We start from the raw sequence: 114892 nt of genomic DNA on the forward strand, positions 1-114892 counted from the left end.
GAACACATTGGCACAGGGAACCACTTCCTTGTAACACCCAATTCTGTGTTACCCTCTTGGTACAGTTCGTGCGCCACTGCACCATACGTGAGTCAGGCAAGGGAAAAAAAACACACACAAGAGACCTGGGTCATTCAAAAAGAGATCAGCCTAATGCCATTTATTCAACCTTGGGAAAATCCTTATATACCTTGCTGCTGTACAAAGATTTCCCGCAGGCAGGTGGGAAATTACCACACCAAAGATGAAGTAAACAATTCCCTATAGCTAATCACCAGGCAGGGCAGAGGGAGTACAGGAACAGACAGACTGTTTTAGTTGGCTGACCAGAAACTGTCCTCAAGATGAACCCCAGGAGCAGGGGCAGACCCAGGCCCTACACTTCTTAAATAGAACCTCAGCAGTACAGACACTGAGAGAAACAATTACTAAATGGGACTCCTGAAACTGAAAAGCTTCTGTAAAGCAAAGGACATGGTCAACAAGACAAAATGACAACCTACAGAATGGGAAAAGATCTTCACTAACCCCACATCAGACAGAGGTCTGATTTCCAAAATATACAAAGAACTCAAGAAATTGGACACCAAAAGATCACAAAAGATTAATAAAAAAATTGGAGTACAGATCTAAACAGAGAACTCTCAACAGAGGAATCTAAAATGGCTGAAAGACACTTAAGGAAATGTTCAACATTCTTAGCCATCAGAGAAATGCAAATCTTACACCTGTAAGAATAGCCAAAATCAAAAACACTGATGACAACTTATGCTGGAGAGGTTTTGGGGAAAAGGGAACCCTTCTGCATTGCTGGTGGGAATGCAAGCTGGTACAACCCCTTTGGATGTCAGTGTGGCGATTTCTCAGAAAATTAGGAAACTGCCTTCCTCAAGACCCAGTAATACCACTTTTGGGTATATATTCAAAGGACGCTCAATTGTGCCACAAGGACATGGGCTCAATTATGTTCATAGCAGCTTTGTTTGTCATAGGCAGAACCTGGAAACAACCTAAATGCCCCCTGATCGAAGAATGGATAAGGAGGACTGGAGAGATGGCTCAGAGGTTAAGAGCACTGGCTGCTCTTCCAAAGGTCCTGAGTTCAATTCCCAGCAACCACATGGTGGCTCACAACCATCTGTAATGGGGTCTGGTGCCCTCTTCTGGACTGCAGGCATATATGCAGACAGAATATTGTATACTTAAATAAATATTAAAAAAATGATTAGGAGTGAAATATTCTGCTCTTGAATACGTAGTCAGTAGCCAAGGTAAAGAAAACACACAAAGACTCCGCAATCAGATGTTCACAATAATTTTTACTGATTTGTCAAACATCTTCGTCTTCTCATTTTTCATTCCAACAACAAAGAACTTGATTAACTTTCAATGTATAGAATACGCTAATTTCAAATTAAAGAGTAGTTTTTAGAAATTTAATATTGATAGTACTTAAAAACCCAGAAGGAAAATATGTTGGTCATTTGTATTAAGAATTTACTATGGGGGGTAAGGATGATCTTGAACTTCTAATTAATCCTTCTGCCTCCAATTCCAGAATGCTGGGATTATAGATAGGCACATGCCATTTTACTTGGTTGTGCTGTGGATTAAGCCTGGGGCTTTGTGAATGCTAGACAAGCACCCTGAAAACTGAGCTACCTCTCTCTCTCTAGTGTGTGTATGTGTATGCCATGGCCCATGTGTGGCTGTCAGAGGGCAATTTTGTATAGGGTCAGCTCTCTCCCACCCTGATATGGGTTCTGGGGACTGAACTCAGATCACCTGATTTGTATGGCAAGTATGGCAAGTGCCTTTTTACCTATGGGCTATTTAACCATTCCCATACACACGGAAAAACACACAAAAACTACTTAATACAATGGCTGGTTGAGGTGTATGCTTTTTCCAATGAATTTATGATCTAGTTACCATGGATCTTACATGGCTGACTTATTTTCAAGGATTCCAAAGAACATTACCATAGGTTACAAAATATACATGTACCACACATTATAAAAGTATTTTCCTTTTCTCTGGTGAGTTATAAAATGTTTAGGATATTTCCCAGGTCTTAAGGCACAGGTTTTCAAATGCTAGTTTCACTTTAAGGTTGTGTAAGGTTTGTGACAAAAACACTATTTTTCCCAAATCAGAATCCTCTCTATTTTTCTAGCATCAATATCTTTTCATCCCTCTTTCCCCCATATCCCTCCAAGAACATATTTCTAGTTCATTTCTAATTAAGGACGAGTTTTTAGAAATTAAATATTTTTAGTATTTAAAAACCCTAACAACCCAAAGAAGCAAACTCACTATACATTATTTTCCATGAGGTAAAACTTAACTAAGCAATTGCATAATAGATCCTGGAAACTGGAAGGAAGTTCTGCTTCTGGCTGAGACACGCACTCAAAGCACTGATGGCCTTACAGGGACTGGGAGGGACAGCAATCACACCGACTTGAGTGGAAAACTGAGAAGATGGGAGGACGTGTAGGGAGGGATGCAATGAGGTCAGGACACTGGACTTTGAGCCAGTGGGCAGAGTGGGTTGGAAGGCCATTCTGGTTTCCCACTATTATGCAAGACCTTCAGAGAGGAGTGAGGTGGTTTCAAAATGGTAACACCCAACACTATTCATACCTACCTACCAACAGAGTGAAGTCAATCCTGTGTGGAGTTAAATTTTCTCCATCAGTGGCCTGCAGAATCCACACAGGTTAACAAGCAAAGAGCTCATAGACTGAAGTCTATATGAAGAGGCAGACACTGAGTCAGGAAAAACATGATTTTACTCCCAAGGATTGGAGGTCCTGGAGTTCTTCATGGTGTGCTACAAACTGGGGGTAATAAATTATCAGGACTGCATGGGATACTAAGATGACAAATGAATGAAATATAATTATTGAAAATCAAAATTATAGAAATTTTAAAAACTTCAGTGTAAGAACTGTAAGACACACTGTGCAAGCAGGAAAGTACACATTTAAAAATTATCCATGTGAATGGGTACTTTTATATTGTCTAATATGAAGCAATGTGACCAGAAGAAATCAGGATACTAGGTCTCTGGTACAGACAGACAGGTAAAGAGCTACAGCTATTATCTGTTCATACAGGAAGAGAATAGGGAGGTACTTTGAAGGGAAAATCAGGAATTAATTTTAATCGCACCTAGTGTGAGACGCCTAATAGCCACTGAAGAGATAATGAAGGGGCAGATGGCTGATAACAATTTCAGTGAGGACACATGCTATTCTAAGCCATAAGATAAGACTATGAAAGACAGAGGCTCTCCAATGCTAAAGGCTGATATGAGGAGAAGCCAGCAATGAAAACTGAACGTAAAGTTAGCAACTACTGCAGGGAAACTACAAGTGCGGTCTTCTGAAAGCAAAGTGAAGAATGATTTCCAGGAGTGAATGAGTGACCACACCAGAAAAGGTCAAGTAGAACAAAGCTGAGAACAGTACACACACACACACACACTGCATTCTAAAATTTCATTTCCCTAAAGAACCCTGACCAATATAGCTGGGAAATAAAAGCACAGAGCTTGCAGAAAGTGGCAAAATTATTTGAAGTAACTACTGGCAAAACCATGAATAACTATTAGCAAGTTTTAACTCTGAAATATATTACTCTTTACAACCGGAAAGAGATAAAAATAAAATTTAAAACACAAGCAAATATAAAGACAAACTGGAAAACATACATCCAAGCTAACATGATTCAGCCTAAGCGAATTCTCTACTCCATGTTTCCACAGAGAAGTATTTCCTAGATCAACACCCTCCTGCTTCTTTCTCCCCCTCGATGACTGTACTTCTGAAGAGCAAGGCAGCTCTGGCAAGTTGGGAGGAGAAATTTCAGTTCTTTACCACTCTACGCCGTATCTGCCCACCTGTCTGATGTCCTGGTTAGTCTGTACGTCTGGTGGGTCACTGTCTGAGGTTGGAAGGGTAAGTTAAAGAAAACATTAGCAAACTCTACCATGCCTTTCAAATTAGATTTAAAAGTAAGTTCACGGGCAGCAAGCCCACCTGTATGCACAAAGGCTTCAGGCAACTGTCCAGCCTCTACACCTAAGCAGGAAGTCGGATCAGCAGAAAGCATCACTCATCATCAAAGTCACATAAAACAGACACAGAGGTGACCAACAGGGGGATGGGTTTATAGGAAAATCAAAGTTGAGCAAAATAATTCAAAATTATTTATAATCCTAGATAGACAAAGAAGGTATGTAGATTAGCAAAAGCTGTTATGAGAAAAAAAAAGTGTTCAGAGAGGAGAAAGTTTCCGGATTTGAAGGCCTATGAATTTCCAATCTGAATAGGTACAATGTATAAACACTAAAGTACATTGCAAAGCTCACAAATGATGAAGGCAAAGAGGACCCTGCATGCTTCCAGAGAGAAAGGAAACAAAAAAAGAAACCAGGATAGCTTCAGACAGATTTCTCAGTGAGCAAAATAGAAGCTAAAGGACAACAGAGAAGTTCCTTCATCTTTTTAAAGTAGTAAAGTCAACTTGGAATTCAGATCGAGAGCAGAATCAAAAACACTTTAGACATTCAAGTTCAAGGCTTCACTTTATACAGCACACAACAAGTTCCCAGCACTTCTAGAAAACATGTTTTCTGGGGTATGGAAAGGTCAAAGGAGCCTGGAGGTCAGGGGTGGAAAACCCAGGATAACTGCGTCAAAGAATAAGCAGGTCCAGCTGTGTTGATCAAACGAGACACTGAGTTGTCTTTCACACCCTGTCCTCTATGGTAGCCTCCTTTTTCCCTGGATTTGGTTTGCTGGAGCATGTGCTGAATGAAGTCCTTGCTCTTTTTCAAGCATTGCTCCATGGATCACTTGGGAACAGAGGTATTTCTCTTGATCTACTCCTAGTAGGTGCTACAGAGAGCTTGAAAGAAATGTTTATTTAAACAGCCTGTCATGTCACATAGGCAGGAACTCTCTCTGTCCCCATCTGGAACAGACCCTTCCCGATGGCAAGACCCTAAACAGAAAAAGGCTACAAGGCAGGACAAGTGATCTTTGTCATTAAGTAGGCCCATTGTTTTTGAACTTTTCAGACACAAATACATCAATACACCAAATTCAATATACTTCTCTGTGTCAGAAATAACAGGCTACAATTTTCAACGGTAATAATTATAAAACGCCAAGGAATGAGCCAAATAAATGTTCTAAATAAACAGACCAGAGTGACAGATTTTTTTACACTGTAAGTAAGTCAATTTTTTTAAATTCATCTACAAATTCAACTAAATTCCAGTGTGAATCTCGTTTGTTTTAGGGAATTGATAAACTGAAGCTAAAACCTAGACAGAAGAATTTTATTTCTAGCAGAGTAATACAAGGATGAGCTACTTCCCTACTAGACAAAGAGGCATGCTATGGAGTGGTGGGGAAGCTGGGGAAGCAGCTCAGTAAATGAAGTGCTTTGCCTTGCAAGTGTGAACTTAAGTTTGAACCCCAGAACCCATGTACAGATGGGTGTAGTAGTGTGTGTGCCTGTAATACCAGCATTCCTACAGGAACATGGAAGGTGGAGACAAGAGGGTGCCCTGGAAGCCTGCAGGCAAGCTAGTTTGGCACAAGCAGTGGAATGGAAAAAGACGAGAGACCCCATAGCGGAGGACAAGCCTTGAGGTTGTTCTCTGAGCTCCACATGCGTGCTTCGGCAGGCACAAACCTGAACATGCATGTCGTACACACAGATTAAAATGTATTGTCCTGTATATACTGATAGAATATCTTCACACCTCTAAGGATTTGGTACAGAGCGAAATGAGGAAAATGTGTGTTTTTGGGTATACTCTGTAACATTTACAAAGGACTTAAAATGTTTAAGTACATAAGGAAAAACCTGTAAAACATAAAATTCACACCATTTTAGTGTTTACTGTCCTTAAAAAAGGAAGCTCCAATAAGAGACAGATGAGGCATCTATCTTCAATGTTAGCAATGAAGACATTGAAAAATAATGAAACTTAAAACTTACAGTGAGTAGGTTTCAATCTGGAATGTAGGTCTTCAAACTCAATGTCGTTTTTATTTATTGTGTGTGTGTGTGTGTGTGTGTGTGTGTGTGTGTGTGTGTGACACAGTACAATTGTGGAGGTCAGAGGGCAGCTTGCACTGGCTGGCTCACCCCTACCATGTGGTTCTGGAACTGAACTCAACAAGTCAGGCTTCATGATAAGGATACTCTTATCCACTGAGACATTTTCTCACTGGCCCAAGTCTCCCAACATTTAAATTAGAGATTTTTTTTTTTTAACTCACCTGCTAAATTTTTCTACAAATGAAATCTACTATTTTTCTTTAAGTCAAAAAGAAATAGAACGTGACTCAATGGTTTGTAGTACCATAACTATATACAATGTACAAAAACTCCCCATAGACTATATTTTCAAGTTAACATTTATCTTGAAAAACAAAATCAAGTTTAAAATATTTTTATTTCTCCAGTAAAATATTTTCACAGTATATTAAAAATAAAACTTTAACTGTAATCTGTTCCTTTTACCATTAAAGAAAGCACAAGATAAACATTAGCTATACTTAGGAAGTGATAACTGCAATACACCAGACAGGGTCAAGTCCCTGAATAAGATATAAGATCATGAAAACAGATTTATTTGTCTCATTTTCTTTCTAAGCTGACAAAATACAGTTAAAAAATTTGAAGCTTATTTTCTTAGTGTACCTTATGATTTATTTCCCGTGAGGTAGCACTATAAACTAATAATGTCGAGGCTGTGGCCAGTACATCCCTCTCCTCTAAAGTCACCCTAAGTCTGTGGGACTAAAATACAAAAGCCACGAATGTTTCTGCCTTTCTAGTCCTACAATTGCTTTTCTAAAATTTTGGTAAAAAAAAATGGATGTAAGTAGCTATCAGGTTAATACTGTAACCCAGCATAGTCAGGCAAACAAAGACCCTAAAACAAACAGCTGTGCCATTTATTTGCCTAAGCTCTCTTCTTATACAGCTTCTACCAGTCACAAATTCTATCTTAAAGTTCATCTCCTAAAAAAAAAAAAAAAAAAAGGGGAAAATATCTAAATAGTACTGACTCAACATTTCCTTTCTATTTTACTACTATTATTTAATCTAGATGTCTAGAGTAACAGACATGCGAGCAGTTAACATCTCACTATAGTTCATATTTGTCAAAAACTTGTTTTTGAGGGCTAGAGACACAGCCCAGTGGTAGAGTATTTAATTCACTTTCTTAACTAGAAAGCTGCTACCTCAGTGTTAGAAAACAGGCCTAACAAAAACAAGTACCATAAGTATTTATCTCCATAGTTATGGAGGATAAGATAAAAGGATAGGTTACTAATCATAGTATAATTTCAAACAGGCCTTCCCAAGAAGTCTTTAGTTGTTCTGTGTCTAGTATCTATTAGGTTAGATCTGGCTTAAATTAACTGCACTGGAATAACTTATTTGATAAACATAACTGTACGAAAGATACAAAAACAAATCACTTATAAAAGTTTTTAGCAGGATCTGTAAATGTATTCTTGTGTATATTTGACAGCATGTTTCCCAATTCTGTGGGAAACCTGTACTGAAACACATTAAAATTCATTAAGCAGAAAAAGTCAAATAATATATTTGAAATAGGAATTGAATTACTTATAGTCTCAGTAATGAAAACTAAATCTAAAAGAAATATAACCAATGTAACACATTCTCCATGTGTAAAGTATATCTTGATTATAGAATTTATAAAAGTAATTTTCCTATGTTGAAGAAAATTCACGAAGATTAAAAATCATCAAGGCCAGAACTGATTAGGTGCAAATCTGAAAGGACTTACGTCCTTTAATTAACTGGAGGAAAAGAAATAAGATCTATATATTCTGATTTACTCAGGATGAAAACTAGTTATATTCTAAAGAGATTAAGAAACTCCCATTCTAGAACCATCTCCTTCATAGTGCTCCCAGGGACCTTCAACAATAAATTTTATAAATACAATCAAAGATAATAGTATCAATTGTTTGCAGGTAGAAACCTATCACCTAAGTAAATTAACACTGGACATAATACAGATCAGAAAATTTTTATTATTTAGTTTACTTAAAAGGTTATAAAAATTCAGCCTTTTTGCCTGTTCTTGTAAGTAGATGTTATCACTCAATTTTTGAAGACTTCAAATCAATTAACTCAGAACTTTAAAAAGCATTAATGATCCCTTCTGAGGCAACTTGTGTATCCTACTGTTCCAAAGAGTCTAGAGATTGAGATAAGATAAAACTGACAACAATCTCCACAATCTAAAAGCTAGGTGAAACAAAGTCCTCACGGTCCAATCAAGGGTCAAATGCAGCCAGATCACTAGACTGGCACACTAGTGTTGACTATGTAACTTCTAGCAGCAAACTGCCTGGGACAGCCATGAGCAAACGCTTTCATTCAACTGCAAATTAATTTCTCTGTAAGAAATAATTTTTAAAAGTGCTCTATTGTTCACCTGCAAGCAAACGTGAAAGATATCAAAGATCTTGTTTTTCTCCGTTTTTCCCTGAAGAATCTGGTGCACCTGGAACCTTATTAGTTTCAACGAAAACAGATTCAAAGGCAGCTTCCTGTTCGTCCAAAGAGCTGGCAGTAGTAACTCCGTTAGTTGATGTAGGGTTGGTAAAAGACTGTTGTTGCTTGAGAATTTTACTCGATTCCACTGTTTTTCTGCCTCTTCTTTTACCCAGAATTTTGACATAATTTGCAGGGATCAGTCCTGTTGTGTGGCCATCAAGACTAGCCAGAAGCCAACCACGCACTTTGGGTTGTTGTTCTGGAGAAAGAGAAAGAGCTCTGAAACTGTACTGGAGCCAACAGAATATTAATGATAAAGAATGCTAAGCGAAATCCAAGTCTCACAGTGAGATATGTAAACTAGTTTGGGCACACACTCTCAAAAGCAAACTCTAGCACACTTACCTGTTCTAGATCCATTTTTCTTTTAAACAAGAGATGGAATCTCACAGTTGCCCAGGTTGGCAATCCTCCTGCTTTAGCCTCCCAAGTAGTAGGGACAATAGGTGTGTGCCAGTGTGCCTAGCTTCAGTTTCACCCTTAAATTTATAGTTTAGTAAAGTAATAAAAGTATACAAAGTAGTAAAAACAAAGTGTTATAAAGTATACTTTATACTTACTAAATAGTACTACCTTGAAGACCATGAAGTTTTTATCTGTAAGGAGACTCACTTCTTTCAAAAGCTGAAAATTAGGTGGGTGATGGTGGTGCACGTCTTTAATCCCAGCACTCGGGAGGCAGAGTCAGGCGAATCTCTGTGAGTTTGAAGCCAGCCTGTTCTACAAGAGCTAGTTCCAGGACAGGCTCGAAAGCTACAGAGAAACCCTGCCTTGAAAAACCAAACCAAACCAAACCAAACCAAACCAAACCAAAAAGCTGAAAATTAACATCAATGTTGACATTGATGATATCTGTAAATGCTCAAGAGGGTGAGGCAGGGGGATGACAAGTTTGACAGTCTGAACTCAGACTTTGCTTGAAACAAACAAATCAACAAAAACCTATCAATGTCTTTCCAAGTTTGAATCAGAGTCTGAGAAACTAATACTTTGGTACCGTATACTGTGTAGGGATGAACAGAGTTTGGAACTTAGGGGTTTTGATTTAGAAGAGAATCTATAGGGAAGAATTGCTGGGAAACCACTATGGGGTATTTGATGTGGGATTCTCCTTTGTAAGCTATGAATATGTTTTATTACCATTGGTTAATAAAGAAGAAGCTGCGTTGACAGAATAGAGCTAGGTGGGAAAACTAAACTGAATGCAGGGAGGAAGAAGGTGGAGTCAGAGAGATGCCATATAGTTACCAAAGGAAAAAGATGCCAGAACCTTATTGGTTGGCCACAACCCCGTGGTGATACACAGATTAATAGAAATAGGTTAATTTAAGATTTAAGAACTAGCTAGAAATATGCCTGAGCCGTCAGCCAAATGGTGTGGTAATTAATATATATTTTGTGTGGTTATCTGGGTTTGGGTGGCCAGGAAACTAAAGTGCAGTCTCCGTTTACAGGTATCTTCTGACTTTACTGTTGCTGACACAGGGTCTCGTTTACACACCATTAGGAGGGACTAATTGGGAAGAGCAAGGTGGGTGAGCAGGGGTGGGAGGGATGAGAGGAGGTTAACATCTGTGGTCCTAGCCCTTGGAAGGCGGAGGGAGGAGGACATGAGTTTGGGGCCAGCCTGGGCTAAACAGTGAGTTCCAGACAGGCCTGGGCTACAGTATGGATCAATTCCTTCTCTGCAAAAATCAATCAACCAATCAAAAGACAGACAGACAGACAAACATACACATACACACTCTGACAAAAGTGAAGCTTTATCAACCACTCACAAGTTAACTAGTAAGGTCCTGTGTTTCAGTTTCCAATACTACCTTCACAAGTATTAAAAAGTAAAGATATTTACAACTTATTCATGATTTGTTACCTTTGAGAGCTAAATTTAGCATATCACCAGCACGGAAAGAAATTTCTTCATCAGACACGGCATTAAAATCGTATTCTGCTCTAGCAACTACATGGTCATCCTCACCACTTGCCCAGTTGATGGTGTCTATAAACAAAATTAAGATTCGGTTAATAAAGTTTGTAAAATACAGATATTCATTGGCTATGACTTGTAAACTATAAATTCATTTGGCAAGTGGACAGGTCTTTCTTCCTATGTAAACCCCAAAACACACCCTGAGCTAAGTAAATGTTTACAAACTCCCCCCTTTCCTTAAACTCTCTTACAGTCAGGTTGACAATTTTCTTCTTCTCCCGGAAGAGGGCCAGTAGAATACATTTTAGATCTTAAAGGCCAGAACGAAAGTTTATATAACAAGAAAAAAAAAGAAGTTTCATGTTTTTTTTTGGGACAAAATTCAAAGACTTTTTTTTTTTTTTTTAAATCGGTGCATGTTTACAAGAAAGAAATACTTGGGGAGGAGGATAATAATATTTAATTTATTTTTGAATCAACTGCAAATATTCATTCATAGATGCTAACTGGTAGTAAGGTTTGAGTCACAATTCCTGGGCATCCGAGTTTGACTGGGGGATGGGCAGGCCGCTCATCTCTAGACTGTGCACCACGTCAGTCCACACCAGTCAATCCACATGACAAATAAGTGTTAAGGGGGTTCTGAAATACGGACAGTTCCTTTGCATTCTGAAGTTCAGAACTAGTTCTGGCACTGCAGTTTGAACTTTGAAACCTAGATGGGAGGGGAAATCTCACTTTAACATTTTTATTAGCATATACTAATCACACATAATAATGGATTTCATTATGACATTTTCAGAAATTGCTATAATGAATTTTGATCATTTATGTTCCCTTTATCTTCTTGTCCCCTCCCATTCCTGCTGACCCCCTTGTTTTTACAACTAATCTGTCTTCTACTTTTATTATATACATGAAACACTGACAAATATTAAAACAAAAGACAAAAAACCAAAAAGATAAAGTCAGTATTTCCAACTTCAAGTTAATATTTTTTTTTAAAAAGATGATTTATATGGACGTGTGTATGTGTGTGCCACACGTCTGTGGTTCCAACAATGTCAAAAGAGAGGCCCTGTGAGCCACAATGTATGGCTGAGAAATGATTCAGTGATCTGTGAAATGTCTGTGAATCTCTGAATCACACAGTATGTGCTCTTAACTGCTGCACCATCTCTCCTGTCCCCACTTCAACTTTTGACACTACTTAATATAACTGACAAAAGTTATATGCCACTGAAACTACTGGTTTAATAATATCTAATACATATTCTCTTGCTGAGTAAAACAATGAATAATCATAGACTTAAAAACTTCCTCTTGAAAGATTTGTAAATTTTAACTAAACAGTTTCAAACTCCACTTAAACTTTTATCATCAGTTGCAATATATCTTAGTAGTGTCTACCCAGTGTGTTTTCCACTTTTAAAACAGTCATATTATATAGATATTCACAGCTGCCAACTACATCATCACCTCAAATTCACCACTGCTGCTTCAGTAACAGAGAACTATCAGGATCTACTAGGTTATCACAAGCCAGAGAAAGCTACTCAAATAATTTGCCCTTTTCTTATTTTGGGGTCTGACCCCAAGTCCTTGTGAAAGCTAAGCGCATGCTCTGATACTAAACCATACCCACCACCCTTCATTTGTCTTGTTTTCAGATGACGATGTCATTCTGAAAGTTCAGAAACTGCTCTCATTACTGTCTCTGAATAAATTTCTTTGGCTGTTGCAATAATTATTATCAATAAAGATTTCCTTCACTCCACTGACTAGCAAAGGAAACCCAGGTTGTAGCTTCTTTTTCCTTTTTTGGGGGGGAGGGGGTAAGAAAATTTTCTGGTAAGAATCCCAACTTCAGTCTTCCCAGTGTTGATTACGAATACTGTTCAGTCTGGTGATGGTATTCATTCAACACAGCCATTCTGCCATTGCATAACAAAAACAGTATTTCACCAACTCTCAACCATTGTGTCTTTAAAGTGTAACTCTCCAAGTTTACTCTGCCTTTTCAGTTCTGTGTGCTATATAAGAACCCACCATGAACGTAGTATGAGATATTGCTCAGACGGAGAGTACCAGCCTAGCACACTTAAGGGTCTAGGTTTAATTCCCAGGAGCAGCATCACCACCACCAAAAAATACTACAGCTGTTTTAGGTTTATTGCTGTGAAGAGACACCGTGATCATGGCAACTCTTATAAAGGAAAGCATTTAACTGGGCTGGCTTAAGTTTTAGAGGTTTAGTCCATTATTCTCATGGGGGGGGGGGTAATGGCAGCACGCAGGCAGACTTGGTAACTCAGAGTTCTACATATGGATCCGCAGGCAACCAAAAGAGAGAGAGCCACTGGGCCTGGCTTGGGCTTCGGAAGCCTCAAAGCCCAAACCTAGTGATACACATCTCCAAAAAGGCCACACTTCCTGATCCTTTCAAATAGTGCCACTCCCTGGTGACTAAGTATCCAAATCTATGAGACTCCGGGGGCCATTCTCATTCAAACCATCATAATAGTGTAACAATGCGGCACTCTGTGTTGCCGAAGTGTAACTGAGCTTTTGTAGTATGCAGACCAGAGGTGTGAAGCAATTACAGTGCCACATACAGTTTCTACAAGCTACTCCGCTGTTTCAACATAAAATCAGTCATAGCCATGTGCAAGGAGGGCTATGTTTCAAGAAAACTTTTTAATAGATATTGACATCTGAATTTCCTATAATCTTTACATGCCAAAATTCTTGTGTGTTTTTTAAAGTGTGTTGTATATGTGTTCGTGAGAGGGAGAGAGGAGATAGGTAAAGAGAGAGCAGGTAAAGATTGACGCTGGCTATCTTCCCAGATCACTGCTGACACAGTGTTTCTTAGTTGAACTTGGAGCTCACAGACTGTACAGTGGATAGGGTGGATAGGCTGGCTGGGATTGGGTCAGGAATCTAGCCTTGTCTGTCCACCCGTGCTGGAGCCACCCACACAAGGCTCCTACATGGGTGCTGGGGATCCAAACTTAAGCAAGTCCTTCTGTTTGTCTAGCAGACATGTTGCTGGCTCAGCCACCTCCCAGCCTCTCTCCTGATGTTAAGCATATTCTTTTTCCTGATTGTTGAAAACAGTAGTCTTATCTCACACGCCGACAGCAGTGGGAAGCCTGCAGGGTCAGCAGAGGCCTGTCTGTGGAAGTCTGCTCTAGGCAGGGTCAGCAGAGGCCTGTCTGTGGAAGTCTGCTCTATGCAGGGTCAGCAGAGGCCTGTCTGTGGAAGTCTGCTCTATGCAGGGTCAGCAGAGGCCTGTCTGTGGAAGTCTGCTCTATGCAGGGTCAGCAGAGGCCTGTCTGTGGAAGTCTGCTCTATGCAGGGTCAGCAGAGGCCTGTCTGTGGAAGTCTGCTCTATGCAGGGTCAGCAGAGGCCTGTCTGTGGAAGTCTGCTCTATGCAGGGTCAGCAGAGGCCTGTCTGTGGAAGTCTGCTCTATGCAGGGTCAGCAGAGGCCTGTCTGTGGAAGTCTGCTCTATGCAGGGTCAGCAGAGGCCTGTCTGTGGAAGTCTGCTCTATGCAGGGTCAGCAGAGGCCTGTCTGTGGAAGTCTGCTCTATGCAGGGTCAGCAGAGGCCTGTCTGTGGAAGTCTGCTCTATGCAGGGTCAGCAGAGGCCTGTCTGTGGAAGTCTGCTCTATGCAGGGTCAGCAGAGGCCTGTCTGTGGAAGTCTGCTCTAGGCAGGGTCAGCAGAGGCCTGTCTGTGGAAGTCTGCTCTAGGCAGGGTCAGCAGAGGCCTGTCTGTGGAAGTCTGCTCTAGGCAGGGTCAGCAGAGGCCTGTCTGTGGAAGTCTGCTCTAGGCAGGGTCAGCAGAGGCCTGTCTGTGGAAGTCTGCTCTAGGCAGGGTCAGCAGAGGCCTGTCTGTGGAAGTCTGCTCTAGGCAGGGTCAGCAGAGGCCGATCTGTGGAAGTCTGCTCTAGGCAGCAGGAAAGAGAATTTTAAGAACCAAATTTCTTCAGTTTTGCTTCTCAGAAGTAAATCTTACTTCCTATCTATCTCAGATAGTCACCTACCTTCTTTTATCTGGTTCTCTGTGCTGCATTTTTCTCCTCTTTTCTATAAAAAGGCTTCATGACTCAATTCCTCCACCTATCCCTAATCTATAATTACTCTTTTCCTATCTACTCCTTTCTTCCTTTTTCTTTTTTTTCCCCCTAATATTTCTTTTTGAGACTTGGTGTGTAGCTATGGGTATCATGGAACTTGCTATGTATGCCAAGTTGGTCTCAAACTTCTACCAACCTCCCTGCCTCCCTCCCAGCGCTGAGATTATGTGGCATGGGCATCCCCATGCCATTTTACCTCTCCTTTGCCCTAAAAACATCATGAACTCTAACTTCCTTTTCTCTTTTTTTTTTGTCTTCCTTCCTTTTCTGTTTTTTGAGTCAGAATTTTAATACAGCTCCTTGGCTATCCTGGAACCAGTTACACAGATTTGCCTGCCTTTATCTCCAGGGTCCTGGGATTAAAGGTATGTACCACCACAGCCCCCGGAGATCTAATTTCTTAACAGACAAAGCGGGGCTAAGAATGTAGTTCAAGGAATGACCACCGTAAGCGCAAGCAAGGCCTTGAGTTCAGCCTGCATGTGAATGAAAACCAAGAAACAACTACACTGATCCTATTCTGCTTTTCCCTCTCCTGTTCACTGCATACCTTCCCCACCTCAAAAGTTTGTCTTTTCCACTTTACCAGAAGCATTTTCTGGAGCTCGAGGTGCTCTAGTTGGCAAATCTGATCTCTACTAAGCCCTTCATCTTACTGTGGAGCAGCCTTCACTAACCTTCCTTAAGGTTCCTGTCCTCACCGTTGCTTCTACATGCAGCAGCAATAACACGGCACTTCCTGTTCAAGGTGATTTCTTGTGTTCTCGGTTTCTCTAGCACAGTGATCCCACGCACAACTTCAACTACCACTTCTGTATGAATGGCTCATAATCTTATTTATTCCCTAAGATCTTTGATTGCCTTCTTTCTCTCCTTCTACATGAGGGTAGGTACAAGAAGTCAAAGTCAAGTTGCCATGCTTGGAGGTAAGCACTTTCACCTAAAAAAATCTAAAAGCTTTCTGTCTGCCCCCCCCCCCATATGTGTGTGTGTGTGGTCCACCCACCCCTGCCTTTAAAAGTGCTTTTTGAAACTCAACAGAGTGACTCCTATCTGTAATCTAAGCACTTGGAAGGCTGAGCCAGGAGGATTGTTGCAAGTTTAAAGTCTGGGCTACAGAATGAGAATCTGACTCATACACCCGCAGAACATCCCAGTGGTACATCAACTCAACACAAGCCTAGCCAGTGTTTCCTTCCTCTTCATGTCTTGCTGCTCTTACATGCCACAACCACACTGACCTCCTTGCTGTTTATCTATCATGTTCAATATTGCCACTTAAATACCTTGAGGCTTTACTGTTTTAAGCTTTTCTCCAGTAGCTAGAGTGCTTCTTTGCTCACCTCTTTCAGGAAGACCCTTCTTGAATATGTGCAGAACTATAACCCTCTCCCCTTTTCTTTCATCCACGACTCCCCAACATCCCTGGTTATTTCTTTTTCCTATAGCACTTATTATTTTCCTACTTACTGCATGTCTTGTTGATTGCCTCCCACTAGACCACCACAAAACGTGTTTCATATCCCTGTCTTCCACAACTATAATTGACCTGTATTAGGCATTCAGCAAATACTTGTTTAATTAATAAAATATCCACAATAACTCAAGTTCAAATGTCTATGCCATTTGATTCCTTCTTTGCTCTTATAAACCACATCAACCAGCAACTGAACCCACTGTATTTGTCCCGCTTCACACACTCTGATTCAGGGTTTCAATCTCTTTCATCAAATCTAATTGAACATCTCAAATTAGTAAGCCCTTTTTAAAAATGTGCCAAACAGGTCACTAGATACTGAATATAATCCAGCCCTTTATGATCTTACCATTATTTAACTGCAATCCACTGCAATCTGGATCTATCTCAGACACTGGAAAAATTGTTAATTGCTCTACCTCTCACATGCCGGGCATCAGACCTAGGCCTTATACACACGCAGACAAGTAAAGACAGCAGGGACTTATACCTCCAATCCTTAGTGTGAACTCTTTAGAAAATGCTTACCACAAAAACTACCAATAAAACATCACCAATTCCTTACTAAATGAAAATTAAGTGTCATAACAGCAATTAAGATCTTTCACCATTGGCCTTCAATCTAATTCTAATTATCCTTTTATTCTGTGTGTAAAGATACCTGTTGGCCAGGTCTCTGCTCATGTATTTTTGTTCAAGCTGTTCTACCTGCTTGTATTTGCTTGACGGTCCCTTTCTTCCTTTTATGGTGGTACTATTGATTGGACCCTAGGCTTCATACATACTATGAGCTATATCCTTACAATAAAAAGCTATCGCCGGGCGGTGGTGGCGCACGCCTGTAATCCCAGCACTGGGAAGGCAGAGGCAGGAGGATCTCTGTGAGTTCGAGACCAGCCTGGTCTACAAAGGGAGTTCCAGGACAGGCTCCAAAGCTACAGAGAAACCCTGTCTTGAAAAACCAAAAAAAAGAAAAAAGAAAAAAAAAAGCTATCAAAAAGCTAATTCAGACGCCATTTTTTTCTAGTTACCATGGTCAAAAATATTGGCTTCACTTTTCTAGAATTCTTTGCCAGCTGACAGACTATGGGTTTAACAATCAGTTGTTAGACCTGAATTTATTTCTGCCCTTTTTTGGCCTTCTTAAAACTAGGATATTGTCTTAATGACTTTCCTTCAATATTTTAGAAAAATAGGGATTATGCTCTTTGGATCTTTATGTAATTCCCAACACCAAGTTCACTACTCTGTGGACAAGTTAGGTTAATATGTACTATTAAACTGAGTAAATTCATCAGCAAGCCTGTTCTGTTACTAAAGTATTCCTTGTCTAGTTTTGAAGCTAACTACAAGTATAATTGCATTAAAATAGTAAATGCAAATGAATACTAGGAATGCTAATTTAACAAACCCATTCTTGAAGTTTGAGACTGTTACATAGTCTTGAAGCTGTTTAATTATTCTGGTTTTTTTGTTTGTTTGTTTTTTGAGACAGGGTCCCTTTGTGTACCCTGGCTGTCCCAGAACTAGCTTTGTAGACCAGGCTGGCGTTGAGCCCACAGAGATCTGCCTGCCTCTGCTTCCTGAATGCTGGGATTGAAGATGTGCACCATTATACCAGGTTAGTTTAATGATTCTTACCTGTTACTTCATCACTGTGTGTGGACAGAAGCTTCCAGATAAGATAAGGACCACCAAGGATAACAGCGAAGAACAGGAAGATTGGCCAGGATTTTGCTGAGTTAGCTGCTTGGTCCTCGGCACCAAGACAGGCCACAGTTCTTTCACTTTCTGCCCACAGGTCCTCATCCTCGGAGCCTCTTCTAAAACCCATCATCCACTGCAACCGTCTATACAGGTATCGTATAGTCCTAACTAACGCGAAGGCAGAAAAAACCTTTGTAAAGTGTATTTTTAACCGGGAAAAGTGATTTGCTACATCCAGCACAGCCCTGAAACTGTTATAGACAGCTGAAAAGGTAGCATCCATCATCATGCTGACAGAGGCGAATGCATGCACAATGCTCTCAATGGACTGAAACGCGCCTCTACTGCTTTCTTCAGCTTGCTGAACAAATCTACTGGGTGGAAGGTCATCTACACGGAGGCGGTTAAAGCCCAATCCATTATATCCATAACTGTAAGGGCTATAGCTTCCATAAAATGAATTTCCATAGGCTCCGTATCCAGAAGAAAACGAACTGTAAGCAGGTCTGAAAGTGTTTATGTTGCTGCTCCCCGTTTGTTGGGATGGCCTGGGAAGAATAGGTGGGGGCACTCTGGTAAGCGTTGGTTGTCCAGGTCTTGTCAATAAAGCAGGGCCCAGATCAGCAGATCTAAAACACACAAAAAAATTATGAGTTACTTAAACACAAAATAAATCCTTTGTTCAATAATTAAGTTTTAATTATGGCTACTGTATTTTCTGTTTGTATTAGAATTTCCATTTCTTTTAACTATATATAACTTGCTTTGAAAATTCCTTTTAAAAATGCTTTTTTTTTTTTAATTTAAAAAACTGTCTTTACTGTATTAAGCTTAATGACCTAAAGTCTGTATGCTGGGTGCTTTTCCACAGGAGCAGATTTGATTTCCAATACCATATGGCAGTTCATAACTGTCTACAACTCTAATAACTGGAGTCACAGGAGCTCAACACCCTCTCTGGCCTCCATGGACACCAGGTTTAATGCTTTTCTATGTGACATGCTTACGTGCATCTAGTGTCCACAGCACACTGTTTTCTGATATGATGAGAATAGTAAAGGAGAATAAGCAAGCCTAGGACAGGACAAACAGTATGTTCTCAGTGCTGATTTACCGTCCTCTGCTCACCTTTTCTTTTGAAAGAATTTAAACAGGAAAAAAAAAAAAACATGGCAGAATACATACATATTTTAAAAGTAGATTCAATAACTACTCTCATCTTATATTTACTTTTCCTCTTGTCCACAAATTCTTGAAACATCTGAAATTAACTTCTAAACTTAATAAATTACCCCTAGATATCTCAGAATACATCTCTCAAGAAAAATATATTTTAGACCAAATCATGCCACTAACCCATCGCTGAAAACTATGTTTTATACAATCTATGATTCAATTAATATTAAAAACTAATCCATTTCCCAGAAATGGTTAATAAACAGCTTTGAAATAAAATTTAGTTACCATCAGCTCACCCATTTAATATAAATTTCGATATGTGTGTTTTTAAATATCCCCAGTTGTACTATGATTATATTTTATTTTGCAACACTTTCATTACCCCCCCCCCTCCAAAAAAAAAGATATCCTAAATTCACAGGGAGGGCAATGAGAATGAGAAGTCATAACAACATATATGGAAACAACATAATGAAACCTACTGCTGGTCATGCCAAGTTAGTTTTAAAATAGTCTGTATTCACTTCAGTTTCTTTCCCACTCCCAACCTTTGCTAACAAACTCACTTTGTCTCTACAACCTTTTCTACTCCAGATACTTCATAGATAGTTGATTCTAGTTACTGAGGCAGGTATTTCTTTAAAAGATTTATGAACTGTACCAATACCCAATCATTACTCCTGGGAGTAATACAAAGGTTTACCCTTTCCCACCACAAATTGTCTTTGGTCAGAGTATTTTTTTTAATCAACAAAACGAAATGAGGGTAATTCCTATCAGAAAACATTACTTTGATTATCTGTGGACTTTGCCCATAATCTTTCGTGACTGCACTACACTCTCATTCCCTCAGGAATTTTAGGGAGTACAAATTCCTATTCTATACAAGTTCTGGCCCTTCTCTTTGGTTCTGAGTAGACAATGAAGCTTATCCCCAGCATACTATGGGCAATGAACTAGCTCTCCAGCATGGACTGATGTACTGAGAAATACCCTTTTGTTATGGTTTTAATTATGTGTTTATAAGGAAAAATGCTAATTTGATATAGTATAATAATGATTAAATGAGTGTAGCTAGCCTTCGTGTCTCCTTTAAAAAATACAAAGGTTTAGGTTCCTGTAGCTTCAGGTCACTTTGCTTGAGATAGTCCATCCTGGCCTATAACTCATTGTGTAGCTGCTAGCCTCTCTAGTACAAGGACTAAATGCATATGCCACCATGCCTGTCGTTCAAGTCATATTTTCATCAACCAATTAGTGCATATACTTGCTATATGTGCATTTCTGTTATATTGTTAATGTATCAGTCACCAGCACAATAACACATCTAATTCACATACGTGAAGCCTATCAGAGCCATCTTGTACTTTGGAATATTAGATCTACACTTGGGAGCCATTTTAAACAGTGAAATCAATTTGTTACTTTGAAAACCCCAGAACTGGAGTGGGACAATTCTGTATTCTGTCAGTTATGTCTTAAATAAACACTGATTGGCCAGTAGCCAGGCAAAAAGTATAGGTGGGGCAACCAGACAGGAGGTACAGGTGAGTCAATGAGAACAGGAGAATTCTGGGAAGAAGGAAGCTCTTTCTGCAGTCCTGCCCAGACACTGAAGAAGCAAGATGTGACCTGTCCTGCTGAATAAGGTACTGAGCCACATGGCTTACACAGATAATAATAATGGGCCAATCAGTTTATAACTTTGTAGACCTCTGTGTGATTTCATTGGGACTTAACAACTGCAGGAACCAGGCAGCACAAGGACCAGGTGGGCCAGAAACCCTGACAACAAGCAGGCCCTCATGTTACACAGAACTAAACAGAATATGAGATGGGCATGTGTCACAGTATGCCTGTAGTTTTTGTCTGTTTCAGAGATAAATTCTTGCAATGCTGCATGGCCTAGACCTGGTTATAAAGCCCAGGCTGGTTATGAACTCATGACATTCCTCTCCTGTGAGTATAACTATTTAATTTTTAATACATTTATTTTTTTGAGACATGATTTCATTACTTACTAAAGGCTAGCTTAGGACTTGTCTAAGTTGACTTCAAACTAATGCTCCCTCTGTTTCAGCCTCCCAAGTGCTTGAATTACAGGTATATGTTACATTTAACCTCAGCTTATCACCTGACATCAGAGATAATTTTTTCCTTTTTACTTGTGGCATTATGTCATTCCTCACGAAGTTTCAGATTTTGGAATATTCATTACTCATTATAGACAAAGTATATTTATTCATATTTATCAGTTTGGGGATATCTGGACTGTTTCCATGCTTTGATTATTTTCAGTAATGCCACTAATGAAGACTTATATACAAGATTTGTAAGACACTTTTATATTTCATGGTCTATACCTATAGTGAATTGTGGCATGTATACTAAATACTGTATTTTACTTTTGCAGGAACTACAGACTAGTTTCCAAAGCATCCTGTAACTTTACATTCCCACCAACAGTGTTTGAGATGATGGATTCCCCATGTTCTTGTTTGATGTGGGAGTGTCATATATAAATCTGTTGATTTCATTGGTTAAGCAATAAAGAAACTCCTTGGCCCTGATAGATTAAAACATAGGTGGGAGGAGTAAACAGAATAGGATGCTGGGAAGAAGAGGAAGTGAGCTCAGACTCGACAGCTCTCCTGCTCAGACTCGACAGCTCTGCTCTCTGGAGCAGAGACGCCAGGCTCCGCTCTCCCAGGCAGCTCCGACTCAGGATGGACATAGGCTAGAATCTTCCCGGTAAGCACACCTTGGGGTGCTGCAAACAATTATTAGAAATGGGCTAGTCCAGGTGCGAGAATTAGCCTAGAAGAGGCTAGATAGAAATGGGCCAAGCAGTGCTTCAATGAATACAGTTTGTGTGTTGTTATTTCGGGGCATAAGCTAGCAGGCGGCCAGGGTGCTGGGGAAGCAGCCCCGCCGCTCCTATTTCAACACTTGTTAATGGCATTTTAAAGTATTTAACACAATGGCCGACAAGTGACATCTCACTGTGGTCCTTTTGTTTGTTTTGAAACAGGGTCTCATGTAGCCCAGGCTGGCCTCAAACTTGTTACAAAACCAGGGATGCCCCTGAACTTATCTTCTTGCTTCAACCTCCTAAGTGCTGGAATTATAGGCAAGTGCCACCGCATCCAGTTTCACTGTGGTCTGCATTCCTCTGAAGGATAATAATATAAAGTATCTTTTTATTTCCTTTAGGCCACTTTAAAATCTTACCATTCTACATAAAAGTATGTAGAATCAGCTATATACTTTCGTCACTTGAATTTTTTATACTTTTTTTGTGTGTGACTATGGGGACTAGGCACATGGCACAGTGTGCATATGGAGGTCAGAGGACAGTAGGGGGCATTATGTCCTCTTTCACATGTGGGTCCCAGGGTGTAGCTGCAGTCATCGGGCCTAATGACAGGCGTTTTACCTACAAAGCTACCTCATCAACACACTTTCTTCACAATGAAATGAGCTTAATCACTGTCTTTTTAGTAATTATCATTGTGTTTGAAGAGTCAAAATGTCTTTAAAAATATATTTGTACTTTATGTGAAGGATGCTTTGTTTGTCTGTCTGTATATATATTATAAGCATCCAGTGCCTGTAGTGGCCAGAAGAAGGTGTTGAAGCCCTTGAAGCTAGAGTTACAGAGGCTTATGACCTGCCATGCTGGAGCCGGGCACCAAGCCTTGATTCTCTGCAAAAGCAGCAAGTGCTCTTAAGTGCTGGGCGTTCTCTCCAGCTCCCCTGAAATGTCTTTTAAAACTGGATTTTGAATACAAAATTGAATTAGTTTACAGATTGCATTTGACTTTTTTTTTCCATTCTATTCTAAAGTAGGACTATCAGGGCTGGTAAGATAGCTCAGTGCAAAAATGCTGCTGCCTTGCAGGCCTGATGTCAGTTAGATCCCTAGAACTATGTGGGAGAAAAAAACTGACTTGCAAAAGTAATACTCTGGTTTCCAAACATGTGGCTTGGATGTGTGTTTCCTCACCACACATGATCCTTGTTTATTTCACGTTTAATTACAAAACAGTAATATCTGATGCCAGGATAAAGCTTTAACTCAACATTATAAACAAGTAACACCAAACCTTACTTAAAACAAACAGCTTGGCCCTGACTGCACCTGGAGATGTGTGTCTGGGTTCCCAGCTGGAAGGCCCTGCATTCTAGGCCCTAGTCCCTGGAGACATACTGTGCTCCCCCACCAAAACCCCAGAGATCTGGGAGCAGCATCCCCATACCCCCAACCATTCCCTACCATGACTGTGACCACCTGTACCCGCCTATACCTGGAGGAGTGAACACCAGAGCCTGGACCTGGAGGAGCCCTAGAGTTGCATCAGTGATCAGAAGAGGCACACCCCCGCCTGCACCTGGAGAGGAAGAGCAACTACCTAATCCACAGGCCTCACCTGCACCCACTGGAGGGAGAGATGGGCAGATAACAGTGTAGAACACATTCAAAGACATAAAGAGCAACATGGCATCAACAGAAACTAGTGGTTCTACACCAGCAAGGCCTGAACATCCCAACACAGATGAAGCAGAAGAAAACGACCTTAAAAATAACTTTATGAAGATGATAGAGGCCCTTAAAGAGGATATGAAAAAATTCTTTAAAGGAGAGGAAAAGACAAACAAAAAATTGGAAGAAATCAATAAATCCCTTAAAGAAAGCAATGAAAGCCAAGAAAAAAGATAATCAAACAGGTGAAGGAAATTGTTCATGACTTGAAAACTGAAATAGAGACAATAAAGAAAACACAGAGGGAATTCTGGAAATGAAAAATCTGAATAAACAATCAGGAACTACAGATGCAAGCATAAACAACAGAATGTAGGTGATGGAAGAGAGAATCTCAGGTGCTGAAGAAACGGTAGAGGAAATAGACTCTTCAATAAAAGAAAATGTTAAATCCAACAAATTCTTTTTTGTTTGTTTGTTTGTTTTTTGAGACAGGGTTTCTCTGTGTTACTTTGGAGTCTGTCCTGGAACTAGCTCTTGTACACCAGGCTGGCCTAGAACTCACAGAGATCCACCTGCCTCTGACTCCTGAGCGCTGGGATTAAAGGCGCGTGCGCCACCACCACTTAAATCCAGCTAAATCCAACAAATGCTTAACACAAAATATCCAGGAAATCTGGGCTACTATGAAAAGATCAAACCTAAGAATAATAGGGATAGAAGAAGTCCAGCTCAAAGGCACAGAAAATATATTTAACAAAATCATAGAAGAAAAATTTCTCAACCTAAAGGGCAGTCCTGTGAAAGTACAAGAAGCTTACAAGAACACCAAATAGACTGGACTAAAAAAAAAATAAGTCCCCTCATCACAGAATAATCAAAACACTAAACATATAGAATAAAGAAAGAATATTAGGAGCTGCAATGGAAAAAGGTCAAGTAACATAAAAGCAGACCTATCAGAATTGCACCTGACTTCTCAATGTAAACTCCGAAAGTCAGAAGGTCTTGGACAGATGTTCTTCAAACACTAAGAGACTAAGGATGCCAGCCCAGACTACTATACCAGCAAAGCTTTCAATTGCCATAGATGGAGAAAACAAGATATTCCATGACAGAACCAGATTTAAACAATACCTATCTACAAATCCAGCTCTGCAGAAAGTACTAGAAGGAAAACTTCAACCCAAGGAAGTTGGTTATACCCCACAAAGACACAGGTAATAGATAACCTCACACCAGCAAAAATCAAAGAAGGGAAACATACACACAATACCAACAACAACAACAAAATCAAACATCACAGGAAATAACAACCATTGATCATTAATATCTCTTAATATCAATGACCTCAATTCGCCTATAAAAAGACAGAGGCTAACAGAATGAATATAAAAATAGAATCCATCCTTCTGCTGCATACAAGAAACACACCTCAACCTCAAAGACAGACATTTTTTTGTGAGTAAAGGGTTGGAAAAAGACTTTCCAATCAAATGGACCTAAGAAACAACCTGGTGTAGCTATCCTAGTATCTAACAAAACAGAGTTCAAATAAAAATTAATGAAAAGAGGTAAGAAGGCATTTCATATTTGTCACAGGAAAAATCCAAGATGAAGTCTCAATTTTGAACATCTATGCCCCAAAATACAAGGGCACGCACATTTATAAAAGAAACATTACTAAAACTTAAATCACACATCAAACCCCACACACTAATAGTGGGAGACTTCAATACCCCACCCACTCTTTATGGCAAACACATCTGAAAAATCATCCACCATGATGAAGCAGGCTTCATCCCAGAGATGCCAGGATGGTGCAATATATGAAAATCTGTCAGTGTAATCCACCATATAAACAAACTGAAAGAAAAAAAACCCCACATGATCTCAGTAGATGCTGAAAAAGCTTTCAACAAAATCTAACACCCCTTCATGATAAAGGTCTTGGAGAGGTCAGGGATACAAGAAACATACCTAAACACAATAAAGGCAATATACAGCAAGCCAACATCAAACTAAATGGAGAGAAACTCAAAGTGATTCCACTAAAATCAAGAATAAGACAAGGCTGTCCATATTCTCCATATCTATTGAATATGTACTTGAAGTTCTAACTAGAGCAATAAGACAACAAAAGGAGACCAAGGGGATACAAATTGGAAAGAAAGAAGTCAAACTTTTGCTATTTGCAGATGATGATAGTATACATAAGTGACCCCCAAAATCCTACAGCTGATACATTACCTTTAGTAATGTGGCAGGATACAAGTTTAACTAAAAAAAAAAAAAAAATCAGTAGCCCTCCTATATATACAGATGATAAATGGGCCAAGAAAGAAATTAGAGAAGCATCACTCTTCACAATAGCCAAAAATAACATAAAATATCTTGGGGTAAAACTAACCAAAGAAGTGAAAGACCTGCTTGACAAGTACTTTAAGTTTTTGAGGAAAGAAATTGAAGGAGATACCAGAAAATGGAAAGATCTCCCATGCTCCTGGATAGGAAGGTCCAACATAATAAAAATGGCAATCCTACTTGTAGGCCCATATTTCTGTATGGTATGGCAGCCAGGTGATAGAGCCATAGGCCCCATCCTAGGGGGTCACATAGCTCTGCAGACAAGCTGTCTCTGCCTAACAATGGTCAGGATGTTTGGAAGATATCTTATAGAGATGCTAATTCAGGCCTAAGAGACAGATGGCATATAGGTAGAATGCGGGTGTGACAAAAGGCCATTCACCTGGTTACCTAGTATATGAGTCTAATGTATTTTCCCCGCTCAATTTATGTGATGATATATAAACTGTTTGGGTAATAAACGCAGGGAGATCTTTGGGAGATTGAGGAGAAAAGACCCTGAGATGCCCTTCAATGATGACCGTGTAAGTTGCGTCTGATTATTCCTTGTGACTCCGTTCCAGTCCAGTTAGGGAATCTGTGTTGGACCCACACGGGCCTCAACACCTACCAAAAGCAATCTATAGATTCAATGCAATCTGCACCAAAATCCCAACACAATTCTTTACAGACCTTGAAAGAACAATACTCAATTCACATATCCAAAATAATCCTGTACAATAAACGAACTCCCAGAGGCATCGCCATCCTTGATTTCCAGCTATAGTACTGAAACCAGCCTGGTAATGGCATAAAAGCAGACATGAACCAATGTAATTGAATCAAAGACCCGGATATTAATCCACATACCTATGAACACCTGATTTTTGACAAAGAAGCTAAAAGAAAGTTATCTTCAACAAATGATTCTAGAATAACTGGATATCAACATGTAGAATAATGCAAATAGATCCATATTTACCCCCATGCACAAAACTCAAGTCCAAATGGATCAAATAATTCAACATTAATCCATCCACACTGAACCTCACAAAAGAGACAGTGGGAAGTATGCTTGAATGTGTTGTCCCCCACATCTGATAGCGCATTGATCTTCAAATATATAAAGTGTTATTCTTTCGGTCCCTGCCCTAGCCACGCCCACTCCCATAACCTCTGACCTGCCCGTCGCCATCTTGGGACCCTTCCTCTTTCTGCTTCCTTGGCATGCACACGCGTTTTCTCTGTCTCTTCTTTTATCTCTCCTCTCTCCTTTTATCTCTTCTTCCTTTCTTCCTTTCTTCCTTTCTTCCTTTCTTCCTTCCTTCCTTCCTTCCTTCCTTCCTTTCTTTCTTTTTCTTTCTCCCTCTTCCTTAATAAATACTTATGGCTATTTCCTGTGTTTACGTGTCTGTTACCTACTGCCACCGTGGGCGAGGTGCGTGCCCTCCTGTAGCCGCTTTCTCATGGTGGGCTCCGCCAACCCGCCCGGGGATCGTTTTTTAAGAATAAGATAAAGAATTCAAGAAACTAGACATCAGAATACCAAATAATCCAATTAAAAAATGGGATACAGGTGCAAACAGAGAACTGCTAACAGAGGAATCTGAAATGGCCGAAAGGCACTTAAGGAATTGCTCAACATCTTTAGCCATCAAGAAATGCAAATCAAAACAACTCTTGAGATTCCATCTTACATCTGTCAGAATTGCTAAGATCAAAACCACCAATGATAGCTTATGCTGGAGAGGACATGGAGTAAAGGGAACACTCTAAAGGGAACACTCCTCTATTTCTGGTGGGAGTGCAAACTTGTACAATCACTTTGGAAATCAGTATGGCGATCTGTCAAAAATTGGGAATCAATCTACCTCAGGACCCAGCAATACCACTCTTGGGCATATTACCCAAAGGATGCACACTCATACCACAAGGACACTTGCTCAACTGTGTTCATACCAGCAATATTTGTAATAGCCAGAACATGGGAACAATGTATATGCCCCTCAACTGAAGAATGGATAAAGAAAATGTGGTACATTTACACAATGGAGTAATACTCAGCAGTAAAAACAACGACATCTTGAAATTTGCAGGCAAATGGGTGGAAACTAGAAAAATCTATCCTGAGTGAGGTAACCCAGACCCAGAAAGACAAACATGGTATGTAGTCACTCCTAAGTAGATATTAGACATAAAGCAAAGGATAATGAGCCTAAAGTCCACAACCCCAGAGAAGCCAGGAGAGGAGGAGGACCCTAAGAGAGACACACATGAATCCCCCTGGGAAGGGGAAATAGACAGATCTCCTAAGTTAATTGGGAGCTTTTGGGGGAAGGGGAAGGTGGAGGGTGGAAGGGGAGTGATATAAGGGAAGAAGGGGAGGAGAACATGAGGGATTGGGAAGGTGGAGTTGGGGGAAAGACAGAGAGGTAGAGCAAGGAAAGAGATATCTTGATAGAGGGAGCCATTATGGCACTAGGCAAATTCCCAGGAATCCACAAGGATGACTACAGCTAAGACCCTAATCAATATTAGAGAGGGTAACTTAACTGGCCTTCCCCTATAATCAGATTGATAACTGTCATCACAGAGCCTTCATCCAACAACTGATGGAGCAGATGCAGAGGTCCACAGCTAAGCACTGGACTGAGCTCCCAAAGTCCAGCTGAAGAAAGGGAGGAAAGATAATATGAAGAAGGGGTCAAGACCATGATGGGGAAACCCACAGAAGCAGCTGACCCAAGCCAGTGGGGGATCACTGACTCTGGACTGATAGCAGGGGAACCTGCAAAGGACTAAACTAGGCCGTGAATGTGGGTGACTTGGGCAGTTTGTGGGGCCACTGGCAGTGGAGCCAGTATTTATCCATAGTGCACGACCTGGCTTTCTAAAGCCCATTCCCCATGGATGGACATGCTGCTCAGCCTAGATAATGAGGGGAGGGCTGTGGTCCTGCCTCAAGTGATATGATAGACTTTGTTGACTCCCCATGGGAAGCCTCACCCTCTCTGAGGAGAGGATACCAAGTATGTTGGGGGGCAGGGAGAGAGAACTGGTATTGGTATGTAAAATAAAATGATTGTTAAAAAAAAGCCCCCTCCCAAACCAAACAAACATAACTGAATCCAACATTTTAAAAAGGAAACAAAACTTGAGAAGGGCCAAATAGCAAACTGCACATTTACGCTCTGACAAAGCAGTTCTGCCTCAAAGTAAAAGCATAGGAGAAAAGCGGATGCTTAGACTTAACACTTAGGACACAAAACACAAACAGAACACAATGTGCTGGAGGCTGATGCTACAGGCCTCACTTCAGGAATCACAGGGTGAGTCAGGAAACTAGAAATAACAAACGAAGTGTCCTACTCAAGTGGAACTAGTTCACTGAGGCTAAGAGTCAGGTTGTTGGTGCCAATAAAAGATACTACACAATTTGCTGTCAACCATTTTTAAAGGAAGTTGCATACCTTTCCAGAAACAAACAGGTTATTGCCGTTACTCTTGGTGGCCTTCAGGAGCTAGAGCAACACAGTAGCGCTGAAAAGCAGCATGCTTCGGCTGCTGACTGTAGAAATCAAGCTGGAACTGACTTAAAAACTTTCCCCTGCCACAAGATATTATGCAGGCCATGGGGGTGGATGTGGGGGAGGGGAAACCCATCAATGGTTTTACCCAGCAATGACCTTTGCATGCTACAATAATAACCTGCCAGGCAAGATGCACCCAATAATAATGGTAAAAAGTAAGCAATCACTTTTTGATTGGATTAGAGGCCTTAGAGGCCTGCTACACAGGAAGGAATTTGTGTCTGGTACCTGTCAAAAGCCCATGACTAGTCAGATCAAAGGCCTGGGGCGGGGGTGGACACACACCTGATACTGTTGCTTTGCTACACTACCTTCTAATCATTTGTGTTTATAAACATAGGGCTGCCCTTCCTTAGTCAGAGAAGCTCGTCTCTGCAGTGGTCAAAGTGAGAATAAGAGACTACTGATTGCTTAGCCCTAAATGGGACATCTCTATCAACCCTTGATCTACAAATTTAGGAAACAGTGGGGAAGAGGAGGCGGAGAAAAATGTGAGAGCCAATGGGAGGAGTACCATGAAATGCTGTCCTCCGGACATGACATGGCCATCCCAACCCAGGTCTGTGAGTTCGAGGCCAGCCTGGTCTACAAGAGCTAGTTTCAGGACAGATAGGACCGTTACACAGAGAAACCATCTCTTGAAAAACCAAAAGATCCATTGTTTATATGTAAGAAAATGTCAATAAATAAATAAAAAACCCCAGAAGACAAATTAACTTCTACAGTCAATATTTAATATTGTAATACTATAATATCTTTACAACTATGTGATATCTTTGGTCCAATCAACTGTTTTTACGCCTGATCCTTATGTGGAAAGGGCTGCTAGGGTTCACACTGTAGAAGCAAGAAAACTACCCTGCAGGGAGAGAGAAAAAATGTGGAGGAAAGTAAAATTCTACAATTCCTATTTTTAGAGATGCCATAAACATGAAGTAAAAAAAAAAAAAAAAAACAACTAAGAAACCAGTTAACAAAAAGTAGTAATGAACAAAAATTAAAGGAAAAACAATTTAATAGCCCAAAGCAAAGATTTTAGATATTTAAAATGATCAGTGATACAACAGTATTATCTATTAAAAAAAGTCAAATGAGCTGGACATGGTGGTACAAGACCTTTAATATCAGCACTCGGGATGCAGAGACTGGAGCATCTCTGAGTCTGAGGCTAGCCAGTCTACATAGCAAGTTCCAGGTCTGCCAAGGCTATATATACACACTAAAAACCAAAATAAACGAATGACATAATGAACATGTAAATGTGAAGAGATGCATTAGGAATCTTAGACACGATACTGCACTTTACAGAGCACCTTGTAAGCCTAACATACACAAGAAGAAAATCAGCTGCTGTACACTGAGGAGAGTAGAGACCTGAGACCTGGGCTAGGGTAGACCGCGTAATCAAACTTAACCAAAAAAGCCACTTGAGTGGGTTATTAAAGCATTAGAGAACAAGGCACTGAGAATTCTTTTTTGTTTGGTATTTTTTGAGACAGGGTTTCTCTGTAGCTTTGGAGCCTGTCATGGAACTAGCTCTTGTAGACCAGGCTGGCAGCGAACTCACAGAGATCCGCTTAGTATATTAAAAAACAAACAGATGAGGATTTCTCAGCAATTCATAGAAGACAAAAGTCAGACCCAAAGGAAATTATAAATAAACCCCAAACCTTTCAATCTATGCACTCAATGACTGGTTTAATAGGATACAGGGTCCATCAAGAAATAAAGGCCTAGGGCTGGAGAGATGGCTAAGTAGGTGAAGTCCTTGCTGTGTAAGCATGAGAACCTGAGTTTGGATCCTCAGCACTTATATCCCTGTAATCCCAGAGACGGGGGAACACGAGGTTCCCAGGGGCTTCGGGCCAGCAGTCTTGCCTAATGGGCTAACTCCAGTGAGAGACTCGTCTCAAAAAAATAAGGTGGAGAGTGATAGAGGAAGACTCCTGAGGTTGATCTCTGGTCTCTACACACACACACACACACACACACACACACACACACAGCGACTCAACGGGCCACACCACAGCTGCCGAGACAGTTATTCTCTCTCTGTCTACACACACACACACACACACACACACACACACACACACACACCCACACCCGGGGCTGTCTTGGGAGGCCGAGGCAAGATAGGATCTTAAGTTTGAAATCAGCCTAATCAATTTATTAAGACTGTCTCAAAAGGACAAAAAAGGAAAAAAATTAAAAAGAGGGAGAGTATAAATCTTTGTGAATTTAAGGCTAGCTTGGTTTACCATCCTCATGAAACCAGCAACCCGCCTACCTATACCCCTCTTCTCGCCCTGGGCCCATTTTCACTTGGGGGTGACTAATGTGAAACTTTATCAGACATCTGGTTCTTTTGTTTGTTTGTTTTTTTTGAGACAGGGTTTCTCTGTAGCTTTGGAGCCTGTCCTGGAACTCCCTTTGTAGACCAGGCTGGTCTCGAACTCACAGAGATCCACCTGCCTCTGCCTCCCGAGTGCTGGGATTAAAGGCGTGCGCCACCACCGCCCAGCTCAGACGTCTGGTTCTTACTTCAGGGCCATTCAATGTTTTATCGTCCAAAAGTTCCTCTTAAATAAGACATCTCAATGGTACAGGTCTAATCAGCCCATTCCCAACATAAATTATTTTTCCCTCACTCATATTACTTCCACTAACCTGACTTTCAAGTAATTAAAAAAGTATGAATTAATGTTACCTCATACAGTCTCTTAATTAACTTAATTTCCCTAGAACTACTGTGTCAAAACAATGAAAACAGCCTAAACTTCTGCATTATATTCTCAGCAGATCCTTTATAGTTCCAGGACAGTCAGGGTGGTTACACAGAGAAAGGCTATCTGCAAAAAAACCCGAGACACACACACACACACACACACACACACACACACACACACACACACACACACACACGAAGGAGGAGGAGGAGGTGGAGGAGGCACAGCAGCAGCAGCTGCAACATTCTAAGAAAAAAAATGGCTGAAATTTTTCTGAAATTCATTAAAGGCACCAAAGACAAACCTGAATATTTCTATGACTCCAATCCAGAATAATACAAAGAAAACCATATGGAAGCCTAATACAGTTTGCTGAAAACAAACAAACAATCAGAAAAACAGTGGAAGCAGACAGCAGGGAGTTGAGAGGGAGCCAAGCTTAGGCAAGAATAAGACAAGGATGATTAGAATTATCAAACAAACAAAACAACTACCAGAAAACAAAAGAGGCAGGAAAAAAGTAGGTCTCCTGATGTTAAGACAGATGACCTCCTGAGTTCTTGCTAACCAAAGAGTAGGTATTTTACAGTTCAAGACACATTCAGAGCCCGGTAATGGCAGTGTGGCACACACCTTTAATCCCAGCTTGAGAGACAGAGGCTCTTTATGAGTTCGAGGCCAGCCTGGTTTACAAAGCAAGTTCCAAGATAGCCAGGGCTACAGAGAAATTCTATCTCGGGGAAAACACAAACAAATGAACAAAAAAAGATAATGCTTCTTTTATCAGAAAGTATTTCTGGTACAACGGTTAATATATAGGTTCTCAATCTGTGGGCCATGACACCTTTCCCAAAAAGTATTTACATTATGATTCCAACAGTGGCAAAATTACATTTATGAAGTAGCAATGAAAATACTTTTACAGTTGGGGGGGGGCACCATAACATAAGGGACCATATTAAAAGGCCACAGAATTAGGAAGGATGAGAACCACTGGTATAGTAGATGGGATAGTGTTCAAGCAATGTAAAGGTTTTAACTGTTGCAAAGACTTTTCTCAGTTAAAGAAAAACACAGGGGATCGCCTGTAGATCCCAACACTTGGGAAGCTTAGGCAGCAAGACCATGGGATTGCAAGGCCAGCCTGGGCTCCATAAGCAAGACACTTGTTTGGAAGGAAAGATGGAAGGAAGGAAATGAAAGGATGAATTCTTCTTCTTTTTTGTTTTGTTTTGCTTTTCGAGACAGAGTTTCTCTGTGGTTTTGGAGCCTGTCCTGGAACTAGCTCTGTAGACCAGGCTGGTCTCGAACTCACAGAGATCCGTCTGCCTCTGCCTCCCAAGTGCTGGGATTAAAGGCGTGCGCCACCACCGCCCGGCTGAAAGGATGAATTCTTAAACACTCTGGGTACTGAATACTGTAGCTACTGACATAGATGGAAAAAAATACAGACATGTGTATAATTATGTTAAAGTGGACGTAGGTATTACATAAAACCTCAAAGAGAAAACCATGGATCTATAAAAGGAGATAATGAAAAATTTTCAATAAAAATTCTTTTCCAATGTAAAATTTTTCTCAAGTTATAAAACATATTCAAAGACAAAAAGTACAATCTTTAAAAAGAATTCAATCCACATAGGAATATATGTAAACACCTTAATATAATAAAGAATTTGGACAGTACATTAGAAAAAGAAAGCTAGGCTTACAAATGAGAAATAAGGCCAACATTAATGGGATAACCATTAATACTAAAGGTATACAAATATAAACAGGTACAACAATCCAATCATAAAATCTGTTTACACACACACACACACACACACGCACGCACGCACGCACGCACGCACCAAACAAACAAACAAACAAATCCAGAAACTTAAGAATTTGACGGGATAGCTATCAAGCAAAGAACACACTTAGAAGCATTCCAAGTGTTGCTCTGGCTTAATAAATACAGTTAAGCCACTTTGCTTATATTGATTAGTTAATTGTGTCCAAGTGTTTCAACACTTTAAAAGATCACTCGATTTCCCAACAGCAGAGAAGAGCTCCAGGATACTGAGAACTTGACATGCCAGGAAAAAAAAAAAAAAAAAGCATCAATGTGCCCCGGAATCACGTCGCCTGGATTAAGATGTCTATCTACCCAAAAGAAAATACACACGTTTGTGAAACCCTAATTGTGCTGTAAACCTTTAAAAGTTGCAGACCCCTGTGTTACTGATTTAAATCAAAGCAAATAAAAACTTTACAGGCCTTAGACAGACACACACAACGCAATCTGGCACACAAAGGCCACCCACAGATTTAGAATTCTTGTTTTAGAGTTGTTCTTTCAACTCTCAACCCGAAACATTAGCTAAGTTATGCTGAAAAAGAATGCCGGGGTATAGGCTTGGGTTCTAGGTTACGTAAAAGTGACCTTTGGGGCGTTACAGCCAGCACCTGGAGAGGCTGTAAACAGCCTTTCCTATGACTTTTGCTCCCTATTCTTGTCCAGGCCAGGCGGACGTCGCGCTCGGCCACCAAGCTCGAAGCTTTGAAGCCGGTCAGGCTGCCGCGTCCCCCAGGTGCCGCAAATAAAAAGCCTCCGCTGTTCTTTCCAGCACCGGCACCCGTGAAGCCGACAGGACACCCCGGGGGAGACCTCGCGGCTGCACCGCCAGCAGATGTCAGACTCGGAGACCCTGGGGTGCTTGCCCGGGGCCGGCTGCGAGAAGGCGATACCTCCCCCCAATAACGGCTTCAACCGCCTCCTGCCAGATCCCCGCCCTGGCCGCAAAACTCGCGTCCCAAAGGTTTCACACTCACTGGAAAGTGGGACCGGGGCCCGCGCCTGGGCCCGAGCCGGCCCCGGGAATTCGGCGAGCCTCCCAGGGTTTCGGGGGCGGCGGCGGCTGAGACGCCATCTCTCCGCCTGCTCCGCTACGGCTCTGGGCCGCGACTGCGACGGCTAGAAGAAGGAGCGCCTCGCTTGCCAGGCACGACGGGCAGAGCGCCGAGCCCTCCACCCCGCCCACGCCTGACGTCAGGCCGAGGCTTGAGGTCGGCTTTAACCTGAGTGATGATGGAGGGCGGGGACATCTAATTCACGGGGGCTGGCGTGGGACGAGGGGCGGGACTTTCCTTTTTGATTTTTTCCCTTGATTGGGCTTCAAATTTGAGTAGGGGCTCATCGACATTTCTGGCAGCAGCTAATATGCCCTAGATGCCGAGTCCCACGGAGGCTTCTTTGCGGGTCGACCCCCTAGGGCTAGCCCTTTGCGGGCTTGCGTTCGCGGGGCTACGTAGAGTCTAAGACTGCAAGCCCCGCAGCCTTACAGATCGCCCTGTAAGCAAGAGGGCGCCTTCACGTCCTCTTTTCGTGAAAGGCCTGGTACTTTTCTTCTAAAGCTCTCGTTTCCTTGGGGGAACAGAACTGATCGGCGCCGCAGGTGCGCTGTCTTTAGTCTTCCCCATCCCACCTCCGACCCAAGGGTCTTGGCTCCAGCAGCTTGGGAGAAGGTAAGGCCGAGGAGGTAATGAGGTGAGGGGTTAGAGACTGGATGCCAAAAAAGGTGCAGCTGGACTCCTTTTTGCTTGTTAGCCAGGTGGAGTGAGTGAGAAGTTACTAGAACCTTAGCAAAGAGAGTTAAGGGCTGTGAGCGCTTCCCATGCCTCTCCTCCCAACCACGCCTGTGCATGTGGCAATGCAGTTAAAGAGATTTTATGGTGGAAAACTCAGACTATTTCGGTTTTTTTCCCCACGTGCTTTATTCTTTCTTCCATTTTCGAGTATTATTATTTTTGTAATTGCGAAAACAAAAAAGTCTTTCCTCCCCATTTCGTGAGACTGGGCTAGTTACGTGGTCTTTGGAGAAGAGAGTGGATTCCAGTAGAGATCCAGACACCTGGGAGGGGCTTCTGTTGCAACTTTTCAGTTCTTCTGTAAAAGAAACAAACAGCAAAAGTCTTTACAGCGGACACCCACATTGAAAAAACTTTGGGTGAGAGGTATTTTTCCGGTCTTGTTTTCCAAGGTAAATCCAGTATCCGACCATGACTCATTTCTGTTGACAAAATCCTGCCTTTTCATCATATCGAGGTGAAATAACCATCTTCAAGGCATATGTTCTTATGTTCTTTTAATGTTAATGTGCTAGAGGGGTCGCTGGATTTCTGCTAGTTGAGAATGGTACTGCGTCCTTTTACAGCTCCGTACTTTGATTATTAACACACTCACGAGGGTTTCGTTTGAGTTGCTTGAGACTCCATCAAATCACTTAGGACAGGAGGTTTGGCAATTCTCAACAAGTTTGGGAACTTTTCAGAGCCCGGAAATTTTGGTTGCTTATTGGCTTTGCACAATACTTTTATTCTAGTGACCTATGGAGAAATAGCGTTCAGTCTTTAAGCCAAAAGGAAGAACCTAAATTTGAACATTGTTAATTAAGTCCAGAGGTAAGGCTTCACTGTGCCTTTTGAAAGCCTTCACTGCCTTTTGAAAGAGCTTATTGTTTCATTTTGTTTCTTTTTTTTTCTTTTTAAGGAAGGTGTATTTGTTTCTTTTTTGAGTTAAAGGTTAATTCTGTATTGAATCAAATGCTTCCTGTTAACTAATATTAAAGTTTCTCTATAGGTGTGCTTTTCTGTCTGGCCAACCCACTTCCAAATAACCACACAGAGACTTACTATTAATTATAAATGCTTAGCTGATAGCTTAGGCTTGTTTTTAGCTAGCTTAAATTAACCCATAAAATAACCACATATTAATCCATGTGCTGCCCCAAGGCTCAGTCCTTCCTAGCCTGCTTGTTCTGGGTCTCATGGTGTTTCCTCTGACTCTACCCTTTTTCTCCCCAGCATTCTCTCTGCCCCAAAAATCCTGCCTAGCCATGGGCCAATTTATTAACAATAAGCGCAACACATCTTTACAGTGTACAGAAGGATTATTCCACAGCATTTCTCTGTTAGGGGTTTCTCCCTCCCCCCCCCCCCCCCCCCCCCCCCCCCCCCCCCCCCCCCCCCCCCCCCCCCCCCCCCCCCCCCCCCCCCTCCCCCCCCCCCCCCCCCCTCCCCTCCCCTCCCCTCCCCTCCCCCTCCCTCTCTACTTCTCTTTTCCTCTCCAAAGTCTTACTCTGTAGCCCAGACTGGCTTTGACTCCCTATTAAGCCCAGGTTGGTCTTGAATTCATGGTGATCTGCTTGCTTCAGCCTCCTGTGTACTGAAATTACCAGTGTGGACCACCACACTTGGCCAGAGGATGCATTTTACATAATTATTTCCAGCTCCTCACAGACTCTTTACCAGACATTAAATGAGCAGGTTAAGTGAGCTGCTGGAAGGGATTCAGATAGTGGAAGAAATATGTGACCACACGGTTTCGAAACTTTTTTTTCTTTTTTAAAGAGAAGAGTATGTCATCATATTTTAAGCACTTTCTCGAAAGGTTTACATAGGTAACCGAGTGGTCCCCAGGCCTGGTGTAGGAAAGTTCTTACTGTCATGTGCAGAATGAGCCTGGCCCCTATAATTCACATACTCACATAGTCAAGTTCATAGTTTAGAATATAGATATGACAAGTATTGTTGAATACAAAATAGAATTTTTCAAAAGAAAGCTAGTTTTTCTTCTTAAGGGCATATTTGTATGTAGCAGTAAATCACTAAAACTGTTCACTTTCTTTTTCTCCTAGTTATAATCAGCATGTTTCCACTGACTGAGGAAAACAAGCATGTGGCCCAGATGTTGCTCAGTTCTGGTACCTGTCCCAGATGTATCTTCAGATTCTGTGGTGTGGATCTTCATGCACCTTACAAACGCCCATCCAAGGTATTTTCTTTTTACATTCAGGGATGCTTTTTTTAGTTTAGAATGAATGTCACTAGCTTTGAACACAGTGGTCCTTAACTCCACCAAACAAGGAGAATTAACGAAACTATTCCTACTAAGGTCATTTTGGAACTGCAATTAATTTCCTTAAACATTTGATTAGGAATATAGTTGCTTTCTGATTGATTGCATTACCATTTAACAGTTAATGTAGAGAGGGAACTTTATTAGGAGCTTTTGCTACATTCATTACTTGTGTATACATTTTATAAAGGGCATGTAAACAAAATATCATAAGATGATGCTTCTTCCCGGACGTTAATGCTATGCAGCAGGAGGGGCAGGGTCATAGTCCTGATTTCTTCTTTTAGTAGAAAATAAATTTGGTTACTTTTTTAAAATAAATTTTTGTCTATTATTTTTATGAATATGCATATATTTATGAATATGGCGTGTGTGTGTCACAGGTGTATATGTGGAAGGTAGTAGTGTGTGTGTGTGTGTGACACAGATGCATGTGTGGAAGCTAGTTCTCTCTTTCCACCATAAATCCTGGTAAATCAAGCAGGTTAGAAGGCTTGTGTGCCAAGTACTTTTACCCAGCAGGCCGTGCTGCTTGTCCTGGTTATTTCCCTTGTTGTGTATTACCATTTATATATACGTATATATTCTTCTGGTGCTGGCCAGTGAACCCAGTGAATCCTGGCATCGATCCATCTATGTCCACAGCCTACCGCTTGCTTCACTCAGTGAAGAGAATATGTTCTGAGAAGATGTCCTTCGATGACTTTGTACTCCTGTGAGCCTCATGAAGTGTACTTAAATTAAGGTGTAAGATGCAGTGTTAGTAGGCAGTGTAATCTAGGGCCCACCATCCACAGCTGTGCAGTCCGCATTGTCAGGAACACTGTGCGACCTGGCTGTGTCAGGAAGTCTTTAAAAGTAAGTGCTTAGCATAATCATTATTTCTGATACTAGTAACACAAGAAACTTAAAGAGTTTTTTACATTTACAATAATACACAGAACTGTGCCACTGAGTAGAACATTTTCACACAGAGTATAAAATATGCCTGTGACATATGGTTGATATTAACAAAGATGTTCTTTTCAAAGGCAAACCATGTGTACATTGTTTTTCTATATCATTGTGCTGTTTCTACTGTTAGAAATAATATTAGATCCTAGTGTTCATCTAGTGTTTCTGCATGTCAAGCTTTCATTTAATCTTTTGTGAGTACATGCTGTGATTATCTCTATTTTCAGATGAAGCAACTGAAACACAGAGAGGTTAAGCAGCCTGCCCAAAGTTAAACAGCTATTAAGTGAGCAAGCTAGGACTTGAACAGTATCTCTGAACCCAAAGCCTAGGATTTGGAGCTACAAGATGTGGATTTGAATCTCAGTTCGTCACTGCTCACCTTCCGTTTACTTCTCTGTACGTGGGAATGGTGATAACCTCTACCTCACGGAGGTTTAAGGACATGATCTATTAAGTATGTGAAAGCAATTGGAAAGCAGAAGTGGCCTACGCAGTGATAGTTGCTGTGTGTGTAAATGCTCAGCTTGTATCCAGTTTTGTGCAGTCTTCCTTATATACCCTTTACACACACTTCGCACTATATAAATGTACTGGATTCAAATACATTTTATAGAGGGAGACTGTCAGCAACTTTGACCTATAATATCCTTTTGAATAAATATAAACACAATATTTGAAGGCTTTTTAAAAAATGTTTTAAGCTTTGTTTTGTTCCAGTCATATAGAGCTGTACATGAGCACACACATACATATTATGTTATTCTCATGTTACAGACGTTAGGTAGCAATTAACATTGTGTGGTTCATAGCATACTGTATGTATGTATGTGTGAATTCTTGGTGAAAATTGGAGTGCTAATGTTTGAATGGAAAATGTCCTAAGTTTAGTATAATCTAACTGAATTCAAATGATTTATCCAATAACTAAACAGTCAAACCTGATGTGTAAGAAGCACAAGCATTTAGGTGGGGGAATAGCAGAAGTATTGGGGTGTTTACAAGGGGAGGCTTGTTTTTACATTCTAATGCAAGGAATGACAAATTAGACAAAAATGTATAAGAGGGCTTCTTTCGCTTAATGCATATAAATGGATTATAATTATGATGCCAAATTTTAGAACTCTCATCTAGATATTTTGACAAATTGTCTCAAAAATTATCTTCACTTGCTCAACCTCTAAATGATGAGATTTCACATTAACTAATGCTGTGCTGTGAGGTGTTAAATAATTTAGCAAGGATGAAAATCAGCTTGTACTTTCCAGTGTATGTGTGTGTGTGTCTTTCTGTCTCTTTGCTGTTGGAGTTGGAACCCAAGGCTTCATGCCTGCTAAGCAGGTATTCTGACACTAAGCTACATCTCCATCCCAGTTTATATTTTATGTTTTAGTAAGTAGAATTGATTTTTTTTTAAATTAGTAGTTGAATGACCTTCCCAATAAAACTAAAAACCAGATTTGTGACTTTGTTGATTGAGCCTTTCTATTTAAGATTGAGGCTTTAGCTTCATTGATTGTGAAATTCTTTCAGAAAAATATTCACATATATAGTAGGCATTTGATTGGTGTGTGGATTAAGTGGATTAACAATAAATTCAGTCACCAGTGTTGCATTAAAGACAGAAATCAAAGTACTTCTCCTTGGTGTCATTTAAACCAAGAGGGAGCCCAGATTTGAATTCTCTCCTTCATTCTCCTTGTGTCTCTGTATCTCTGGTGTGTGAGTCTAATCTGTGCCCACCCAAAGGCTGTCTTGTAAATTTATCCCTATATCTATCTGTCTTTCCTTTTGTGTCTGTTCCTAACAAAGGGCTTTGTTTTCTTTTTATTTTATTTTATTTTATTTATTTTTTGTTTTTCAAGACAGGGATTCTCTGTGTAGCTTTGGTGCCTGTCCTGGAACTAGCTCTTATAGACCAGGCTGGCCTCAAACTTACAGAGATCTGCCTGCCTCTGCCTCCTGAGTCCTGGAATTAAAGGCCTGTGCTGACACCACCTGGCTCTTTTATTTTTTTTTTTAACACATTTTTAAATTTTATTTGTAATCATGAGTGTGTCTGTGTGAGTGTATGCCACCTGTGTGGGTGCCTATAGGGGCCAGAAGCTTGGGTCTCCTGGGGCTGGAATTACATGGTTGTGAGCCACTTGACATGGTCTTCTGGAAGAACACTACATGTTCTTAACCACTCAACTAAAGATGGATGCTAAAAAGAAATCCCACACAAGCTCAGAATTGAGTATAATAAAGGGTTTTTTATTTAGGAGTAGATTCACAGATCACAGTCCTCTGTATGAACAGGGAACAGGAACCAAATCTAGCAGCTGGAAGACAGAGTAAGCACACTTTACACTGTGACGTTTATAGTGTAAGAGGCCACACCCATGTGGGTTGGTAACTTAAAGGCTACTGGCTGTAGGAATTCCTACAGCACCTCCCCCTTTTGTTTAAATAAGAGAGTTCTAAACCTAGTACAAAACTATATACAATAAGAACAAATATCAAGTATAAAAATTAGAATTACAACCAGCATAAATAATATCAAGCAACAAACAAATGTTTCAGTAACTATCCTATTCTGAGGAGTCTTAGTCTTGTATTAGAAATAACTTGGCCAAGTCATGAGAGGAAAATAACTATGTTCAGTGATTTTCAGCCTCAACTGACCTGTCCTCATAGGTCATTATTCTTTGCCTGGTGAGCCTATCTGGATAGTTACTTTTTCTCTTTAGGCATCTAGATGTCCAGGGCCTTTTGACTTTTTGAAGATGAGTATTTTCCTGCAAAGACAAGAACAGAACCCTGTCTCAACCCTTATGAGGTTTCCTTACCACCTGTATGGATGGTTGTCACCTCCATGGTTGAGCTGCCATTTCTCTTTCTCAAGAGGTTTCTCTTTTTCAAGCTGAATCTTTATTAATTTTCATGGTATCCTATTTTATTTTCCTGTGGAAAAAGAGCCAAGCCCCTTCCCCAACCCAGCACATCTCCTGGTTTCTATTGTGAGGTACACATCCTTGAAATATACCAGCTGATTTAATTCAGAAATTTTTCTGTTATCCAATGTCTCTTTGATGTTTTCTTTCTCATAAGTGTTAAGAAAATTCAAGGTTAATAAAGCATTATGCAATCTATTTCTGGGGGGAATTTTCCATCCCTTTCTGTTTTTTTTAAACATATCCTTTATAGTTCAATTTGATCTTTCTATAACTGTCTAACCTGTAGGATTGTTTGGTATACCTGTAATATGCTTTATATTATAATAAACAAAAACTTGCTTTTTTAAAAGAGACATATGCTGGACCATTATCTGTCTTTATTTGTGCAGGTATACCCATGATGGCCATAACTTCTAATAAATGCATGATTACTGAATCAGCCTTTTCTGAGCTCAAAACAGTTGTCTATTGAAAACCTGAATCAGCGTCAGTGGTGTGGTGTACATATTTTAATTTTCTAAAATCTGCAAAGTAGATCACATCCATCTGCCAGATTTCATTCCTTTGAGTACCCTTTGGGTTAGTGCCTGCAGGTAGCGGTGTTTGGTTATAGAAAGAGCAAGTAGGGCATCTCTTTGTAATCTCCTTAGCTTGTTGCTCTGTAATAGGAAACTCTTTCTTTAAACCTTTGCTATTGACATAATTTTTTTTAAATGAAATCCTCAGGCCTTCAGCACATTTCCAATCAATAATCAATCAATTTCAGCTACACCTTGTGCTAGAGGACCTGGCAGACCCGTATGGGATTGGATGTGTGTTATGTATATGGGACAAAGCCTATTCCTATTATATCTTGATATAATGAATCTTATATATGAATAATGAAGTCAATTCTGTATTATCTGGTATAAATTCAGCAGTTTCAATATGCAAGACAACTCCTTCTTTGTTGCAAATCAGTAATTATATTGAGAGGTTCTTTAAAATCCATTGGTACCATGAGAATAGCAAATAATTCTGCCTTTTGGGAAGAATTACAAGAGCTTTGTTCCACATCACTTAAATCTTCTGATTTGTAACCTGCCTTTCCTGATTTATTTGCATCAGTGTAGAATGTACAGGCTCCAGTTATTGGTATGTCATGTACAATGCAGGGAAGGATCCAGTTAGTTATCTTTAAAAGGTTAATTCTATCACTTTTGGGACTGTTGCTATTAAATTTTTTTACTTGGATTATGTGGTAAAAAGATCCACTCTAAGATAATATCTTCCCTCTGAATTAAAATTCCTATAGGGGAAATTCTGGAAGGCAATATGATTAGAATGCAGTTAAGATTTGGATCCACCCCACCTGATCCACATGTGCCTCCTGTAATTTCTCTTCAACCACAGTCAATTTTTTTTTCAGCTTCAGCTGTTAATTCCCTGGGACTATTTAAGTCTTTGTCACCATCTAAGGTTTTGTTTAAATGAATTATTAAATCAGGTGTTACCCATCAGTGGGTCATAGACTGGAAATGTTTCCTAACAATCTTTGAAAGTCATTAAGAGTCTGCAATTATCTTTCCTAATTTGTGCTTTTTATGTTCTAATTTTCTGTAAACCTGTTTTATAACCTAAGTAATTGATAGATTCTTCTCTTTGTATTTTTTCCAGAAGCAATTTGTAATCCCCATTTAGGCAAAACTTTCTTTACTTTTTCAAACATTCTTTCTAAAGTATATACATTTGAATCAGATAGCAGAATGTCATCCAAGTAATGGTAAATTATGTATTTAGGAAATTGTTTGCATATTTCCAATTGTTTCCCTTCTCATTAGCTCTGGTAATTTCCTCAATCATATCACATTTTTTTCTTGTCCTAGTTGTTCCAAAGTTTTATTGAATACATATGTTTTTTTTTAAAAAAATCAGAAAATCCTCTCAGGAGAGTGGCAGGCCACTAAACCAGTGTGGTGATTTTTCATCCATATGTCAGACATTATGTTTGTTCTCTAGTGAGATAAGACTTCTCCAGCTTCTAGTGACAGATCAGTTCATCATTCTGAAACAGTCAGAAGCAAGAGGACAAGTGCACGCTTTACCACTGCATTTATAGTATAAGAGACCATGCCCAAGTGGGCTAGTATCCCAAAGGCGCACCTCCCCCTTTTGTTTAAATAGGAGAATTCCAAACCCAATACAAAACTGTGAACACTAGAAACAGATATCAAGTATAAAGTTAGAATTACAACCAGCATAAACAATATTAAGCAAGGAACATATTCTAATGTTTTAATAAACATTCTTTCCTAAGGAGTCTAAGTCTTATATTAGACATGGCTTGACTAGATCATGAGAGGACAGTAACTACAACTATCTAATCTTCTACACCATCAATCATATCATATTTTTACTACTGTCTTTTGTAAAGCCTGAATCTCCTGGCCTGTATATATTTCTAATGATTTCATAGAAGCACCTAGCCTCTCATCCTCATTCTGAACATGTGATTCCAAGGTATGAAGTTTTACCTTTAAGGATAACATCTCATCCTAGGACATTAGTTGGATAACATGCAGATTGCCTTCCAGGAGAGATACTCTATCTGCTAACCTATCATATCTTTTAACAGAGTCTGATTGTCAAATTCAACAGTATGAATTCTTTCAGATAATTTCTCAGTACCCTTTGACATAGATTGGATTTTGTTTTTCAAATTAATGTTATCCTTTTCAATAGTATTATTTTTTTCAGCTAACTCTTGATTTTTGATGGTATTAATCCTGTCAGCTAGCTGTTCATTATTAGTCTGTGAAGACGGTATCATTCCTAAAAGTGCCTCATTCTTGACTCTGTTATTAAACCATTTTCTTACGGATATAATATAAAAAAGAAAACTAAGTCCCAATATTCAATAAATGGATGTATCAGGAAAACCATATAAGCCTTGCAGAATACCATCCATAGTATAAGCAAAAAGGTTATTAAATTCCTGCCATTAAATAACTTTCAAGCTTATTGATTTATTTATTAATTAAATAGTTACCTTTCTTAGGAGATTTCGGTAAATTGTTGCAAGTGTAAATCTTTATTGGCCAGCAGGTTTCATGGTTTTAGCCGTGTGGCAAAGAAACGCGAAGGGTGGTGGCTTGAACAGTCCTGCACTGCTTTGGTTTCCTGTGTTGGTGCCTGGTTAAATACTGACAAGTATGCTTTGCTTGACAAATTAAGAGCAGTTGAATCAATTCCGTACACGGAGCAAGGAGCTCAGAGCTCATGAGCAGGTAGCAAAAACCAGAAGTTGCACAAGTCACCGCATGCACGGCAGGGAAGCAGCAGTGGAGAGGGAAGGCATGCATGAGCCTGGGAAATTTCCAAGTCACTGCATTTAGCTCTGCTGTGGTTGGGTTTTGCAAAAAAAACCCAAAAAAACAAAAACAAACCAGCTTAGTAGGTGAAATCAAGCCAGGTGGGCAGGGATGGGAGACCTTCTGGGCTGTGGACCTTTGGGGCCTTTTAGACCAGTCCACCTGGTAGGCGTTGGGATCCATGTGGATGCCAGATGAAGATGGATGCTAAAAAGAAATCTCAAACTATCTCAGTATTGAGTATCTCAAATTATTTAAGCTAAAATCCTAATCTTAAATAAATTTATTTAGGGGTAGACTCACAGATCACAGTCCTCTGTATGAACGGGGAACAGGAACAACATCTAACAGCTGGAAGAAAGGCATTTATAGTATAAGAGACCACGCCCAAGTGGGCTGGTATCTTAAAGGCTGCTGGCTGAAGGAGCTCCTACAGCACTCAGCCATCTCACTATTTCTTTTATTAAACAGCATAGAAATCATCACATGGAGAAGGATTGAGAATACTTTGCAGAAATATTTAGCAGTTTTACAAGGAGTTAGTTCCGACTCCAACTGACCCAGGTAGCAAACCCTATCAGGCAATAGCTGAATGCTTCTTTCAGTATTTATGGTGAATATTCATTTTATAAGGCTGCTTTTGGCCTATTTGCTGTTTCTAGCAAATGATTATCATAGTACACATGCAAACACATGTGCATTGCTCTTGGGCCAAGGGTATGGGAGAATACATAATTTAAGATCATAGTTATATGTTATCTTGGGTTATAATGGATTATGTGGGAAGGCCCAGGCAAGTAAGGTTGGTTGTTGCTCCCTTAAAGTTAGGTTAAACAGACAGGCCGAGCACATACCAGTACAGCAGTCTGAAGTGACTTCAAGGCGCGCTATGAACTTTGACTGAGGTCTGGGCTCTATCGCAGTGCAGCGCCACAGATTAATCTCTCAGATCTAGAGAGTCACTCCTGAATTGATATAAACCAGTGTTGTATGCGTCTGTGCTGTTATAATCCTCTCTACACCTTGCTTTGAGACAGTGCTTCACTATTTAGCCCTGGGTGCTTGAACTCACGAGGATCTGCTCCCTCTGCCTCTGAGTGCTCTAGTGGGACCAGAGGGCTGGGATCCAGGAAAGCAATTGTAAGGGGGCAGTACACGCCTTTAATCATGGTGCTCATCGGTAGGCAGATCCTGTGTGCAGCATCCATCCATGCATTACTGATGATCGAATTTATTATTAATGCATTTATTCCATATACTAGCCAAATGTTATATATGTGTATACTTTTCCAAAAAAAATTCACAAATTATTTAAGCTAAAACCCTAATCTTAAATAAAAAGGCTCCATCAACAAATGTACAAGTCTGGTTTGTAGTTATTTTGGGAAGGTCCTTCACTACTAATTAAAAACAAAAAGACACATTACTACACTTTGCTGACTTTTACACTTCATCTTAGGAATCTTCAAGCCGCTTTAAAATGTTTCTGCTTTTTCTTAACTTTTTAGGAGTTGTTAAATGATCTACAGAAATTTCTTGAAACTGAAAAAGATGAATTAATTTTGGAAGTTCCAAACCCACCATTGAAGAAAATTCGTCTACAAGAAGATGGGACAGATAATTTGAGTAGAAACGGACAAGAGGGGATCTCTGCCACGGAAGACGAAAGCATTGCTTCTGAGCCTTCAAACTCGAGTGTGTGCAATGTTTGCTTAGGAATTCTTCAAGAATTCTGTGAGAAAGAGTTTATTGCGAAGGTAAACCATCTCATTATAGGTGTTGTCAGAAACAGCGTAGCTTTAAATTTATTTATTATATATACAATATTCTGTCTGTGTGTATGCTTAAAGGCCAGAAGAGGGCACCAGACCCCATTACAGATGGTTGTGAGTCACCATATGGTTGCTGGGATTGAACTCAGGACCTTTGGAAGAGCAGGCAATACTCTTAACCACTGAGCCATCTCTCCAGCCCAACAGCGTAGCTTTAAAGCTAGGACTCTTAGACCAAAGGTCCTAAACAATACCATTCATTTGAACTTGGTCTGTATGCGTTAATCACTGGAATCTCGTCTTCATTAGAAAAGACCAACTATTCTGAAAGTATATCAACATATGGCAAACTTATAAGAACTGTCTGACACTCAACATGTCCTGAAACTGCCAGTTCTGTAGGGTGAGAACTAGGACATGCTTACTCTCATGATGTCTGTGAAGAGTGCTCCACCGAATGCGTCAGTTTTGTTGCTTTGCCTTTGTTTCGGGCAGCACTAGAGTTGTCCTGGCACATGCTGGGCCAGCGCAGTACCACTGAACCTCAGCCCCTGGCTGCCAAGTGAATGTTGGGGAGCTGTGCAGTATCATGTCCTGGGAGGAACTCTATGATTAGAGCCACATTTCCGCAAAGTCTTCGGAGTTTACATATTTGTGATGCTCTTCTAGGTGTGCCAAAAGGTTGAAGCCTCTGGGTTTGAATTCACCAGTGTGGTTTTATCGGTTTCCTTCCCACCACAGCTGTCTGTGAGAGAGGTAAGGTCATTTTGTAATCTCAGACCGTGTAGTAAATGTATGCTGGGAATTTCTAATTTTTAAAACAAAAATAAGCACAAATGGGAATGTAAGTTGGAAAGAGAGGCTCACACTTGGCACTTGGTGTGAAAGCTGAATGGTGAGGAGTTCGAGGCTGCTCTGGGCATGCCGTGTGTGTCATGTGTGCAGAACTAAGGCTGGGCATGCCGTGTGTGCAGAACTAAGGCTGGGCATGCCGTGTGTGCCGTGTGTGCGGAACTAAGGCTGGGTATGCCGTGCGTGCAGAACTAAGGCTGGGCATGCTGTGTGTGCCCTGCGTGCAGAACTAAGGCTGGGCATGCTGTGTGTGCCGTGTGTCAGAACTAAGGCTGGGCATGCTGTGTGTGCTGTGCATGCAGAACTAAGGCTGGGCATGCTGTGTGTGCCGTGTGTCAGAACTAAGGCTGCAGTGGAGCTGCATGATGGGACATGAGCAAGCATGGCCAGAAGTGCCTCAGATTTATTACACAGTTGAGTTTGAGCTAATTTTTGGTGTCAATCTTTTTTCTTGCAACCCCACCACATCCAGGTATGTGACGCCAGATGTGGTTGCCACCCACAGTCTAAGAAGTTAGGTCGATAAGAATCACATTTAGATTAAAGTACATAATTTGAGAAATTTTGAATTTGAAGTTTCTTCTTTTAGATAGTTGTCTTGGTTAAGGTTTCTGTTGCCGTGAAGAGACACTTATAAGAAAACCATTTAAATGGGGCTGGCTTACAGTTTTAGAGATTCAGTCCATTCTCGTCATGGAGGGACATGGTGGCGTGCAGGCAGACATGGTGCTGGAGGAGCTGAGAGTCCCACATCTTGATTCTTAGAAGTAGCTTGAGCACAGGAGACCTCAAAGCCCACCCCCACAGCGACAGGCTTCCTCCAGCAAGGACACACCTACTAATAGTGCCCCTCCCTATGGGGGCCATCTTCTTTCAAACAACCACAGTAGTGGTTTCTCAACTTTATAACAAGTATAAGATTTATTCATAACTAGGCATGGTGGCTTCTCTCTGTAATCCCAGTATTCAGGAGGCTGGGACAGAAGGGCTGTCAGGAATTTGAGCCCAATCTGGTAAATTCCAGAGATTTGTATGTATTTAGTCAAGTAAGGCCTAGGAATTTTCATTCTAAGCAAACTCACTGGTGCTATTGTTACAAAGACTATAGTTTGAAAAATTAATACTCTTACATTTCTTTTTACATTTTATTGTGTGTGTATGTACACGTGTAGAAGTCAGAGCGACTTGGAGTACATGATTCTGTTCTCTGTCATGTGGGTCTCAGGTACCGAACTCAACAGGTGCCTTTACCTTCTGAACCATCTTGCCAGCTCAAAATTAAGAATTAAAAAAAAATATGTTTCTGAGATGGGGTAGAGGGGGAAGAACTTGGGATACACATTTTGGCGAATTAGGTGTTTTGAGACAGGCTTTCTCAGTAGCTATGGAGCCTGTCCTGGAACTCGCTCTGTGGACCAGACTGGCTTTGAGCTTAGAGAAATCCGCCTGCCTCTGCCTCCTAAGTGCTGGGATTAAAGGTGTGCGTCACCACCCGGTGAATTGGGTGAATTTCAATATAAGAAAAACTGGCATAAACACCTGGGCCTAAAGATAAGTTATAAGTCTTTGGACATTTAGAGAAAGCAAAAATTCAGATTTTAATCCAAACCAAATTATTCTAACCAATAAAAGTAAGTTTAGAGAAAATTCCCTATAAAGAATTGGGAAGCCAGGTTTGGGGATTCCTGCCTGTGACACAGCACTTTGGGCAGCTGAGGCAGGACGGCTGCTGTGACAGCCTGGGAAAGCCTGTCTCAAGAAATCATCCTTTTAAAAGGTAAGGCTGAGAAACGAGGCGTATGTATGGCAGGGGATCATGATTTCATCTCAGGCTGCAGAGTAAGATCCTGAAGGTAAGCAGGAGCGGGGGAGGGGGGGCCTTTTTTCTTCTGAAAAACTTACGAAAGAGTGTTGTGAGTAACCTGATGAACTCCCTGTGTAACTGTTGCCCAAGTTGAACAGGCAAGTTTAATTTTGCAAAACTGAGATCAGTTACAAATAATACAACAAGAAACCCAACAATGACAGAGTCACTTGAATGCAAATATAAGAAGGACACTTTGATCTGTTAGGATAACAACCAGAAAAGCAGATCCTTCAGTGAATAAGGCTCACAAGAACTGCTGAGGGAGATTTGTGTAGGTTGGCTAGGACATGAGCAGACCTGTTTGGAATGCTGGTGCACTGCTCATAGTGATAGAGTCGACTTCTGAAAATCCTGCTTTGCTTCTGACTTTCTGTCAGGGAAAATGTAATCTTTCTCAAAAACAGAAAGCCGAGTTACCGTTTTCGGGAGAATGGCGGCTCCACGAAGTGAGGCTTTCCTAAGTGGGGCTGAGTGATCTGGCTCAGTAAATTACATTTTAACATAGATTTCAACAGCCTGCGGCTGCTTGTGATCCTCAGGGACGCTAAAGGCAGCACACTTTCCAAGTAATCGGGAACAAAGTGCCACTCAGCTTTTCCAAAGGTGAATAGTTCTGAACACTAGCCATTGGTGAGCTTGGCTGCAAACGTCCGTAAGATTCCAGCCCAGGAGCACTGCGGGTGTGAGTCGTAGGCACTGGGCACGAGGAAGAACAACACAGAAGTTTGCTGGAGCAAAGCGTATCTGCAGCATCTGGAGAGCTGGTGGAACATGGCTGCCACTGACCACTCCTTCTCGTGATACCTTCCTGAGAATGGCCGGAACAGGGCAGGGCCAGAACACAGTCGGCTGGCTTATGCTGGACTGTCTGCATCCGCAGGAGCTGGATGAGTGGCTGGTCCTAAGCTGGACAGTGCTCCTAACATGCCCCATGGTCAGCCACGTGAACTCCACTGAGGGAAGAGGATGAAAATAGTTGCTGGGTCTTGTCTTTCTGTCCTCCCAAGTTCTAGTCTCCTAAGGGAGACACAGAAGCCCTTTGATGACGCCTGTGCATGGGAACACAAACATCACCGGAGTGCAGGAAGTCCCCGTGTCACCAGGGCTCTTTCCCCCTCCCTATGGGCTCCAGGACACAGGCTTGAGAGTGCAGTAGACATGCCAGATGCTATAGTTAATTCACAAGAGCTTCTGAACAAGAACAGTCTAGAAAGATGAAATGATAATAAATATGGGTTCTTATACTTGAGTTTAAACAGTAGCCGCCACGTTCAAGGACCGACATCTCGGGAACGTCGGTTAGAACTGGTTAGAGACAGAGCTAGTTAGATGATACCGAGTGGGAGTGGGACACAGTGTGGATGATGTTGGATCTCAGCCCATCTGTGGTGAAACGGTGACAGTGGTCTTTGCTTAGTGCTCCTGTTGTTAGAATGTCACACTTGGATGGAGGTTTCAGCTTGAGAACAAGACAATAGAGACAGCCATATTAAGAAGGTAGACTCAGGATGGAAGTACTTCTCATCCCAAAGGACTTAGCCAGAGAGGATAAATTCTCCAACACAGATTAAACCAAGGACTGGTGACCACTTGGCCAGTATGTAGAAGGAAGCTCCTAAAGCCGTTTCAGCGCAAGCATCCTGTTAGTATTAAGGAAACCTATTTTAACACGGCTGCGTTACTTTGCTGGCGCGTCCACATCTCTTCAGTTCAGATAAAGAGGACAGACATTAACGGTTCCAGCTGGTGAACTTGGGGAACCAGGAAGTTTGCTGCGATTGCTTACTGGAGCATAAGTGACTCAGGCAGCGGTGTCACTGAAAAGGCCACAATGGGGACTCGTGAAAGCTGCATCGTGGGATCCCTATACAGCCTGTACCCAGCTGCTCCACCTAGGCGTCTCGTCTTCCTGAACTTGTTTGCTGTTTATCTATTATCTGGTGGGGACCCTCATGAGTTTTCTAACTTTAGTGAGCTTCCTGAGTGCTGTGAGTTTACTGTTTCCTTCAAAATATTTAGTGTGTGTGTGTAGCATATGTCGCAGTGTGTGTGTAGCATGTCACAGGTGTGTGTAGCATATGTCACAGGTATGTGTGTAGAACATATCACAGGTGTGTGTGAGTGTAGCATATGTGTGGGTAGTATATGTCACAGGTGTGTGTGTCACAAGTGTGCGTGTATATGTGTGTGTAGAATATGTCACAGGTGTGTGTGGCATATGTGTGTGTAGTATATGTCACAGGTGTCGTGTGTGTGTGTGTGTGTGTGTAGCATATGTGTGGGTAGCAGATGTCACACTGTGCCTGTGGAGGTAAGAGGACAGCTTGCAGGGATCTGTTCTTTCCTTAAACTGTTTGGAGGACTAGAGCTCAGATATGTTGTCAGGCTTGGTCACAAATACCTTTAGCTGCTGAGGCGTTTTGCCAGCCCTCCTGTCAGTTCCACGAGCCTCGGGTGTCACTGTCCCTTTTGTGACAGAATGTTTCAGTCTAGAGGAAATGGCTACATGACATTTCCCTTCTGCTGGCTTTCACACTCTGCTGCCACTTCCTCTGTGATGTTCCCCCTTGTACATGTGTGTTTCTTGTCCTGTTTCTGGCGGCGCCTTGGGTCGTTATGCTACAGCAGTAGACAGTTGTTCTCAGACTCTGACTAGTAAGTCGCTGCAGTGAGCATCTCCCAATGCAGAAGAGAAATGTCCTCCATTACTGAGGCAGAGACAGCAGCCATCTATGGTACAAACACAAATGTTTAGAAATCAGTTTGACATACATCCTATCTGTTTAACGCAAGTGTTTGTCCTGGGCCTGCAGCACCGTACAGGGCTCCTTCCTGTGGTGTGAGCCTTAATCTAGTCAGACTTTTGCTGCGGTTGTTGCCCTGAGTTCATGATTGGCTTCTGTAAAGCCACACTATAGCATTGAAACTGCTAATGGAAGATCACCCCAGACTAAACTGGGAAAAGTATTCCACTTAGTCTTGCCAATTCCTTGGGGTGGGTCTTTACCATCTGAGTCCAGCAGAGGGCGATATTGAACCACCAGTTTGGTTCATTTCCCATTGCTCACCATAGTGACCCAATTAAATGAGTTACACTGTCTCATAAATGTTATTCTGAACATATGAAACACCCTGCTTCTCAATGTGTGGTATGGGATGGTTGGAGTTTTGTTTCTCAAATAAAAATAGTCTGTTTCGTTTCTCCATGCTCTGCATTAAATGCCAATTCTGTAGCAGCAGGTTTTTCTTAAATTATCTTTCTAAAATTTTATAAATGAATATCTTTTAAAGTTGATTTTATTTAAATTTGTGGGCTCCTTACCAGTTTGGACCTCTTGATCTCATTTAGGATCTGAAGAAAAAAATGAATTCCTTTGTCCTAAGAATGCACGGCCATAGCTGGTATAATATAATTCTTGTAATCTCAGGAGGCCAGCAGGGCTGAGAATTCAGTGCTGTCTAGGGCTGTGCAGTGATGCCCTATATTAAAACAGACAAAGGTTCAGAGACACAGAATGCACATGCTCAGGTTTGCATGTATGTACAGAGCCTGGGATTTTTCTGAATTGATTCTTCAGTAAAATCTCCCCCTGCAAAGGTCCACAGTTACTCTAAAGGACAGTAGTTTTTTGATTGTGTTTAATTCATAGCTCTAACTGCAGATACAGAGAGCTGCTCATTTAGGATTGCATGCGCATGTAGCTCTGAGCTGGCTGTCTTCTGACTCAGCAGCTAGAGTTTCTCCTTTCTCTCCATTTTCCATGCTTTTCCAGCTTAGAATTTGTATGGCAGACACCCGTTCTAAACGTACGGCAGAGGTCCGCTTTTCCTGAGCTTTGCAGCCCTCTCTGAGCTTAGAAAGGCAGGTTACAGTTGGCTTCAGCATCGATGGCTCTGAGCTTAGAAAGGCAGGTTACAGTTGGCTTCAGCATCGATGGCTTTATTTTTGGTTCAGTTAGTTGGTTAGAACTTCCTTCTGTCTCTGCAAGGTCTGTGGTTCAGGGGTTTTAAGTTCATAGGCTTCAGCGTGTGTGTGTGTGTGTGTGTGTGTGTGTGTGTGTGTGTGTGTGTAGAGGCTTTACTGATGCTCACTTCCGCACACAGCTGTGAGTGCTCTCAGAAGCCAGAGGATGTCGGGTGTCTACTCCATCACTTCCTGCCCTAGTGCCTTGAGACAGGCCTCTCCCTGTGTGTGAGGCTAGGATGACAGCCTCCTGTGCCAACACCCCACAAGTCTGGGATTAAACATCCATATGTAGTCACAGGTGGCCTCTTAAATAAGTACAGGAGATTCGAACTCTTTCTCCTGCTTGAACATCAAGAGCTCTTGTCCACTGGGCCATCTTCTCCATCCCCAAGCTACTACTTTAAAAACCTTTATAGCACACAACTGTTTTCATGTGCCCATCCAAAGCCATCTTTCTATACAGTGTACCCCAAGAGCTTGCCCCGTAGGCACACCAGCACCTACAGTTATGCACTGTTAAGAGTCATAGAGAAACTAGTAGGGTGACTCAGTCAGTTAACACCTGTCCCTAAGCCCAAAGTCCTGAGTTCAGTCCCCTGGGGCTGTATGGTGGGAGGGAGAGAACACATTGTCCTCTGATCTCAACATGTACACCATGGCATGCACAAATGTTCATGTGTGTGCGTGCACACAAACACAAACGCAATAATAGTAAAAGACTCACGGAATCATAGGTCTTAATGAACCTTGCTAGTTAGCTAGAACAGGGCTCTGTAGCTTTTCATGGCACTTATTTTAAAAGATGTTAGTGATGTAATTTGTGATTTCTCACGGCCCTGGCCAGACTCTCTCCAGGTGCAAACTTGTTCATACCAGGTGAGAATGTCTGGAAGAGAGTCCGAGTTCCCCACCTTTCTGTCTAGCGTGATTGCCACCATTTCAAAGTTGTCACGATTAGTGTGTGTGTGTGTGTGTGTGTGTGCGCGCGCACGCGCATCTGCATGTGCTGCCCATGCCATGGAGGTCTGAGGACAACTCATAAAGTCAGTTTTCTCCCACCTTTGTGTGGGTCCCAGGATCCTTCTCACTTTGCCAGGCTTGCACAGCAAGCACCTTTATTACCTGCCAAGCCTGCTAGCCAAGGTTTTTTTTTTTTTTTTTTTTTTAGTTCGTATTGCATTTCTTTGCTTATTGTGTATGAATGTCCATAAGTATGTGTACAGGAGTATGCACCAAACCTGAGGTTGAGTTCTGGTCATCATGCTTGGAGGCAAGTGTCTGTGCCGGCTGAGCCGTCTCAGTGGCCCCATTCAAGTTTTGCCTATCTTTAAGGATAGTGACCGCTTGTCTAGCCATCCCATCTTCATTGGAAGAAGGAAAACCGAAGCTAATAGAGGTCATGTGACATCCTGTGTCAGGCTGATTGGAATCTGAATGTTTTTCCACTCCTTTAAAAATACCCTGTAGAGCCACATCTCTTCATCTTGCACATTCATGTGTATTTTACCATACCTAATCATCCTGGCTTCATGAGGATGGCCTTTTCTTAACTTTCCACATTGTCTTTATTGTTTAAGTATACAGAGTGGTAGGCTTCATTGTGGTGTTCTCATAATGTGTCATTATGTATGCTTTGTTCTGACTCCAGCAGTGGTCAAGTAAGACCGGCTCACCATGAAAACATAGTAAATATTGGATCCAGGAATGCAGTTGAAAGCATGCCCAAGAATATGTTTCAGATGCTTAAAGATATATATTTACTTTCTAGCTTTGTTTTTGTTCATGACCTGTCTCCAGCTAGTCTAGGTGAGGGAGAGCAAGAAGGAAGAGGTTGCTATGGTTTTCCTCTGTGTGGATGTGCAGGCTGCAGTAAGAATGTGAACAGATCCGGGGCTGTGGTGGCGCATGCCTTCAATCCCAGCACCAGGGAGGCAGAGGCAGGTGGATCTCTGTGAGTTCAAGGCCAGCCTGGTCTACAAGAGCTAGTTCCAGGACAGGCTCCAAAACTATACAGAGAAACCCTGTCTTGAAAAACAAAAAAGAAAAAAAAATAGACCATGAACAGCTCTTAAAAGTGTGACGTTTCCTGTTTTAATTTGCATGGTCCTGTGAATTATCACATAGCCTTTTTAGATCTGTGGGGAGAACTGGTAGTAAAACAATCAAAAGGAAAGCAGGATGAGCAAATCCCTTGGAGCCGGTTCTCCACTGAATGTACCAAGCTGCACATGGCCGCTGTCAACCGTGGGAATCCTTAGGAGATGTTCTTGGCACATTAATTTTTAGGACTGTGGCCTAGTGCACTGTTTCAAAAAAGGGAACTTCTAATTTAGGCTCTTCCCATTTCTGATTTGAGTTTTCATGTCACACAGAGAAGTCATGTCAACCATATTTAATAAATACTTTTATTTTGACTGATAAAATTGTTTTGCTTTACAATTAGTAATTCTAATGATTATGATTGCTTCTGAAAAGTCATGTTATCTAATAATGATAGTAAATTATATATGATTTATGATTAAATGAATTTATAAAGTGGTAGGTCACATATAAAACAGCTACATAAGCACTATGTTTTTTAAGAGCAGTGAGATAAAACTCCTTTCTTAACAAAGTAAGCCACCATGGTTTATTGAGTATTTGTGTAGGGCATTCTTATGATTCATCACAGCCCCTGAAGAAGGCTGCTTTTTTTTTTATTAAATTTATTTTTTGAAACAGTCTTCTTTCATTTTATGTATCTATCCCAGTTCCTACCCCCTCCCCTCCTCTTACTCCTCTCACACCCCAGCCCCCATCCACTCCTCAGAGAGGGTTCCCTAGAGGAGTCAACAAAGTCTGACACATCACTTTGAGGCACAACCGAGGCTCTCCCCCCATATCTAGGCTGAGCAAGGTATCCCTCCAAAGAGAATGGGCTCCAAACACCAGTTCAAGCACTAGGGGTAAATGCTGGTTCCAGTGCCCCACAGACTGCCCAAACCACACAGCTGTCACCCACATTCAGGGCCTAGTTTAGTCCTATGCGGGTTCCTCCGCTGTACCAGTCCAGAGTCAGTGAGCTCTCATGGCTCAGGTCAGCTGTTTCTGTGGGTGTCCCCATCATGGTCATGACCCTTTGCTCATATTATCACTCCTCCCTCTCTTGTACTGGTCTCCAGAAACTCGGCCCAGGGCTTAGCTGTGGATCTCTGTATCTGCTTCCATCAGTTGCTGGATGAAGGTTCTATGATGACAATTAACGTAGTCATCAATCTGACTACAGGGGAAGGCCAGTTCAGGCATCCTCTCCACTATTGCTTAGGGTCTTAGCTGGTGTCATCATTGTGGATTCCTGGGAATTTCCCTAGTGCCAGGTTTCTCACTAGCCCCATAATGGCTCCCTCTATCAAGATATCTCTTTCCTTGCTCTCCCTCTCTGTCCTTCCCCCATCTCAAGCATCCTGTTCCCTCATGTTCTCCTTCCTCTCCTTCGCCCCTCCCCTCCCCTTCTGCCCTCCCTTCTCCTTCCCCACTCCCAATTTTCTCAGGAATTTTGTCTAATTCCCCTTTCCGGGGGATCCATGTATGTCTCTCTTAGGGTTTTTCTTGTTACCTAACTTCTCTGGGGTCATGGACTATAGACTAGTTTTCTTTTGCTTTGTGTCTAATATCCACTTATGAGTGTGTACATACCACGTTTGTCTTTCTGGGTCTGTGTTACCTCACTCAGGATGGCTTTTTTTTGTTCCATTTGCATACAAATTTCAAGGTGTCATTGGTTTTACTGCTGAGCAGTACTCTGTTGTGTAAATGTACCACATTTTCTTTATCCATTCTTTGGTTGAGGGGTACCTAGGTTGCTTCCAGGTTCTGGCTTTTACAAATAATGCTATTATGAATACATTTGAGCAAATATCTTTGTGGTATGAATGTCCATCTTTTGAGTATGCGTTCAAGAGTGATATTACTGGGTCTTGAGGTAAACTGATTCCAAATTTTCTGAGAAACCGCCATACTGATTCCAGAGTGGCTGTACAAGTTTGCACTCCCACCAGCAATGCAGAAGTGTTCTCTTTACCCCACATCCTCTCCAGCATAAGCTGACATCAGTATTTTTGATCTTAGCCATTCTGACAGGTGTAAGATGGTATCTCACACTTGTTTTGATTTGTATTTCTCTGATGGCTAAGGATGTTGAGCATTTCCTTAAGTGTCTTTTGGGCATTTGCAGGTCTTCTGTTGAGAATTCTCAGTTAAGATCTATGCCCCATTTTTTATTGGATTATTTGTTATTTTGATGTCCAGTTTCTTGAGTTCTACACACACACACACACACACACACACACACACACACACACACATTTATATATATAAAATGATTTTCAAGACAGGGTTTCTCTGTAGTTTTTGGTGCCTATCCTGGAACTAGCTCTTGTAGACCAGGCCAGCCTCGAACTCATGGAGATCCACCTGCTTCTGCCTCCCGAGTGCTAGGATTAAAGACGTGCACCACCACCGCCCTGCATATCTTTATATATTTTGAAGACCAGTCCTTTGTCAGATGTGGGGTTGGTGAAGATCTTTTCCCATTCTATAGGCTGCCGTTTTGTCTTATTGACTGTGTCCTTTGCCTTACAGAAACTTCTTAGTTTCAGGAGGTTCCATTTATTAATTGTTTCTCTCAGTGTCTGTACTACTGGTGTTATATTTAGGAAGTGATCTCCTGTGCCCGAGTGTTCAAGGCCACTTCCCACTCTTTCTTCAGTGAGGTCCATTATGGTTTTTTTTTTTAATATTTATTTATTTTGTATACAATATTCTGTCTGTGTGTATGACTGCAGGCCAGAAGAGGGCACCAGACCTCATTACAGATGGTTGTGAGCCACCATGTAGTTGCTGGGAATTGAACTCAGGACCTTTGGAAGAGCAGGCAATGCTCTTAACCTCTGAGCCATCTCTCCAGCCCCTGTGGTTGGTTTTATATTGAGGTCATTGATCCATTTGAACTTGAGTTTTGTGCATGGGGATAGATAAGGTTCTATTTGCATTCTCTGCATGGATTTCAGAGTTTGAATTCAGGGACTGAGCTTACATGGCGTGTGCCTTTACCCACAGAGCCATTACACCAGCCTTAAATTTTTAAAAATTGCTAAATTGTTTGTTTTTATGTGTAAGTGCCTGAGTATATGTGTATATGTAGCATGTGTATATAGGAGCCTGCTGAGATAAGAAGAGAGTGTCAGAACTCCAGGAGCTGGAGTTACAGGTGGTTGTGAGCTGCCACGTGGGTACTGGGAATCGAACTCAGGTCCTGTGTAAGAGCATTAAAAGCTATTAACTCTGAGCCAGTACTATTAACTCTTTCCTGTACTCCCTAAAGGTTTTTGTTTAATTATTTTGATTTCCATCTTTATATCCTATTATACAAAGTTAATGATGACACATGAGCATCTCATCACAGTCATTCATCGGAATTTATTAAAATTTCCTATACCACACTCCTGTCATTAGACAGAATGGGGCAGCATTATCACCCTGTTTAAACTACCTGTATTTACACACATGTTTATGTACATATATACATGTGTATTTTAAATAAACACATAATTTCTTTGTAACATCCTTAGTGTTATCACTCTTTCCTCATATTTCTTCCGTATTGTCCTCCCTCTGCCCTCCCCTGTTAATTCCCCTGCCTCCCCCTTCCCCTAATAGCTGGTGATTCCCATTGTTATCCTTTGTTGATCGGTGTGATTAGGTTTGCCTAGACCAAGTGCCTTTTTTGAGCTGCACACCTCTTGGCAAGCACTACTAGCTTGAAACCAGCCCACTGCAAATACTGCTCCCTTCTCAAATTTATGACTAAATTCAAACACTCATCACATACTTGCTTAAAGTTTTATCTAAAACCAGAACATTCAGAAAAGATAAGGCCTCCCAAATTCTCCATTGTTATTTAATAACTTCAAAGGCCACTTAAAAGGCTAAGTGTATTGGTACATGTAATCCTGGCATTTGGTAACCCGAGGTTGCAACTCTTCTGCAAGTTTTATGTCAGCCTGGTCTACACAGCAAGTTACAGACCAGCCGGGGCTGCTCAGCAACCTACAGACCAGCCTGGGATACATAGCCACCCCTGTTAGACTGGACTGTTATCTCAGCTACTTAGGAAGCTGAGGCAGACAAATTATTAGTTCAAAGACAGAACCTGAGTAACTTAGTGAAAACCTGACTCACAATACAAAAAGAAAGGGACTGTAGCTCTGTGCTGGAGTGGTTGGCCTAGGAGATGCCAGGCCTAAATTCAATCTCTAGTATCACATGTATGTTATAAAAACAATGAGCATTTTATTTAACTTTTCTATTATACAAGGGGCCACATTTTCCTGAAGGTACTTTATTTGCCTTAGGTCATTTGCTGTGAAATAGGAAAGAGAGTTTGGACGCAGTTCCACTGTCTTAGAATCTTAGATTTCCCAGAGTGTTTTTCTGTCTCTCTCCTTCTGGTTCTGGTGCTGGGCCTCCTTAGGCGAGTGCCTGGAAAGCAGAGGGGTGAGGCACACTAAAGCTCAGTGGGCAGAGAAAGCTTCATGGTATCCATGAAAATTTGTTAGAGATTTGTAATATATTCCCTTAGTAAATTTAGAGAATGCAGAGATCAGTAGCTTGGCATGTATCCTAATTTTCTCATTATAATAACCAGACCCACTAATTTGGAGAGGCATCTTTTCTTAATAAAGAGCTTTTGCTGTGTAGGAGGATATGGTAGATTTCCTAATTTACAGATGGTCCATTCTATCATCGTGGCTCTCAGGTCGCTGGCAGTTGAGGATAAGGTTTGCAAAGAACTGGGCACTCGTTCTCTTGAATTGAAAGTAAATCTTGTAGATTATTTTAAAATAGTGGAACTAACATATAGTCTTTAAATGCATGTAATAAGTATATACATTGACATACTCGATTTATTCAAATTTTAGTTTAAAAAGATCATTGAGGATATCTTTTTGTGAACAGAGAAAAAAATTTGTACTTAACATTTTAATTATATGATCTCTAAAAATGTTTTGAGAACCTGCTGTTTGAGAGTCCTTTAAAGCTGTTTATTTCTTAATTTAGAGGCAGAGTTGATGTGTTCATCTAATTATTCTTTATCAGCAAAAAAACAGAGTTAGTTCCAGCACAGAGAGGACTGTTACACAGAGAAACCCTGTCTAAAAAAATCAACCAACCAACCAAACAAAAACCCCAAACCAACCAACCAAACAACCAACCAACCAAACAAACAAAAACGGGAAGTTAGATATTGGGGTAAGAAGGTGAAAGGTCAGAGAAGCAGTAGAGAAGCCACCAGTGACTTCCTCCTCTTTCCTCCATTTCTTCCTCCCCAAAGGGGCTGAGAACCTCTCTAAGCCCTGCCTAACTACTGGCTCAGGCCTCTAAACCCTCTGATTAATTTTGGTCACCTACTGGCTAACTCTGCTCTCTGGTTCAAAATAAACTTTGTCAGAACACAAACAAAATATCAGACAACATTTCCCCCTTTTTGTCTAAATAAAAAGGGAAAATTCTAACACTAATATAGTAAAAGCATATACAGACAATAATTACATTAGCAATGTCTATTCCAATTGTGTGGCTCATTTAATAAAAGCCTAGCGACAGATATTAGGGTTCCACCTAAAGATCAGAGAAGCAAAGCAGCCAAACCACTAGAGAGCTCTTACCTCTGTGAGATCTTCAGATGAAAAGAGAGCAAGTTCCTGCCTCATCCCACTTCATATTCCTCTCTGGTGTTGGGATTAAAAGTGTGCACCACCACTGCCCAGCCTCTATGGCTAACGAGTGTGGCGCTGGGATTAAAGGCATGTGCCACCATGCCTGGCCTGTATGGCTGACTAGTGTGGCTGTTTTGTGTTCTGATTTTCAGAAAGCTTTATTTATTAAAATACAAATGAACTATCACTACATTTCCCCCCTTTTTGCCTAAAATAATAAAAGGCTATAACTAATATAAGAAAAACTATATACAATAAGTATGATAACTATATACAATATATATAGGCAATGAATAAATCAACAATATCTGGTCCATTTGCATTTGATAAATTCAGAGACAATACTTCACTTATCTGTCCTGTCTTGGTGAGTCCAAAGTCTCATACCTAATTTACTTTCTATCAAAACTTGCCTTCTATATAAGGTAAACAAGGAAAACTATAACTATCTAGTCTTCAACTCCTTCAGAGACCCAAGAAGGAAATAATGTTAACCAAGTAAGCAGGAAGTGTAAGCAAGCAACTTTCAGAAATTGCTGGCTGCCTGGACAGTCATCCAAAGTTCCTCTGCAGTGCTGGGGCATCCATCTTCGGCCTACAGGCCTAGAATATCTGACAGACTTTTCTGTGAAACAGGATATTCTGAAGGGCTGTCCTACCTTGTCTTGACAATGTTTGGTGGTCATTATGTTTTGCGTCCTACTTGTCCAATTAGTACACCTTACTGTCAGCAGTCAAAGCAAGGGCATTTTTTTTGTTTGTTTTTTTTTTTTGTTTTCTTTGCTCAGTGGCTTACTTTTGTCATAAAGAAAGTAAATTCCATGTGGAGTTTCTTCCCTGCCCATCATCTTCTTTGAAGTAGATTGGTGCTGTCAGGAGCAGACATGTCTTATTATCAAAAAAAAAAAAAGAGAATAAAAGACCCTATGTTATTAAAACATCTTAAATGCCATATTCTGTAGATCTCTGAAATGTTTGAAGGTGACCTGCCTATATAAAATGTATCTTTGTTTAAGCTTGAAAACATGCATAATGTGACTACAAGTTTGATTATAATAGGTGGTTAACTACTAATCTGTATTTCCTTATTATCCTGAAGAGTTGGTAATAATTATTTTGAAGGACTAGAAATTTGCATTATATTATTAGAGTGGTATAGGTATAACACCCTGAACAGGATTATTAATATATGTAAAGTATCTTTGTTCTAACAAAATTAATCTCAAGGGCCGTGCGGTGGTGGCGCACGCCTTTAATCCCAGCACTCGGGGAGGCAGAGGCAGGTGGATCTCTGTGAGTTTGAGGCCAGCCTGGTCTACAGAGCTAGTGCCAGGACAGGCTCCAAAGCTACAGAGAAACCCTGTCTCGAAAAAACTTAAAAAAAAAATTAATCTCAAATTTGTGACAATATACAGAATTTGTATACAGTATACAAAAGTCCAATTCAATGTAAAATATTTGAAACTAGTTGCTTTTTAAAAGTAGATTCAATAATCTACACCTTATCATATCCTTTTTTTTTCTTTTTAGAGAAGATCCAATAATCTACCCTTGTATCCTATTATATCTATATTCCCCTTTTACTTTTCAAAACCAGAACCTTGACTCTAATTTCTTTTGTCTAGCTATTTTCCTATTACCTTGTAACCAATGCCCCTAAAAAATAAAAAAAATATCCATAACTCAATGAAAGACCAAAAATCACCTACCCCACCTCTTGGGAATGTGGGTGTTGTGTTCTTAAATCTACTTCCTGCTGCCTGGGGGTTGGGTAGCATCTTTCAAGGATCCTGAAAAGAAAAATTTGTCAAGTCCTAGGAGAGGTAGCTGTATCATTGATTGTTCACTCTGTGCATAAGGGGAATATGCAGGGCTTGTCTCAAGTCCTGACTAAAAGTAGTCTGTGAAGCTGGATCATCTTACTAGCCACCTCAAAATTGGTCTGAGCAGTGGCTAGTCCAAAGTCAATCTTGGGGGCATGTTTTGAGCTTAGTGTTTTTTATCACAATCTTGGAGGAATTGTTGTTGTGGGGTCCCCCTTTTAGAGTCTTCAAAGGTCATCATGGTTCACTAAAACCCGAAATCAGGTACAGGAAGCTAGAATGAAACATTTTTCTAGATTTAGTGCTCTATATGACCATTAATATCATTAAAAAGGGTAGTATATATGTATTAATGTTATAAAATTTATACCTTAAGAAAAATTGCTAAAGATTATGAGATTAGTGATGATAAAATAATCCTTAAATTTTTGTTTTTCTTCTGTCTCATATCAGGTGGCTCATCTGACATGAGACAGATTTTGGATTTCATTTTAATAAGCATGCTGGGTTTAGAGAAGGAGAGAGCCACACTCCAATTCCAAAGGCAGCTTTAATCTTTAATTGGACTTGGACTACAAAAACATTATTTGTATTATGTGTCTGTAGAGAATAGCAGGAACAAGCATTGGGGAAGATCTATGAAATTTTATCCTTTTAGAAATGTGATATACCAATAAGCCAATTAACTCTTTTCTTGGGTCATTTTTGTTTGGATGATCTGTTCTTTTTCTTCAGAGGTCTCATTTGTCCAGTGGTCTTCAGATTCCATAGCTGGATGTCTTCATTCTCCTGAAAAGACAAAAATAAAACCCTTTCCCAACCCTAACTTTCAGGAGATTTTCTTTTGACAAGATCAAATGAAAAGTATTTGTTAGTTTTATAGGTTAGTTTAAACAGCCATGCTGTTTGATGGACTATCATCTCTTATAATTAAGAGGTGTCTCTTGTTAAAATCAAATCTTTATCAATTTTGATGGTATCCTTAACTTTCCTTCTCCTGTGGAAACAAAAGTAAAATCCCTTTCCCCAATGTAACACATGCCCTGGCTTCCATTCTGAGGTCAGGACATCTTTAAATTATATCAGCTTATTTAATTCGGTGATTTTTTCTGTTATCCAATGTCTCAATGCAGTTGTTGTTCCTTTCTCATTAGCTTTTAGAAAATTCAAAGTTAATAAAGGATTATGCAATTTATTTCTGGGGGTCTTTATCATCCCTTTCTGTTTATTTAACATACCCTTTAGAGTTCAATTTGATCTTTCAATAACTGCCTGGTCTGTAGAATTGTGTGGTATACCTGTAATGTACTTTATACTATAATAAGTAAAAAATGTTTCGTTTTCTTAGAGACATATACTGGAACATTATCTGTCTTTATTTGTACAAGTATACTCATAATGGCCATAACTTCTAGCAATGTGTGATTACCAAATCAACCTTTCCTGAACTCAGAGCAGTTGAAAGCCACTTGAAAACATGAATAGGTATCAATGGTGTGGTGTACATATTTTAGTTTTCCAAATTCTACAAAATGGAACACATCCATCTGCCAGATTTCATTCCGTTTAGTACCCTTTGGGTTACTTTCTTCAGTGGTGTTTGGTCACACAAAGAACAAGTAGGACATTTCCTTATAATTTCCTTGGCTTGTTGCCACATGATGGAAAAGTTGGTTTTTAAATCTTTGCCATTGATGTGATTTTTTTAAATGAAATTCTGAGACCTTTAGCATATTTCCAATCAATAATTGGTCGACTTCTGCTTTACTTTTTGCTAGAAGACCTGACAGATCCATATTGGATCAGATGTGTGTTTGTTACTATGTGGGATGATTCCTATTCCTGATTATATCTTATAATTGAATAAATAATAAAGTCAGTTCTGTATCGACTAATATAAATCCAGCAGTTTCAATATGCAAAAACAACTTTCTGCATATTGGAATTGCTAACTACGTTGAGAGGTCTTTAAAATCTCTTAGTACCATGAGAATAGCATATAATTCTGACTTTTGGACAGAATCATAAGGATTTTGATCCACTTTACTTAAATTTTCTGATTTGTAACCTGCCTTTCCTGATTTGCATCAATATAGAATATAGGGGCTCCAGTTATTGGTATGTCCCATGCAATGCAAATTTGTTCTTTTTATAAGCTGAATTCTCTTGCTTTTGGAATAGTTATTGTTAATCTCTCACAAAAAAAAATTACTACAAGCTTGTTGCCAGGGTTCACTTTCTTCCCATAATTTGTCAATTTCATCATTATTAAAAGGTACTGCACTTTATGCTGGGTCTATTCCTGCTAATTGACAAAATCTCAACTTTCCTTTTAGCATGAACTCAGAGACCTTTTCCATATAATTTTTAAATTTTGATTTCAGTTTATGTGGTAAAAAAGACCCATTCTAAGATAGTATCTTCCCTCCACATTAAAATTTCTGTAGGGGAATGTTTAGAAGATAATATGACCAGAATGCAGTTAAGATTCAGGTCCACACGGTCCACATGTGCCTTCCGTAGTTTCTCTTCAATCAAAGTCGATTCTCACTGAGCTGCAGCTGATAATTCCCTGGGACTGTTTAAGTCCTTGTCACCATCTAAGGTTTTATTTAAATTAATCAGGTCATCAGGACCTAGCACAGTAGTATGCTGTAGATAAGAAATGTCTTCTAGCAATCCTTGTAAATCCTTGAGAGTCTGCACTCAATCTCTCCTAATTTGTACCTTTTGGTATCTGATTTTTTGTAAACCTGTTTTATAGCCTAAATAATTAATAGAATCTCCTCTACAAGAGTTAGTTTCAGAACAGGCTTCAAAGCTGCAGACAAACCCTGTCTTGGAAAACAAACAAACAAGAAAACAAGAAAGAATCTCTCCTTTTTAATTTTTTTCAGAAGCAATTTGTAATATCCAACAATGTAAAATTTTCTTTAATTCTTCAAACATTCTTTCCAAATATCTACATTTGAATCAGATAATAAAATGTCATTTATGTAATGATAAATTATATTTCCAATGACTGACTTATAAAATATTGGCCCAGGGTGGGGTTATTTAACATTCCCTGTGGGAGAATCTTCCATTGATATCTCTTAGCAGACTGAGAATTATTATAAATAGGCACTATGAAGGCAAATTTTCTCTGTCCTTTTCTTGTAAAGGTATAGTGAAGAAACAATCTTTTAAATCAATATCTATAAGAGGCCATTCTTTAGGTAATAAAGAAGGCTAAAGAACTCCAGACTGTAGAGAGCCCATTGACTGAATCACCTTATTAATAGCTCTTAGATCTGTCACCATTCTCCATTTTCCAGATTTCTTTTTAACAACAAATACAGGAGAATTCTAAGAGCTGGTTGATTCTTCAATATGCTGAGCATCTGGTTGCTCCTGTACTAGCTGTTCTAAAGTCTGCAGTTTCTCTGTTGTTAAAGGCCATTGCTGAACTCATATAGGTTTGTCTCTCAACCATTTTAAAGGTAGGGCTGTTGGTGCCTTCAAAAGGTCAGCAGCTGCTGTGCCCTGTTCTTGCACAACCTGAATGATCAGTGACTGTCCTTTATAATATCTTGTAATATTTTCCCCAGAAACATACATTAATTTATGGTTTGTTTCTAAGATTGGGGGAATGTTAATCTGAGTATTCCATTGCTTTAACAAATCATGTCCCCACAAATTCATTTCTATGTTAGCCACATAGGATTTTAATATTCCTCTCTGTCCTCTGACCCTATACATTTGACCCATCTCGTGCCCTCCTTTATCCGAGATAGAGTTCTGATCCCTAAGAACTGAACATTTACATCCTTAAGAGCTGAAGAGGCCAATTTGGATGCCAAGATTCTGATGAAATTATTGTTTTATTGGAATCTTTGTCTGCCAGATCTTCAATGATGTCATTTATTTGTATATTTAATTTTGGTCTTTGTTCATTTACAGAAGTTTGCCAAAATTCTTGCTTTATGGTTCTCCTGAATTTTTTGTTCTCTCCCACAGCTGTTCTGTTACCCAGAGCAGTATCTTTTTGTACAGTTGGCGTGAGGCTCTTTAGTTGCTCTGGGAAGGAGTTTCCTCTACAATGACAGAAAATGACTGAACTGGATTTGGCTTAGGGCACCATGAGAAGCCTCTTGGAGTTTCCCGTTGGCAAAGGATTACCTTGAATATTCCTTGTTGACGAGTATTCCTTAGCCTGATGCCTGCCTTTGACACACTTTCTGCATAATCCAGAAGGGAGGGGCATTCTGAATGGATTATTCTTAGAAAAAACATTGTTTTAAGGACCGCCCTGTCTACAGTCCCATTTAAATTGACCTTGTTTGGCACAATTATAACATTTGACCTTTCAATTTTTTTCCTCAAACCTCTGGAAATCACCTTTCCTATCTATGCATCATCATGGTCATGAAATTTAATATTAATTGTATCTCAAATCCATTCCTCCAAAGATGCTGGCCTTTCCTTTAATGATCTCATTATCCTTTTGCATAGAACACTGGCCTTTTCAAAAGCCAGATATTTAATTATTATTTGTCTAATTTCTGAATTCTATTTACTGCTGAAGTCAATCTTTTTAAGAAATCCATAAAGACTTCCTTTGGGCCCTGTATATCTTAGTAAATGACTCAGTTTTCTTTCCTATTTCTCCAATTCTGTCCCAAGCATTCAAAGCTGCTGCATGGCATTAATCCAGGGTGTGGTCATCATATACAGCCTGTCTTTCTATAGTAGCATAACCTCCTTCTTCAAGTGCTTCATTTTGGGCGATTTCCCTACCTCTAGCTTTACTCTGTTGTTCAATAGTGTTAGCCTCTTCTCTGAGCCAGGTACTCCATTGTAATTATGTATCAGTTTCTAAAAGATGAATGCATGCCTCATGAGACTATTTATTGCTTCTTTGAGTCTCTTTAAATCTAACATTGACACAGGAGTCCAGTTAGCTATAACAGAGCCTCTGCCATTTGCCTATTCCTGTAAGGTTTCTGGATATATTAAGGTTGGTTGTCTGAAAACCTTAGACTTTTTGCTGGATACTCTCCCACTAATCAAGAAAATGCCCTACAGCTGGATCTTTTAAAATTTGTTTTGTTTTCCTTTTCTGATTTTTTTGAGACAAGGTTTCTCTGTATAATAGCCTTAACTGTTCTAGAACTTACTATATAGACCACATTGGCCTAGAAGTCACAGAGATCCATCTACCTTTGCCTCCTGAGTGCTGGGATTAAAGGTGTCGGCCCCCACCGCCTGGCTCCTACAGCTGTATTTTAGGAGGCATTTTTCTCAGTTGAGGTTCCCTTCTTTTAGATGACTCTTCCTTGTGTCAAGCTGGCATAAAACTAAGCAAGACAATGTAACTTTTTGGCAGGTGCACGTCGTCACCTTCTGTATGTCTTTCTGTCTTTACTAGAACACCCTGCTGTACATTATTTGCACTTGCATATGCAAATGCAGCCATCTTTACTTTTCCCTACTGTGTGTCCGTGCATGCTCATGAGCTGAGCTGCAGCTGGAAGTTGTGGCCTACTTTGTTTGGTTCCTTCATTGTGCCTGGTTTTGTCTGTAGTAAGGAGGCAGCTTGTTTGGTTCCCAGCCTGGCTCACTTAGACCTGAAATAATTACACAGAAACTATATTATTTAAAACAATGCTTGGCCTATTTGCTCTAACTTATTATCAGCTAGCTCTTACATTTAAATTTAACCCATTTCCATTAATCTGTGTGTTGCCATGTGGCAGTGGCTTACCAGCAAAGTTTCGGCATATCTGACTCTGGTGGTGGCTCCATGGCGTCTCTCTGATTCCACCTCTTTTCTCCCTGCATTCTGTTTAGTTTTCCTCACTACCTAAGTTCTGCCTTGCTATAGGTTCAAAGCAGTTTCTCTATTCATTAATGGTAATCACAGTACACAGAAGGGACTCCCACATCATTTGTCCACAGGCCATGTTTGCTGAGGTGCTTTAGATGAGCTAGTGTTGATATGAAAGTAGTATATATTAACTTTCCCATGAACCCTCCCCCCTGCCTTGCTCTCTCTCTAATCAGTAGCCTCTTTTCCTATTGTTAACTGTATGTATAATGTGATATATATGCAAATGGTTTTAGGGTCGACCACTTGGTATTAGATAACCAATTGGGAGACTTCCCTGGGGAAGAGAATTTTCTCTTGCTCTCAATATTCCTTGGTGTATATTTCTGTAGTTCTCTGTCTAGGGTTGCGGCCCCATGAGATTTCTCCTTCTGTGCTATTAGCATGTCTGTTGGTGCCATCCTTGCTCATGTCTTTTGATGATAGACCTGTGGGAGAGGCATAGAATCCTCTAGCCCTCGGCTGGAAGAGCTGGGGCCTTATCCAGGGAAGTTGCTGTCTGTCACAGGCCATCCTTGTCCTGTGCTGGTTGTGGGAGATTTCCTGAAACAGTGCTGTATTTGAGGCAGGAACTCAGAGGCTTCCTAGGACAAAGGTTTGGTCACTGAGTCTTGGAAGGGTGCTAGTATCCCAGCACCACGTTCAGAGGTAAAATATGTTTGCACGCCCCAGCCACACCTGTTGGTAGATGTTCCCTGCTTCACCAATGCTGTTGACTCTGGAGTTCCCTGAGTTCAGCTGCTGAGCTCCCCCCCCCCCCCCAACGGTCTTCCTCGCAATAAACAAATCTTGCAGAACTCAGCAAACAGCAGTTTGGAAGGCACAGCAGAAGGCCTTAAAACTCACAGTGTAAAAACAGCCATTGTGGGAACTGGGTTAATAGACCTGTAACCTAATTTGGCCCTGAGGATTTATTCTGTCTGTGCTGATCTGCCCTTGCTTTGTCCTAAAAAGACAGTCTTTAGCCTTTTAACACTTTGTTTTTATTGCCAACATATTGGGGAACCCAAGGTAATGAAAGTGTTAATGTCTTGTTTCACTTTCTTTTTTTAAAGAAATTTTTGTCAGAAAAATAAGTCGTCCTCCCCATCCCCCTCTCCCCCTGCCGCGGGAGTTGGGCAGGGTACTGAACCAGAGATTGTCCTCTGCAGTGCCTCTCACTGAACCTGGATGGAGCTCACTGCTTTAGCCCCAGGGAACCTCTGTCTCTGCTCCCAATGCTAGGATTCTGTGCGCACGCAGCCGTGTCTACCTTCTTATGTAGGTGCAGGAATCCAAACTCAGGGCCTCATGTGGCAAGCTTGTCGTGATTTAGCTGTCACTACATCCCCCATGGTTTTTTTTTGGGGGGGGGTGGAGCTGGGGAATGAGGCAGGGTCACTCTTTGTAGCCTTGGGTGGCCTGAACTCACAGAGATGCGCTAGCCTCGGCTTCCCAAGAGCTGGGCTAGGTGTCGCCCCTGCGCTGGTGGGTTCTCACTGTGGCTGGCAAATGCTGTTCACCAGAGGCAGCTCCTAGGCCCACTCTGTTTCAGCTGTTTCATCATAGGTCTGAGGTCAGAGGCACTGGGAGAGAAGAGTCTAGGACTGAGACGAGGGTGGGAGAGGAGGCCAGGAGACAGGGCCCGGTGGGTGGGGCCAAAGAGTGCTTCCAGGATGTGGGAAGCTAGCCCTGAGGGGACAGATAAACAAGGTTGTACCAGGCTTTGGGGTGGGTGGAGTGGACGAGGAAGAAATCTTGGGTGGGGAGAAGGAGGAAAAGTTTTTCTTATTAAAATGTCTGTAACTGGCCATTTTGGGGGCAAGGAAATCTCTCTCTCTCTCTTTCTCTCTCTCTGTGTGTGTGTGTGTGTGTGTGTTGGGAAAATAACTGATCAAGAAAAGAGGGTTTTGTTGTTGTTGTTGTTTTGTTTTGTTTTTGTTTTTCGAGACAGGGTTTCTCTGTAGCTTTGGAGCCTGTCCTGGAACTAGCTCTGTAGACCAGGCTGGCCGAAAGAGGTCTTTTTAATGCTTCCAGCTGCCCACACGGCTGTTACCATTCCCCACTGGGATGAGTATGTTGTAAGGACGCAGAAGAGCTGTGTGCGATTCAGAAGGCTTTATGGGCTCAATGGCACTGGTAGTATTTAGAAATTCCCAGATGTCTGCCAGCGTGGGAGTCCTGCTATTCTGTGCCTTCCTTACCTCTTCAGTTTTTTTTTTCCAATTTTTTTTTAAATGTGTGTGAGTGTTTTGCGTGTGCGGGTGTCTGTGTGTCTGTGTGTGTGTATCTGTGTGTGTGTGTCTGTGTGTATCTGTGTGTGTGTGTCTGTGTATCTGTGTCTGTGTGTGTGTGTCTGTGTGTGTGTATCTGTGTCTGTGTGTGCACGCACCACGAACATGCAGTGCCCTCACCAGCCAGACGAGGACATTGAACCCCTGGAACTGGAGTTACAGAAGGTTGTGAGCTGCCATGTGGGTGATGGGAGCTGACCCAGGGTCCTCTGGAAGAGCAGCAAGTGCAGCTCATTCCTCTTAAAGTCAGCTCTTGGGCTTCATCCTCGGCAGCTGTACTGTAACACATCTCTAACTTGAATCATTGATTTATTCCCAGCTGCCCTCATTTTGCTCAGTTCCCATCGTCCTCTTTGGTCCTCAGTCACAGTGGCATTCCTGGGACAGATGATTGTGCCAGTCTGTTGCATGGGATTCTTTGAAGTTTGCCTTACTGTGAAATCTTCCTGTGTCCTCGTATGGGAACGGTGGTCCTGTGAGCTAAGCTCCTGCGGCTTCCTTTGCTTCCCAGCACACAGCCGCAGCAATGGTGGAGTTTCCAGAGCCTCACCGGCACCCGTCTGGCCTTGCACCCTGGAATGCACCCTTTGGAGGACACGTCCCCTTTGATTGCCCAAGTGATCAGGGCAGGACAGAGGGGCCCGCCCCTCACATACCAGTTATGTTATTGATTACCAGTGCTGCTGTGCGTGATGCCGCTTTACTCCTCTTCCTCTTCTGCTTTATGGGTGTGCTCATGGACAGACTTTTCTCTCTGCATGTCAGTGAGATACCTACAATAAAATGGGAACCCTTCTGCCCGTGGTTAAGATGCCAAGGACCCAGCCGACAAGCTAACTTGCCAGTGACTTGCGGTACTCAGAGCTACAGTGCTGCCTTTTGTACGAGTGCCTGTTTTCTCCAGCAGGAATACAGATCCAGGTGGCCACAGAATGAAAACGTAGCCTGGGCATGCTCTCTTCATTTGTCTGGGATGTATGACTGTTTTAGGATATTTTTTGTTTATTTTTTGACAATATCATACCTGTATGCAGTGTATCTTGATCATATCCAAGCCAGACCTCCCCTCCTACTCCCCCAGGCCCCTGGAACTTAGGATTTTTTTTGTGTGTGTGTGCTGAATTTCCCAATGCGTGATAGATGTTTTGGTACAAATAATTCTTTACCTTCTTATACTACCACTAAAGAAGCGTGATCGTGTGGAAATGGTTATATCATGACTTGGTGAGTTACGGAAGACTCCCTTGAGTACCTGCTGTACATTTCTGTGAGATGCTGTGTGTGTGTACATGTGTCAGGTCGTATGTTATAGTTTCAGTGTGTAGGTTCATATCCTGATGTGACACTCGAAACATTCTGACATTTCCAATCTCATTTTTCATAATTACTTGTCTTACGGCTGTGACAAGATAACAGACAGAAGCAATTTAAGGGAGGAGGCAGTTATTTTGGCCCAGGGTCCCAGGAGCTACCTGGCCAGGAAGACAGGGAAGCAGGCCCAGCAGGTGGTCATGCGGCTTGGGGGTGGGGGTAAGCCTTCCATCCACCAGTGCTCAGCTGCCTTCTGCTTTATGTTGTCTGGATCCCAGACTGTGGAGTCCTAATAGAGAACACAACACCTCAGCAAGCAGCTAGCCAACATCTCTATTTAGGGTTTGCCTCGCTAAAACTCAGAGAAAGTTAAACTGCGTCAAGGATTAAAGTATGTGGTTCCTGAATCTTCAGGAAGTGACATCCTGCCTCTGGTATCAAATCTGATAAATCATTAAGACTTGATAGCTTTAATGATTCTGTTGGGGCAGAGGAATTTAATTGCTTGCTTTAGAGAATGGATCTTTTTTTTTTTTTCTAACTGACTAAAGAATAGAGCATTTATTGAAGTTACCTTGGTGATCTGAAAGGGAGAGGTGAGCTTCTTTTTCCTAGGCAGAAACGGGTCCAGGGTATCATTAGCATGTGGTAAAAACTGAATAATTGAGCAAGACTGACTTCTTTGGGATTCCGCCTTTTATCTCCTCTGTGTGATTTGTTTTCTCCAACCTGCAGCGTGCTTGAACGGGGAGCCTGCAAAGAGGGAGGAAGAAAAACTGTTAGCAAGTCTCAGGTTCTGAGGACTTTTGATTTAATTTTATATTACACATGGTTATCAGGTTTCCCTTGGCAACCTCCAGTTTTCTGCTATTTTATAGTCATAGTAAGATAAGTTACTTTGTACGCCAGTGACATCACCTGGAAATAACCTAAAAGAGACAGCGAGGTCACTAAAAAGTACAGAGGAGCTGGGCATGGTGGCGCACACCTTCAATCCCAGCTCTCAGGAGGCAGAAGTTGGCAGGTGTCTTGAGTTTTAGGCTAGCCTGGTCTACATGGTGAGGTCCAGACCGGCTAGGACTGCACAGTGGGAACCTGTCTCAGAACAACAAAGTGCAGAGAGAGCTGAAGCTGTGTCAGAAAGTTTCCACAGCTCGGATTTACCAACGAGAGGGAGATTTCAGAGTTACTATAGCAGTCTGGGGATGTGAAGAAATGGATCAAAGCCTACAGACTTTTAAGGGGGACATCTGAATTGTATTATCTCTAAAGTGTAGGTACGATTTCAAGTTACCAACAGTTGCTCCTTGGTGGTCTAGTTAGAACATGGTCCTCTCCGTGTAATAGCTACTACTTGTTAATTGTTTATTGTTTATGTTTATAGGAGCCCTACTTGATTGAATATATATGATTTCATAAATTCTCAAAATAGATCTGCAGGGCAGATATTAATATTCCCTATATCGGGGACCTCTGAGTGCCAGCTTTAGTGTCCCCTCAGGGTCCAGAAGACTCGCAGCAAGCTCAGGACTGAGATCTGGGGATGAAATGAACTCTTCACTACATACTTTTCTGCATCTGTTTCTTTATTCTTCTGCTGTTCTCTTAGTCTGTAAAGTTTCCAGTTTATACACACACAAGCGAAGGCAAATCTCTGAGCTTGGAGGTCCCAAATGTGGTCTGTATGAAAGACTCCTTTCCTGACTGCATGTCCTGCCAAATGGAAGATGGTTGCAGGGAGCTGGCTCTAATGTATCTGAGGGAAGGAAGTGGAGATTAGACTGTGGGAGCCGAGGTTATTGACTGTGTGACTAAATTTCCCAGTGGAGGTCCCACAGAGAGGGGGATGACCTGGTATACCAGTACATGGGAAAGAGTCATGCCCACTTGTCTATACTCTGCTGGACCTTGCACAAGGGAGAGTGCTTCAGGCGTCACAAGCCATCCACTATGAGAATCAGTCGATCCGCAAAAGGTGGCGGGCCCAGCGCCTCGCCAACTGGGTTTGCCTCCATTAGAACACATTTGTTGGTGGGTCAGCCTTCTGTGTGAACAGCAGAAACCTCACTGTATGATTCCTGTGGCCCACAGCATCTCTATAGGAAATAAGATTATTGATCTCTTGTAGCCTAAAGAAGGGTAGGACGGCGCTATTATCTAGGACTTCTCAGCTTTGGGAAATCATTATTATTTCTATAATCTTGAAGTCCTGTCAGTCTCGATAGCATTGGTTTTGAACAGGTCGCTAAGCAATGCCTATTTGGTAACCCTTGGCCATCCTGCAGTTTAAACTGCAAGGCTCTTAGTTCGTTCCCTCTGTTCAGCTGTTAGATCCGTGCCGTTCACTGTGGGAAAGGGTTGAATACATGGACGAAATGAAGGAGTCTTATTGTGCGGAGGGGGGTACTAGAGGGGGAGCAAATTCAGCAACCCACCAGGCGTGCCGAGCATGTCTTCTTAGCTAGGGAGTACCTGGTGGGCCTTGGCTTAAGTTGGGATATGCAGTGTTTCTGTGTGGTCCTGAGGTTAGCAGCCTCTAGTGTCCTGCGAGGAAGGACAGGCTCTGCATATATTGTCACAGCATAACTGCTTGAGGAGGAAAGGAATTGTAAGGATGGCCATTTTGTGGCATGTGAGAGCAGAGACTGTGAGTGTTTTATTGATCCACGTGTGTTCTTGTCATGTTCACAAAATGTCAAATGCTGTGGCGGACAGAGCGTCCCTTGTTCATAAGCCGCAGTGCCGTGGAACCCGAGAGGTCCTTGTGCCGCACACTCCAGTGCGAAGCATTCTGCATTGTTGTCATTGACCCCTCATTTCAGGAATGTAGCTCCATTTTAGGAAGTTTGCAATTAAACAAGAATTTTGAAAAAGTTTTTGCTAAGTGTTTACCTACATGTATGTATATGCATACCTGTTGCCTACAGAGGTCAGAAGAGGGCTCTGGATCCCTTGAACTAGAGAGAGTGGTTGTGAGCCACTGTGTGGGTGCTGGGAACCAGACTCGGGTCCTCTGCGAGAGCAGCCCATGTTCACAATCCCTGAGCTTTCTCTTCAGCCTCCAACTCTTGGCAGGTTTTAATTATTCTTTCCCAGAATGTTTTACCTAACGTAGAACTAAGTGACTAAGTGCATGAGAAGGTAAAAGAACCATCAGTCCACAATAGATTCTATAATTACTACCACTGTACTGTATTTGTGTTAGGGTATATCTACTCTTTCAGAACCATCAGCCCACAATAGATTCTATAATTACTACCACTGTACTGTATTTGTGTTAGGGTATATCTACTCTTTCAGTTACCCATTCTCTGATCTGTTTAGCTTTCATTGTATTTCAGAGAGTCCAGGTAAATGCGCTACATTTAACTCCTGGTTATATAAACATGAACATGATGAGCCAGATAGAGTTATTAAAAAATAAAACCCACACCGTTCAGATCTATGTTTTAGAAGCTACATGTGTACTCAAGTCACTTTGGGCTGTTTGGTTTTGAGACAGAGTCTTAGGTAGCTGAGGGTGGCCTCAGACTTGTTATATAGCCAGGGCTGGCCTTGAACTCCTAATCTTCCTGCCTCTACCTCCCATTTGCTGGGGTTGTTGGTGTGTATCACAAGACTTTGAATTCCTAGACCACAGCACGTCAGCATTACAAACTGAAATCTTACCCTCTTTCTGTTTAAAAGAGCCTGAGGTCAACACATTCAATATCGACTCTTTCTAATAAGAGGAGTTTGATTAACAAATTATTTAAGCACTTTGATGATGATGTTGAAACTTCGCTTTACTAAATACTTTTCCTTTTCTCTTCTTTCTGGGTGTTACTGAATTGCCTCCAGCATGCTGCATGGTTGCTGGTCAAACAGGAAATGGGGTAAGTAGGGAGTTTCTACCTTTATTTAAAGATGCCTACCTGATTCTTAAAGTACTTCCCGTTGCAGAGTAAAGTCAGCAGCCAGAGCAGTGGGCACAGTAGGTGCTTTCATTAAGTGCCTTGTCCATTTGGTTTTGTTTGTTTGTTTTTTACTTTTACAAGGGCTTGTTTAACGTGATTGTATTGACAAGCATTAGACATGTGTTGAAAGTAGTTTGGGAGGCTAGCTTAAGATAATAAATTTTAGATTTATACTTAAAGCTAAATTATAAAACTAGATGATAAACCATGAGAAGTAAAATTCTGCTTAAATCAGAGTAGCTGAGTTTACAGAGAGCACTTGGGCAGCAGAAATTGGCAGTCCAGCCCTTGCCCGAAACTCACAGGAGACAGATAGGTTTTGGAATTTAGATCTTTGGATTTTAGGAATCTAATGTGGTTTTAAATCTTCTATATAATGTACACCTTTCTTGGGGTGGTGCTGTGTAATTGGATGAACTGCTTCTGTAGGGAAGGAAACATATCAGATTTGGTGAACAGTCTCACATGTCCAAATCAAGTGTATAAAAGAACTGTTAAATCTTCAGAGTTTTTGTTTTTGTTTGATTTTTAAAACTAAGCATACCGTGCTGTATGATTATTGGAGGTCCCCGTGTACTTTGGTGAGAAAAACCCAGAAGCCGTAGCTTTCCATATTAGAAGCTCATCTGTGGCTCTGAGATTTATAGAAAAAATATTAACATAGTTTTTTGTTTGTTTTGTATATTATGTCTGCATCTTCCCTTTTCAAAGGAGAAATAACCACATCATCAACGGTTGCAGGCTTAATGAAACTTAGTCCCTGCGTTTCAAAGCCTTGAGACTGGTCTAACAAATGTTGACCTTAACCCCATGAGAGCATGCCGTTTCCTGAACGCTTCCCTCACGTGTGCATTGCTTGGGTGGTGTTGCCTTCCTTCCTCATCAGGGGGTTTTGTACCAAGCTGTTTAACTACATGGGGATACTGGGACGGAAAGATACAGGATGCTGTTTTTCATTCGGTGTCCCCAGTCATTTTATGTTGAAAAGATTGCTAAGGATTCCATTAAGGAACTGATTTAGGGAATTTAGCTCAAAATAATTGCTAGGGTGTTCTGGTTGGCCTTCTCTTTGGCCTCCTGGCTGTGCTGTGTCTAAGGTGAGAGTGATGACAGGGGGTCACCTCATCTGGGGTGTGTGACAGCAGACAGGGTCCCAGAAGGTCACATTTGCTAAAGGACAGTCAGGTACAGCCTCATTCAAATTTCAGGACTTAACATCGGGCTGGAGAGATGACTCGGTGGTTAAGAGCACACTGCCTGCTCTTCCAAAGGCTCTGAGTTCAATTTCTAGCACCCACATGGTGGCCCACAGCCATCTGCAGTGAGATCTGGCGCCCTCTTCTGCAGAACAGTGTATGCGTAAAAAAAAAAAAAATCTTAGCATCTTTTTGTTTTGTTTTAATTTTTTGAAACAGGGTTTCTCCGTGCAGCCTTGGCTATCCTGAAACTCCCTCCGTAGATCAGGCTGGCCTCAAACTCACAGAGATCTGCCTTTCTCTGCCTCCTGAGTGGTGGAATTAAAGGTGTGTGTTACCACCACCCAGCAAAAATCTTAACATCTTAAGTATTATATATTTTTTGCCCTACATATGAATAAGGTTTTCAGGTTATCAAGAAAGCCTTACTCTGGCTTTTTAATCTGGAGGAGAAAAGTACCTGTACTTGGAAGATTTTTAGCTAGATTACCAAGTTTGAAATTCTTCATACAAATCAGTTTTCTTTTCTCTGTGTTTGTTTTTTGAGACAAGGTCTCAAGTATGGTTCTGGCTGGCCTGGAACTCAAAGATTTTCCTGCCTCTGTTGGGAGTAAAGGCATGGCAGGTTTTTGTTGTTGTTGTTGTTGGGTTTTTTTTTTTTAATGTATAATGGACAGTGTTTTAATAGGATTGATTTCTCCTGTAGTGCTTTAGAGCCTAGGATCTATACACAAATTTAAAATAGTTTATTTTTCTGTTTCTACTCTTTATCCTTTAAAATAAATTTTCTTGGGGATGGAGAGATAGCTCGGCAGTTAAGAACACTTGCTGCTCTTCCAGAGGATTCAAGTTTGGTTCCCAGGACCCACAGAAGAATTCACAACCATCTGTTTATCTGGCCTGCATGGGCCTCACTCACGGTGTGCACGCGTAAATAAACATTGTTTAATGCATTTTATTTGTTTATGTATGTGTGGCATGCATGCAGTACCCATCGTAGCCAGAAGAGGGCATAAGATCCCCTGGAATTAGAGTTGCTCGGAACTGGACTTGAATCCTCTGCAGGACCAGTGTACATTCTCGAAGACATGCTTATATTTTAGCTGTATACTTTCAACTTTGATGCTAGTTTATGCAAATGTAATTAAACTGTTGACACAATATCAAAATAGTCTTTTAAAACATCTAAATGTGGGCTGGAGAGTTGACTCAGCGATTAAGAACACTCATTGTTCTTGCAGGGGACATGGGTTCAAGTCCAAGCACCCGTGTGGAGGCTCAAAGCCATCAGTAGTCCCAGTTCCAGGGCATCTGGCACCTTCTTCTGGCCTTGGGCATGTGGTGCACAGACACACAGTTTTTTCTTTGCTTTTGTTCTGTATTTTAGGACAGGGTCTCTCCACGAGGCCCTGGCTGCCCTGCAGCTGGAGATAAAGACCAGGCTGGCCTTGAACTCAGAGAGACCCTCTACCGCTGCTTCCTGAGTGCTGGGATTAAAGCTGTGTGTCCCCACACCTGGAGACACACAGTTTCATAGTTTCCAAACCAAACAACAACACACTTAAAGTAAATAAATCTAATATCTATCTAAATGTTCCTAATATCCAGAGAAGTAGAAACAGTTCGTGTAACCTACTAAATACAAGAGTTATCTGGGTATTTCATTGTTAAACTGTACTCCAAAGCACCTTTAACTATAACCAAAGTTATGGTCTCAACTGGATATAGAATGGGTGGGCAACTTTTAATTTGCATTTTTAGAGGAACAGTAGGTATGTGTATGTATGTGTGTGTGTTTATAATATCTATATATCATACTTTCCCCCCTAAAGATTATTTTCTTCTGCATGGGTATGGTGTTTCCTATTAGTTTATAGGCAGCTTAGCAGTGGCTATATCAGAACAGTAGTAGTTTTTATATTTTTTTTCTTTCAGACCAACTAATTTTAACTGTTAGCTAAAAGACTTTTGTTTCTTGCCTGCAGTTATAGGTTCTGTTGGTCTTGCAGAATTAAATGATAAGGGGCAATGTTTGTAGGTAATAACACTGTCAGTGAAAATTAGACATTAAAGAAGGAATGCCTCAAAGCCAACCATGATGGTGCCCATCTTTAATTCCAGCACTCGGGGGGCAGGGGCCGGCCTACAGAGTGAGTTCCAGGACAGCAGGGCTACTCAGAGAAACCTGTCTCAGAAAAACAGCCAAGACAACCAAAAAGGGTGGTTGGTGACCACATTCCACCCTGTCTGTTGTCACAAGCAGTCCTGTGGCCAGCCATTGGGGCATTTGGTATTTTAATTACTTGAGGGATACAGGCGTGTTAGTTTGGTAGTGATATCTTGGGGCTCTCAGCAGAGTAGAACAGTTTTAGTAATCAATACCAGAGCTGCCCTGTGCATTTCCTCAGTTCCTTTCTATTGCAATTGTAGGTGCATACCAAAGCTAGTTCTCGGACAGGGGATTTCTCAGAACCAGGTATCGGCTCATGAGTAGACTTTAGGGGACTGTGAGATCTTTCTTTCACTAATGTTACACTGGTGGACATCTTAGGATGTAGATGCTTCAGGATTCAGTGTCTCTTCTTACACAATAAGGATGGGAGAGTACAGCCGTGACTTCATTTCCCATAAGTAAGCCCCCGTTCTCAGCAAGGAGGAGTTGGAGACATTTGGGGCATGAGGATAACTATTTCAACAGATGGTTTTGTAACTGCCAAGCAACAAACATTCATCTTTCTTGACCTTTCCAGAATTTATGTGTGAACCTTGGAATCTTCCAACTTAGGAAAATAAACGAATGCTTTGGTTGTTGAGTCTTCAAAAGTGGGCTCACGTGCCTCTCAAAGCTTAGGAATTTCTGTCTGCCTTGTGTGGTGTTCTTTCTGCTGTACAGAGCACATTGCAGGTGCTCATTGTTCTAAGACAGTTGCACGCAGCCTTCCCTTTAACGTGAACAATGAGGTTTTCATGCCAGTGACTTCGTTCTTGTGTTATTCAGAAAGCGGAATCTGTCTCTGGGAAGAAACGATGCCATTCAGCTGAAAGAAGCCTACAAATGGATCACTCACCCCCTGTTCTCAGAGGGACTGGGCGTTCCCGTCGATGGAAAGGTGGGTTCCCTTTATTATTGCAGAGACTTGATTCTCCAAAAGCCTCTCCTCTTTCTGTAACTCAGTGAAGGATCTCCTAAGGTTTGGGGCTTATTTTTGTTTTATTTTTCGAGACAGGGTTTCTCTTTATAGTCCTGGCTGTCCTGGAACTCGCTCTGTAGACCAGGTTGGCTTTGAACTCCCCTGCCTCTGCCTCGCAAGTGCTGGGATTAAAGGTGTGCACCACCCTGCCCAGCTCTCCTAAGGGTTTGAATGCTCATTTCGAACTATTAAATTAATGCTAAGTCTCTTGTTTGTTTTCGCTCCTTGTGACCCCAGATGCTTAAGCTAACAGATACCGCGAACACACTGACCTTGAGAGGCTAGATGGAAATCTTCACTTGACAGCTTTGTAATTTAGCTGAAAGGCCAGATTTACTGACACAAAACAGTGTTTTAAAAACTGAGCAAGGAGCCAGCAAGATGGCTCAGTGGGTCAAGGTGCTTGCCACAAAGCCTCATGGCCTGGGTTCAAGAAGTCCCTTGGTGAAAGGAGAGAATCAGTTATTACAGGTTGTCTCTGTCTCTGTCTCTCTCTGTCTCTCTCTCTCTCTCTCTCTCTCTCTCTCTCTCTCTCTCTCACACACACACACACACACACACACAATTTTTTTTTTTTGAAAAGCTAAGCAAGTGTCACATCAACTCTAGACTATTTCTTTTTTGTTTATTTGTGGCTAGTCTTGCTTTCAAATATGTGGACAGTTGGTATTCAGCGACAATGAAATGGGGTCCTTCTATAAGAGCTGGCGGTATCTCAAGTCCCTCTGTTTCTAGGCAGAGACTGCCTTTGAAACTAGGACAGCTGGCCACATTTCTAATTCTAGAGAAGATCTGGCCTCCGTGGTGGGAATGGGCTGAAATCGGGACAGCTCAGCAGGCTGCCCTGTGTAAGCTTGTCTGAAGTCAGGCTTCAGTAGTACATGCTCCTTGCTCACTTCACTAGAAGGAAGTTTCCTAAATGTTAGATATACCCCTACTCAAGTAAAGTCCCAGCCCCACCCTCTAGAGCCGTTCTAAATTATATACTCCATCTCCGGTAAACATAGTCCCTTTTGTGGTTTTGGCTTTTTGAGACAGGGTCTCATAGCTCAGGCTGGCTTTGAACTTACTATGTAGGTGAGAACACCTGACCTTTTGCCTCCCCCTCTCAAGTGGTGTGAGTGTCAGGACAAGCTCTTTAAGCTGAATACTGAAAGAGGGAAGAGTAAAAATACCTCACAGATGGTCCGAAAAGGAAACGAAGTAATGAAAGTCCTTTGGAAATTAGAGAAGTCACCAGTGTATGCTGTTCTTACCTCAAATTTCAGTTCTGAAGCAGATAACTTTAAAATTTACATACTGAGTCAGAGAACAGAAAGTGAGAGACAAAAGACTCAGTGATGTTTGAGTAGATTCCAGCTGGTGTTCTTTAGTAGGAAACACTCAGTTCATCTTATTTTTATAATGCATATTAGAATAAGGAGCAAAACAGAAACCATTTATTATTATAATTCTAGAGAAGATAACGGGTTTGGTAAGGACCTAGAGAACTCAGGGTAATAGAACCAAGGAGAAGACAGTTGGTGTGTGGCATCCACAGCTTTTCCTTCAGTAGCAAACCTTGCTGGTTCTCTGCAGAGATAAGATATATCATATATATATAATGAAATTATTCACATACAGAAATGCTTGCTGAAGCAATTGTTTAGTAGTAGGAATATTTCCTGTAACTTAGCATCTCACAGTTCTCACAGCTGAAAGGTTTTAACAGGACAGCTTTCCAAACATCTAATAAAAATGGCTTGTGATTCCACACCGCTGGGATGGGATTGGAAAGCCGTCTTGTACTAGATTGTTTTATAATTCAGAAGTATCACTTTTGAGGAAAGGGAAATTAAAAGCACTGGTTTAAAAAGTCAGATTCGAATACTTTAAGAATAAGCTGGAAGGCTGGGGGGTTGGCTCAGCTGGTGTTTGCCACAGCAGTGTTGGGACCTGAGTGAGGATTGCCAATGCCCTGTAAAAGCCAAGCAGAGGTGGGTCTCGAGCTCGGTGATCTGCCAGCCCAGGTTAATCAGAGAGAGACCCCATCTCAGGAAGAAGATGATGAGGGGCTGAAATACTCGGGCCTCCATGTTCATACACACACCGACATGCACACATGCACTCACACCCACGTGCACACACACACAGGCTTCATCCAGCATTCTTACAGATTTGAACCAAATGTTTTTGTCCTGCTAATAACTGGTCAATAATGGAACGGAAGTTTTCTGGGGGTTTTAGTTATCTCTGTCCAGCTCTCCAAATTCTCACTTATCTTTAATGTATCATTTGCCCAAGAACAAGTTGCTTAAAAAACAGTTTGGGGAGGTTTGGATGGAAGAAAGGGAAGAGAGAAGTGTTGGGGTTATATTACAGTCTTCAAAACAAAACAACCTAACCAGCTTTGGTAGTCCTGCTGGCGGCTGGATTTAGAAGTTAAAGCAAAGCTAAAGCCCCTCCTCCCACAGCTGCCTGCACACAGGCCTGCAGGCCGCGGTATGTCTGAGCCAGTCCCTCGGAGTTACCTTACATTGCCTTTCAGAAGCTGTTAATTTCCTTTTGCTCATTTAAAAACTCTTCTTTGTGATTTTTAGAGCTTGTTTGAAGTGAGTGTGGTCTTTGCTCACCCAGAAACAGATGAAGATTGCCGCTTCCTGTAAGTTGCCCCGTAAAACACAGTGTCAATTATGTAAAGTGTTGGTGCTTTTCTTTTTCATGAAGATGGTATTGTTTTTCTTTCTTGTGAATATTTCAGAACTTGTCATGCCTTTACATTTAAAATGTTACCTCTCCTAGAAGATTCCTCAGGAAAACCAGTGTAGCTCACAAATACACACACACACATCCAAACACACAAAATTATATATAACATGTAAATATAAAATGTATTTGAATTGTGTCTACCTAATATAAACTCATTAAACATATTTTTATTTATTTTAGATAGGGCCTCACTGTTTAGCCCTGACTGTCCTGGAACTCACTCTGTAGACCAGGCTGGCCTCGAACTCACAGAGATCCACTTGCTTCTGCCTCCCAAGTTTTGGGATTAAATGTGTGCACCACCAACTACACCCGAATAAACTTTTATCTTAACTTGAATTTTATTTCAGAGGTGAAGTTTGCCCAGATTGTTTCAAACCAGCCAAGAACAAACAGGTAAGGGTTTCCCTTCTGAGCCTGCGCCGCGAGCCTGACAAGAACTGCTCTGTAGAGGTTTCCATTGCGTTCATACATTGCTATCCTCTGCATTTTTATTCTTTTGGGCTTTTGAGATAGCCTCGTTCAGGGTCGCCTGGAACTCACTGTATAAGTTGGTTTGTCCTGGAACTTGTAGCTGTGTAAGGGCCCCTTTGCAGGACTCCAATCCTGCCACACACTGCCCAGCCTCAGCTGTTCACTGAAACCACGTGGCAGGGCTCCGTGACCCCCTTGATCTCGCATCTTCTAAACGTACAGCAACAGTCTGTGTCGCTGCCAAGTTCTGCTGCTGGCTTGAGATGTCGCCTGGCTCCCTTCATCCACGGTTGCATCAGCTTCTGTGCACTGACTCTGGGGAGACATCCCATTGGCAGTTCCTTCAAAGAGCTGAGAAACACTTCAGTTAAGGTTTACTTTCTTCAAATGAATTTGAATCTTCACAAGATGGAACCTCCAGTGGGTAGGGTTTTGCCCTTAAGACACCTGTCCTATTGGCCAAATGCTTGGCAGGAGGTTTTTCTTTGTCTCTTTAATAATTATAGCTGCTTTCTCAACCGAATGTTCTGTCTTGAAATTTCCTCTGCTGAACAGCTTAATTCATCACCATTAATTTCAGCTGTGCTGAAATTCTTACATGGGATTACACATGAGGAAACACACCCCGGATGCCCCAGTCCAGTTTTGTGTGGAAGGTTTGTCCCATCCTGACCCTCGCGAGCCCGGCCAGTGCTTCCCACATTTCCCTCAGCATTCTTGTCTTTTCATCCACACCAGAACGGGCTATTAAGCTCTGCTTAGACATTCAGAGCCTCTACCCAGAATTCCAAACCCTTCCACTTCCTCCCTCATCCAGTTCCAAAGGCTCAAGAACTCCTTGGTCAGGGTCCTCACAGAGCCGTGGCTGAAGCACTTACTAATAATTATCTTGGTCAGTACAAACCTGGAGTCAGGTATCTGGGTAAGAACCTGAACCATCAGGGAAGCAGCCGGGCAGCCACCCGTGACCTCCTCTCGCTCTCCTTCCTCAGTCTAAAAAGGAGAATCTTTCTAAGCCCCACCCTACTCTCTCCTGAGTCTCTACACGTCTTGGTCCTCCAAAAACATCTATGGCTAATTTTGGTCAGCTAATAGTTAGCTCTGCCCAGTAAAGCAAACTTTATTGAGAGCCTCGGGAGTGTCTGCCTCAGTTCTTTTTCCTGTCGCTGTGATAAAATGCCCTGATGCAGGAGGACTTGGTGCACTGTACTGAAAAGAAGAGGAAGAGAGCTGGGCGCAAGTCCACTACCCCTGTCTTCCTGTGTCTCCCTTGATCTGCCCACGCTGCTTTTATTACGGACATAGACAGAAAAGACCTGCAGATGCAGGCCAGGCACAGACCAGCACTAAGAGCACTTATGATTGAATAACTTTCTTGGGACTATTAAGTCTTTCTTGATTTTAAATATGTAGGATGATATAATTCCTCTAATTAGCTGTATTTTAGCTCTTGTCTAGATAAAATATCTTGTCTTTTTGTTTTATCCTATATAGTCGGTGTTCACCAGAATGGCGGTTTTGAAAGCTTTGAATAAGATAAAGGAAGAGGATTTCCTCACGTAAGTATAGAAATAAGGAGGCGCTGTGTAACTTTAGGAACAATGGGGTACTAGGGGCACAGGCACCCTGGATTGCCTCGTAGACATCCTGGGTGTTGCCCAGCTGTGTGTGCATCTCAGTCCCCTCCTTGACCTAGAACAGCACCTGACGTGCAGCCGTAGCAGTAAATGTTTATCAAATAAACATTATGAATCGAGGAGGCCAGAGCGTGGCTCAATGGTCAGTGCTTACCTGGCAGAGCTGAGAGGCCTGGGTTCAATTCCCAGGACCAAAGCCCAAGCTTTTGAATTTGAGAGAAGGGTTTGATTTCCTTGCCTGGGTTTTCAGCTTAGTAATTTAGTGGTCCATGGGTCGAGAGCTGTACCTGTTCCAGCCTACATCTGATCCTTTCTAGTGTGTCCATCCATCTCTCGCACAGAAAGAACACTGGCCACAGAGAAGGGAACCTGGGTTCAGATCCATTCTATAGTCCACATTGGGAACTCAGCTATATCAGCGTCTTCTTCTGAACCTCAGTGCCCTTTTCTAAAATATAAATTCTTAAAATATGTAGAAATACAATAAATTTTGTATTTTAATTATCAGTGTTATTTTTAAAAACCTAATTATTGAAATTTTCCTTCTAGAAAACCCTTGAATACATATCAAACAATGACATCATGATGAGCGTTTCTTATCATTTATGAACTAAAAAGAAATGAGTCTCATGATGGAAATATTTTTATTAATCTTTGAAAAGTCAAAAATACTTTATCTAGAAACTGGAGAGATGGACACGGTCCAGTCCCAGCTCCCACACACCAGCTGGGGATCTGATGGCATCTTCTGACCTCTGTGGAAATTGGGCAGACACATAGAGCACAGGCATAAATGCAGGCAAAACATCATACACGTAAAGTTAAAGTTTAAAAGGATACTTCATATAAATGCCAGTTCTTGGATTTCTGAATGATTTCATTGATAAGGCATCTTAGGAAATCATAGAAAAATTCCAAGCCACCTGTTTGGGGTTGACTCTGAATTTAATTATTTATAGGTAGCCTCCAGTTCGTGGCTTTGGAAATTCTAAATAATGGACAGAGGATAAGTTGTTGCACCCCAACTTTCCACTTTTTCCTGTGTCACAGTTGAAATGGGAAGGAAGAGGGGGAAGTAGTGGAGGACCCCCACAGCAGGGCAGACCCCCCAGGAGGGAGCAGTTACCCACTCAGACCAGCTTTGCCCAAGCAGTTAAACCTCATGCCAGGCAGCAGCACGTGACCAGACAGAGCCGATGGCAGGAGAGCTAGAGGGGCGTCTGCTTTGTGTATGTGGATTTCCCTTCCATCTGAAGGCTGTTAAAAATTGTCTCTGGGAAAGATCTCCTGACTGAAGGGCAATATCCAAGCCCCAGTTTGCTTAGTGCCTCTGCTGTGTGTTAGAAGTGGCACTCCGGGGGCTGGAGTGTTGGCTCCGTGATTAAAAGCACTTGTTGCAAAGGACCTAGGCTTGATTCCCAGCACCCACATGGTGGTACATTGCCTCTTTCAGCACCAAGCACACATCCGGTGCACAGATAAACATGCAGACAAAATAGTTATTAAATCTTGGTGTTGGGTGATGGTGGTGCACGCCTTTAATCCTAACACTCAAGAGGCAGAGGCAGGTGGAGCTCTGTGAGTTTGGGGCCAGGCTGGTCTATAGGACTATCTCCCAAGCTACTGAGAAACCCTGTCTTCTAAAAACCAATAAATAAATAACCTAACAAACAAATCCCTGCCTTGCAGAAAAAACAATCAATAAGCAAGTAGATAAATAAATAAATAAGATAAAAATCTTTGTTTTGTTTGGTTTGGTTTTTGAGATAGGGTTTCACTCTGTAACCCTGACTGTCCTGGAACTCTCTAGACCAGGCTGGCCTTGAACACAGAGATCAACCTGCCTCTGCCTCCTGAGTACCGGGATTAAAGACATGTGCCACCACTGCCTGGCATCATAAAAATAAATCTTAGAGAGAGGGGTGGTCCTCTGCAGCTGCCATGGTAACTTAGGCCTGTAATCCTGGACCTCAGGAGGCTGGGGCAAATGAATTGTGGCCGGACTGTGCAGCATAGTGAGCCCCAGACCAACCTGGGATACAGGGAGACCCCCCCCCCCCCCCCCCCCGTCTCAGAATAGGGACTGGAGGATGGCCCAGTGGTTAGGAGCGCTGGCTGCTTCTTCAGAGGACCTGGATCCAATTCCCAGGATCAGTGACGGTTTCTGGTCTCCATAGACACTACACACACATGCAGGCAAAATATCCTTACACATAAAATAAAAAGAAGTAAGTCTTTTAAACAAAACAGTAAAGTTTGAAAAGTAGTAAAGGCCTGAAGGACGCTTTTTGCTTTAAAACTTGAATATGGGGAGAGGTATAGTCCTTGGGGCTCAAGTTCTGCGTTTCTTGGACAATGTAGATTCATCTGTTTGGTGATACATGTCTCAAGTATTAGTGTCCATAAAATTTCCTCTGTTTCACAGGCAGTTTCCTTGTCCTCCAGACTCACCGAAGACTGTGTGCACTGTCCTGGAAATGGAGTGCACTCACGGCGCTGTTTTTGTTGCTGGTAACTGTCTCATCTGGAATGCCCACGTCCTGTCAGCCCCTTCCTGAGCGTGTCCGCGCCTGCTCTCTGGCTGCCCTCCTGCTCCGTTCCTCCCGATGGCCAGATGCAGAGGGTGCTCAGTCAGCTGGGAAACAGACCAGAGAACTAACGTTACTGTGCTCTCTCTGATTAAACACATGGCTTTATCCAGACTTTCCTGATTGCTGTACCGCAGGCAGGTTTTTGTTGTGTTTTAAAAGCTAGAGTTGCCTCATACTGAAAGCTTGAAGGAGGTCGCGCGGCAGTCCTGACCGCCTCCTCGGGCAGTGGCAGTGGCGTTCTCGTGGGGACTTTATTCATAAGGCAGTGAGTCACAATGTGTTAGGGAGTTTTTCGTTTGTTTTTTTAACTTACAAATTCTTAAACTTTTCACAAATTTAATTCCCTGTAATACATCATCGCCAATGACCATTATATTTAAATTATAGTAGTAATCTGTAAAGCAAGTTTTTTTATGATTGTTGTGTTCCACAATATCATCTGACTTTTCTAGCCAGTGGGTGAAATTATTAAATCATTCACTCATTTACTCCCCTGTCTCTGTGTTTCTAAGGTACCTATTCTATTATTACTTTAAACCTTATTCAGCTATCTCCATGTCTATGTTATGGCTTCCCAATGAGACTGTTTCTAGTTAAAGGCCTCATTTTCTATCCTAGTATGTAGAACATCAAGCTTACTAAATTCTCCTTTTACCCTAATCTGTTGACCACAGCATTCAGTCGAACTAGCTGGTGTTTCTTTGGCAGGCAGATATAATAAATACTCCAGGAATCTACCACAAACTCCTTGGATAATTGATGGAGAAAGGAAAATGGAGTCTTCGGTGGAAGAATTAATTTCAGATCATCTCTTGGCTGTATTCAAAGCAGAGAGTAAGTGCTTGTGTTTTACATACGTTGTTATTCATGAGTACATCCCTTAGTGGCTCCAGGAGAGATCGCTCTGTTTAGTCAGTCATTCCCCAGCCCAGGCTCCCTGGCCAGGCTTCCCCAGAGCAGGCATCATCAGTATCAGGATTTAGGGCTCAGACTAGATTTAGTCCAGATACCCAAGGGTGACTGCTCTCTCCTGGGAAACTCAGAACAACCAAGACTGCTTTAGACAAAGGCACTAAGCCCTAACCGCGACACTCCTCAGCCATAGATCTTCGGGGAAATAGGGAGAAGTTGCGACGTTTATGTCCAGTGCTTGTCCAGGAGTAGTTAGCTGGTTTCTGCCTTGACCTATGGAATGATTTAGACTGAAGTTCATGACTAGAGAAACCATCTTATAGAGGTTTTTATGGTGTGTATTGTGCTTTAATTTCCTGTTAATGAGCCCTGTTTGTGGGATGAGTCAGGCCTGAGGAAGCTTATGTTCTCCTTGTCTCAACAGGCCTGTAAATCAAAGGCAGCGTCTAGTAAAGTCTGTCGCTTTATGTGGGATATAGAAGGAGAAAAACTGCGGGCAGTGGTCAGTGCCAGCCTTTAGAGAGGGGCTTCTGGCACAGTAGAGTCTTCTATTGACCAGCTCGACACTCCCTTTCTCAGTGAGAAACGCTGAGGAACACGCTCTAAGTCAGGCCGAGGTCTAGATAGGCCATGGCCGTCCCTGCTGACTCGTTAGGAAGAAAGGGTTACTAGACCGCATCTCCTTCATGATTTACTGTCTGTCTTTATTATTTTTACTCATGTTTCTGTCGGTTCCTGCACATGAGTGTAGATGTCTGTGGATCCCTGGGATCTGGAGTTTCTAGAGGCTTGTGAGCTTACATGAGTGTTGAAAACTGGACTCAGATCCCCTGCAAGAGCAGTGCGGTCGTAACTGCTGACCCGACTCTCCAGCCACTCCCACCTTTAAAGGCTTATGCAAATTGTTTCCTTCTGTGTCTGCTTGCACATGGGTGTGCATATGGAGGCCAGAGGGCAATGCGAGGTGTCTTCCTCAGACAAAGCACACTGAACCTGGAGCTCCTCGAGTTGGCTAGACCGGCTAGACAGTGATGTCCAGCTTGTAGTCACCGTACCCACCAAATAGGGTACAGATGTATGTGCTCACCTTCACTTCACTTTCTTTTTAAAAGGTTTTCATTTTTAAACTATGTAGTGTGTGGGGGTGGGGTGGGTGGGGAGGCAAGCTCATGAATTGCTGTGCTTATGGGGGATAAGAGCAATCTGTCCCCAGGAGCGGGAGTGCTGGGTGTTCAAGAGCAGCAAGTGCTCTTATTGTGAAGCCAAACCTCTGGCTAGACTCCTGGTATTTACACGGAGCTGGTCCAGGCACTAGACTCCTGGTACTTACACAGGAGACTCGTGACTCAGCTGTTTTCCTATCTGCCATGAATGATTTTCTGAACAGAGGAAAAGACTCTGCGGAATTGCTATGAACTTTTACCTATTTAATATCTGAGCTGCTACTTTTTTCTGAAGACTTGAAAATAAGCTCACGGTAAAAGCATCTCTCAGGCTGAAGATGTGCACTAGGTTCTGGCTTTATTCCACAGCTCTGCACCAAAAGAAAAGAGTAAAGAACCCTTGCTCAATTTTGTGTGTGTGTGTTTGGGGAGGAGGGTTGGGGGTGTGTGTGTGCGGGGGGGACAGTTGGCAGAGCTGCCTCGCTTGCTTTCTTTGAGAATTCAGGGATCTTCAGTTTGGAGTATTTAGGTCCCAGAGAAACCCTAGCGTCTTCAGAGCTCACGGACTGCTGCTGGAGGCTCTGAAACTCCCCTTTCAGGCTTTCATGAAAGCACAATGCCTGTAATCACAAACACATCACACACATGCGTACACATAGAATACAGGGTGAAAAATAGGATTGTGCTCATAGTGCAGGAATGTTCTTACATTGTTTCCTGCCCTGTGTCTACATGGTCACGTTATACTCTCTAATTCTCCGCAATCGGTGACTCGGGGGCGAGGACTGTGCCGCCTGTTTACCTGTCTCTGGCATCAAGCATGACACACTGCCGCAGCACACATCCTGACCGAGCACCAACGCTCTTGTGGCCCAGAACCCTTCTGTCCTCCTTCCTCCTTGTTCAGAGACCTCCAGTGTCATCACTGTACAGACCACAGGGTTCCCAAAGCCTCCCAGCCCCTCCCAGCCCTTGAGCTGAGCTCCACTGCCGACATTAGGTGGTTCTGGTGTCAGAGTGCCTGTCCTCCAGCCTTGTAACCTGGTGGTTAGGAGGTTCTGGTGTCAGAGTGCCTGTCCTCCAGCCTCGCTACCAGATCTGCATTTCTTACTCTGATGTGACTTTTGGCAATGGATTCCTCCTGCTGGTCTCACCTTCCATAGGAGGAAGATTGAAGACAGTGCCAGTGACAACCTGTCTTAAAGCTCTTGGAGCAATGCCTGCTCGTGTTTGCTGTGGCGACAAAGCCTTTGCCGGATCTCTATCTCTGCATCTCTGTCTGTTTTCCCTGTCTGACATCCTCAGCATTTGATCTGTGCTGATAAATTCATCCTGGATTGTACAGCAGCTTTAACATGGCCGCATGTAGGGTTTGGTTATATAATTAATTTGCTATTTAAAGGTCAGACCTTTCTTCTCTCACTTTTTTTATAGAGTTTAATTTTAACATGATTGTTCCTATTGTTATGCTTGCTTACTTTAAAGAAAAAAGGCCAAGTTTTTGCCACAAGCCAGTGGCCAGGGAGGTGGGCCTTGCTTCCAGCTTTGCCTTTCTATGATGGGGGCATAGATGCTGGTTAAACCCTGGCTTTGACGTCAGACATATATAGCTCTGCCATTGGATTATTGGACCCTGGGAATATTACCCAAGTCTATGAAGAGCAGTGTTCATTTGTTTACTGCTTCCTGAAGTTATAATAAAGATGAAATGATGTGTGTGATTTTACCCAGTATCTGCCATATATTGAGTAGTACTTATTATTGTCATTGCTGTTTTTAGCCACAGTTGAGATTAGAGATAGGTGATCTTTATCCCATGGATTGCTGGGCCCACGAGATCGTCAGTTGGATTCCTGCCAGCGATTGGAACAAAGTATACTAGGGCTGCTGTCTCTCATCTTTTCTCTTGTTCTGCTTCTTACAGGTTTTAATTTCTCATCCTCTGGAAGAGAAGATGTAGACGTGAGAACGTTAGGAAATGGTAAGACGGCGTCAGCACCACCTGACCTGAGCCTGCTGCTGCTGAGCCCCTGTGAGGCAGTAGCTTACTGTGGTCACTTAGAACAGTGTGTGTGTGAAAGGGGGGGGGGACGACCATGTGGGTTGTGCGGTCACTTCTGTAGATTGAATTATGTCTGAGCAGCAGACATCTCTTCAGAGATGTCCTTATCACAGGCCTGGAAGCTGTAATGGATTTGCATGTGCATGAAGAAGGAAACAGTTTTTTTTTTCCCTTAAAGTTTACTAGTTACTCCATTTAAGAACTTTTCAGACCAGTTAGTGGTGGCGCATGCCTTGGGCGGCAGAAGCAGGCAGATCTCTGAGTTCGAGGCCAGCCTGGTCTACAGAGCGAGTTCCAGTACAGCCAGGGCTTTATTGAGACCCTGTCTCAAAAAAACAAACAAAGAATATCTCAGAAATTACCAGTTCTTTATTTGGACATGATTCTTCTCTTTTAACCTTCATTCCTCGTTCTTATTTTATCTTGTTGAGTTATAAGAAAGATAATGAGAATTAATTCTGAGCTGCTTGATGCTCAGTTGTTCCATGTCACTAGTAGATTAGCTGGGACAGTGGATCTCACCTTGTTATATCTGGGCATTGCTCTCCATGACAATGTTAGTTCCATTCATGTAAGCAACTTAATTAGTGGCTATTTAAATTTTATTAACACAGGCTTGTGTGTGGACCTCTGGGGAGGCAATCGTTTCACACAGCAACCTGCCTGCTGCAGTCCCCCAAAGCCCCTTTACCCGTTCACACATCCCCTCCTCCCCCAGATAGAGTCATGCCACTAAACTTTCCGTCCCCTAGAGCTCAGCCCCTATCTCACACCTCCTGCCTCCCCCCCAATGCTAACTCCGTCAATGCGTTGTTTCTGTTTCGGTGGGCGTGTGCTGCCAGGAAGGCCGTTTGCAGTGGAGCTGCTGAATCCTCACAGAGTTCGGTTCACTTCTCAAGAAGTTAAGGAGCTCCAGCAGGTGAGCACTTGTGTGGGGCACTGTGTCTGTGCAGTCCCGTGACTGAACCGCAGGTGATCGTTATTGTTCCTTCTCTGCTGCTACAGAAGATTAATAAGGCATCTGACAAAATCCAAGTACGTGATCTGCAGCTCGTCACCAGGTGAGGATGGCTGTGCTGGAGATTCCAGAAGGGAAGCTCTCATAGATCATATATGTGGTAAGGGAATTGCATACTGAGTATATTAAGAAAAAAAATCTAACCCCAATTAAGAAATGGGAAAATGATTAAGTAGACATTTCTCCAAAGAGGATGTGTGTGTCGTCCAGGAACATGAAATGGTGCCCACAACTTACACTAGGGCCGTGCAGGTCAGAGCCGCCGTGAGCAGGACGTCCCGTTCACACCCACGCGGATGGCAGTCGGCAGAGAGAGAAAATAACAAGTGCTGGCAAGGGCACAGAGAAAGTGCCCTGTGCATTGCTAACGGGGCTGAAAGTGTGGCTCACACGGCTGTTCACAGTAGTGTAGCAGTGGACGTGCAAGCCTGTAATTCTAATTGGGAGGCTAAGGCAGGAAGGTTGAATTCAGGGCTATCCTTAGCCAGATAGTGAATTTGAGGCCAGCCTGGGTTACATAAGACTTATATCCAGTCAAGTCAAATTAAAAAAAAAAAGAAAAGAAAAGAAGATACCACTTGTCTACCTATAGAAAAACACAACGTGAATTATCCCTTCTTGTCCTTGGAAGATGTGTTCCAGGACTTGCATGGACACCCGACACTGCAGATAATGCTGACTTTTATAAATAGTGTGCTTTTCCTGTACATAACTGATGAAAAGGTTTAACTAAAAAAACTGAGCACAAATCAGGACCAAAGAGAGCACAGACTGGTCCTGGGTTCAGTTCCCAGCACACACGGTGACTCACAACCTTTAACTCGAGCTCCAGGGGATCTGACTCCCTTGTTGGACATCCAAGGACACCAGGCACTCATGTGACATACATACATACATACATACATACACTCATGCATACCATAAAATAAAAATAAATCTTAAAAAACATAAGAATAGTAGCTAATAATAAAACAGGACAGTATTTTAAAAAAGGTAAGCATCAGTTGCCTATTTTTAAGTTTTTTTACATAATATTTTTAGCTGGAGGTTGACAGCAGACAAAGTGAATTCATGGCTAAGGGGAACCTACTACTTGCCCCCTGCTGTGGTATGATTTGCTTGTTTGCTTTGTTTTTCTTTGAAAATGAAGAGGTTATGGAGTAGAGAGTCTCACTGCCCCAGAGACGCACCTTGACTTGGCAGCATTATGAAGTGGCAGGAGCCGCTCACCACTCTGTAGTTGTACCTGGTAGGAAAAGATATAGATAAAGTCAGGTAGTGATGGATCATCTTGGGCTTGGGAAAGGAATGGGAAGAAGGTGCCATGGGTGTGAGGGTCCTTCAGGGGGCAGTGGAAGTGTTGGAAGTTAGATGATGCTAGATGCGTAGCTCCAGAAACAATAAAATTCATAGCTGGGGGAATATATGCAGGTTATACCTCAGCCAAGTTGTTGGAAGGGAGCAGAGATCTGGGACAAGGTTTGCGTGTATTTTCTGTGTTGAGACAAACTTTACTTTGTTGCTGGTATTTAGAGAGGCCATAGGGTATATGAAGGAAGGTGAAGAAGGGAAGACCAAGACCTACAGTGCCTTGATCTGGACGAATAAAGCCATACAGAAGAGCGACATTGGATTCCTAAATGACCTCAAGGTACTTTCCCAGCGGCTCTGGTTTGTTTTATTTTTCTTCTGCATATTAAAAAGCCCATGGCTTCATGTTTATTACCAGCGAGCCATAGCACCTGGGCTTTGGGTCTGGTGACGTGCATTCAAATTCTGGCTTTCCAGCTCACTGGAAAACTCTTTGGAGAAGCAGGGTTTCAATGGGTGGTGATGGCGCACAGCTTTAATCCCAGCACTCGGGAGGCGGAGACAGGTGGATCTCTGCATTCGAGGCCAGCCTGGTCTACAGAGTGAGTACCAGGTCAGTCAGGGCTACACAGAGAAACCCTGTCTTAAAAAACAAAACAATAGCAACACGCAAAACAACAACAAGAAACAGCAGCCGTGTTGCATGCTGCTGATTCTGAGGACGGACTTGTGGGGTTAAACCCTGGGTCTGCATCATAGTTGTGCAACTCTGGACAAACTCCTGACCTATGCTTCATCTGTGAAATTAGCTTAGAAAAACTAATTTAGTTCAATTGTACAAAGTATTTCAAATGGTATCAACCACATAGAAAATGCCCAGTAGTGCTATTATATTTGGTTATCTGTAAGAATTAAATATACAATAAATTTATTTTATAGAATTGATGCTAAAATTATATACATGAATGAATAAAATGTAATGATTCTATGAAACATGCATTTTGTGAGCATGCCACTGTAAAGGACCTGCTTGTTCTGTTGGCTGGGTCTCGTCTCTCTCCTGTAAAGACAGTCCCTGTGGGTAAGAGCCTGTGTGTGTAAGCATGAGGACCTGAGTCTGGATCTCAGCTTCATGTTAGAACCAGGCATGGTCATGTGTGCCTTAACCCCAGCACGACACCCGTGGTCCTAGTCTCTTGTGAATACACCACACAGACACAGAGAGAAAGGGAGAGGGAGGGAGGGAGGGAGGGAGGGAGGGATAGAGAACTCAAATGCAAAGATTGGGTGAGCATAAATGAGCACAAAATGTATATTAAGTTGTCTGTGTGATAGAGTTTTACTACCCAGGTCTTTAAATTGTGTGGAGAGCTGGGAGTGGTGGCGCAGAAGATGAAGGCAGAGGACCACAAGTGTGAGCCCCTGGGAAATACAGCAGGACCCTATCTCAGAGAGCAAACTGTTTAAAGTGATTGTTAACATGGGGAAAATGCTATCCTGAGTGCTAAGGGGAAAGCTTTAGGAATAAGTAGAGGGCCATGCCTTGTGATTTCAGCACATCTGGGTGTGCTGTGTGTACACACACGTGTGGCTTATGGCAGAAGTTCTCATGGTTCACATTTAGTCGTGAGAAATATAGTTGTGAATAGATAAAAAATGGATAAAGGATCTGAATAGACGATTGAAAAGGACAACTCCAAATGTCCAAGAATCATCTGGAGTGCTGCCCCACCTCCAGGACAAAGTAATACATGACATTGCTCTGTTCCCTTAAACCAGAAAAGCAGCCGGTGGGTCTGGTCTAGAGGGAGGGGAGCTGAAGACACCGAAAGTGTTTCAGACTGGGAAGGCAGCGGCAGTGACTGTAAAAGCGAAGGCTGTACCGATGTACCCGCCCCGGCTGTTGACAGCCTCGCTGCAGGGGCATGACTCTGTGTAAGGCTATGCGTGAAAGGAGGTTTTCCGACTTTGCTCAGAGTGTCAGAATCAACAAGGACAGAGCTGGAAGGAAAATGACATTAGCTGGATATAGTGGCTGTGCTCACACAGGATGAGTTCAGGACCAGCCTGGGCCGTGTGGTAAGACAAACAAACAGAAAACTTTGAATGAGCTAGTGGTAGAATGAGCAAGCGTCTTGTAGCTATTAAAAATAAAACCAGAAGCAGGATATGATCTCACGTAATCTGGGTCAGTGTGTGGCTATACATATCAGACATGTTGGGGAAAGGCATGCAGGGTCTGAATCTGACTCAGGAGGCAGAAGTGAAGTGACAGAGGGCGGTGTGGCAGGGACAGCACTCGCCGCTTGTCCCCTGGGGACGCCTGTCACCCCCACAGGCTTGGTGCTTCTGGCTAGGGCCTTCGGGAGGGGAGTTTGGGTTCGTTTTGTTTTAACTGACCTCAGGCTCACAGTGTAGCCGCCTCCTGAGTGCTGGGTTCCAGGTGTGTGTCACCAAAGGGCTGAACCAGGGGCATCATGCCTGCTATTCATGCACTGTGCCAAACGAGCTGCATCTCCAGCCCCAGGTAAGCAGATACAATACAGACATACATCTATGGACTTTGTAAAATCGTATATTCTGTCTTAGATGTATAAATCAGCTGGATATGATGGTGTTTGTCTTTAATTCCAGCACTTAGGAAGACAGATCTCTGAAGTCAAAACCAGCTGGGTCTACATAGTGAGATCCTGTCTTTAAGAAAAAAAGAAAAGAAAAGAAAAGAAAAAAAAGAAACCAAAAACTCACCCAAATTGTAGATGCTCATTTAGAATGCTACTAAAAAAGAAATTCATTTTTATAAAAAGGAGGGGGGGTGTTGCAGGCTGGCATTGAGGCTCAGTGAAAAATAAATCCATTAAAGATAGATTCAAGGGCTGGGGACGTGGCTCAGTGGCACAGTGCTTGATGCAGGCCGTGTTTGGTTCCCAGCACTTCGCAAACAAAACAAAAAAAAAAAAGTGTAGTTTGGGGGTTACCATAGATCTAACTAAAAAGTAACCTAGAGAGATGATTTTATAGGGGCATAGGAAGAGGTAAGAGACCACTCCCAGATACACTTGCTGGGCTTGGTTGGTTTCTAGTAACACTGTTATAGTTTATAAAATTCCCATTGGCTTAGAGATAAAAGCCGAGTTACTTCTCTATTCTGAGAAAAAGACTGCAGCAGGTTTGCTGCTTGCTGCCTCTTTTTAAAGGGCAGCCTACTTCTAAGGAAAACCTGTGCTTGTGTGTGTTTCTGAAAATTCAGCAGTGTGGAATAGCACAGCACAGAGCTGAGAGTGGGCGGGATGGTTTCCTTCTGTGGTCTAGAAAGCAGACCACAAAGGACACTCGGGCCTGTGTCCTGTGGAGTGCTGTGTTAATGGCCCTGCTGGTGGGTTCCTCGTCATCCTCATCAGTCCTGGGAGTCAGGCAACAGAAGCCGGGGTGTGTGTGTGTGTGGTGGTCTCCCTAGATAGCTGCTTGTTTTTATTTATTTCTTCTCTTCCCTTCTACCCTTCCTCCCTTCCTTTCCACGTAGCTGTCCTGGAATTCATACTATAGATCAGGCTGACCTCAAACTCAGAGACCCACCTGCCTCTGCCTCCAGAGTGCTGGGATTAAATAACTGTGCCCGGTCACAGTTGCTGCTGTAAAGGCCGCTGTTTCTGCTCTCTGAGTCTCTGTATACAGCATTGTAACTCTTCAACACAGTTCATTCATGAAAACATTTGTCTTTTTGACTAAAGAAAGTCAAGCCCCATAGAAACAGCTCATCTCATAAGAATTATAGAATCATAAAAATCACGATGGGTGGGGCTGTTAACTCCTGCCCTTCAAGTGTGGCCCTTGTCAGAACCTGTTTTCACCCTTGGTATCCCGAAGGGAATGCAGGCTGAAGCCTTTCTCTCCTTGGCCAAGCCACGGCTGCTCACTCATGCAAATTAGGAGGAGTTGTACCAGCAAGAAACTGTGGAGAAGTCAGAGTTCTTAAGAACCAACTTGTCTGGTTTGCCTAAAATCTATTTTTAAAAATTTGAAGTAGTTGACCTTTTATAGGATTAATCCCTATTCCTTAATTTATATCACCGAACATACAGGGGAATCTCTAATCTGATGTAATTATAAGAAAAAGCAGCCTGTATTACTGAAAATCTGAATTGCTGAGATACATGTGAATATTAATTTTGTAAACTGGGCTAGGAAATCCTGGAAGACCTTGAGTCACTGTTCAGACCTCTCTATAATCACTGTATGAAAGCATCTTGCTAAACACTGATGCGCCTTTTCCAGATACTGTCGGTTGTACAACAAACCCTGAAATAGATGCACACTGTTTAGTAAAATGTGCACGCTTCCCACATACACACATGACCCTCAGGTCCCACCTTCTACCTCCACTTCTCTTCAGCCCGAAGTCCTCAGTTTTATGCCAATCATGTTGTGGCCTCAGAAAACAAAGATAACAAATGTTGTCTTCTAGCAAAGTCCCGTGTCAGGATCCTGACTGATGTGTTAAGTGTCAGGGCAGAAGAGCCCATGGGGTCATTCCCTTCCCAGCCTCCCGGCTTCTGATGGGGTTGTAGTGTTCAGATGAGAAGTCCCATAGAGCCTAAGGAGATGCAGCTGGCTCTGTCTTCCCGAGTTCCCACCCTGCTCTGATAGTAATGGGAACTAATGTGGTGAGCTATGGATGGCTTTGTGATTGTGTTACATCCTCCTCTAGGACTTAAAGATTGACCAGAAAACTCCTCTCCGGGTCCTCCACCGAAGGCCTTTGGCTGTGAGAACTCGGGCCATTCACTCCATGGAGACACACTACCTGGACGAGCATCATTTTCGTCTGTATTTGAAGACCCAAGCTGGAACGTATCCTTCTGCCTCTGCCTTGCAGAGCCCTAGCCAGAATGGGATCAGGATAGTTAATGCTGCCCTAGACAACAGGTTCAGTGATCTAGGAGACACTTATTTGCTAGACACGTGTTCCCGAGTACCCCAGGTCTCCTGCACTCCAGGCTGACCTTGAACTCCTGACCCTCCTGCCTCCACCTCCCAAGTGCTGGGATTAAAGGCCTGTGCCACCTCAGGTGGTCTGGGATAATTTGGAAAGGATTTGAGTGTATTCATTCAGTATTTTTGGAGTAGAATCAATACTTTTTTCTTTTTTAGTTAAATCTTTTTTTGTTTTTATTGAATTATACATTTTTCTCTGCTCTCCTTTCTTCCTCTCCCTCCCCTTCTACCCTATCCTGTAATCCCCATGCTCTCAATTTACTCATGAGATCTTGTCTTTCTCTCCTTTCTATATAGATCTATGTATGTCTCTCTTAGGGTCCTCTTTGTTGTCTAGGTTGTCTGGGATTGTAGACTGTACATTGGTTTTTTTTTCTTTGCTTTATGCCTAGAAGCCACAAATGAGTGAGTACATATTCGTCTTTCTGGGGCTGGGTTATCTCAGTCAAGATTTTTTTCCCCCTAGATCCATCCATTTACATGCATATTTCAAGATGGCATTATTATTTTTTACTGCTGTGTAGTACTCCATTGTGTAAAGATACCACATTTTCCTTATCCATTCTTTGGTTGAGGGGCAAGTAGGTTGTTTCCAGGTTCTGGCTATGACAATACCGTTATGGATATAGTTGAGCACATGTCCTTGTGGTATGATTGAGCATCCTTTGGGTATATACCCAACAGCCATATTGCTAGGTCTTGAGGAAGGTTGTTTCCTAATTTTCTGAGAAATTGTCATACTGATATCCAAAGTGGCTGTACAAGTTTGCATTCCCACCAGCAATGGAGGAGTGTTCCCTTTACACCACAATCTCTCCAGCATAAGTTGTCATCGGTGTTTTTGATCTTGGCCATTCTTACAGGTGTAAGATGGAGTCTCAGAGTTGTTTTGATTTGCATTTCTCTGATGGCTAAGGATGTTGAACATTTCCTTAAGGGTCTTTCAGCCATTTTAGGGAATCAGTACTTTTTGTTTGAAGTCTGTTTTCCCATTTGTATTTCAGAATAGTGTTTTAAACCATGAAGTGCCCATCAGTTCAATGCCAACTTTAAAGTTTACAGTTCTGTGACAGTGTCTTGCCCATTGTTTAGCATATAATAGACTCGGGAAGTACTTTTCATTGGTTCATTTGCCGTCTTTACACATTTTACAAGTCACATGTTCATAACCCTATTTGGTCATCTAACTATTTCAAGTGTTTGCCCAGCTGAGTAAACACAGGCGGTGGAGGGGAGCAGGTATTTTATCCTCTTTAGAATTTGAGACAAGCGCTCACTGTGTTGCCCAGGCAGGCTCATCACAAACACTTAAGCAGTTCCCTGTCTTTGCCTCCAGGATGGTAGGAATATGGACACATGCTGTGTCGGTGCTTCTTGTCATAGTGATTGTAACTTATGTGCAGGGCTATGTGAAAACCAAAAACCAAACTATGTCACCTACTTAAGCAATAATATGTCAGTGTTAGGAGTTTCAAAACTCCAAAATTTTGACCGTCTTTTAAATAGACGAATATAATACATATTCGCTCATAAGTGGCTTTTAGACATAAAGCAAAGAAAAACCAGCCTATAGGTCACAACCCCAGAGAAACTAGAAAACAAAGAGGATCCTAAGAAAGACATACATGGATCTAAATAGGAAGGTGAAAAAAGACAAGATCTCCTGAGTGAACTGAGAGCGTGGAGGTCATAGGTAGAAGGGGAGGGGGAAGAAGAGTGGGGAGTGGAGAGAAATGTTTAGCTCAATAAAAACAATAAAATAGAAGATTGGAACTTAGAGTTTTAAATAGCTATCTGCCAAAGCTGATACTGATCGGTTCCAACTTGCGGCTTCAGGGTCAGAACTGAGTCTCTCAGACAGTGTATCGGAGAGCTCCGGCGGTCTTAGGCCTACTTTAGTATTTGCTTTCTTTTAAGGCTGCTTCTTACTGTGGATCCGAGGCTGTCCCTGATCTCAAGATTCTGCCTCTGCCTTTCAAGTGCTGGGATTACAGGCATGTCTCACCATGCCTGGTTTTCCTATTGCCCCAGATTATAAGAATGAAATAAAACTAATTCTGTCTTTAATTTTACATACCAAGAGGAATGCTTTGTCTCTGGAAGAACTAGCATGATTTCAATCCTTTTGAGACGTTTTTGGAAACAGCTACATGTATGTACTTAATACGCTAACCAAGAAGAGCTGGTAAAACTACAGCTACCACGTGGTTCTCGTAGCACGTGGCCTTATGTGCGCACTTCATGTTGTGCTGTCTCCGTCTCACATGGCTCAGCACGCGGCCAGGTTCATTGCCTTCCATCTGGTCCCTCCAGCACGAGTTCAGGCCAGAACTTTCCATCGCTTCCTCCTTTATTACTGGCTTTCTCTGAAGAAAATGAGGGGAAAAGAACAGCAATTGAAGAGAAATTCTGAATTCAGGAAAAAAAGAGCCACTGGATCATTGTATGCCTTCTGTTTGAGTCAAAACAAGTTATGGGGGAGGAGCTGAAAAAGCGTGTACCGTTGCCTCTCAGCTAGTGCTGGGGAAGTTGTTTTCCTGTACCAACACCATAACCACTTACACTGACTTCTGCTTTTACTAACGCAGTGTTTTTGTGTTATTTTTCAGATGACGTCAGGGCTGCAGTGTGTGCTGTGGAGTGCTGATCTTATTAAGAACAAATGCCAGACTTAACCCTTGCCTTCACAGCGTAAAGACCTATATAGAGAACACAGAGTTGCTAAAGCCAGCCCCCAGAAGAATCTAGCCAGGTGTGGTTCACACTGGCCCTGTTATTCAGGCTTGCTTCTGCTCAAGACAGCCTGGACTACACAGTGGCTCCAAGGCCAGGTTGGAGTATGTGGCAAAAAACTCAGGAGCATACACACAGATAGAAACAGAAAGCAAAAAAAAAATCAAACAAGCAAAAAACTTAATTCTTTTCTCCCAGGTGCCCGTAGCTGCAGCCTCGGGGTGGGCTTGCACCCCTTTTCTGACCTCTGCCATCATGCATACTTGGTATACACTCAAAGACACACATGCACGTGTAAATAAGAAGTATCAAGTAGACTTTTTTTAATTATTTATTTATTTATTAAGGATTTCTGTCTCTTCCCCCCCTACCGCCTCCCCTTTCCCTTCCCCTCCCCCAATCAAGTCCTCCTCCTTTATCAGCCCAAAGAGCAATCAGGGTTCCCTGCCCTGTGGGAAGTCCAAGGACCACCCACCTCCATCCAGGTCTAGTGAGGTGAGCATCCAAACTGCCTAGGCTCCCACAAAGGCAATAGGTGCAGTAGGATTAAAAACCCATTGCCATTGTTCTTGAGTTCTCAGTAGTCCTCATTGTCCGCTATGTTCAGCGAGACCGGTTTTAACCCAGGCTTTTTCAGACCCAGGCCAGCTGGCCTTGGTGAGTTCCCGATAGAACATCCCCATTGTCTCAGTGTATGGGTGTACCCCTCGCGGTCCTGAGTTCCTTGCTCGTGCTCTCTCTCCTTCTGCTCCTGATTTGGACCTTGAGATTTCAAGGTGCTCTAATGTGGGTCTCTGTCTCCTTTCATCGCCTGATGAAGGTTAACATTCAGGAGGATGCCTATATGTTTTTCCTTGGGTTCTCCTTCGTATTTAGCTTCTCTAAGAACCCGAATTATGGGCTCAATGTCCTTTATTTATGGCTAGAAACCAAATATGAGTGAGTACATCCCATGTTCCTCTTTTTGGGTCTGGCTTACCTCACTCAGGATAGTGTTTTCTATTTCCATCCATTTGCCTGCAAACTTCAAGAAGTCCTTGTTTTTTACTGCTGAGTAGTACTCTAATATGTATATATTCCATACTTTCTTCATCCATTCTTCAATTGAAGGGCATCTAGGTTGTTTCCAGGTTCTGGCTATTACAAACAATGCTGCTATAAACATAGTAGAGCATATACTTTGTTGTATGATAAGGCCTCTCTTGGGTATATTCCCAAGAGTGATATTGCTGGGTCCATGGGTAGGTTGATCCCGAATTTCCTGAGAAACCTCCACACTGCTTTCCAGAGTGGTTGCACAAGTTTGCATTCTCACCAGCAATGGGTGAGTGTACCCCTTTCTCCACAACCTCTCCAGCAAAGGCTATCATTGGTGTTTTTTATTTTCGCCATTCTGACAGGTGTAAGATGGTATCTTAAAGTTGTCTTGATTTGCATTTCCCTGATCCCTAAGGAAGTTGAGCATGACCTTAGGTGTCTTTTAGCCGTTCAACTCAGTGCCCCATTTTATAATTGGGTTGATTAGCCTTTTACGGTCTAGTTTCTTGAGTTCTTTATATATTTTGGAGATCAGACCTTTGTCAGTTGTGGGGTTGGTGAAGATTTTCTCCCAGTCAGTGGGTTGCCTTTCTGTCTTAGCAACAGTGTCCTTTGCTTTACAGAAGCTTCTCAGTCTCAGTAGGTCCCATTTATTCAATGAGGCCCTTACTGTCTGTGCTGCTGGGGTTATACGTAGGAAGTGATCTCCTGTGCCCACTTGTAGAGTACTTCCCACTTTCTCTTCTATCAGGTTCTCAAGTAGATTTTTAAAGAAGACTAAATAGTTTAATTTTTCCTCCCATCCTAATGCTAATGTGTTACAAGGAACCCCATCATTGGCAGTCATTTTCTGTGTGGTCCTGTAGAAACTTCCCATTTCATAGATGTTAATTGCCATTATTGAAAAATGGGACCAGATATCAAAACAGAAATGACAAAGGAGGGGTGTTGAAAAGCATTGGGTTGGGCATGATGGCACACGCCTTTAACGCCAGCACTCAGGAGGCAGAGGCAGGTGAATGAGGCTAGCCTGGTTTACATAGTGAGTTCCAGGCTAGGTCTACACAGTGAGAAGCTGTCTCCAAAGGGGGGCGGGGCACTGAACTATATAGTCGATTTAATGTATATCCAAACCTTGGCATTTTGAGATGAGATGAGCTCATAAGAAAAGTTTTCACTGTCAGCACTTGAATGGTGGAGGCGGGAAGGTGCAGGTCATGTTCATGTAGCCCGGGCCACACGGTGCCCTGTCTGAAACAGCAGAGTTGTGGCCTCCCTTGAGTTTGATGTAAACAGATTCCGGTTACTGTGCTGCACCCGGGCTGGTGGGATCCAGGCTGCTGGCAGTGAGCTCATTTTCTGAGATACACATCTCAAGTCCAGGTTTAGAAATGGCCTCGCTTCTGTAACATTCCCTTCCCCTTGGCCAAAGTGGTTGTCGCTGCATGAGCTTTTCCTTAAACAGACCTAGCTACATTAAAGAATTTGTACACGGAGACTTTGGGAGGACCAAGCCGAACATCGGCTCTCTGATGAACGTGACCGCAGACATCCTTGAACTCGATGTGGAGGTAAAGTATTCTCTGGGGAGTGCACACCTGCCAGTCAAATTCAGCCAAATTAGGTCTTTTGACACTAAACCGAATAGCATCATCTGTGTCCGTGGGTGTTTTTTTATATGAGGGTTTTATTTAGATTTATTTTCTTGTATGTGTATGAGTATTTTGTCTGCATGTATGTCTGTGCACCACATGTGTGCCTGGTGTTCCTGGAGTTGAGAAGAGGGTGTTGGGTTCCCCTGGAATCAGAGTTACAGATGGTTGTGAGCCACCAGGTGGGTGCTGGGAATGGAACCCAGGTCCTCTGGAAGAGCAGCTTGTGCTCTGAACCACAGAGCATCTCTCCAGCCCTCTCTGGTATTTGACAGGAGTAAAGCCTCACAGTACCCTTGTAGTATAGGGAAGAATTATCTCTGTAATTATTTTAAACACACAAACCAGGATCCATTGATGATACTTGTGGATTATATAGTTAATTTACTAGTTGGTATCAGGTACTGTCATTTACTAATTTACCTGTAGCATCAGATTAAACCCTTCTGCACTTGAGAAGCAGATTCTGGTGGATTTCTGAACACAAGGCCACCCTGGTCTACATAGGTATTTCTCAAAGAAGGGGCTTTAGGGCTGGACTTAGCCCATCTCAGTAATGGCCGTGGTTGCCAAGGCAGCACTGAATTCAGTCAGTCCCTGTGATCTGCATGGTAGAAGCAGAGACCCACTCTCATCTCCTTGTGTGCTGGGGCATGGGCGTGTGTGTTCATGCATGAGTGTGCACACTCATCCCCTTGTGTGCTGGGGCATGGATATGTGTGTGCGTGCACAAGTGTGTACACTCATCTGTTGGCGTAGACCACTTGTTCATTCTGGGCTACCCAGACCCCCAAATAATCACTCAGAAACTATATTATTTGCAATACTATTTGGCCAATAGCTTAAGCATCTTTTTTACTAGCTCATGTCTTAAATTAACCCATTTCTATTTAATCCGTGTATCGCCACATGGTTGTGGCTTACCAGGCAAAGTTCCGTTTCCAGCATCTGTCTCCAGTGGGGCTACATGGTGTCTCTCTGACTCCGCCTTCTTTCTCCCAGCATTCAGTTTAGTTTTCCCACCTAGCTCGATTCTGCTAAGCCACTGGCCGAAACAGATTTATTCATTAACCAATAAAAGCAAAACATATACAGAAGGACTTCCCACATCACTCATCTTGTGTGCAGTGGTATGGGCATGTGTGTGTATGCATGAGTGTACACACGCACAAACAAAATAAGTTAAATGTTTAAAAAGGGATCTAAGACCCCTTGTTCCAGAGCATGCACTTAGAAATGATAGGAAATAGATAAAGTAAATTGGATTTCTCAAGCCTGGCATAGTGGTGCATCTATAATCCCAGCTCTCAGGAGGCAGGGGCAAGAGAAATGTGAGTTTGAGGCCAGTGAGACTCTGACTCAGAACAAACAGCAAAGCAGGTGATTGTCTCTGGGATCCCTGCCACAGTCTAGATCAGAGTGCTGTGTTGTGTGGCTCTGCCCTTGTAGTATCAGCTGAAGCAGGGTTAAAGTCTAAAGAACAGCCCTTCCGGGCTGTGGGGTCATCCCTGCCTCCCTCCACTGCAAACCCCAGAAGAGGCTAGCGTTCTGCAAAGGTTCATGAAGTGGACATGTGCCCATGTGACCAGCCATGGCAGTCATGTTGTCGTTAGACTGTACATGGCTCTTACATGGCTGCCAGGATCCACATCCACTTGCAGATTGATTAGCCTGTTGAGGCTGATGTAAGGAGACCGACAACTTAGTCTCACGGAAGGTGCCACCCACAGTCACTGCTTTAAAAAATTGGTTATCCAATACACAGACTGAGCAGGTTATATTTAGGGTGTGTGTGTGTGTATTTATGTGTGTATGTAGCAACAATTAATGCCCTAAAGAGACCATGGATTTGAAAGAGCAAGGAAAGATATAGGGAAGGGTTTGGAGGAAGGGAATGAAGGAGAAAATGATGTGATTGTATTATAATCTCAAAATTAAAAATTGAAAACATTTTCTCTAGAATGCTAGGCAAGACCCTACCTTGAACTATGCTCCAATCCATGTTAACAGACAGCTTGTGGTCAGTTTCTCAGCCCCATCAGTAGGACTCCCTGTAGAGCTACTGAGCCATGGTGATCTGCCTCTTCTCCCTGTCCTCTGCCGCCGTTGTGGCTCTTTGTGTCCCAGTTTTAGTTTGAGAGGCTACTCATTAACTTAAATATGATTATTTGGCACATGGCTTTATCTAAAACACTACACAATGCATTTTGGGATTTATTAGAGCAGTTTGCACAATATTTGCTTGTCTAGTGGTTGAAGAAGCCTTGAGTGTGAACTGACCTGTGGGCTGATGAGCACATTCGTTTCAGAGAGGTGCTTCACACTCTGGGTTGGGTTGGGTTGGGGGTAGTTAATTATTTATTTATTTTTATTGGTGGTGGTTTTTTGTTTTTTTTCTAGGCAGGCTTTCTTTGCGTAGCCCTGGCTGTCCTAGCTCTGTAGACCAGGCTGGCCTTGAACTCACAGAAATCCTCCTGCCTCTGCCTCCCAAGTGCTTTTTGTTTTTAAATATATCCCAGGCTTGCTTGGAACTTGCCTTGTGGCTCACGCTAGCATGTACTAATCTGTAGTAGCTCCAGGTATACACCGTTGCACCCACATAAGCCACTTCCTAAGGGAGGTCCACCGAGAGGCCGGATAAGGTGTGTCTGGAATGTGATATGTGGAACTGTACTAGATTGCTTACTGTAATTTTAATCTGGAAGAACAAAGGGAAGGTAAGTAGCAACAGAGACTGATCGGATTTATTTAGATGCTTTTGATGTTTTGGAGCAGGGTTTGATGTAGCCCAGGTAGGCTGTAAACTCTGACTCCTGCCTCTACCTCTGAAGCGCTAAGATTGCAGGCATGTTTCGTGATAGCCGACTTGACTGGGTTTTAAAAGAAGCAAAGCTTCTGAAATGAGAAGCTGCTTGGTGGTTTTGTAGCTCTAGTGATAGTCATATTCATTCGCTTCCCCTTTAGTTAGAGACTGCTCGAGCCATGTGCCACTTAACACTGGTCCCGCTAGCTGATACCCTAGTGACATCATGCCTTAGGTTAAGTACGCCATGGTGTTTGCCCAGTGATGGAGTCACCGATGACACATTTCTCAGAATGTGTTCCCACCATTGAGTGATACATAGCTGTATTTTGTTAAGCAGGAGGTAATCAGAGCAACAGTTGTTGAAACTTGTGAGAAAAATAGTGTGGCTGCCCAAATTTGAATTTCTTCATACTTTATTCATAACTGACATGATGACGTGTCCACTAGAGGTATAAAGTGATTGTGTGTCTCTTAGTTCAGAAATGGCCTTCAGGGTTGCAGTTCTTCTCAGGGTCATTTCTCCTGCACACAGTGACGCTTCCCCAGAAATGCTTGCCGGAGTTTCTCTTTAGTGGCTTTCCTTCCTCTCAGTCTGTAGATGTTGACTGGCCCCCTGCTCTGGATGACTAGCTCCCACAACTGGACACAGAGGGCTTTCCTGACGTGGTGCGGACATACCGGCGGCGTATCCTGGAAAATGACTTACCCACCAACACAGTGTCTTCAAAACGGCTTGGATCATGTTCATCTGTTTCTGAAGTTCACTGTAACATCTCAGGATCTATATGTACGCATATTTTGTGTTCTGAGGATGTCTTACGTTTTCTCATTCTGTCTCATGGCCACAGAACCAAAATAGGAATAATCGAGCCATTTTCCTTTTTAATTCTGTCACTCAGAGAAGTGTGCAGTGGGAGACACTGTTAAGAGGAGCTGTGACTTCTTCAGTGAGATTTCCCATGGGAACCCTTGCACCTTTAAAGGAAAGTGCTCCAGTTTTCAGATCATCTGAATAAACGCTGCAACTAGACTCACGTGCTAGAGTGTCCTGTGGATTTCTAGTATCTCCAGTGCACATTTGATAGGACTATTTCTCCCGGTTACCCTCAAGTGTTATCAGTGGAAGGACTTTAAGGTGAGATTTGTCATAAGGCCTAATGACCTCAAGTTACTAGTTTGACGATCTAAAGTTGTCAGTACTTGTCTCCTGTAGAACCTGTGACCGTGCTGGGGGTGAACCCGTAGAGCCATGGTTCCCATCTACGACCGTGCTGGGGGTGGACCCCTAGAGCCACGGTTCCCACCTGTGACCATGCTAGGGGTGAACCTGTAGAGCCATGGTTCCCACCTGTGAGTCGTGACTCCCATAGGGGTTGCATATCAGATCTCCTGCATATCAGATGTTTATAATACAGTTCATAACAGCAGATTACAATACGTTTATGGTTGAGGTCACCATCATATAAGGAAGGCACCGCATTAACAGGTCACAGTACTGGGGAGGGGGAGAGCCACTGGCTTTTGACACTTTCCTGCACCCTTTAAGGAACGTGAAACAAGTGCCTTCAATAACTTCTTTCCCAGGTTACAGATTCAAAAATCTGAGCTTGCTAAACAAATACAAACACATTTTACAGTGTTTCAACTATTTTCTAACTTCAAACATCTTAATCTTAATAAGGTATATCTAACTTTATATCTAATTTCATAAACAAGGAAACAGTTAAAGGACGCCTAAGATACCAGTTACTCCTGTTGACCAGGACTGGAACTGAAGTTGTCCCTCCAGGGTCCTTTCTGTACACACTTGTCATGAGCACCTGTGGCTCCTCTGGCTGACCGTGCTCTTGAGGGGGCCAGTTAGATGCGCAGTGCCTTCTGGAATTGGGTAGCAAGTTGCTCCCAGGAAGTGGCTAATGCATGTCTTAGATGATCTCATGTAATTATTATTTGTAATGAATGGCATGATGAAGAAGAGAAGCCTTAAACATATTGAACCAAAAGAAGTTGAATTAATCATTGAAAATTCCAGAAGAGAAACTCAATAAAATACGAATTTAAGTGTAATTTTTATCATCTGGCACAACTTCTTGACCTTTGTCCTTCCTCCCTTCCTCCTTCCCTCTCCCATCCTCCCTCTCTCCCTCCCTCCCTCCTTCAGTTTCTCTGCACACAGTTCACAGTGTAAGATATATTTTAGTCTGAGGGTCATGCTGCAGCCGGGCCATACAGATCTGAGTGGCCTGTGCTACCACCTCAGTCCATGGTGATGTCTGGGCCTGGGCTGCTTCAGAGGACCATGTCTGGGGCCCGTGGTCTTACCACAGTTGGGTCTGTGTTAATGTCCATGACCCATGTTACAACCAAAGGCCACGTGGATGCCTGGGGTCTAGGCCACAACCATTGGCCATTCTAGTGTCCGAGGGCCATGCCGCCACTGGGGTCATACTGATCCGGGCGAGCTGGGGCAATGATGTCTGGGCTCAAGTTGCTGCTGAGGGCATGTCTGGGTCAGTGGTCCTGCTGAAGCTGGGGTCTGTGGTGATATCCATGGCCTGTGTTACCACAGGGGGCCATAGGAACCATGTGTGTTGAAATCCACGGGCCTTGCTGAGCTGACTCCGCCCTCCATACAGGTGGCCTCACCCCTTCCTTACCTTGCAGCCTGAGAACTGGTCCCACCCCTCACAGGAGAGCTCCACCCCACTCCCTACCACTAGCTTGGGAGAACTGTCCCAAGGCCGTCCCTTGCCTGAGGAGGTGGCCCTGACCAGCTCAGCCACCACCCAGGCCCACATCCTGGGCCTCTGGTTGGCCCACCTTAATATCTAATCCATTTAGGACCTGCTGGATTGTATAAAGGGCTGGTCCTGCAGAACAATATTTGCAGACTCTCCATGACTGGGGACAACTGCAGGAGATCTGAGAGGAGTTTTGGTGAGGGTCCAGTGGAGATGGTGTGTCAGAGGCCAGAGGACCTCTGCACATCTGCAGTGAACATCTGTGGGCAGGGCCGGCAGGAGAGAGGGTAGACTGCACGACACACGGCAGCCTTCAGGGCCACTGGGATGAACGAGGTGTTGGAGAGGTGGGGGTGTGAGGTGGTCTTTTTGTTTGTTTTTAATTAATTTGGGGGGGCACTGGAGGGACTTGGGAGGTGAGTGGGGTTGGGGTGCATAAAGTGAAATTTCTAAAGAATAAAGAATTAGGTTATGAAAAAGATGGATTTTAGATATTATAGCAGGAAAACGTTTTTGCTTGAGGTGAAAAGGGAAGCCTGCTGCTTTGAGACCATGTCTCATCGTCAGTGAATAGTAGCAAAGGGTTTTTCTTCACTGTCTGAAACATGCAAAGGGGATGACAGAGCTTAGCTGATACAGAGCTACAGGCTAAAAACTTCTAGTGAGTAAACTTTCAGCTTCTGATGAAATTTCGCTGCAAAAGAAGTTTAAATAATTTAGCGTAAATCATGGTTTCTTTTAGCTCAGCTTTGAATCCAGTGAGCCCAAAACACAATGCCAGGAACTTCCAGCAAACTTTTTCTTGAATTATTTCCTGTTGAAGTGGCTGCTGAGGTCCATGGGACTTGGGGGTCACAGGAGCAGGAAGTATTTTATTACCTTGGTTTCCCTTCTATATGCTCTATTTAAATTAGGAGCATTGTTAGTCGCAGAATGAGCTTTTTGTTCTTACAAATATAATCTATAGTTTAAGGGAAAAAACTCCAAAGAACAGGAGGAATCAGAAAAAAAAAAAAACCAGAATTAATAAATGAGAATTTTCCTAGTAAAGAAACTGGTTCCTTTGCAAATTAAATTGATTTTAAGTTAGATTTACATTTCCTAAGAGAAAAAACAGGTTTTTCTTTTTTCACTTGGAGCTTTATTGTTTTTAAATTAAATTTATTCTTTGATAGTTTTATAATGCACATAACACAAGTGGTCACAAACCCCCATCCTTTTTGGTTTTATTTTTGAGACAATGTCTCTCTGTGTACCTGTCCTGAACTCAAAGGTATCCGCCTACCTCTTCCAATAGGATTAAAGGCGTGCACCACCACACCGACCGCCATCCTTTCTTACCTCCATCCCCTCCCCAGAGAACCCTCTCCGAGACCCTTCCCACTTTCACGGCTTCATTTTGTGACCCACTGGGATTACAGCCTTTGTGGGCATGGATGTGGAACACGGTGAGCTCACATACAGCTGCAGCGTTTAGGACCACACCCCTTCAAGCAAACGTCAAGAGCTAGCAGTTCCTCAGGTGGGGACAGGTCCCTGAGACCCCCTCCCTGATGACTGCCCCAGTCATGCCATCTTGTCGAGACGGTGATGTCTCAGCATCCTCATCAGCCAGCTCATCTGTTATTTCTGCTCCTTAGTCTGGGTTGGAGGTCCACACAGGAGAACGGACTGCGTGTGGTAAGCTTTGTGAGGAAGGTCCCTGGAGACAGGGTCTCCAGCTGCAGCGTGGACTGGACCTGAGGTCAGGATTCTCCTTCCTCTGCCTCTCAAGAGTGTTTGGATTGCACTCGGGCCATAACACCCGTCCAGGCGGAAGCTTTTCTGAATGGGTTTGTACAGGCACCCGCTTACCTTGCAACTTAGGTAGGGAATGTGTTTTCCTTTAGACTTCCGTTATCGAGGGAGGTCAGGGCAGGAACTGACGCAGGAGCCACGGGGAAACGCCGCTTCCTGGCTCACTCCTCGTGGCTTGCTCGGTCTGCTTTCGTATAGCACCCAGGACCACGAGCTCGGGTAGCACTGCTCATGGTGGGCGAGGCCTTCCCACACCAATCCTTCATCAAGACTGCACCACAGACTTGCCCCCGGGCCTAGCCTATGGAAACACTTCCTCCATCAAGTCCTCCTCCACGCAGATAGTCTAGCCTGTGCCAAGTTGACATAACTTTATTACCATGAGAAAAAAAATGACTTTCATATCTTTTAATTCTTTTCACTTCAAAATAATTCCAAACTTAAAAAGTACTGAGAAAAGTACAAAGGAACTTTCCCACCGAGCTGCTGAGCAGGCAACACCTCACCATCTCAGATACATCAGTGTGTGATTCCAGGAAGGCATCTTGTAAATCACAGGACGCCCACCATACCAGGAAGTCAGCACTGACAGACTCCCATTATCTAACCCGAAGGCTTCCCTCGGGTTGCCCTTGTTTGTCATGGGCTTCAGGGTCGAGTCACCACGCTCTGTAGTCAGTGGTCATAGTGACATCATGAAGCGGTTTTCAGATTTCAGACCAGTTAGTCAGTTGTCCACCCCTCAGTCCAGTGTGCCCCGTGCTTCCTTATCAGCCTCGGGCGTGGGAGAATGCCACAGAAGAAATGGTTTCTCGCATCCTACCAAGTGTCAGCCAGTTGCCAAGTTTTCCAGTTACTGGGGGGTGGGAGGTGGTATTTGGGTAAGGTATGGTCTATCTCCAGTCTAACATTCCCCCTCACCCCTGCTGGCCAGTGCCGTGTAATAGACCAGCTCTTCACTCGCCCGACTCAGCTACTACTGTGCCAAGTACTGTCTGCCAGACTGTGTCCTTCCTTCTCGTGTGCTCACTGGCATCCCATGGGCAGGCCGGGCTTTCTTCCACTCTCCGTTCATCCGCGTCGTCGTAGCCTTGGTTTTGTTTTGTGGGGTATTGGGGACTGGGCCAAGACAAAGCGGCCTTTTGTCACTACCACACCCCACTTACAGATCCCCATTTCATCCGATGAGGTGGTAATTTGTTACTAACATTATTTTTCTAAGAATCGTTCTGAGTAGTGGGAGCGCAAGCTCGTTCCTGTGTCCTTTTGACATCATCTCCATCTTTCTTCGAGTATGTTCTTACTATGACACAGAGCTCATCTTTGTATTTCCTCTGTACTAGCCATGAAATCGACAATTTCTCTGAGAGGATCTGGTTCCATTTGTGGGAAATGCTACTTTTCTAGAATAAACTTCCTATGCTTACATGTGTGTGTCCATGCATGCTACCGCAGACGTATGGAGGTCGGGATAATTTACGGGATCAGTTCGTTCTTGCCTACCATGTGGGTCCAGGGGATTGAACTTGGATGGTCAGGCTTGGCACGAGTGCCTTTGTCCACTGAGCCCTCTCAACATCCCAAAAGTATTTAATCTTTTTTTTTTTTTTTGAGACAAGATGTCATGTAGCCCAGACTGGCCTTGAACTTACTATGTAGCCAACAATAATCTTAAACTATTTCCTGCAACCAAGAGCCTGGAATATAGGTGTAGAGTATGCCTGCTTCATGTGATGCTGGAGAGCAGGGCCCCCTGCAGGTTAGAGGAGCAATCGAGCTATCCCCCAACCCCAGAAAATGGTATTTAGAAACCAAGGTTTGGGGGTCACATGTGCTCATTGCTATTGTGGATTGCTGTTCGTAAGCCCTCTCATAGAACACGTAACATCTAGAAATTTCTATATATACCAAAAAGCTATGGTTATAATTATCAGCATTTCCAGTGTCTGCCCTCTATTTTTCTTTTTCAAATTTCTTTCTTTTTGTTGTTTTGCTTTTTTTTTTTTTTTTTTTTTTTTTT

General features: G+C 42.3%; 2 protein-coding genes across 5 annotated transcripts; one reads left to right on the forward strand and one right to left on the reverse strand.

Annotated features, from left to right (window-relative positions):
• Positions 1 to 6462: 6462 nt before the first annotated feature.
• On the reverse strand, positions 6463 to 35228 carry Pex13 (peroxisomal biogenesis factor 13). Its single transcript, XM_050140818.1, has 4 exons — positions 35033 to 35228; positions 17823 to 18517; positions 10505 to 10630; positions 6463 to 8830 (listed from the first exon to the last, which is right to left on the reverse strand). Exons 1-4 carry the CDS (start codon positions 35128 to 35130, stop codon positions 8532 to 8534), a joined length of 1218 nt encoding a protein of 405 aa, XP_049996775.1. The 5' UTR covers positions 35131 to 35228; the 3' UTR covers positions 6463 to 8531.
• On the forward strand, positions 35173 to 109364 carry Pus10 (pseudouridine synthase 10). Of its 4 annotated transcripts, XR_007591405.1 has the most exons (19): positions 35358 to 35725; positions 37897 to 38033; positions 46869 to 47117; positions 47802 to 47888; positions 76692 to 76726; positions 81002 to 81113; positions 83774 to 83835; positions 84293 to 84338; positions 85911 to 85975; positions 88479 to 88564; positions 89353 to 89478; positions 92644 to 92700; positions 93624 to 93700; positions 93787 to 93842; positions 95333 to 95450; positions 99819 to 99961; positions 105348 to 105447; positions 108926 to 109121; positions 109234 to 109364. XR_007591405.1 is itself a non-coding variant. In XM_050140817.1 (18 exons), the coding sequence occupies exons 2-18, from the start codon at positions 37908 to 37910 to the stop codon at positions 108962 to 108964; spliced, it is 1584 nt and encodes a 527-aa protein (XP_049996774.1). In that variant the 5' UTR covers positions 35173 to 35266; positions 37897 to 37907; the 3' UTR covers positions 108965 to 109364. The 4 variants fall into 4 exon arrangements, 3 of the variants coding, with proteins under 3 accessions (XP_049996774.1, XP_049996772.1, XP_049996773.1); XM_050140817.1 differs by lacking the exon at positions 35358 to 35725 and adding an exon at positions 35173 to 35266 and having other exon boundaries at positions 108926 to 109364; XM_050140815.1 differs by having other exon boundaries at positions 108926 to 109364.
• The last annotated feature ends 5528 nt before the right edge of the window (positions 109365 to 114892 follow it).

The sequence above is a fragment of the Alexandromys fortis genome, unplaced genomic scaffold, assembly GCF_014885135.2.
Source record: "Alexandromys fortis isolate MF-2015 unplaced genomic scaffold, M_Fortis_MF-2015_v1.1 scaffold_7, whole genome shotgun sequence".
NCBI lineage: Eukaryota > Metazoa > Chordata > Mammalia > Rodentia > Cricetidae > Alexandromys > Alexandromys fortis.

Coding starts and splice junctions, on each gene's coding strand:
- Pex13 (XM_050140818.1), bottom strand. CDS start 35,130: ATGGCGTCTCAGCCGCCGCCGCCCCCGAAACCCTGGGAGGCTCGCCGA. Junction 18,518..35,032: donor GGCCCCGGTCCCACTTTCCA/GTGAGTGTGAAA, acceptor TGTGTGTTTTAG/ATCTGCTGATCTGGGCCCTG. Junction 8,831..10,504: donor GCTAAATTTAGCTCTCAAAG/GTAACAAATCAT, acceptor CTCTTTCTCCAG/AACAACAACCCAAAGTGCGT.
- Pus10 (XM_050140817.1), top strand. CDS start 37,908: ATGTTTCCACTGACTGAGGAAAACAAGCATGTGGCCCAGATGTTGCTC. Junction 76,727..81,001: donor CTGGTCAAACAGGAAATGGG/GTAAGTAGGGAG, acceptor TGTGTTATTCAG/AAAGCGGAATCTGTCTCTGG. Junction 92,701..93,623: donor CGTGAGAACGTTAGGAAATG/GTAAGACGGCGT, acceptor GTGTGCTGCCAG/GAAGGCCGTTTGCAGTGGAG.